Source organism: Rattus norvegicus, chromosome 17 (assembly GCF_021556685.1).
Source record: "Rattus norvegicus strain SHRSP/BbbUtx chromosome 17, alternate assembly SHRSP_T2T, whole genome shotgun sequence".
Taxonomy (NCBI): domain Eukaryota; kingdom Metazoa; phylum Chordata; class Mammalia; order Rodentia; family Muridae; genus Rattus; species Rattus norvegicus.
In genome coordinates this window covers 91,753,708-91,865,022 of record NC_141550.1, presented here as the reverse complement: position 1 = coordinate 91,865,022, position 111,315 = coordinate 91,753,708, and the positions used below count along the sequence as shown (strand labels likewise).

At 41.4% G+C, this 111,315-nt stretch overlaps 1 protein-coding gene and 1 long non-coding RNA gene across 6 annotated transcripts; one reads left to right on the top strand and one right to left on the bottom strand.

Annotated features, from left to right (window-relative positions):
* Positions 1 to 12,910: 12,910 nt before the first annotated feature.
* On the bottom strand, positions 12,911 to 106,126 carry Apbb1ip (amyloid beta precursor protein binding family B member 1 interacting protein). 5 transcript variants are annotated; one of them, XM_087590864.1, is made up of 14 exons: positions 105,963 to 106,126; positions 64,964 to 65,035; positions 62,261 to 62,348; positions 59,019 to 59,317; positions 56,454 to 56,531; positions 45,245 to 45,404; positions 43,679 to 43,800; positions 32,595 to 32,678; positions 28,957 to 29,100; positions 23,710 to 23,820; positions 19,091 to 19,189; positions 18,362 to 18,470; positions 17,172 to 17,275; positions 13,071 to 13,928 (listed from the first exon to the last, which is right to left on the bottom strand). In XM_087590864.1, the coding sequence occupies exons 2-14, from the start codon at positions 65,033 to 65,035 to the stop codon at positions 13,404 to 13,406; spliced, it is 1,995 nt and encodes a 664-aa protein (XP_087446990.1). In that variant the 5' UTR covers positions 105,963 to 106,126; the 3' UTR covers positions 13,071 to 13,403. The 5 variants fall into 5 exon arrangements, with proteins under 5 accessions (NP_001094047.1, XP_087446990.1, XP_087446991.1 ...); XM_087590865.1 differs by lacking the exon at positions 105,963 to 106,126 and adding an exon at positions 74,126 to 74,488; NM_001100577.1 differs by lacking the exon at positions 105,963 to 106,126 and having other exon boundaries at positions 12,911 to 13,928.
* On the top strand, positions 51,546 to 56,715 carry LOC148000316 (uncharacterized). The gene is made up of 2 exons (XR_015641938.1): positions 51,546 to 56,199; positions 56,283 to 56,715. It is a non-coding gene; the product is annotated as an uncharacterized LOC148000316 (long non-coding RNA).
* Positions 106,127 to 111,315: the final 5,189 nt, after the last annotated feature.

Here is a 111,315-nt window from a genome sequence, read left to right as displayed (position 1 = left end):
CCTTCAGTCAATGAGCTTCTCTTCCTGGGTATTTCTTACCCCAAAAGGTATGTAATCCCTGGCTCAACCCAAATAAAGTGTACACATTCACATACACTTCATTCATCAAATAAAGCAGTTCTCTGGGATGATTCTTGCTGGAAATGCAGCAAATCAGGATTCACTGGGCTGATGGGTAGTGAGCAATGTGGTAGCCGTAAGCTGTTAAGGCACATTGTTGGTTTTTGTTTTTTGTTTTTTGTTTTTTTTTGTTTTTGTTTTTGTTTTTGTTTTTTTTTTTAGGTTATTTCATTAGGTTCTATATCTACCCTTCCAACTCCTATTCCACCCCAATGCCTTCCAACCCCACAACACTAGGTCGGAAAGAAGGAAGGTTAGAGGGGAAAGGTGGTGCAGACCTCTTTAGACTACTTGCTGACTAGGGACATTGGGTTCCTTGGGGCAAGTCCAATCTCCCTTGACGGAATATCTCCAACCAGCAATCCAGCAAAAGAACAAAACAGCAGTCTAACAATAGCAAACACAGCAGAGGCCTGATGGGGGGCTCTCACACTTATACCCGTTCCAGAGTCCCCATAATTCCAAACACAAGCTATCAGCAGAAATCATCCCCTGTTAGACCACGAGGAATCATAGTTATCGGCTGTGGACAAACTGAAGCAGCTCCCTACCCCACACCTGGCATTAAAACAAAAACATATTCGCATAATGGAATTGGGTCTTTAAAGAAACCAAAATTCTCACTACAGTACATTGTAGAAAGGAAACAAGGTCTTGATAAGTTCAAGATGTAGCATCTGAACTAGAGAAAATAAGAACCTCTAAGTAGTCTGATTATTGGATTTTATTATTATTTTTTGTCACTCCTCTATAAGGCCATGTTTGTTTTGGGGGCTGTGTTTGTGTTGTGTCGCCAACATGTTTGTGTTGGCAGTGCTGGCTGGGATTGTGTTCTAGGACCAGCATCAAAGTTTAAAAGGGTTGGTGTAAGAATTAAACTAGGGAGTGTGTGCACAGAGCTTCTGCCAGGTATTGCAATAATTATTACACCAGGCTCTGGCTTGTCGGGTTAGCCTATTTCTTCCTTCTTCAAAGTCCAGTAGGCTAAGAAACAAAGTAATTCAAGTCATGGCTATTGGAAAGAAAAGGACCAGGCATGGTGTCACAAATGCCTGACCTTTTAAAACTGAATTTCACATATGTTTTATTTATTGAATTAATTTTCATCATTATCCATTGTTGCTACTGTTCTAAATAATAATAAATATCTAATCAATATTATAATAGTCTCAATTTTGACAAAATAACTCCAGGTATAAAAGTGCTATCAAAGTTTTAAAAACTAAGACCAAATCAACATAACTTTCCTTTTTCTGCTTTAGTTTGGGATATGTGCAGATCAGCTTAGGGATGGGAGAGTCCACCTTGGAATTTGTATAAACAGGTGCCACATGTTCTCTCATATAATAGCTTTTCTTTATACATCACCTTGAACCCTCTTACAGATAAATATTTTTCGAAGATAGGGTGAAAGCAAGAGCTTGATCTGGGTATAATATGGCAATGTCTTTATATTCTAAATGATAGTTGATGTAGCTTTAGTTACAAATGAAATCTTACACATTTCTGCATTCCACTTATGTTCTTTGTTATGTGCACATGTGTGGGCAGTGTGCCCGTGGCAGTCAGAGGACAACTAGGGAGAGCTGTTTCTCTCCTTCTTCCATGTGGGACGTGGCATCAAACTCCCACTGTTGGTTTGGCAGCAAGAGGCTTTATTTGCACCCGACCTATCTCTTTGGTTCACAAGTGGAAATCTTTAAACTTGAATTTCCTGTAGAAATGGTGATGGCATGGCAGAGCTGCACTCCCTTCCTCCGTGTGAGAATGTCTGTGCGGTCAGGCCCTCATGCACCACCTTGAGATTCTGGCAAGCAGGGCTTCAAGATAATCTCACTGATTTCAGGGAAAAATCACCCAGAAATGGGCCAGTATATTGAGAGGCAAATCTCTGATAACATGTTAGGGATATAAATATTTATAAACAAGTAGTTTAATGGTAAATACACACGATAGGGAAACAGAATTTTTCTCTAGTCTCATGGAAAGGTTTTGATGTTCATAATCCTTTCTCTTCCATTTAACCCTGAGAGAGAGAGAGAGAGAGAGAGAGAGAGAGAGAGAGAGAGAGAGAGAGAGAGAGAGAGAGAGAGATATTAAGAACTCACTTGGCTTTGACTCTCCCATGAATTCTATTTCTTTCACTTCTTTAATTGGACATGAGGAATGTCCATCATAAAAGTATACCTGAGTCTTTCATACTTTGTTTTAGGTTGAATAATTTTACTCTTTCCCATTTTTCTTACATGTACTTATTTATGTTTCTTTAATCATATTTTGATCTTCCATGCCCAGAGAAGTCAGGAGAGGGCATTAGGTCTCCTGGTGCTAGAGTTAGAAGTGGTTATGAGCCACCTGATGAGGATGCTGGGAACTGAACTTGGGTCCTCTGGAAGGGCAGGCAGCAAGGTGGCTTAACTGCTTCGCCATCTCTCCAAGCACGTCACTCACCCTTTTGAATTATTCCTATATTCTTAAAAGGTACACTATACAGTAAGAATCCTACCGTTTATACTGCTGAAAACCTGACAATTTTCTAATTTAGCTTTTTCTTTTTCTTTTTTTCAGCTGTAGCCTCTGGTAAGGCAGGGCCTACTACTTCAAAACCACATGGTTTTGCCTGTGGTAAGGTTTCTGTAATTCACTCTTCTGATGAGAAGGAAAAGTTAATTTGTCTTTGTGTATTCCAAGAAATGCTTCCCAGGTATGGTGGCGCATACCTAGATTATCAGTGCTCAGGAGGCCGAGGCACTAACGTCGTAAGGTAAAGGGTCACCTGGGTTCCACAGCTGAGATCCTGTCTCAAAAAACCCTCAACAACAACAGGAAGTCCTGTAGATGATCTTCTCAACATTCTTACAAATTCTTTAGGACTTTGTCTTAAGCTCGAAGAAGAGAAGGATTTCTCTTTTAGTGTTTAAAATGAATAGAATTGTAATCGAAAATACGATCTAGTCTTCTGTATTGTTACACAGAGCGGTACATATTATGCTCAGAACTTACTAGAGCTACTCAAAAGTCTTAAATTATGAAAACATGATGTGATAAATAGAGTAGAGAGGTTAATTCATTCTGCAAGTTTTTCCGTCATAATGGCCTTGTAACAGTTCCTTCAGACATTTTCCTATGACATACAGATTTGCCAGGCACTACCCCCAGGTTCCCCAAAACACAACTGAAAGAAGGGTAAGGCTTCCCACACTGCTATGACAAGCAGACATATCCAGCACCCTTCCAACACCTCAAAACAATGAGCGAGGGCGGGGTCCCCACAGTGCTGGCATCCCACAGCTAGTGACTGCTCTGGGGCTGCAGGTGTGTGCTTTACCTTTGGTCTTGTTCTAACAACATATGCTTTCTTTTTATCTTTTTATCCTTTGAAAATTGTATACATGCGCACATCATAGACAGATCCTCCCTTCAACAGCCCTGCCTTCCCAACATACACCTCCCTTGTTTTAAAATGACCCACTGCATCCAGTTAGTACTCTCTGTTTGTACACAGGTGTTGGGTCATCCACGTGGGCAGCCTGGCAGAGGTCATCAACCCTTAAGGAAAAGTGACTCTGTCTCCTTCACAACTGCCATTAACTCCTTTGCTAGGGTTGAAGCATCAGGAGCCCCTCTTCCTTCCTTGCTGGGAATTTTAAAATAGAATATCTTCCACTTATTCTTTGATAATTTCATATGTTCAAAAAGCACATCTTAATCGTATACTCCCCAAGTCTTTCTTTGTGCTTCTCCAAGGCACCCCAACATGCGCCCTTCCAGGCCCTTTCTGTCTTTTTTTTTTTTCCTTCTGGTAAATGCTCACTGAATCCAGTTAATGCTTCCCTTTGGAATGTTAATGATCTTGACTTGAACAAAGCTGCAGTGAGTTTGTGGGAACATTGATCACCATGAATGCCCAAGACAGTAGTTCACGGCATTCCCTCATATCCTCTAACTCTTAGTCTTTCCAAATTACTTGACAAAATTAGGCTGGGTGTAGTGGCGCATGCCTTTAATCCCAGCACTTGGGAGGCAGAGGTAGATGGATCTCTGTGAGTTTGAGGCCAGCCTGGTCTACAAAGCAAGTCCAGGAAAATCAACCTAAGGGAAGAAGAAGTAACTTTAGCTCATGGTTTCCAAGGCATCAGCTCTCATGGAAGGGATGATATGGCAGAACAGAGCAGGCAGAGCCTCCAGGAAGCAGGAGGAAGGATTCGTGGAAAAGTTACTTCCAAGGGCCTACCTCCAGTAACCTACTTCTTTTATTTTCTTTTATTGGATATTTTTAAATTTACATTTCAAACGTTATTCTCTTTCCCATTTTCCGGGACAGAAGCCCCCTATCCTATTCCTCCTCCCCTTCTTCTGTAAGAGTATTCTCTTCCTCACCCTCCCTTCCTGCCACCCCCCCCATTTCCCTACACTGGGGGGTCTAACCTTGGCAGAACCAAGGGCTCCTCCTTCCATTGTGCCCAAGAAGGCCATCTTCTGCTACATATGCAGCTGGAGCCATGGGTCAGTCCATGTATAGTCTTTGGGTAGTGGTTTAGTTCCTATGAGCTCTGGTTGGTTGGCATTGTTGTTCTTATGGGGTTGCAAGACCTTTCAGCTCTTTCAATACTTTCTCTAATTCCTCCAACAGGGATCCCATTCTCAGTTCAATGGTTTGCTGCTAACATTCACCTCTGTATTGGACATGCTATGGCTGTGTCTCTCAAGAGACATCTATATTCAGCTCCTGTCAGCATGCACTTCTTAGCTTCATCAGTCTTATCTAGTTTTGGAGGCTGTATATATATGGGCCACATGTGGGTCATTCCTTCAGTCTGTGCTCCAAACTTTGCCTCCATATCCCCTCCTATGAATATATTTGTTCCTCCTTTTAAGAAGGAGTGAAGCATCCACACTTTGGTCATCCTTCTTCTTGAGCTTCTTGTGGTCTGTGGATTGTATCTTGGGTAATTCAACTTTTTGGGCTAATATCCACTTATCAGTGAGTACATACCATGTGTGTTTTTCTGTGGTTGGGTTACCTCACTCAGGATGTTATTTTCTAGTTCCATCCATTTGCCTATGAATTTCATGAAGTCATTGTTTTGGATAGCTAAGTAGTACACCATTGTGTAGATGTACCATGTTTTCTATATCTATTCCAGGTTCTTTCCAGCTTCTGGCTATTATAAATAAGGCTGCTATGAACATAGTGAAGCATGTGTCTTTGTTGTATGTTGGAGCATCTTTTGGGTATATGCCCAGGAGAGATATAGCTGGGTTCTTAGGTAGTACAATATTCAACTTTCTGAGGAACCTCAAGACTGATTTCCAGAGTGGTTATACCAGTTTGCAATCCCATCAACAATGGAGGAGTGTTCCTCTTTCTCTACATCCTTGCCAGCATCTGCTGTCACCTGAGTTTTTTTTATCTTAGCCATTCTGACTGGTGTGAGGCGGAATCTTAGAGTTGTTTTGATTTGTATTTCCCTGATGACTAAGGATGTTGAGCATTTCTTTAGGTACTTCTCAGTCTTTTGATATTCCTCAGCTGAGAATTCCTTGTTTAGCTCCATACCCCATTTTTTAATAGAGTTATTTGGCTCTCTGGAGTCTAGCTTCTTGAGTTCTTTGTATATTTTGGATATTAGCCCTCTATCAGATTTAGGATTGGTAAAGATCTTTTCCCAATCTGTTGGTTGCTGCTTTGTTCTAATGACAGTGTCCTTTGTCTTACAGAAGCTTTGCAGTTTTATGAGGTCCCATTTGTTGATTCTTGATCTTAGAGCATAAGTCATAGGTATTTTGTTCAGAATATTTTCCCCAGTGCCTATGTGATTGAGACTCTTACCCACTTTTTCTTCTATTAGTTTGAGTGTATCTGGTTTGATGTGGAGGTCCTTGATCCACTTGGACTTGAACTTTGTACAGGGTGATAAGAATGGATCGATCTGCATTCTTCTACATGCTGACCTCCAGTTGAACCAGTAGCATTTGTTGAAAATGCTATCTCCCCCCCCCCGCCCCCATTGGATAGTTTTAGCTCCTTTGTCAAAGACCAGGTGACCATAGGTGTGTGAGTTCATTTCTGGGTCTTCAATTCTATTTCACTGATTTACTTACCTGTCTCTGTACCAGTACCATACAGTTTTTTTTTCTTTCTTTTTTTTCGGAGTTGGGGACCAAACCCAGGGCCTTGCACTTGCTAGGCAAGCGCTCTACCACTGAGCTAAATCCCCAACCCCCAGTTTCTTTTTTTTTTAAATCACTATTGTTCTGTAATACTGCTTGAGGTAAGGGATGGTGATTGCCCCAGAAGTTCTTTTATTGTTGAGGATAGTGTTCTCTATCCTGGTTTTTTTGTTATTCCAAATGAATTTGCAAATTGTTCTTTCTAACTCTATGAAGAATTGAGTTAGAATTTTGATGGGGACTGCATTGAATCTCTAGATTGCTTTTGGCGAAATGGCCATTTTTACTGTTTTAATCCTGCCAATCCATGAGCATGGGAGATCTTTCCATCTTCTGAGATCTTCAATTTCTTCAGAGACTTGAAGTTCTTGTCATACATATTTTTCACTTGCTTGGTTAGAGTCACACAGAGGTATTTTATGTTATTTGTGACTATTGTGAAAGGTGTCATTTCCCTGACTTCTTTCTCAGCCTGTTTATCCTTTGAGTAGAAGAAGGCTACTGATTTGTTTGATTTAATTTTATATCCAGTCACTTTGCTGAAGTTGTTTATCAGGCTTAGTAGTTATTTGGTGGAACTTTGGGGGTCATGTAAGTATCCTATCATATCATATGCAAATAGTGATATTTTGACTTCTTCCTTTCCAATTTGTATCCCTTTGACCTCCTATCATTGTCTGGTTGCTCTGGCTAGGACTTTGAATAAATAGGGAGAGAGGGGGCGGCCTTGTCTAGTCCCTGATTTTAGTGGGATTGCTTCAAGTTTCTCTCCATTTAGTTTAATGTCAGCTACTGGTTTGCTGTATATGGCTTTTACTATGTTTAGGTATGGGTCTGCTTTTAATATTCTTTCTTTGTTTTGTGCACTTGGTGTTTTGACTATTATATGATGGGTGGAATTCCTTTTCTGGTCCAATCTATTTGGAGTTCTGTGAGCTTCTTGTATGTTTATGGGCATCTCTTTCTTTAGGTTAAGGAAATTTTCTTCTATAATTTTGTTGAAGATATTTACTGGCCCTTTAAGTTGTGAGTCTCTACTCTCTTCTATACCTATTATCCTTTTGTATATGTTTTGGGCTAGGAGATTTTTGCATTTTACATTATCTTTGATGGTTGTGTTGATGTTTTCTATGGTATCTTCTGCCCCTGTGATTCTCTCTTCTATCTCTTGTGTTCCATTGATGATGCTTGCATATATGACCCTTGATCTCTTCCGTAGATTTTCTATGTCCAGGGTTGTCTCTTTTTCTGCTTTCTTTATTGTTTTGATTTCCATTTTTAAATCCTTGGTGGTTTTGTTCAATTCCTTCACCTGTTTGGTTGTGTTTTCCTGTAATTCTTTAAGGGATTTTTGTGTTTTCTCTTTAAGGGCTTCTACTTGTTTACTTGTGTTGTCCTGTATTTCTTTAAGGGAGTTATTTATGTCCTTCCTAAAGTACTCCATCATCATTATCATAAAATGTGATTTTAAATCTAAATCTTGCTTTTCTAGTGTGTTTGGGTATCCAGTATTTGCTTTGGTGGGAGAATTGGGCTCTGATGAGGCCAAGTAGTCTTGGTTTCTGTTGCTTAGGTTCCTTTGCTTGCCTCTCACCATCAGGTTATCTCTCGTGTTAGTTCGTCTTGCTGTCTCTGACAGTGTCTTGACCTTCTTGTAGACCTGAGTGTCAGCACACCTCTAGATCTGTTTTCTTTCAGCTGGATCTGGGAACAGAGAGCTGTTCCTGGGTTTTTGTGACCTGAAGCCTCCAGGCGGGTTGCTTGGCGTAGAAGAGTTGGTCTTACCTCTGTTCTCAGGTACGTAGGAGTTCCTGGCAACTGGCTTACAACTCTCGGTTCGGGCAGAAACCCAAAGGATCCTGCCTCTTACTACTCCTAGGTCCCTGTACCCAGAGGGCACAGATGGCACTAGGCGATTTCCTCTTGGGTCAGGAATGTGGGCAGAAAATAGTTGTTTCCTCTGATTTTCAGGAGTGTCTGCACTTCTGAAGGTCCAGCCCTCTCCCTTACGGGATTTGGGGGCAGGGAGCTATGGGACTGGTTCAGTTCAGTTCAGGGTGCAGGCAGAAACCAGCAGGTTCCTCCTGCTGACTGCTCCTATATTCCTGTATTGAGAGGCATTATGCAGTTTCCTTTTAGGGCCAGGAATGTGAGGAGAAGTGGGCAGATGTGGCAGTCTCCCCTGAGGTCTCAGGATTGCCCTCACTTCTGGGAGTTCAGCTCTCTCCAGTAACCTACTTCTTACAACTAGCTAGATCCCATCTCCTCAGGTTTCCAGAACCTACCAAAAATAACCCCACAAGCTGGGGACCATATATTTAAAACATGAATGTGCGAGAACATTTCTTATTTAGACCATGACAGAGATCATACTTTCTTCTTAGTAACTGATGCACTAAACATGGTATATATTAAGTTTTAGAAGATTTGTCCTGAAGAAGGAATATATAGCAATCACTATCCAAGGTACATGTGAACTGCATATAAAAAATGACCAAATATAAAGCCATAAAATTTCTCAATAAATTTCAGTGGCTCAATTATTGAATTTGATAATGATAATATCATAGCATCCATAATATCTACAATGAAATCAAATAATGGAACTTGTAGCAGAGGCTTAAATGTGTATTTCTATCTTTGAAGACTTACTGTAAAGTTCTTATTTTAGGGGCTGAACAGATAGATGTTTAGTAGTTAAGAGCAGTAGCTATTCTTGCAAAAAGATTTGGTTCCCAGCACTCACATTGCGTGGCTCATGATCGTCACAATTGCCTGTATGTCTGGATCATGGGGGTCCAATACCCTCTTCTGACTTCTATGAGTACCCACATGTGCACTCATATAAGGTGGGGGGTGGGAGGGGATAAAAGACGAAAACACTTGTTTCAGATTTTATCATGTGTCAGATTAAACCATGTGTCTTACAAACTTTCAAATGCTGTTTTTGTTTTTTTGCCTCTTTTTTTTTTTTTTTTTTGGACACAAGGTCTCTCTATGCAGCCTTGACTCTTGACTGTCCTAGAACTCACTGTGTAGAGCAGGCAGGCTTAGAACTGAAAGAGATCCACATGCTTCTGCCTCCCAAGGGCTGGGAATAAAGACATTCACCACTGTACCTGGCTCAAATGCTGTATTCTAATTTGCAGCTGGCCTAGTATACAGGTATTGGGCCTGATGCCATCATTTTACAAGATTACAGATTTTATAAGTCAAAATGTGTACCATTGTTGTAAACCTTTCCTTTAAAACTTTTACACATCCCAAACATTTCTCTCAATGTCATTGAACAAAGAACACATTTAGCTTTAACTGTCAGGGTGGGTCTAGATAACCCCATTCAGGTCTAGGGAATGCCTAGATCTGAAACAACTTCTGAGCCAGATAAAGATTCTGCATCACTGAGTAGAAATTGCAGCATTGACTGCCTGGTGGTGCTTATGCCTATAAAAGGCAAATGTCTGCTTGATGTTCACAGAAAGCATCCTAGGTTTTTAGAATTCTGATCTTGAGACTTCAACATTAAACTTGCACTCACACAAGAAGTCAAAATAGAGAAGGACAGAGAAGAGGTGAAGAGACCTAGTGTACCACTCTTTTTTTTTTTTTCCGGAGCTGGGGACCGAACCCAGGGCCTTGCGCTTCCTAGGCAAGCGCTCTACCACTGAGCTAAATCCCCAACCCCCTAGTGTACCACTCTTGTTTGTCTAATCTAATCATCTCAATATGGTTTTCAGTGGTTTTCCAACAATACCCATCAAGGGTTAAAATTTGAGAGCATCATAATCACTTTGAGTTTTTATAGTCCTTTCTCATGTAAGGAAAATGTCTGGCACAACTAGAATTTAGGAGTTAAGATGTGAACCAACCCTGTGGGACCTGCAAGCTTGACCTCTTAGCAATGTATTTGAAGTGATGCTTTTGGGGTCTCTTATGAAGCCCATTACAGCTGCACCCCTCCTTCTACTCCCCAAGGGACTCAGGTCCTGGTCCTTTCCCTCTCCTGGTCCACAGTGATGAATTTCTAGCACCTCTTTCACTAGCCTCATGTTCTGGTTACACATAGTTTAATAAGGGACTATTCTTCACTCCCTCTGGCTGCTCATGTCTTTCTTCAGAAAATCTTTCCAGTTAGGTAAAAGCTCTAGGCAGTTGATAGGAAGTTGTGGTTTGTAGATACAGTGAAGCAAATGTACAAACAATGGCCAAGGTGGGAAAAGAGGAAAGAGCTAAGAATTTTCCAGAACCTGTTTTGGGACCTGGGTGCTTAGATGCATGCTTAACCCAGGCTTCTTGAAGACTCTACTGTGAATCACAGAGATGAACTTTTAGTTTGCATTTAGTTGCAGTAGTGATTTTGTTAGTATAAAGTCAGAACCTTAATTCACAGAATGGGCTGGATCATTTCCTGATTGCCTTCATTCTCAAGACTGCATGGCTGTCAAGCAGGAACCTGTACTTCCTTCTGTAGCTTTGACTATGAATCTCTACCTCAGTTTGTATGTAGGCGACCAGAATTTTAGGTTATACAAATGCTCCTGATCTGCTATCATGGTAGTCGTTTTATTTATTACTCTGTTTTTATTTTGAGACAAGGTCTTGCTACACAGCCAAGACTGGCTTTCCAACTTGATTACAAGCATGCACTACCCCACCAGGTTCTGGGTGCTTATTCTGTTCTACATTTGCAAATCCAGATTACAGTCCTTATAAAAGATTATTCGATTTGAGCTCTTTGTAATAGCTTCATTAATCTATATCAGATTTAAGCAATGTGAACCTCTGTGTGGCCATGTTCATCACCGCCTACCAAGTTCTAAGTCTCTGAACCAATCTCTAATAAAACTATGCCACCAGGCCTGTTTGCATTGTTTCAGGGATCGGCATAACAGCCAGGATCAGAAAATTATGATTTTACTACACTGTTATAAAATCATAAAACTGAAACATGAATCATCTAATGTATATGGGGTGAGATTTGAAGTAAAGTGTTTACCTTTAATTTCAAGTTCTTGCTCAAGAACATTTGAGATCACCTTTGTTGAGGTACCCCCTCTTTCTTCATTCTTGCTTTTCTAATTTTAATTACTAAATGTTAGTTTTAGAACTGAATTTGTTTAAAATATTAATTTAGAGCTTACTTCTTTCCAAATATTGAAAACTAAGATTAATTTTCTTTAGTTTAAAAAACCAATACATGGTTTTTTATCTCTTATCTACTTTGAGGGAACTAAAGATTTTAAAGGAAAAAATATATAATTAAGAACAAAAGCAGAGTCATAAGCCAACTTTACAGTTCTACAAGGCCACCAAAGAGCCAATTAGAGAAGGCAGAGTTGGCTCACTGAGCACAGAATATGTTGGGCCTTAAACTTCTGCAGTTAATTTCTGAGGGACATGGTCAAGCTGTAGGATGCACATGAGTCTGTCTTTTCCAGTTGCTTCTTCTGAAGGATATTTGTACCACTGTGTCTAGAGATTCACAAAACAAAGTGACCAGTTATGTATAGTTTTGTCCATCCATTTTAAAAAGCAAGGACTGGTCCAGTGTGATGGCCAGTGGGTAAGCCAGTATGAGGACCCAAGCCTCAGATCCACATACAGGAGGAGCGAGTGGACTCTCTCTATAAAATATCCACACATACATTCACACAGATACATCACATACAAATACTAATGTGGTGTGTGTGAGTGTGTGTGTGTGTGTGTGTGTGTGTGTGTGTGTGTGTGGTGTGTACGCCTGGCCATGGTTCAAACTTAAAAAAACAAAACCCAAAAAAGGGAAAAGTAGGGTAGGTGTTTATAGCTCAGTGTTGTACACTTGCCTAGGTAGGCACTCATGGGTTCATCTCCAGCCCTTCAAAACTAACCAACCAACCAACCAATCAGCCAACCAACCAACCAGCCAACCAAACAACCAGCCAACCAACCAAACAACCAACCAGCCAGCCAACCAACCAACCAGCCAACCAACCAACCAGCCAACCAACCAAACAACCAGCCAACCAACCAACCAACCAGCCAACCAAACAACCAACCAGCCAACCAACCAAACAACCAACCAACCAGCCAATCAACAAAACAGCCAACCAGCCAACCAACCAACCAGCCAACCAGCCAACCAACCAACCAACCAGCCAACCAGCCAACCAGCCAACCAACCAACCAACCAACCAACCAACCAACCAACCAGTCAGTCAACCAACCAACCAACCAGCCAACCAGCCAACCAACCAACCAGCCAACCAACCAACCAACCAACCAACCAGTCAGTCAACCAACCAACCAACCAACCAACCAGCCAACCAACCAACCAACCAACCAACCAACCAACCAACCAACCAGCCAACCAACCAGCCAACCAACCAACCAACCAACCAACCAGCCAACCAGCCAACCAACCAGCCAACCAACCAACCAACCAACCAGCCAACCAGCCAACCAACCAGCCAACCAACCAACCAACCAACCAACCAGCCAGTCAACCAACCAACCAACCAACCAACCAACCAACCAACCAACCAGCCAACCCACCCACCCACCCACACATAAAAGCAGTATTAGGGCTAGAGATAGATCAACCAAGGAGTATAAAAAAAAATGGAACATCTGCTTTCTTTCTTTTTCCTTTTCCCTGTTTTGCTATATCTGTAGGTTACAGACACCAAGAAGGAAATAGAACAAGACTTAAGGAGGCATAGGAATTTGAAACTTTTTGAGAGTCAAATATAAAGTAGTGTTGACACCATACAAAATTTAAACACTATTTCTATAAATACTATTTTCAGACAAACTTTAATTTTAAAAATTTGTGCCTTCTGAGCACACAGAAACATATCCAGAATATCATTTCAGTTAGCTTGTACTGCAAGATAAAAGTCCATTCAGGTGAAAACATACAGAATGTGCATGTTTGTGTGCTTGGATGTATACAGTTAGAAACTCCAAATACAGCTAGTCTAATGGCTATGAACACAGTATGCACAACAGTGAAGAGTTTTTACATTATTTCTAGTGGCAAAACATTTTACTAAAATGAACAAGATGCATGACAGCAGAGTACCAAAATATGAATCTAGCTAGAGAGCGTCCCAGATGCTGACATGTCTCTAGGGTACATTGCCTCTTTTCTTTTGCAATGCTTTCATGAGGTCTGACATAAAATCTTGCTCCGTGTTCCTTGGGGCACCAGGGAGTCCTTGGTTCTCTTGCCTCTTGGGGGGCACTGGGAGCTTTTTGGCGGGCAATGGAGATGACTTGGTCATCTCCTGGGAGAGACAGGGTGGGGGTGGCGGCGGGGGTGGCAATGCAGAGTCTTCAACAGTTGCAGGTGGTGGGGGCGGTGGCACGAAATCCGGTGGCTCATCGAGGTAGGCCAGGGGTGGGGGTGGTGGGAGTAGCATGCTGTTGTCGTCCTCCTGGGGCGGTGGGGGCGGTGGTGGTGGCAGGAAGTTCTCGGGCTGGGCGGTGAAGGTGCAGCTGCCAGGGCCCTTGGCTTTGGGTGGCAAGGCAGGGCTGCCACAGGTGTCCGAAGATCGTCTTACTGGAGGGGGTGGTGGAAGCAGGCTGCTCTTAGGGCGGTGGTTCTCCCTGCTTGCTCCTGGGGAGTGGTTAGCCAAGCCTTGCTTTTCATCCTTCAACAAAGTGACAAAGAGTTCTTACAGTTCTTGACAATACATCCGTCATGTGGCGTTCATTGTTACTGATGGGATTGCCCCATTCCCTCCTATCTGGGTCTAAGGGTGCTCATGAGCTGACCTTTCTCCAGGCACAGGAATGATTCCAAATGACGGTCACATCGTTAGATGTGAGCACTAAGACAGCACTTTCTGTAACTGGGCATTTAAACCACATTTACTCTAGTAAGTGTTTACTGTCTTTAGGTCAAGCACTGACCTTCCCTAGCAAGTCTTACACAGAAGTTAAATATTTCTCTAAAGTATTAACAACTCCTCACTCAGCTCAAACTGGAAGCCTGTTGATTCTCCAAGACTCCCTACTCCTGACCTAAGGCAAGCTATCAGTGTCCTGGGCATATCCAGGAACACAATTTTAGGTGTGTGTGGTGTGTGTCTATGTGTGTGTGTGTGTGCGCGCGCGCGCGCGTGTGTGTCTGTGTACTATGCCTCTGTGCCACACCTTTGGAGGCATAGAGATAATTAAGGGGCATCTCCAAGAGTTCACCAAAATATTGTAGCTTAACATCTGGCCAAGAACTTGGGTACAGAGCTCACAGACTCTAGGGGTGAATGCACTATTATTTTTGCTAAATGAACACAGTATTAAATTGTCTTCTAAACATATCTCTATATCTTTAGGTTAGTGCAGCTCAGTTCTCACCAGAGAAAAGTCTTTGCGCAGTGGACAGCAGTTACTACAGAGACTCGCACTGGCCCAGGTGCAGAGAACAAGTGGCAGTGGAGTGCGCAGTCATACGTGGGCCATCTATGTCACACACCCTGCCCCCAAGGCTCAGTTCCCTGGAGCATGAAGGGGCAGAAAGACCGTAAGAACCAGAGGTTGGGGAAGAGGAGGGTGGAAGTCCTGGACCTGACAGGCTATGACCCACAGCTGGTCAACATTCCAGCACAGCTGGGAAAGGCAATGAGCTCTCACCCCTAGCTGAGGATCTACTGACAGCCCATGACTACCGGGGAGGGAGAGTAAGTTTTCCTTAGGGAGGTGGTCCCTGGCAGGTTGACTGTGACCCAGTGATTGGCCCTACACCCATAAGTAGATAGGCAACATTGGACACATTGGGTAATAAGAAAGCAGAGAACAGGAGTTGGGAGGGAAGAGTGTGTGGGAGTGAGGGGTATTTGAGAGGAGCTGGAATTGGGGGATGGGGGGATAAATGCACTTGAGATAAATTGTGAATGCTCAGAGAATATTATGCTAAAAAATCCCCTCTTTGCTTATATATCCCGCTTGGTTGGGATGAAGGATGTGCAAGTGAAGAAACTAAGAGAAACAGTCCTGTCTGGGTGACAGGTAACTGTTTTACAAATCCAGCAACAAAGGATCTCTTCCTGGGGCAGAGCATGTTTAATCTTTCCCTTGATTGTGGATGAAATTTCTATGCAGTATTGTTCTCCGAACGAAGGTTCAGGTTCCCAGACTGTGTATTTCAAAGGAGGAGTTAATCATAAGCTTTGCCCTTGTACCTTAGACGGTTTCAGAAGGGAGTGGCAGGAAGCAGGACACCTGGTGAAAAACCGCACGTGTGTGCGTGCCTCTGTGTGTGTGTGTGTGTGTGTGTGTGTGTGTGTGTGCGAGCTTCTGTGTTATGAAAGTCAGGTATACACTGAACATGATCTGCTTCGTGTTCTAGTGAGATAAGCCCTAGAGTCAGAACAGTTGACCTGGCTTAAGTCTCTGTAGACTCTAAAATCTACAGCATTCTATAGAGGACTTCACAGCAGCGATAGCAATGGTGTATTTTAGTAACAGTGTATTTATATAAATACAGTGTTCCTAGCAATTTCAGGCAGCTGAATTGAATGACTATGTTCGGGTAAAAACCATTATCATTTTAATTTATAATTTATCAGCTTGTTTTATTTTTTTCTTTGCTTAACAGCCTGAACTACTGAATATTAAATTTAGATTTTTTTCTAACAATGTACTTTTCAATGAGTTTCAATTTTGTTTCATTTATTTACTTAGCATGCAAAGCTAATAAAACTTGTGATATATTTCTTAAACTTTTTGGATCAGGCAGCTTGGGTATTGGCAGTCACAAAAAATTATTTCTATCCTGGGGTTCTTTTAATCTTTTGGCTTTAAAAAATATTTCCTTTGGACTAATGTTACAGAAATAATAAAAATATAACAGAAAGAACACGGCATGGTGAGACTCTCAGGCTTGGATAGATTAGAGAAACAGCTTTTAAAAGTCTGAAATGGCTTTTAAAAACAACAAAGATTTCAGTAAACACCAATATGCACTTTTACCGCTGAAGGGGTGGATGAAGAAAATTATTGAAGCTGTGCACATGGACGTTATACGTGGGTGATAGGATAGGACCACGATTAGTCCAAGATGTTCTGAACCACAAGAAACAGTGGAAATTAAAGAGAGGGCTGAATTGGATTAATAACTAAATTACAATCAACTACAGGTTTTATGTGAATTTAAATGAATCTTCATTAGTCTCTTTTATAGAAAAAGTTATGGAGGATATTATATTATATTACAGTCTTCCTCCCTCTCTCTCTCCCCTCCCTCCCTCCTTCCCTCCCTCCCTCCCTTCTTCCCTCCTTCCCTCCCTTCTTCCCCCCCTCCCTTCCTTCCTGTCTTTGCTGTCCATGGAGCCCAGGGCCTCATACCCTCATGAATACCAGGCACATGCTGTTTAACTAATCTTCACCCTTGGCTCTTGGTTATTTTCTTAAATGTGCTTTCTTTTCTATCACCCTGAGCATGCATTTAAGTCACTAACTGGAAAATATTGAATGCACATTTTATAAGTGGACCCCTTTTAGGAGTCTCTGATCTGTTTTGGGAATCACTTGGCACTTCATATAGGGCGTCTGACTAATTCATCAATTGCTCTAATTCATTAGAACAGAACAAAACTGAAAGTCTCAAGGGCTGACTAAGAGAACATGATGAAAAGCCTTCTGTCATAATAAACGCAGCTAACAAACACTTAGGATATCACAAAGCAGTCATCGACGGCTGATTTTAACTTTCACCTCTGGCCTAGGAAGCTTTTTGTTAAAATATGAAGCCATTTCCTAAATGAAGTTATAGTAGTGGTTTCCTAGTTGTTGGAATTGGGTTTTTAAAAGAGAAGGTACCAGGACCTGCTCACATCCAGAGGGTAGGCTTTTAGGTGCTAGCTTGACAAGCTTTGAGTGGATCTGTGATTTACCTTAGTTGTTTCAGTTTGTGTCAGGGTCTCTCGGAGAGGAGGACCAGGGGAAGGCGCGGCCTGGGGCATTGGACCATTGGGCTGGCTGGTGCCTGTTTTAAGTCCTGAGGGAGCCAAAGAGAGCGGAGAATGAGAAGACAATTTTAGGGTTCTCAAAGGAGAATCTGAGAATACGAAGCATTGCTAAAGGAAACACAAGTCACAAAGCCGCATGAAAAATCTGTGTCTCTGTGGTTAAGAAAGGGCTTTGCAGAGGGATCAAGGACACCACGAAGAATCCACAGGGTCAACTAACCTGGGCCCATGGGGCTCAGGAAGACTGAAACCACCAACCAGAGAGCATCCCTGAGACAGACCTAGGCCCACTGACCAAAAGCCTTGGAAAATAAGTGGCTTTCATCAAACACGTGCAATTTTTTCTTTGTTGTTTGTACTGAACAGTACAGTCTAACAGCCATGTACTTGTTGGAGCACTTAAGGGCTTCCTAGAATTGGTTACAGATACTAAAGGACAGCTCTCTGTGTAGAGCAGAAAGCATTAGGCAGGCACCCAATCTTAGTGGGTGCTCTTCTTAAAAATACAAACAAGTCAAGGTTGTATTACCTTAGGATGCCATGCCTGGTACTGGGCAAGAGACTCTACCCATCACCCCACTGTGGGAAAACAGCAGGGCATGACCCCATATATTCTCTGAGTGTCCTGCTAGATAGGCACTAAGGTGCCTTGCGTTATACAATATTTGTATTTTTGATGAGACACATCTCCTTGTAGCCCACCCTAAAGTCATGACTAGCACTTTATTTACGGGTTTATTGTAAACCTCAGCACACCACCATCACATGGGATGGTTTGGTGGAGAAGGAGCACCCTAATATCTACCAGGCAAGGCTTTATAGAAGGCTTCAAGTTTGGGGTGAGTGTGCAAGCGTCTAATTGGAAAGTCACTGTGGACTTTAACATAACTGGCTGGTGCTTCGAGTCAGATCATGAACTTAATTTCTGCTCCCCTCTGCATTGGTGGTTATCAGGCAGGGGGCGGGCTTGTAACCTGGGGGTGCAGGTTTGTTGTGGGAATAACCTGGAGATGCTGGTCTTGTTGGGGGTGTAACCTAGAGACTGGGTTTTGTGGGTTAAAACCTAGGCTCGGGTTTTGTGGGTGTGTGAATGTGAATGTCTTCTCTGCTTTTACCTGCAGCAGGCTGAGCTGGTGTAGTGGCAGTCCCCAGGTTCGTCCACCGAGAGGCGAGTCCAGCTCTAGCCACAGCCCGCTGATAGTTATCATAGAGAGTTTTCCCGTACTAAGGAGGGAACACAGGGGAAAGAAAGGAATCCATTTATTTTAAGTTTTGCACTCAAGTCAAGAGCCACATTGAAAGAGAAAAAGGTGCCATTATTCTCCATGTATTTGGGGGGTTTATTTCATCGGTTGCTCTTTCAAATGTTAAAAAGTTCTCTAGATTTTCAAAATTAGTGAATTCTCCCACCTACACACCAGAGGTCAGGGCTAGCCACCAAATTCCAATCACAAGATTCTGACCATGTAACCGTTTAATCGAATTAATTTGCTTCTTTCCCTTCCTATGGTAGGATCAAACTCAGGACCCCACACCTGCTAGGAAAGCGCTCCACCACTAAGGCACACACACCTTTGGCCCAGTCTTGAGTTTCTTAATTGCATACTGTGTTTGCAATTCTCCCCGTGAGTCTGAACAGTTTGTTTGAAAGTCAACTCTGACTCTCACATCACTGGACAGGTGTGTGCTTGTGTAGTAATAAGTTTATGACTCCACTTACTGAGGGGGAGAAAGGAACCAAGAACAAACAGATAACATCTGTACCCAGGAATGGTGAGATGCTGGCCCTAGTAAACAGGCTTGTTGGCTGACCTAAGGACACAGGAAGCTGAGTGCACACTCACCTTGGCGATCCTTATTCCCATAACCCACTGGCTGAGAGTTCTTGCGTCATCACAGCAAAGGTACTTGATGTACTGAGATTCCTTCTGAATTTGAGGATGCTACAAAGAAGCAGTTTTGAAGGCAATTAATAGATGCAATTTATTAAGTGGAAAAAAAACTTAAAGTGAAACGTTAACAATGTGTATGATTTCCTGAGATGGTGGTAAATATACCTGGTAGCAGGTTTAGGATCAGGAAGAGGCAGAGATGTCGTTCTGAAGCCCAGGCTGGCTTTGAACTCATGATCCTTCCACCTCAGTGTTCTTGGTAGCCAAGAATATAGATTAGCATACCCAGTTTTTTTTTTTAAGAACTGTTTTAAGAACTGTTAAACTGTCAGCACCACAGCACAAGCCTGCAACTTGGGCTACCAAAAAGACTGAGAAAAGAGGATCACCAGGTTGAGATCTACTTGAGAATCTTAAAGCGACCCTGTCTCAAAAGTAAAAGGTACTAAAAGGGCTGAGGGTGTAGTTCAGTGGCCACACTTGCCTTGCATCTGTGAGGCTCTGGGTTCATCCCCTAGCAGTATTAAGAAAAAGGCCAAACTTTGAACAGATTTATGAAGCCTGTTATATGCTCTAACCACAAGCACTTCTAATATGCCAGTAATAATTGTATCTCCCCCTTTTAAATGCTGAAGCCCTTTATATCTGTTAGGTTTCTGTCCCTCATTGGAAATCAGGTTGCTTCTCTATTATACAAAGGGGATTACCTAATATGCATTTTATGTTACAAAGCCAGTGCTAATAAAATTAGAGTTTTATTTATGCCAAAATTTAGTCCAGGTGTCATTTCTTTCACCAAGAATACAGAGTTTTGCAACGATCTCTCTTTCCTAATGATGGTTTCACATCCACACGGGCACATACTCTGCAGGGGAGGGTGTCATTCGAATCTTCTATCTGTCGGTAAGTGGTCATAAACAATGTTGTACAGGGGTTATGTAGGCCCCCAGGAGTTCTCAAGAGAACAGTGATGTGGCAGACAGAAAGGAGAGATTGCAACTCCGTTTCTCGTTTCTCGAGTCTCCTGTGCTTGTAGCTTTTGTTTCTGTTTGGCTCTGACATACTGAGCTCTCTATCGATGGGAACTTTGCCTGTCTTTTTTTTTTGGAAGACTGGGGGTGCATAACGTGCCTGTCGTATAATAGAACTGCAGTCTGGGTGTCAAAATAATTGTTTAAATAAAGAAATAAGCAAGGCATTTACTCTTGCATCAGAAATGTCGAAGCTATTGGGCCAGAGGCTGGTAACCAAACCTAAGATCTGAAATATGTGTGATGTCAATTTTCATGGGTCATTGTAACTTCCATTACATTTTATTGTATATAAAAAGTAGCAACTAAAATGTGTGTGTGTGCGTGCGTGTGTGTGTGTGTGTGTGTGTTTCTGTAGAGCAGCTTGCTAGTCTTGCTAGCATGAGCATAAATTAGTGCTACTACACAACCAGGAGATCTGGGACCATCTACTTCAGGGTTCCACAGGCAGAAAATGAGTGAAGCTGCGATCCCTCTCTATGGCGCTGCATAGGCCTTTCCGCTTGCATTCGGCAAACTCACTGACCTTCAGGAAAGTAGGTTATCATCAAAGGTGATCTGAGCATTTGAACTGTGCCTTTAATATGCTGGGATACGAAGAAAAGCATGTGGACTGGTTTCTCTGCAAGCTTTGTGCCTGACTTGCCCCCACTCCCACCCTCTACAAGATACACAGACTACAAGGACTTTAGTCCAAAAATTTTTGGACTAAAAATTTTTATTCCAAAATTTATTATTTCTGCTTTTAAAAATGATAAAAATTTATGTTTGGAGAGCTCCCTGTATGTTTCTTGACCCACTAGAATTTCTGAGTTTATACTGAGCCACTAAGACAAGCACCATATTTTTAAGATGTTACAGGAATAAAACATCAGAAAATGTAAAGAATTCCTGTGTGTGGTCTTTCCTAGCACCTGAGAAAAGCTGACTCTTTTAATTGGATTGCTTCCTTTACTGGCTCCAAATTTGCATCAACTTGGCCTGGAAGTCAGTTTGTATGATTATCCCTATCAGATTCCTCTTCCCTGACAATTCCAACCAGTACTCAGACTGTTGCTGTAGTTCTCCAGTTGGACCAGGAGATGGCGGCATACACTTTTGGATGGCTGCAGCACACTGTGTTCTAGTGTTGAAAGCTTCCTCAGAAATTCTCAGTGATCAGTAATGCAATCAGTAATTGCTCCAATAATCACGTTCTAAAGAGGACCTTGATGTCGGGAACATCAATCAAATCAAGTAGAGTGGTCCAATAGCAAAAAGGATTTGTTGCATTAATTAACCTAAAGGTCAGATTGTTAAAATGTGAATCAGGCACTTGGTGGCTAGCATGCGACATTCTGTGGATGCCTGTGCCATTCTCAACAAAGAAATCTGCAAAACCAAATCGAAGAGCTTGTCATTCAGTATCAGAACCACAGATGCCTGAGTTACAACAGAATTTGTGTTGTGACTAACATGCGATCAGGACATTGGTCAGCAATTAACACTTAAATTCTTCTTAAGAAAGCACAGGGCGAGTGAGAGGGATGGCTGAACAATGAATAGGCCTTGCTGCACAGTGAAGACCACCAGTGTTTGGATCCCAGCACCCCCATAACAAGCTGGGCATTCCTGCTCCAAGTAGGGTGGAGATGGGGGATAGCTGGGGTTTACTGGCTTCCAGGCTAACTGAGACTTGAGGTTCAGGTTTAGAAACAGACCCTGTCTCAGTGCAATAGGCATAGAGTCTTAGAAGAAGGTGTCAGATGCCCTCTTCTGACATCTGTCTGATGTTTTTGCCGTATCAGATCAGAACATGAGCAATGGGTATGGATGCACAAAATCCAGAAGAAGGCAGGGTGCTGTCTTTGGCTATCCTCCTCTGACCTCAGGAGGGAGGGACCTCAAGACCTTTACCCTTATGGGTCTTGTTCTGGAGTGTTTTCCCTTCGGTTACAATTCCCTTCTCACTTCATTTATGTCTTTTGCCAAATGTCACCCTCCCACCCCCACCCCTGTCCGAGGGGATCCTGGCCTGGCTCTGTTTTGATTCTCAGCTGTATTTGTCACCTGTCGTCCCATCACAAGCTTTTCTTCACTGCCAGTCCCTCACACTGACCATAAACTCCAAAACCAGGGATCAAAGTACATTTGGTTTACTCCTGTTTTCTCGGCACCTGGACTGTGCTCAGAACACAGCTGTCACTCAGTAAGTGCTGAACGGATGAGCACGTGAATGCATTTAGCCAGAACACAGCTGTCACTCAGTAAGTGCTGAACGAATGGATGAGCACGTGAATGCATTTAGCCCTCTCCCTTTGCGGCCACAGTACTGGGCTTCACCTTACGAGCACGGGATCTCTCAACAGCAGCAATGTCAGTCCTGGGGTCCTGGTCATCGGGGTGTGGGTCGTTCTGTGCATTAGTCATATCTAGCGGCTCTGGCTTCTGTTAGATGCCAGTAGGTAGTGCCTGGTTCCTGTGCCAAGTTATGAATATCAGAATGTCTCTAGGCATAACCAAATGTCTCCCAGGAACCGAAAGGCCCTGGGTGAGAACCTTTGGAGAAGTGTCATGCTAACTAGGCTGGTATGGTGTTCATTTACTGTTAAAACTATTGATAAATTACTAGAAGTGGGTACACACTAATGGAAAGACTAGCATGTCTAAATGAAAGCCACATAATATTGAGTCCTTAACAAAGCCAGGAACTCCAGGCGATTATTTGATTACAATAAGCAATGCTAATTGTGGATGAAGACAAATTGTTGAATATTTGACTTGGCTGAATTATTAAAACTAAGAACAAATGCAAACAAACTTACCTTAAGTCCAGTGCTCTGTAGGTCAAAAGACACACTATAGTTCAAGTGTAGTTATAAAAATAACTCACCTGCTGATCTGACTGGTCTGAGAGTCTAACTTTAAGATGTCTAAGCTGCCTCAAATCTCTGCTAACACACATTTCCTCCAGACAGTATGCACCTTTAAACGTCTCACAACCTAAACCTGCCTGTTGATCCAGCACTTGGAAGGTGAAAGGAAATGGATTAGGGGAACCAGGAGAGCTTCAGCTACACAACCAGCTTGAGGCCAGCCTGACATACATGAGACTTTAAAAAAAAAAAAAGGTTTACAACCTGGGTAATTTCTTAAAAGTCTTTTCTGTATTATTTTTCTAGAAAACGTTGGCAAGATCATGATTTCAAAAACACTCACAGTGGAATAAAAATATAAGTGAAGAGTTGAAAACTGGTCTATTTTATTAGTGGAATTTTAAATTAGTTTGATCAAGAGATGAAACCTTTATTTCCAGAATTCATGAATTTAAATAAATTTATGTAAGTTAAATAAATTTAGACAGATTTAAAATTTTAGGATCAGATGAAAGCTTTGGGGGACGTAAGTTGATAGAGATCACAGTACTTTGTTATTTTGGTTTAAAACTCCACATTTTATAATATCATATTAAAATTTATGAAATAACATTTAACATTGGTTCCTAAGTGCAACTAACAATTGAAACGGCTTAGAAGTCTAAGTCAGCAAGTCATGACGTACCTTTAAAACAAAGCAGTGGTCAGTGGGTGCTTTGTATTTCATTTTGCACTGAATCCCATAGTAAATGTTAACATTTTCGAACTGTATGAAACACGCCAGGTCTCGGGATGTCTAAAAGACAGGGAAAAACATAATCTCTCTGAGATGGTTGTTGCTAATTTCCCCAGGTAGTTCTTGATGCTGCAACGGAGGTACTTTTAGTAGGTAGAATACTGAATTTTTAGATAATTTATGCAAACACCTGAACACAGTTTTCTCTAAGTTAAGCCCACTCGAAGATAACAGTCAGTGCTGGTCCTGCAATGGAATGAAAGGTGACATGGTTGGTTGTCCTAGTTTCTGTTGTGGACTCATGGTTGGTTGTCCCAGCATCTGGTGTGAATTCTAGGGGTCAGAACCAGCCGATCATGCACTGTTGCTACTGATGCAATCACAACAGGCTGACCATTGTTGGGAACTTCCCTGTGATTTTTGCTATTTGAAGTCAGTAGCAGAGACTGTGATTGAGCATTAAAAAAATAAAAAGCGAGTCCCCTCAGGATGAAGAAAGAAAGGTAAATGCGATTCTCAGTCAATTAGCACCGGCTCCATGCTCTTTAACGCTTTCTCCTTTGCCTGTTAGAGTTGCCATGGAAACAGAGACCTCTCCTCTGTGAGTAAAATGTGCTGTGAAAATGGCAACCTCTAATCTACATATTTGGTTTCACTTTGACTATACATTTGTTCCACTCCCTGTGTTGTCTTTTCTTGCATGTTTTAGAGCCCCTTCTTAGTTACTGAATAAAGAATACAGGTTAGGAATATTACACATATTATATAGTATACTGTTTATGTATGGCAGGGCATATATGTAGTATGTACTATTTTTAATGTTTTAATTACAAAACATGGTTAAAATCATAACCTACACATTTTCTTTTATCAGCTCCTCCCTCCTCCTATTTTTTATTTTCCCTTAGAGGTACTACAGGTAAAATAGACTGATAGAGTCCTACATGTATTAGAGGATAGGTTTTCACTCATTCTATTTATCTATTAATATCTGTCTATCTATCTATCTATCTATCTATCATCTATCTATCATCTTCTATTTATCTATAGGTTTAGGTATAGATAGACCCTCTTACTCATATATTACACATGCGCACACACATACTTGTATACATATTATACATAAATACACATATATAACTACATGCATATTTATGTATATAATTGTTTTCTCAGTGGGGATGGAACCCAAGCCATTGTGCATGCCAGGGCTGTCCTCTACTCTAGGATCAATATAAAGATTGTAAGAGCCAGAGGTGGCAGATGACTAAACAGTGTTTTCTGGACTCAGCAGGGCAATTGCACATATGATTCACAGAAGTTGTGACCGCATGCACAAGATTGACACATATGCTCAGGTCAGACAAAATCCCAGCGTGGGATGGGAATGGGCATGAGGCTACTGAGGGAGGAGGAGTCAGTTTCCTCTAAGGGTATGACTACTGGTAGGTCAGTCATGCTCCAGAGGATTGCCAGGCACTCAAGAAGATCTGGACAACAGAAATTGGACTCAATGAGTTAAGACAAACAAACAAAAAGACAGAAAGTTGGGTAGGTAGGGAAGGGAGGTAGATATAAGTGGAGAGAAAAGAGAGGGATGTGATCAAATACATTGTATGAAATTCTTGAATAATTAATACATTTAAATCAAGAATGAGATTTCACTCCAAACACTGTTTCCTGACTCGTTCCCAGTCTTTTTGAGGACACAGTTACTGATTTCCCCAGGACACATAAGTGGAAATCTGATACTTGATGTCTGCCCAGAATCCCACTAAGTAGAACTGTTGAATAATTGTACTTGCTGTTGCCATTATAAAAACATTGTGTATGTGAGTAAATACTTCTGTGGATAGGTCACCAAAGGGGTAACTTTCGGAAAGGGTTTCATCTGCTTCCCTTTACATTGCTAATGACTTGTTAAATACTCTCAACGTGACTGTACCATTTTACAGTCCAGCTCTTCATTCCCAAGAATGGGTTTTTTTTACCCTCTCCCTCCAACATTGTCAATATTACTGATTATATCAATCTGTTAACATATTTACTGTTAAGGTGAAACAGTTTCTCTAAGTTAATTTTTATATTTTCCTGGCTATTCTCATTGAATAATCTTTGCCATTTGTCTGTGCACATATTATCTTTTTTTGGTGTTGATTTGTTGAAGTCTTTACATATGATGGATATTTATACTTGATAATATATGTTGCAAATGTCTGGCTATGTAGCTAGTCCTTAAAGTCTTGTTTGGTATTGTCATCCATAAGGAATTCAAAACAACCTTATGTAGTCAAAGCTTTCTCCTTTATGATTTTGAGTTTTATTCTTGATTAACAAATATCTTTTTACCCCAGAATTATGAGAATATCAACTCAAATTTTCTTTTTATAGTAGTTTTCTAAAGACATTTTAATTAATCTAGGATTTGATTTCATTCAGGTGCTGAAGTGAAAAACTCTAAAAATGGGTGTACAATTATTTCAATACTATTTATTGTTTTGAACTCTACATTGTTTTCCTACTTTTATAGAATCCTAGCTCTAAATTCCCAACATTAATTGGCTCTTTGTTGATCTGTTCATTTATAACTGCTTTCCTTTCATTGAAATCTAATGTTTAACCTCTGAGAGATGCAATTTTAGATCGCTATTTTTCACAGTTTTAGGGAGTCTATTTGGAGACAGCATTTCTTTCTGATTAATTTTGCAATCAATCTTTGAATTTAAAGTAAAAAGAACTCAACCAGAATTTTCATAGATTCATAGAACTACTTTTTTGTAAACATTGTGTGTTTTATGTAATACACGTCTTGAATGTTTGTGTTTACTCCATACATTTGTTTATTCCACATGTGTTACTCCCGCTCTGCAAAGAATCTTGAATTATGTTTTATTTGCATTTTGCTTGTATAAAGCAAGATAATTTCTTACTTGGCCAGTTTGTTTGATCACAATCATTTTCCAGGCAAGCATCCTCCATTGTGGAAACAAGCATGCCAGCTGTGAACCGTGTGGGTTTGTGTCTTTTCCCAATGACTGTACTTCTGACTTTCCCTCCTGACCTCCATCTGAATGTTTGTGGCAACAATTGTTCAACCTTAAGGTGAGCTCAGGCTGTTTCACATAGTGACCCGTTTGTTCCAAGCTTACTTATATGTCTTATATCCAACTGCTTAGGACATCTCTGTTGTCAAATAAAACAAACCATTTGCTTGACCATGTTGCGTGTCTAGTGTTGGACTGGAGTAAGTGTAGCAGAGGTAGGAAGTACAAGGTTTAAGATTCACACCAGAGTAAAAAGGCAAAGTTGGACAATATGTGCCTTGCATCAAGAATGACCTCCAATGACCTCCAGTGACACAGAGACTGGGGTGTGTGGGGAGTGTGCTGCCTCACTGGTGACTTCATTTGTTTGGGAATGTAGGATAAGACTTACTAGAGGAAATCTGCAATCCACAAGCATGTCACTTGGTGAAGCCCTATGTTCTGCATGCTATCGACAGAGGTAAACGTCTCATGAGAACGAGACACAAAAATCCCTCAGCTTTTTATAGGTGAACAAAAACAGACTGTCCCAACTCTGCAGGAGATGCCTCAGTAGGGTTAATGATCTGAACCAGGGTGAAAATTAGATTTAGAACAGCAATTTACTTTATACTTGTAGATTCTTGTCAATGATCACAGCTTGACAAGCAAAACGTAAATTGACATCTAAAATACTCATAAATTAAAGCATAATGAATTAAGTATGCCTCTGAAAACAATTTGACTGCTCAGAATATACAATTTAAATCTAATGAAGGCCTTAAGACTTCTAACACAAGAACAGTGTCAGGCTAGAGAGATGGCTCAGTGGTTAAGAGCAGTGATTGCTCTTTTGCGGGTCCTGAGTTCAATTCCCAGCAACCACATGGTGGCTCACAACCATCTGTAATGGGATCTGATGCCCTCTTCTGGTGTGTCTAAAGATAGGGGCAGTGTACTCACATACATAAAATAAATAAATCTTAAGAAAAAAAAGACTTCTAACATGACTGAGACTTTAGATAAAATAAGTTCAATCATAATGATTATAGGACAAGGGGATTAATATGAGGAAAAGTGTTTTCAGAATAGAGTAGGTCAGGCTTGGTAGGAAGGATCTTTATCTGCTGAGTCATCTTGATAGCCCATGAATTTATTTTCATATTCGAGAAAGCTATAGAAAATTCAGGTGTAATTCAATGGTTTTGTATTGTAGTACATATATTTGTATAGACTTTGTAGTAGCACAAGTCCCATGTTACCAAGATGGCTGACCATGGGAGCTAAAGCTAAGCTTATGGCCCTCTGATGCATTTCCATGTCTCACCCTCATGAGATGTTTCTGCACACAGATGCCATTTTGATTTTTCACTTTGTTATGTTTCTTTGTGATTGTGGTAGAATGACCCCTAAGGGCCATATGCTAAGGCATGTGGCACTGCTAGGAAGTGGCAGAAACATCAGAAGATGGGGCTGCTGGGGAGTTTCCAGGAGGAGTTGTGGACTCTGGCTTCTCTCTTTTGCTTCTGGCCCCAACGTAATGCCTTCCTCTGCTATGCTTCCTCCTATGAGGAGTTGTCTTGCCACAGACTCAAATCAATAGGCTGATCTCCAAAACTGAGTCAAAATAAATTTGTCTTAAAAACATTTAATTTGATTTTTGAGATTTATAATTACCTCATTTCCTCATTCCCTTTCCTTTTCCCAAGGCCTTCTATATACCCATCCTTCCTCTTTCTCAAATTCATAGCCTCTTTCTCACTAATTGTGACTACACATATATTTCTAAATACATTATTATAGGTTTTCAGGGTTGACCATTTGCTTTGGATAACCAGTTGGTATGCTCTTCCCTGGGGAAGACTATCTCCCTATCAGCATTGCTAGTTGCTTGTAGTTCTCTGTATAGGGGTGAAGCCTCAGGGGCTTTCCCACGTCCACATCAGCACGTCGCTTGTCCTGTTCAGCTCCTGTGCTGGTGAGACTTTACAGGTGTAGCTTTTGATATTGCTAGGAGGCAACCTCACAGCAAACTCCCCATTCCTCTGGCTCTCACAGTCTTTCTACCCCATCTTCTGCAATAACCTGAGACTTAGCTAAGGGGCAGACCTGTGACTTAAACAAATATTGATTGTCTCACATATGTTGTTATAGGGCAAACCGACAGACAGACCTTTGTCTTTCCTTTGGGTACATAATAGATTCCAGAAGCTCTCAGAAGAAAGTAGCGTCGTTTCCAGGACTTCTTCCCGTCTTCTTTCAAATAAAGAGCTCCTTCAAGTTCCGGTACTATGATGGATGTGCCACAGAAACTTTCCTGAAAGCAGAATCCAGAGGCGTGAAACACACATTCTGTTCACATTTTAAGACTGGTCCCAGGTTAAGTCAGTTCTGTTGGACAGATTGAACACGTGCTTTCCATGTTGTCTGTCAGTGGGGAGGACAGAAGGACAGAGTAGCAAAGGTTTAGGATCCTGGGTTCTATGCTGACGCTTCTTGCAACTGAGCTATGTACCCGTGGGTCTCTGAATCTCAGTTTCTGTTTTTGTAAAAATGGGGTAATAGTTTGATTATGGCTGTGAGTATAATCTCATATTATAAAAGTAAGTATCCACTAAAGCCTTTTAATAATGTTACAAATTGGAACATGAAAATTTCTTTCCATATTCATAAGGTGACCACTAGCCTGGCATGGGTGGCCCCTGCTCATCATTTAAGCACTTGAGGAGGCTGAAGCAGGACAATTGCCACAAGGATGAAGCCAGATCAGGTTAGTAAGTTCCAGGCAAGAGTGGTATATAGAATGAAACCCTATCCCCAAACCAAAACCAAAACCGAAATCAACCACAACCCCCCAAAAGCAAAACAAAACAGAGAATTAATATTTTATCACCATTAAATAGTAAGATTATTATATAATTCTACCCATAAAATAAATAACTATTGTATTATATCGAGTCTTCAAACACAAGAAAGGCCATTACTAATACTATAATACACAGGGGAAAGCACATTTTCTGGGTATAGATGTTCAAATCTTGCATAGAAATTGATAATTCTCAATAATTTTTTAAAAGCAGTGGGATAAATTTCATATTATTCTTATCCTTTTTTTGCTTGGATACTCAAAGTTATTATTTCCTTTTAATATTATAAGTATCAGTATAGTTTCATAAATGCAAAATAATTTAATTTTGCATCCTCCAAAGTAAACCTCTGTGCAGGAGAGCTGGAGAACAGGTCTGTTCACATTTGTAGCAGTTGGCTTGTCATCTATTAAGTATTTGATTTTTGGCCCAAAGCTGACAGCAGAACAATGCTTTTGTATTTTCGTTCACATTCAGCTGTACACATTTTTGAAATAGGATTCCAAGGGCTACTCATGCAACTGTATCAATCCACACACAAAGCTATTTATTTTCTATGACAGTCAGTCTCTGTCATCACCAGACATGTCAGAATTCTTCCTAGCCTTGCTTTTGGGAACAGTGATGTTTCATCAGTTTATACTAGGGCAATGGTTCTCAACCTTCCTAATGTGTGGCACTTTAATACAGGTCCTCATGTCGGGGTGACCACCAACCATAAAATTATTTTTGTTGCTACTTTATAACTATAATTTTGCTATTTTTGTGATTTTTAAAGTAATATACGGGATGTAGTTTCATTATTACAAATTGAACATAGTTAAAGCATAGTGTTTAATCACAAAACAACATGTAATTATACATTATGAAATATCTAGCATTAGCTTTAATATCACGAAAGATGATACATTGCATAGTTCAGTCAATACAGTTCATTAAAGTTTCCTATACTTTACCAGGTTCTTGTATGTGGGCAGATCCACCTAATGATGGAAAACCATCAGAAATGTTTTCTAATGGTCTTAGGTGGCCCCTGTGAAAGCGTTGTTCAACCCCCAGGTTGAGAACCACTGTTCTAGAGTCTATGGGTGGAGCAGAAGGGATGGCTCGTTTCCATTGTTGGGCCTCTGTTGACATGCATTAGAGTTCGGAACTAGACCAGGACCTTGGGGGTGGCAGCAAGGTTCTAGAACCTGCTCCAGTTTTGGCCTAGGGATTCTAGAACATGGCAAGGAATATAAACACAGTAGGAGGTAAGCCCACTGGGGAATAGAATATGGCACTGTTTAGAGTCAATAAACTGACTCCATAGATGCTGTGTTCCTCACCAGATCTGAACTTCTGAGAGAAAAGTCTATCAATTCAAGACAGATCAACACTACATTGGGAGTGAATAATGCCAACTTGCCTGGGACTCTAAGATCCCATGTGTGACCTGAGACCTGCTAGAGAGCTGTGGTTTTATCCCAGTTGCCTTAATAGCTTCCAACAATAGGAACTTGTGGAGTGTATCCCAGTGGTGACCATCAAAGGTGCTGGGTATTCATCTCTCTGAATCTGTGTGATGATCCTATATAATTTGCTACTGAGGCTCACAGAAGTGTGTTCTAGCCATTAGCACATGAACAACTCACAGAGTCACATCCTAAGTCATGTCTCTATCTCAAGACTCCACACTTCTATTTGGGCTGCTAGAAGAGCTACACCAAAGAAAAAGATTTGGAAATCCTTACATCTGATTCCATAGAGCCCTTCTGAGATGAAACATACATGACACAATGAATGTCATGAAGTAGAACATACATGTCACTGTGAGTGTCATGAAGTAGAACATACATATCACTGTGAGTATCATAAAGTAAAACATACATGTCACAGCCATGTGTCATGAAGTGGAACATACCTGTCACAGAAAGTGTCATGAAGTAGAACATACATGTCACAGCAAGTGTCATAAAGTGGAACATACATGTCACTGTGAGAGTCATGAAGCAGAACATACATATCACTGTGAGTGTCATAAAGTAAAACATACATGTCACATCCAAGTGTCATGAAGTGGAACATATCTGTCACAGAAAGTGTCATGAAGTGGAACATACATGCCACTGTGAGTGTCTTGAACTGGAATATACATATCTCAGTGAGTGTCATGAGGTAGAACATACATGTCACTGAGAGTGTCATGAAGTACAATAAATGTCACAGCAAGTGTCATAAAGTGGAACATATATGTCACTGTGAATGTCATGAAATAGAATATACATGTCACAATGAGTGTCATGAAGTAGAACATATATGTCATAGCAATCTTCCTGAAGTGAAACATACATGTCACAGTGATTGTTGTAAAGTAGAACATACATGTCATATCGAGCTTTATGAAGTAGAACATACATGTCACAGTGTCATGAAATAGAATATACATGTCACAGTGAGTGTCATGAAGTAGAACATACATGTCATGGCAACCTTTATGAAGTGAAACATACATGTCACAGTGAGTTTAATGAAGTAAAACATACATTTTATATTGAGCTTCATGAGTGGAACATACATGTCACAGTAAGTGTCATGAAATAGAACATACATGTCAGAATGAGTCATGAAGTGGAACATCCATGTCATATTGAGTTTCATGAAGTGGGACATACATGTCATATTGAGTTTCATGAGGATTCATGTCTTTTTAGTGAAAGAATACTACTAATTCAATTTCTTAAAAGGGAACTATTTTGTCTAAAGTCATACTTTATTATAACTGACTCAAAAAAACCCATTGAATTGTCTATATTGTTATCATTTGATAACAACTGGCATTTAAACTGCAACTTAAAATTTTATAGTTTATTTCAGAAGTTTCCATTATTGTTTGAGCAAATAATTTAATAGTTCCAGCAAATGTTCTTTTGGATTTTTTTGCATTGTGCAAAGTGAAGCTTACCTCAAGTAAGTATTCTTTGTTTTTAGCATTCATTTTCTCATTGCTTTCCTTTTCTTTTTTCCCCTTATTATCCAAGTAGAAATTCTAGATAAAACATTAAGAAATCAGATCAGCAAGTATTCATTACTACACTGGATACACAAGGAACTTGAGATTTTGTTGGAGGGTGTTCCCATGTAAGAATAAAAAAAGAACTATTGTTACTCTTAAACAAGCAATAGGAATGACTGCTGCACCACCCAGGCTCAAGCAGGATCTTAACAGAAAATATGTGTGACACCATTTAATTGTTAAATTCCATAGGCCAAGAACCTCAGTGTTGAGCACTGAAAGCTAGGGGCTTATGTGGGAGGAAAGTCAAGAGTGTACCTATAAGGTCCGGAACACCACCTTCTGTTGGTCTCAGTATTCCACTGCCTAGCCTAGCGGAATGAGAGCAGTCTGGCTGCTGGTATTCCAAATGATATATACACATATCCAAAGTTTAAAGGCTAACATTCACATATGACAGAAAACATCAAGTGTTTGCCTAGACAGACCATAACACACTACAGAAATACTTCTTGCTCATTCATGGTCATGGCAGCTCTATTCATAATAGCCAATAATTGGAAACAGTTTAGAAATGCATCATCTGATGAAGGGATAATAATACATGGTACATTTGCACAATGAACTACTATTCAGCTGTTAAAAAGTATAATTTCCAGGGAAATGAATGGAACTGAAAATAGTCATCCTAAGTGAGGTAACCCAGAACCAGAAAGGCAAACAATTTATGTTTTCTGTCATATATGAATGTTAGCCTTTGAATTTTGGATATGTGTATATATCAGTCAGAATACCAACGAGGCTAGAGAACTAGTAAGAGACCATGGAGTAGAGGGACTCTTTCAAGAAAGAGGAAATAGAAAGTGTTATAGAAAAATGGTGTGTGTGTGTGTGTGTGTGTGTGTGTGTGTGTGTGTGTGTGTGTGTGTGTGTTGGGGAGGGGGGTGGAGAAATGGCTCAGAGGTTAAGAGCACTAGACTGCTCTTCCAGAGGTCCTGAGTTCAATTCCCAGCAACCACATGGTGACTCGCAACCATCTGTAATGGGGATCCAAACCTCTTTTCTGGTGTGTCTGAAAATAGCAACAGGTGTAGACAGTGTATTCACATACATAAAATAAATAAATAAATAAATCTTTTTAAAAAAGAAAAAGAAAAATGGAGTGGAGGATGTGAGGATAGGCTGGAGGAGGGATATAAGGAGGATAACTAACATTAAGTCCTTTTGAAAAAAAACATGCACACATACTATTGTAGAAGCTTACTAAAATATATACGTATATAAAATGAGCTTAAATGGAGTTACTCTATACTGGGGGAGGCAACGATACCCCTAACCAGACCAAATAAAACACCCAGTACCCAGAATGAGTTATATCTTTTTGAGTCATTGGCCAAAGGCATCCCGTAGACTCCCTAAAATTATGGAAGGTTGCTAATGACATTTTTTTACCCTCTAGAATCTAATAGTAAAATCTATTTTAGATGAAGACATCCTATATTTGAGTCATAGAACATGGAGAAATCTATCTCAACTGAAAGCTTTGTCCCTACTAATTAGAATTCACAGTGCAGGAAGGTCTTAGACATACAATTGGAAGATGTTAGACACATCACTAGGAGAGAAAAGTGACCATCAATCCATCTCAACCATGAATGCTGTGAGCAATAGTAATTATCTGACTGGCAAGATATGTCCAACAGTGGCATGAACGTTATGGGAGCAACCAACCACTTTTGCTTGGACTTAAGGCCTGCTTCACAAGATGGAACCCATACCTGATACTGCCAATAAGGCCAAGAACTTGAGGTGAGACATGCATTAGGCCCTATGGGAAAAACTACTACTATTATTTTGTGAAATGGACATGAAAATAAAATGACTTATCACTATACCCAGAGATCAATGTAGCACTCAAACCTCATCAGAGAATCGTCTTCTTGCAGTAGATGATAACACAGTGATGCACAAACTGGTCAACGTGAGAATAAGAAACTTTGGAATGTTCATTTCTAGAAGGGATGTCTATATTCTGTCTTTACCTCTTTTAAAGACTCAAGGATCTATGTGGCAGAGAGGATAGAAAGATTGTAAGAGCCAGAGGCGGTGGATAACTTCAAGGAAACAGCGTTTTCCAGACACAGCAGGACAGATACACACATGAGCTCACAGACATTGTGCCATTAGCGTACACAAGCATGCACAAGCTCAAGGCAGACAAAATCTCAGCACGGAAGAGGGGAGAGTGGCATGAGATCCGACTCTTGCCAAAGGAGCTATTGGCATTTGATTGCTGTTGATTTGATTGCTGCAATGTCTTGATTTGGTTTCTACTGCTGTGATCGCAGGAAAAGTCAATTTTCTTCAGTAGAGTGACAGCTGGTTTGTCAACCACCCTCCAAGAGTAGTCAGTCAACACAGCTGGACTTTTTTTTTTGTGAGAGAAAGTAGTGGGTAGTGGGAAAAGAGAGGACATGAAGTTGGGTGGGTAGAGAGTTGAGGTAAGAGCTGGAAGGAGTTGGGAAAAGGGTGAATGGATATTGTTTATCAATACTATATGTATGATATACTTATGAAATATGCATGAAACTATCAAAAAACCAAAACATTTTTAAAAGGCTACCAAAGAGAAATAGACACTGCCTTACTGCAAGCAAAAACATCTCATGGCTCTCATGGGTACTGCTGGGAGTCAAGCCAATCTAAGGCTTCCTCAGAGGCCTGATGAAAGGATAAAGGGAAGCTAGCTCAGCATTCCTGTACAGGGACAGACATGGCAAGGTCCAGTCAAGAGGTAAAGGTTCCTGGCAAACAAGGTTTTCCCCAGTAGGGACTAAAGCTATCCGTTTCAAGGCTACCTGTGAGGTAGATCTGTGATGCACTTGATCCCAAGTGCACCTTCTGTTCCTTTTGTGCAACACTCATTGCTTCATTAGTCTTTGTATCATCTTATGACATCTTCCCACAAACTGTGTGCTGTTTTCCCCCTTACAAGCTATAGATAAGTTTTTGTACTTCTTAATAAGTTTACTTGGCATGAAACTGAAACATAACTTGTGCAAGACCTCCTGACCCAGAACTTTCCTATCTTTCTTTATCTTCCGATTCCCTGGATACTCCTATCAATAATCTCTCACTGAAGAAGTACTTGTTGACTGAGGTCAGTGTACAATAGTCCAATTCATATACCAGGACTCCCATTGTGAATGGCTATCAGAACATTTTTGTTCGACAACTCCTATTTAAGCAAAACTGGCTTGTAGTGAAGTCAATACACTCATTTTCAAAAATAGTAATTCCAGTTTACCGCTTTCCATTTTAAAAGACATTATTGGGTGTAACTAGTAAACTTCAATGTTTCACAAAGTTAAGACCTCAAGAACTATTGGAGATTATTAGGTCTTCTATTTGGTTTAAACACTGGTAAAATTATTGTCATTGTCAGAACAGAGCAAGATTTATCTCAGAAACCTGGAAGTGGCCAACTAGTTAAACCATGTTCAAAGAACGCATCAAGAGTTTATGCTCTTGTTTTTTTTTTTTTTTAATATAAACCATTTTCTTGGCTCCAACTTTGCTATAACCTGCTCTGTAGGGGACACTGCTAGTGGAACAGGACAAATAACTTTCGGTCTAGAGTGATCTGAATCTAAGATCATAAGCAAGATCCGCTGACACCAGATTTGTTACAATTTTGTCTTTAGCACTTCACTGGTTATTACTTGCTAAGCCCCTTCATTGCAGGACAGGGATTTTAATAGCACCCTCTTTCATGGAACTGCCTGTTGAAGGAGCTAGGAGATACTAGTATCTCATAACAGATGCAATACCTTTACAAAGCTAAGGATGATTAACAGTGGGGAAGCCTGAGCCACTCTTAGTTAGCCACGTCTAAGGTTTTGATATATGTGGGAAGCCTCTTCAAGGATATACCCACATCAATTTCTGCATTGTTCACCTCTGTTTCTAAATCTGATCCAGTAGATAATGGATAGCTTCTTTTACAATTGCTTTCCCACCCCTTAAAAGAGAAGGCACCCTGCACACTTACAAAAACCCTACTTCTCTGGGTTTGCAAAGTTCACAGGCCCCAACAAAGGATTCACTTGAAACACGGGCATGAGAAAGTGGAAGACTAGTAACAAGTCCCCTTGAAAGTCAAGTGCTTTCTAATGCTTTGCTTCCCTCACAATGGAACACACCTAATTATCTTGTCAGTGATAAAAAGAACCATCACTGAACCATTGGTGACTTTTAGCAGACAACCTGGAAGGAGTTCAAAGACTTGAATGGTGTTTTTCTATTCCCATCCACTTATTAACTGGAACCTGTTTTCTCAATGCTTTTCATTTATAAGAAGTAGTTAATAACTGTCCTGGTTAGTTTTTCGTTAGTTTGACACAAGCTAAGGTTATCTGGGAAGAGGATCTTCAATTGAGAACATGTCTCCGTCAGATAGATTGCCTGTCAGCAAGTCTGGAGGGCATTTTCTGGATAATGACTGATGTGGTAGGGCCCAGCCCACCGTGGGGAGTGCCACCCCTTGGCAGGTGGTTCCTGGTGGTATAAGAAAGCAAGCTGAGCAAACCATAAAGAGCAAGTCAGTAAGCACCAGTTCTCCATGATCTCTGCTTCAGTGCCTGCCTCCAGGTTCTCAACTTGAGTTCCTGCCCTGACTTCCTTCAGTGGTAGACTATGGTCAGATAAGACCTTTCCTACCATTTCCCCCATTTTCAAATGGCGTGATCGGTTATCATTTCCCAGTCAGGAGAAGACATCTTTTTAGAATTCTCCCCACTCCCCAATTAAGCACCTTTTGTCCTACAAATTTGCAGATCCTGGTTTCTCTCCACAAACCTAAATTTTACTGTGGCTAACTTTATTGGAAAGGCGTGCTATGCTTTGGTTGAGCTCAAACCACCCCCTTTCATATGTCACATTAACAGTGTACCTAATGGATTTCCTGCTGCAGTGGACAGGGACAGCAGCAATGGTATCATTACAAATTGAGGAGTGGAATGTAACCTCGATCAGAGAACACACTGAAATAACAAAGTCAGCACTAGATTCCAGATCCAGCCATGTGAAGTCACTATTCTGGCCCTTGGTGGGTGCCCAGGAGTTACACCTGTGTAAGCACACCATACGTTCGGTAGAAAGAATCCTTCCTGGCTGTTGTTCCTAGGAATCGAGCTCAAATCTTCCCTTTATTTTAAAGTCTACTCTCAGATAAGCAATTGATAATAGATTCCATCAAATATTGAAGATTTCAGCTTTGGGATTCTAATGATCCACTTTTATAGTTTTGTATAGTTTAATAATTTTTCAGAACTGATATGCACTGTTTTTATTAAGTTTTTATTTAATCCACTTATTCTCTCTCTCTCTCTCTCTCTCTCTCTCTCTCTCTCTCTGTGTGTGTGTGTGTGTGTGTGTGTGTGCACGAATGCACAGGTCACACCGTGCAGTTCTGTGATATTGGGGGGGGGTTAGAATCAGGAGTCAGTCCTCCCCTGCCACCTTGTGGAAAGCAGGGATCAAATCACATTGTCAGGCTATGCATGCCCACTGTGTTTCTTGCTAGTCTTCTCCTCTTCCAATCCCTCCCCTCCCCTCCCCTCCCCTTCCTTCCCCTCTTCTTCCCTCCTCTCCTCTTCCCTTCCCTTCCCTCCCCTCCCTTCCTCTCCTCTTTCCTCCCCTCCCCTCCCCTTCCCTTCCCTCCCCTCCATTCCTCTCCTCTTTCCCCCTTCTCTTCTCTCTCTTCTTTCCTTGCTTATCTTTTGTAATTAAAATGTTGAGTACATATATGAAGTAATGGGCTTCATCAGGACCCTTTCACTCATGTAAGTCACTGTACTTTGTTATTATTCATCCCATTGCACTGCCACAGCCCACTGTCCCTATCTTCCTCTTGTCCTTTCCTCCCACAAGTTGTTTTTCCTTCTGTTTCCATGTCACCTGTATTATATGATGGTTAGTCTTCCTTGTTAAAACTAGACTCAGAAAGAAAGTGAATGGAGTGCCAGTTTTCATCTTTCTCTGCTTCCTAGATATAGACATTAAAAAAAACCCAGGTTATAAAAATAGCTGCAATCTTAAGTTATTTCCTGTCTTCCAAGCCTGGACCCTGGAGTACTTCTGTGCGTTATCTGCTGAGAACAGCAAAACTAGAGGTTCAAAGTAACCATTTGTTGTGACTTTAACCAAGCAAGTGAAAGATCTGTATGACAAGAACTTCAAGTTTCTGAAGAAAGAAATTGAGGAAGATCTCAGAAGATGGAAATAACTTTCATGCTCATGGATTGGCAGGATTAATATAGTAAAGATGGCCATTTTGCCACAAGTAAAAATCTACAGATTCAATGCAATCCCCATCAAAATTCCTACTCAATTCTTTATAGAGATAGAAAAAGCAATTCTCAAATTCATTTGGAATATCAAAAACCCAGGATAGTGAGAACTACACTCAACAATAAAAGAAGTTCTGGGGGAATCACCATCCCTGACTTCAAGCAGTATTACAGAGCAATAGTCATAAAAACTGTATGGTATTGGTACAGAGACAGGCAGATAGATCAGTGGAACAGAGTTGAAGACCCAGAAGTGAACCTACACATCTATGGTCACTTGCTCTTTGACAAAGGAGCTAAAAACCATACAATGGAAGAAAAATAGCATTTTCAACAAATGGTGCTGGTTCAACTGGAGGTCAGCATATAGAAGAATGCAATTTGATTCATTCTTATCACCATGTACAAAGCTTAAGTCCAAGTGGATCAAGGACCTCCACATCAAACCAGATGCACTCAAACTAATAGAAGAAAAAGTGGGGAAGAGTGTCGAACACATGGGCACTGGAGAAAATTTCCTGAACAAAACACCAATGGCTTATGCTATAAGATCAGGAATTGACAAATGGGACCTCAGAAAACTGCAAAGCTTCTGTAAGGCAAAATACACCGTCATTAGCACAAAACAGAAACCAACAGATTGGGAAAAGATCTTTACCAATCCTACATCTGATTGATGGCTAATATCTAGAATATACAAAGAACTCAAGAAGTTAGCCTCCAGAGAGCCAAATAACCCTATTAAAAATGGGGTACAGAGCTAAACAAAACATTCTCAGCTGAGGATTATCAAATGCCCAAAAAGCACCTAAAGAAATGTTCAACATCCTTAGTCATCAGGGAAATGCAAATCAAAACAACCCTGAGATTTCACCTCACACCAGTGAGAATGGCTAAGATCAAAACTCAGGTGACAGCAAATCCTGGCAAGGATGTGGAGAAAGAGGAACACTCCTCCATTGTTGGTGGGATTGCAGACTGGTACAACCACTCTGGAAATCAGTCTGGAGGCTCCTGAAAGAATTGGACATAGTACTACCTGAGGACCCAGCTATACCTCTCCTGGGCATATACCCAAAAGATGCTCCAACATATAACAAAGATTCATACTCCACTATGTTCATAGCAGCCTTATTTATAATAGCCAGAAGCTGGAAAGAACCCAGATGCCCTTCAACAGAGGAATGGATTAAAAAAATGTGGTACATCTACACAATGGAGTACTACTCAGCTATCAAAAACAATGACTTCATGACATTCATAGGCAAATGGAATGAACTAGAAAATATCATCCTGAGTGAGATAACTCAATCACAGAAAAACACACTTGGTATGCACTCATTGATGAGTGGATATTAGCCTAAAAGCTCCAATTACCCAAGATGCAATCCACAGACCACAGGAAGCTCAAGAAGAAGGATGGCCAAAATGCGGATGCTCCCACTCCTTCTTAAAAGGAGAAAAAATATCCACAGGAGAGGATATGGAATCATAGTTTAGAACAGCGACTCAAGGAAAGGCCACTCAGAGCCTGCCTCACCTGTGGCCCATATATGTACAGTCACCAAAACTAGATAAGATTGATGAAGCTAAAAATTGCGTGCTGAAAGGGACCGGATATAGATTTCTCCTGAGAGACACATCCAGAGCATGTCCAATACAGAGGTCAATGCTAACAGCAAACCACTGAACTGAGAATAGGACCCACTTGGGGGGAATTAGAGGAAGTATTGAAAGAGTTGAAGGAGCTTGCAATCTCATAAAACAACAATGCCAACCAACAAGAGCTTCCAGGGACTAAACCACTACCGAAAGACTATACATGGACTGACCCAGGGCTCCAACTGCATATGTAGCAGAGAATAGCCTTGTTGGGGCACCAGTGGAAGGGGAAGCCCTCGGTCCTGCCAAGGCTGGACCCCCCAGTGCAGGGGAATGTGGGGGGCAGTAAGGGGAATGTATGGGGGGAATACCCTATTGGGGAGTGGGAGGGGTGGGGGTGGAGGAAACAGGGAAGGGGAATAACATTTGAAATGTAAGTAAAGAAATATATCGAATAGAAAATTAAAAAAAAGAAAAATGGAGCAGAAAATTAATAACAAGGAACATGGGTGTGGAAAAAAAATGATACAATGATACAATGATAAAGGGAGGGACAAGCTAAAGAATATTCAGAAAATTCTTCATCAGGATTTGCCACAGCTAGATAGAAACATAATCTATGTCCGTGTAATTTCATTAATAGATATATGTGCAAGAGAAATGTTTACATTTGTTCAGCTGAAAGCATACACGAGAAGTTCCTATCATCACTACCACTTAACTGCCAAGCTAGAAACAAGCCACATGGCTGCCAACCATGGATTCATATATTTTTGTTTAGTTTTCTGATGGAATACCAAATAGCAGGGAGAATGGGAAATGGATGCTATAGTCACCTATGTGAATGAAAGTTAAGTGGGAATGAAATCCAAACATAAATGTGAATTAGAACATGATGCTGTTTCACACAGAGAGTCCAAAGTAAGGGAAAATGAAGGCAGGAAATATCTGAATACAGACTGCCACTATACTGGGAAGTAAAGACTGGGAAAAGACATCCTGGAGACGTCAGTTGATGGGAAGTATTCACTTTGTAAAGTCCGTAGACTGGACTGCTTGCTAGGGTTTGACTGTATGCTTGGCATGCTAGTGCTTCATCAGACACCACAGCAGGCTGTACGCCGCCTTCCTCCTCCTAACAGTGGGCACGTGGCACAGTCCCTGCACAGGATTCTCATGGAGTCAGTATAAAAGGTGTTTTGTGAAGGTGTTTGGCAAAACGATGGCCCTGAATACAGTGTACATGGTTGTTATATAGACATCACATCTTCAGTCTCTTGTAGTTCAGTGTCACCACAGCTCATTTATGGCTAATGGTGTCGAACAGAAAGAAGCATTCCCTTGGCCCTTACCTCTTTCCCTCAGATTACATGAGCTTTTAGGAAACGGCTACCCAGGAAGAGCTGTTAGAAAAAAGCTGCCTCGGACATGGAGATAGAAGTCAAATGTTGAGGATGGCAGAGACATTCTACTAAATCTGTCGACCATGTCATGAAGGCTCCATCTTATCCTCCTTACCACAATGGATGGAAACCCATGTGACTGTGAGCCAAATAAGCCCTCTCTCCTGTAAGTGGTTATGGCCTGGTATTTGGCCACAGCGATAACAAAACACACAAAGGGAAAGAACATTTTCCCGTAAGCAGCCTGCTTCCAACTCTCCAAATTGTGCTCCCACTGATTCAAGAGTCAGTCTCCTCTTCTGTAAAACGGAAATGTGTCTGGATGACGTTGGAGATCTCTTCCATCAGTAACAGTCTTAGAATTGAAAAAAAAATGTAATGGGACAGGAAGGATAGATAGAGGTCCTTTATGTAAAGAGTCGTGGGTACCTGACATTGTAAACTAGAGCTTAGCATGCACACTGCTGAGTCAGCTTTTGGTCTAGATGTGGCCTGGGAGGAATAGGAGACTAAACAGCCTTGTGTGGTGACGAACTCTGCTACACAGGGCACTGTGGTAGCACAGGAAGGGTGCAGAGAAGCCCAGTAAGGTGAATGAGTCAGTGGCCCCTGACTAGAGGGACAGGGCTACGCTTTTGAATGCTTAACTGCCTTTTTAGCATTCCCTACAAAGTATATCCTTTTGGGATGTTGGCTGTCTACCTTACCAGACTGCTGTCTTTCTGAGTAACTCAGTGTAAACTAAAAATTCAATCCTTGTCTCTGTTCACTATGTCTGTAGTAACAGGCAGCACAGACTGGTACTCTGGTTATGTGGTGTCTCTCATGTGATTCCAGTTGCTTGAGGCTGTTCCTAGAAAGGCTTAGATTTTTCAGGGGCATCCTGAAATATAAGTTGAGGGATGTACTTTAAAATATAAGAACAATGTTTGTCTTGTTTGTTTGTTTGTGTCAATTGCCTAAGGAAATCTCAATACATTTTACATTCCCAGGTGCTCCTGAAACAGTGCGGTTGGGACCCTGTGAAAGACAGGATGCATGGGGTGGTTTATGTAAGCTCCCCAAGCAGAGAGAAGGAATGGGCTGAGGCTGCATCAGCAGAGTGGATGGGTATCTCAGTCAGAGTTCACACCATTCTAAATCTATCCATGTATATTTCCTGGCCTTTACTTTACCTTTTCCATAAAATATAGCTCTGCCATGGAAAAGGTAAAGAGAAACGAAGTACTTTTTCTTTCACAAACTCTGGCCCAAACTGTAAATAAATCTTCCTCTCTTCATCATAACTTTTAAAACTATGGTGGCGGGTTATGAATCTCATACCTCCTTGTACTGCTCACTTTCATTATTACAGTGTCAATAGGCAATAAATATGCACTCAATAGAAAAAAATTAACAGTCTATAGTACATCAAAGCACACTGGGTTAATAGAGTCTAATAAAAATTCAGACTCAAGAGGAGGGTTAGACAATAGCAAACAGATATGCTTTGAATTTTGAATGAAAAAAATAGAGAAAAAAGAGTTTTCTTTTTAAATCTTTTAAGTATTTCCAAGTTTGTATTTATTTGAAAGCAACACCCTTGTGAGATTTCCTGAGATTATGGTTTGGTCAGTACACAGGTGACAAAAAACTTCTTCCTTCGTAACATCATTTAATGAAATGTGGGCCATCTTACCTGAGGGTTTTTAAACACAGCATATTTTTCCTCTTTCTCCAAAAACAGTACTCTGTTCTCTGTGTCTCTTGTCCAGTCTGATAAGACTTCAACAACATTTTCATGGTCTTCGAAAATTCTCTCTGATGAAATAAAAGATATTTCAGATGAGAGTCTATTACTGAGGTAAGCACACAAGCTCACAAGGTTTCTAAGGACTGGCAGCCCTTACTTACTGGGGTTTGAATTTATTCAGCCAAAGGCATATGCTCTGAAAAAGGGGTAGGTATCTGAAGTTGAGGGAGCTGGGTGCTACGTTAACGACCCATAAAGGTTACTGGGGCTCTCCTCAGGTCCTATCTTCCTTCTCACACGGCACAGTTCCAGGCCCCTGTGCATGTTGTCCCCAATCTACTATTTCCTTGCCAGACCTGGCCCCATGTCTCTGCACTGCCTGCTGTACAGAGGCAGGAGAACTGGGGAACTTCAGTGCCTGCCCTGTGAACAACAGCGTGCCATTCCCACTATTTTTAATCTGTCAGGTTTTAAATTTATTTCACATAAAAGTATGATAAATGTTGAAGTTTCAGTATTTTGGGCCATAGTTAGTTATCCTACTTTTTAATTGTTAGCGTTTGTCTTTCCTTTGAAAACATTCTTAGCAGAGGTAAATATTGTGGGATGACAGACGAGGATGTAGTCTCTGACTGTGAAACTCCTAAGCTATGGCTCTAAGACTCTAAGGACAATCGGTGAGCACCTGAGCCAAGCTGGACAGGAAAGGAAGTCATTCCTTCTCTGCTTTCTCACTCAGAATTGCAGGGAACATCAAGGCTTCTGCTTGTTCTGTTGTCTCTTGGTTTTTGACTTAGTTTTGAGATAGAGTATCCCTATGTAGCCCAGATTAGCCTGGGACTCATCCTCCTCCTGTCTCAGCCTCTCCAGGGGTGGGGTTACCAGCATGTGCCACCATGCCTGGTTAAGGAACAGTTTTAATGTGGACCATTTCCTATAGAAAAGATTGCCCTAAAGCCTCAAAAGCAGGTAATCCTGAATTTCATACAGCCCTCTTGGGAGACAGCGTTGCCCTGAGGATGAGTGGAACAGAGCAGAGAATTTATTAAATGGCTGAAAGGATAAAAAGAAAGAAAAGCCATCAACTTATTTCACTGCCCTTTGCTCCCTTGGGCTGAGAAATTGTGGATCAGTCAAGTTTGGACAGTGGAGGGAGAAGTTAGCATAGCTTTAAGGTCTGGCAGTCACATTATGCTTCAAGGAAGCAATCTTTAAAGGAATATTAGCTACAGACCCAGGGTCTGATGAGCTTCCTAAGCATGTAGCAGGATGAACCACATTGCCCCTTTCTTTCCCTTTTGGAGCAAGATGACAGTAATGAACTCTATATCACCCAAAGCCTGGCTACCCTCTACCCACCGAGGGTCTGCCACAAACAAACAAGGATTTATTTCAGATGAGGGCAGAGACACATGTCATTCCTTGAGACATTGACACAAAAGATCGAAACAGTCTAAAACCCATATAAAACGGGCTTTTGAAGTGCAACCCGGATGTGGGGAGGAGACTTACCGATTTGCAATTCGGGATATATTTCATAAAGGCACCAGTCCACATTGCAGTCGCAGTGGGTTTTTTCAAAAAGATTGTCGAGAACATCCCGAGCCAACTGTCGCTCATCCACCATCAGTGACTTGGTACTGTTGTCACCCATGTGCACCTTAACTACAAGCTGAAGAGGAAGCCACAGAACAGTCAGTTAGTTTCGGCAACTGGGGCAGTCTGTGAAGCTGAAGGTGTCAGCGTTGCTATTGTTCCATCGCTGAACATTAGGAATCCATCCTGTGGTTATCTCGATAGGCTGTGGTTACTGTAGCTCACGGGGCTCACAGTCGGGTGACACTGCTGACTTTTCTTCACCAGTAGTAGTGGCATGATTGTTATGGGTGGTAACCAACCACTTTCCGATTGGATTTAAAAATCAGCTCCATAGGACAGAACCAATGCTTGGTACTGTAAACTGGACCAAGACCCCAAGCCTGAAGGGATGGTGGGCCCCAGGAAAACCTACTTCTATTATTTTAATAAATGGATGTAGCATTAAACTGCTTTCTAAAATTGTATCTTTTTATCCATAGATTAATGCAGCTCTTGACTCTCATCGGTGGATCATAACTCAGTTGGTCAAAGTACATTGAATAAGTGACTCTGAGTGCTTAGCATTATATATATTGTACATGTTCATTTACAATATTTATAGACATCTATATAACACCCAGCCTTGTGAAGCTTGAGGAAGGGGAGGTGAAAAGGTTGTGAGAGCCAAGTATTGAGGACAACTGCTGTAAAAGATCTTTTGGACATGACAGGGTTGCTGTACGTGTGAACTGACAGCTGCAGTTGCTTGCAGAAAACTTGTTCAGGATCAGGACAAAGTTCTAGCATGGGACAGGCGTTCATGAAGTCCTACCCTTACCTAAGAAGCTATTATCAGCTGATGATACTTGGGAGGGGAAGAGTCGGTTTCTTCAGGGATATGGTCCCTGGTAGGTTGTCCATTCTTCAATGGATGGGCCTGTGTATACATGCATACCGGCAGCACTGGCTGGATTCAGTGAGTTGTGAAAAAGGGGACATGAAGTTGGGATGGGATATGGTAGAGGACCTTGGAAGGGATGTAGATGGGATTATGGGGGTTAATATGACCAAATTACTTTGTATATTTGCCTGAAACTCTCAAAGACCAAATAGAAATATGGTTAAAAAGTAGAATGCATCCTCAAACCTCACTGTGAACTCTTTATATATCAGAAAAACACAGGAGGACAAACAGATTCGCAAAACACAAACCAGACAATAAACAAAGCCCTTGGCCCAGTTTCAAGGTGCTGATTTCTGGTGGGGAGACAGTAAACAAACAGAACCGAAGAAGCACTCACTTCTCATTTTCCCAACATCCTTCCGTTTTTTGTTCTCATTTTATTTTTAGGGCTAGCAGCATTTCTCAATGAAAAGATCTTCTTGTATCTTTACAACTGAAGTCCTATTGTTAAGGGAAATTTTAGGCTATGGCAGCCTCTATAAGCTAGGCTTTGCCATTGTCCCCAGTGTACCAATTAAAGCGAAGAGCAGAAAAAAAAAAAGATTTATTAAGTAAGGCCATACTGGGAAGAAAAAGAAATAAAGGGGTTCAGAGGCCCCCAAGTCATTGTTTAGGGTGTTGGTAAGAGGTTTGCATAATTAAACAGTCCTGGCTAAGACATAGCCTTGCCCATCATTGACTTGTTGTTGCTTTGACTCCTGTCCAACCTATAAGATATCTCATAAAGTGTATAAAGTCTCATAACTGTATAAAGTCTCTACCTGAGGAAGGTTCTTCCTCTGGTTGTAACCATTTACTGACAACTTGAGACAGGCTAGAATTACCTGAAAAAAGATTCTTAATTGAGTAATTGTCATTATCAGGTTGACTTATCTGTAAGGGACTTTCTTAATTGTTAATTGATACAGGTTAGCCCAGCCCACGGTGGGTGGCATCATTCTTTAGGGAGACAGTACTAGACTGTGTAAAATACTAACTGAACATGAATACACTGGTGAGTTAGCCAATGAGTGAGCTAGCAAGCAGCATTTTTTCCCCCATAGTTCCTGGCTCCAGGTTCCTGTGTTCAATTCTAACCTGACTTCTCTCAAAGATCTTTCCTGATCTTGATGTAAAGTCCAATAAACCCTTCCCTTCCCAAGTTGCTTTTGGTCAGAGTTTTAAACTCTTCTGCATGGGGTTATTGGTGAAATTTTAATTCTTTAAGGTTAATTATATTTCAATAGTCTGATGGTATAGGGAGGGGGGCAAATGTCACTTTAGACTGGTCTGCCATGATGACTTCATTCTCTCTAGCTTGACTAGAGTTGGGACTTTTTTGTTTTTTGTTTTTTTTTGTGGTGGGCATACATTCTGTTCTTTGCTGAGAATTATGGAAGTAGAATAGTTACATTCCTGGGAAACACTTTGAAAGCATTATTTATGATAAAGAAAAATCATGACATTTGACCACACTTCATTTATGCTTAGAGGAGCTTTAGAAAGGAAAGCATGCTATGTTTTCCTTTCATTTTTACACAGAGGGAGACGTTGTTAAACCACATAGTTTCATAATGATGGAAGAGGCTTCCTTTTGGCACAAACAGCAAACTAAGTTTAATCCGTATGTATTTATGAATGTCCATAATTGTAGAGTTTAGAAACATTAAGTGAATGAATAGGAAGAAATCACACTCATGGTTCTTCACAGTTTCTACCACATTTGCAAGCTGCAGAGGGGTTCTGTGCCAACGTGGAATAGCACCACCTCCCCATGATGCTATGTGATTCGTCACGTGATTTTCCATGGAATAGCACCACCTCCCCATGATGCTATGTGATTCGTCACGTGATTTTCCATGGAATAGCACCACCTCCCCATGATGCTATGTGATTCGTCACGTGATTTTCCATGGAATAGCACCACCTCCCCATGATGCTATGTGATTCGTCACGTGATTTTCCATGGAATAGCACCACCTCCCCATGATGCTATGTGATTCGTCACGTGATTTTCCATGGAATAGCACCACCTCCCCATGATGCTATGTGATTCGTCACGTGATTTTCCATGGAATAGCACCACCTCCCCATGATGCTATGTGATTCGTCACGTGATTTTCCATGGAATAGCACCACCTCCCCATGATGCTATGTGATTCGTCACGTGATTTTCCATGGAATAGCACCACCTCCCCATGATGCTATGTGATTCGTCACGTGATTTTCCATGGAATAGCACCACCTCCCCATGATGCTATGTGATTCGTCACGTGATTTTCCATGGAATAGCACCACCTCCCCATGATGCTATGTGATTCGTCACGTGATTTTCCATGGAATAGCACCACCTCCCCATGATGCTATGTGATTCGTCACGTGATTTTCCATGGAATAGCACCACCTCCCCATGATGCTATGTGATTCGTCACGTGATTTTCCATGGAATAGCACCACCTCCCCATGATGCTATGTGATTCGTCACGTGATTTTCCATGGAATAGCACCACCTCCCCATGATGCTATGTGATTCGTCACGTGATTTTCCATGGAATAGCACCACCTCCCCATGATGCTATGTGATTCGTCACGTGATTTTCCATGGAATAGCACCACCTCCCCATGATGCTATGTGATTCATCACGTGATTTTCCATGGAATAGCACCACCTCCCCATGATGCTATGTGATTCATCACGTGATTTTCCATGGAATAGCACCACCTCCCCATGATGCTATGTGATTCATCACGTGATTTTCCATGGAATAGCACCACCTCCCCATGATGCTATGTGATTCATCACGTGATTTTCCATGGAATAGCACCACCTCCCCATGATGCTATGTGATTCATCACGTGATTTTCCATGGAATAGCACCACCTCCCCATGATGCTATGTGATTCATCACGTGATTTTCCATGGAATAGCACCACCTCCCCATGATGCTATGTGATTCATCACGTGATTTTCCATGGAATAGCACCACCTCCCCATGATGCTATGTGATTCATCACGTGATTTTCCATGGAATAGCACCACCTCCCCATGATGCTATGTGATTCATCACGTGATTTTCCATGGAATAGCACCACCTCCCCATGATGCTATGTGATTCGTCACGTGATTTTCCATGGAATAGCACCACCTCCCCATGATGCTATGTGATTCGTCACGTGATTTTCCATGGAATAGCACCACCTCCCCATGATGCTATGTGATTCGTCACGTGATTTTCCATGGAATAGCACCACCTCCCCATGATGCTATGTGATTCGTCACGTGATTTTCCATGGAATAGCACCACCTCCCCATGATGCTATGTGATTCGTCACGTGATTTTCCATGGAATAGCACCACCTCCCCATGATGCTATGTGATTCGTCACGTGATTTTCCATGGAATAGCACCACCTCCCCATGATGCTATGTGATTCGTCACGTGATTTTCCATGGAATAGCACCACCTCCCCATGATGCTATGTGATTCGTCACGTGATTTTCCATGGAATAGCACCACCTCCCCATGATGCTATGTGATTCGTCACGTGATTTTCCATGGAATAGCACCACCTCCCCATGATGCTATGTGATTCGTCACGTGATTTTCCATGGAATAGCACCACCTCCCCATGATGCTATGTGATTCGTCACGTGATTTTCCATGGAATAGCACCACCTCCCCATGATGCTATGTGATTCGTCACGTGATTTTCCATGGAATAGCACCACCTCCCCATGATGCTATGTGATTCGTCACGTGATTTTCCATGGAATAGCACCACCTCCCCATGATGCTATGTGATTCGTCACGTGATTTTCCATGGAATAGCACCACCTCCCCATGATGCTATGTGATTCGTCACGTGATTTTCCATGGAATAGCACCACCTCCCCATGATGCTATGTGATTCGTCACGTGATTTTCCATGGAATAGCACCACCTCCCCATGATGCTATGTGATTCGTCACGTGATTTTCCATGGAATAGCACCACCTCCCCATGATGCTATGTGATTCGTCACGTGATTTTCCATGGAATAGCACCACCTCCCCATGATGCTATGTGATTCGTCACGTGATTTTCCATGGAATAGCACCACCTCCCCATGATGCTATGTGATTCGTCACGTGATTTTCCATGGAATAGCACCACCTCCCCATGATGCTATGTGATTCGTCACGTGATTTTCCATGGAATAGCACCACCTCCCCATGATGCTATGTGATTCGTCACGTGATTTTCCATGGAATAGCACCACCTCCCCATGATGCTATGTGATTCGTCACGTGATTTTCCATGGAATAGCACCACCTCCCCATGATGCTATGTGATTCGTCACGTGATTTTCCATGGAATAGCACCACCTCCCCATGATGCTATGTGATTCGTCACGTGATTTTCCATGGAATAGCACCACCTCCCCATGATGCTATGTGATTCGTCACGTGATTTTCCATGGAATAGCACCACCTCCCCATGATGCTATGTGATTCGTCACGTGATTTTCCATGGAATAGCACCACCTCCCCATGATGCTATGTGATTCGTCACGTGATTTTCCATGGAATAGCACCACCTCCCCATGATGCTATGTGATTCGTCACGTGATTTTCCATGGAATAGCACCACCTCCCCATGATGCTATGTGATTCGTCACGTGATTTTCCATGGAATAGCACCACCTCCCCATGATGCTATGTGATTCGTCACGTGATTTTCCATGGAATAGCACCACCTCCCCATGATGCTATGTGATTCGTCACGTGATTTTCCATGGAATAGCACCACCTCCCCATGATGCTATGTGATTCGTCACGTGATTTTCCATGGAATAGCACCACCTCCCCATGATGCTATGTGATTCGTCACGTGATTTTCCATGGAATAGCACCACCTCCCCATGATGCTATGTGATTCGTCACGTGATTTTCCATGGAATAGCACCACCTCCCCATGATGCTATGTGATTCATCACGTGATTTTCCATGGAATAGCACCACCTCCCCATGATGCTATGTGATTCATCACGTGATTTTCCATGGAATAGCACCACCTCCCCATGATGCTATGTGATTCATCACGTGATTTTCCATGGAATAGCACCACCTCCCCATGATGCTATGTGATTCATCACGTGATTTTCTATGGAATAGCACCACCTCCCTATGATGCTATGTGATTCATCACGTGATTTTCCATGGAATAGCACCACCTCACCATGATGCTATGTGATTCATCGCGTGATATTCTATGGGACCACATGCCTTGGTAATGAAACCTCATTTTTATTTGCAAGTTATTAAATGGGAAGTATTTTAGCCTTAAATCATGCAAATTACATTTTTGGACTTCTATAATAAGATTTACAAATGGAATTGTTCTTTGGTAACGGAGCTTTAGAATAAATTAAACTGACAAATTAGTCAGAGTGTGTTTCTGGCTTCCAAAGCTTGCCGCCAAAGCTTTGTACATCATTTGTAGTTCAAAATAATGTCAGCATTCTGCCAGATCCTTAAGAGCTCATACTTCTAATCGGGGGAAACCCTTGTGTTTTTATGAGGCTGGGTCTCCTAGTGTAACTCAAGCTGCCCTTGAACTTGGGTTTAAGTTTGGGTTTAGAGTGATCTTCCTACTTAGCCTTCTTCCTCTAACTCATTTTCATGGTTCAGAACACTCAAAGTCATTAGAAATGTAAGTAAAGAAATATATCTAATAAAAAAAACCACTCGAAGTTATTTTCCTCAACTTCAGAGCACTTCAATTATTTACTTAATGTGCTGTGTCACACACAGGGCCATGTCTTAGGAAATACAGTTGGAGAGTCAGGAACCCTCCTTCCTTTTCTACTGCTGAGTGCTCTGTTCTGGATCTCCCATGGATCCGAGCAGATCGTACCCCCGTATTTACTGCCATAAGTCACTGTAACTAAAAGGAGTAAAGCTTTCTTGTTTCTGGTAGATGGCTGGGAGATGCTGAAAGGCCCCAAAGTCTCCACAGGCCAGCCACATTAAGCCTACTTCGTCTGCTCCTTGTCCCACTGTCTCCTGAAAGAGACACGCCTCTTTTAATTTCTTTTCTAAAATCACACAATTGTGGTCCTCAGTTATAAATAGTCTGGTGATTTAAAAGTGTGTAATTATGACTTTTTAAAACTTACTCCTTCTCCCTCCATCCCTTCTTCCCTCTCTTGAGGGGATAAGGATCAAGCTCAGGCCCTTGCGCATGATTGAAAAACATCCTACCACTGAGGATATCCCAAGTCCTTGGGGTTTTATGGGCATAGGGTTTCCTAGTGTGATCAGGCTTCTCTTGATCCTCCTGTTGCAGCCTCTCAGTATATCCACACGTGTCACTCATTTGTACCTTAAGCCAACACATGCTCATCTGTGCTAGAACAATCTAGGACAAGTCCTCCCACTGTCATTCTCTACTATAATTTATGTTCCTTGGGAGCGTGTATGGTGGTTCTACCATGGAAGCATAGCCACTTGTATGCTCTTGATAGAGCAACTGTCCTTATTTATAAGGAACATAGTCTCTCTGACCCAAATGCAGCCACCTGGGAGAGTCACACATGGGACACTTAAGAAGGAACAGGACACCCACCTAGTCCAGGTCAGCCAACACTGTCACAGATCACTTGCGCATCCCTACAATTCATTTTCCATGAATCTGCCAGTACAGATTTTTAAAACCATTCATTAGTCTCCTATTTTCCAAATTAGAGCTCCCCAAAAGCTTAAGACATAGTCCAAACTCACTCTGCTACCTATGAGCTCATATGGCTCCCACAGGCCACTATAACATCAATTCCTTCCTTTCCTTTTACTCAGTAGCTCAATGAACTGTGGTCAACAGTCGTTTATTCTGTTCCATCTCGTCAAGCTAAGGGTTACTTGAGCATAAGATGTGCATTGCTTCATCAACGTTCACTTCTGTTTGGGGATCCCCTTTACTACTGCCTTGTGTATCTAGCTGCTTCCTGCTGCTGAGGACTTTGCTCAAGAACTACCTTCCCAGGGAGTCTTCATTATTGCCAATGAATGTGAGCAGTGGCTCCGGCACTACCTAGCAATACTTTTGGTTTCCTTTTTTTTTTTTCCTTTTCTGGCTCATGCATCTGGATTTTAAAAGATAATGATGGTGGTGGTGGTGGTAGTGGTGGTGTTGGTGTTGGTGTTGGTGATGGTGACAGTGATATTAATAATAATGATGATGATGATAATGATAATAATAATAATAATAGAAGGTCTTGCTGTGTAGTCCTAGCTGGGTCTGGACTTGGGGTTGTAGTCTAGGGTAGCTTTGAATCTGTAGTCCTCCTGCCTCTGGATTCTAAGTGCCAGGATAAGAGGCTTGAGACACCATACTGGACCTGGTTTAATTTTCTTCCCTGTATTTGGCTCGAATTTAGCTCAAAATGAGAAATGATCTCACTGGACTTGCTTGCCATTGTGCACACCGGTAACTCCTCTATAGCATTGAAAGGAAAAAGTTTAAAGTTGCCCCCTAGACAAAAGTTGAAGCCAAAAGCGGGCCCTGGAACTGCCTGTTCCAGAAACTAGCTGATCACAGAAAGAGTAATTGCACCAGCTGGTTCAGCCACTTTGTTCCAGAAACTAGCTAACCATAACAGCAGCTGACCATAATAGCAGCTGACCATAGTAGCAGGAACTGGTTAACCATAAAGTTAGATTAAAATCTTAAAGAACAATCATGAGAAACAGGAGGTTCTTCCTTATGATTCGGTAACAATCATGAGAAACAGGAGGTTCTTCCTTGGGATTCGGTATGGTTTTTCATTTAAATACCCCTTCTTCCAACCATTCAAGGTGGAACTCCTCTACCCCTGCTCGGGATACGAGTCTTGACCCCAGTGCACTGGTTTCTGTCATCCCTATCAATAAACTTGTTGATTGCATCAAGATTGGTCTCTCGTGAGTTCTTGGGGGGTCAGGTCATCCTGAGACTTGAGTGAGGGTCTCCCCACTTCGGGGGTCTTTCAGCATCAGGCTGCAATGTTAAAGAGATAAAGCCTCTAGAGGGTTTCCATGGAGACTCAGAGTGAATATAGGTAATGAATTAGTGGCTAGTGCATTAGGTGATGATAAATCACTGAGGAGAATTTTAGGGAGTAATGTGTACAGTTATGGGGACACTCTCACTTAAAAGGTGATTGAATACATAAAGGAAAGACAGGGAAAAGTCCAGTGAGAATCTGGGCAAGAGTGGAAGGGACAGGTAGGTACAAAGGTGCCATAACAAGGACTTATTTGAAGGACAGTTACAAGGACAGGTAGTTACAGTAAGGTAAATGTAGAAAGACAGCAGGGAGGGAGAAAGGAATGGAGAGAGGGAGGGATGGAGGGATGGAGAGAGGGAGGGATGGAGGGATGGATAGAACTGAGGCAAGGGAGATAATGGCAGCCACATCACACAGAGATAGGAGGGAGGGCACTGCAAGGGGTCTGGGTTCACTGTACAAGCTAGGCAGCCCCTGGGGGGCGCTCTTAGATAATGGAGACATGAGCGGAGAAGGCAAACTGGTATTCCAGTGGAAAGGGTGATCTCAGACAACAGCATGGCAATTCTTCCCTCCTGACCTGAGTGGTGCAGGATATATGTAGTTATGGCTGGAGCTGGTCATGACAGGCTCACGTGTTTCAGCATTCATCTCTCTCTGCTTCCAGACAGCAGGCGCCCCTTGACCACAGAACCTTATGCTCCTGCTCTTACAGCCTCTGACTATCTTGCTTCCATGTCTTTCCTGCTATCCTGGACTACAAGCTCAAATGGAGAGCCAAAGTCAACTCTTCCTCTCTAGGACTCCTACTGCTGGGCATTTGTCACAGCAACGAGGAAAGTAACTAGTCCAGTTCATTATCTGAGGTGCTTGTCACGGTGAGGAAGAGCTAACACATGCATGCAGAGAACAAGAAATTGATTGACATTTGCAATGAATGGAACCAGCTCTATCTGGAAAACATCTTCGCATATGAGCCTTGAAAGTCTGGATTTGGGGTTAGCCAAGGGATATTTACTGAATTGTTCACCATATATACAACTTCTTCATTCAAGAATTGATGTGACAAAGACAATTCACCTTAGTGAGAGAGGACGGATGCTTCAGTTGAAATAAGATGCAGACTGAATACTTGTCTCATTAACTAAACAAATTAACTAGCATCTTAATAGTAGATATAGTGTTCTGTCAGGTTAGATACAGGTAGAATACAACACATACGTTCCTCAAACACCCTATGCTCTACAAAAATGTTCAAGAAAATTATAGGCTAACTGATAAGAAGGGTTTGGAACAGATCACTCAAAGCTTACACAAATTAAAAACCAGATTAAACAACAGAGCCAATGTTTGATTCATGGGGAGACAACTAGATAAGCTTAAGGTCTAGAGGCTGCCCAAGGGGCATAAAATTCACACACACAAAAACCTGCGCACAAGTGAGGTCAAGGGATGCTGAGGTCTGACCCAATTAAAGCATGCCCAGAGAGTGTACCACCTGCTATAAGCAGACAGCTATGGAAGACCCCAGAGAGCATCCCTCAGGGAATGGAGTCCAGGATGAACTATTTTAAATTCTCAAAATGGAAATGAGAAGGCCCTTGCCTAGGTAGTAGCAAAACCAAAGACCTTTTTCTTTCTTGTTAAAGGGAATTTCTACTCCCACTCTCCTGGTTCATGGGAAAAAGTATGTGTAAATCAACAAAAAGTCACATGTGAGGTAATCAAATGCCTTCCCTTTTGGACACTCTTGCTCTCACTGTGGGGAGCTCTTTGCCATGGAGCAGCGAAAGCCCTTACAAGAAATGGATGGAGGCAGGTTCCTTACCTAGAAATCACAAACTAGCTAAATGATGTTAAAATGGTGTCATTTCACTGTGTGGAGAATTTTAAAAAAATATTATTTGGAAAGTGCTACTTGAGTTTTCTTTCTTTCTTTCTTTTTTTTTTTTTTTTATGATGTGGACCTCAGACTCCCAATGTTGTGGTCAACATGGATGTTGAGTTTTCTTTCAATGACAATGTTAGAGCTAAGGTCTTGTACATGCTAAGCAGATAACCTACAACTGACCTGTATTCCCAGAGGCACGTGAACATGTTATTTTACTGTTTACCAGTAACTATAATATGACATCATTAATTTAACTACTCTATGCAGATGTGTTTGATAGCTTACCTTCTTAACCTTGGCTTCCTTCAACTTTTCCAGTGCCAACTTAATCTTATCAGCCTTTGCTAGGGCTTCTTCTTCCTCCTGTAAAACAGCAAGACAGCATCCAATAAATTACACCAGTATGAAACGGTGTGCTGGTGCTAGGACCTAGTCCATTTAGAGTAACAAAATAACCAAATTTCACACCCTCCATTTTCAGAATGTAAGTAACACCTCTGGCTAAAATATTCCACTTGAATATGTAGAGAGCAACTGCTGTGGATAGCCTTGAGGATTCAAAAAGATGAGACTATGACTTCAACAACTGTCTCATATTCTTAGAACATGCTATTCTGCGCTCAGCTCATAGAACAGGGGGCTGTGTTAGTGTGAATGAAGCAATATCCCTCAAGAATTGAACTTTGTCCCTAGCTGGTGGTGCTGTTTGGGGAAGTAATAGATTTTCGGATGTGGAACCTTGCTGGAGGAAGTACATTGGTCGAAGTGGGCTTTGTATGACCTTGTCCCACTCCCAGTTGGCTTTCTGCTTCTATCCTGTGACTAGAATGTGATCAGTTAGCTTCCTGCTCTGGTAGCCTTCTGTTGGGTCTCCCCCAACATGATAGGATTTCTCTATAGGACTATAAGCTAAAATAAACCCATAAACTGCTTTGGTTGTAGTATTTTATCACAGCAGCAGAGAAGTAAGTAATGTGGACACTGACCTACAGACTCTGTTAAGGCATCCACCCTACGGGAGGTGAGCACTTCCTAAGACTGTACCAATCCTCAGACTATGGGATCTACTTAGAGGACAGGCTTTTATTAGAAGCTTCACAGGGTCCTTAACAGCCTATGTTTTAGTTTGGAAAGCCCAAGCTTAACCTTATAAATCACAAAACCTTTAAAGCAAAACAAAATAAACAAACAAAATAAAATAAATGAAATGCCCCACCAGTGAACACATAGGAGCATCAGCAAAGAGTGTGAGATATTCTTATGCATCTAAATACCACTGACTTTTAATGGCTCTTCTACCAATCTATTTGTCTGTCTGTCTATCCACCTACCTATGTATGTATGTATGTATGTATGTATGTATGTATGTATGTATGTTTGTATCTATCTATCTATCTATCTATCTATCTATCTATCTATCTATCTATCTATCTATCTATCTATGTATCTATCTATGTATCTATCTATCTATGTACATATGTATGTATGTATGTATGTATGTATGTATGTATGTATGTATGTATCTATCTATCTATCTATCTATCTATCTTCTGTTTATTTATACTGATAAGGATTTGAATTGTTTATTTATACTGATAAGGAAACAAAGTGTTCCAGGTACATCTCCACCGTTTAAAAGTAGAATTATCTCTTTACAAATCACTGGTTTCTGAAGTAATTTTGAGTGCCACAGCTTTAGGAACCTTGAAAGTGAGGAACTTAGTAAGTCTCTACCTGCACATTCAACTTTGTCTTTACTTTCAAGGAATTCATGACCCCTCCACCCCTGAGCGGCCTCTGCTTTGTCTTAATCAAGGTAGCAATGAGTGTGGTAATGTGTGGATTTAACATGTGATTTACATTTACAATTGTAGGCATTCCCAGGACCATTACGATGATTTGAATGATACCAACCACCATCTTTCAGCACAATGGGAACCCACAGGACACTGAGCTGGATTCTCACTTGGAAATATTTTTAAGGGGCCCATTTAAGAAAAAGTCTTCAAAGTGTTTTTACTCTTTTTTTGAAAGACATGTAATTAACATGCCAAATGATGACAATGTAGTTATTTTACAAAGCTTAACAATTTATAAATACCAAACATTTATTATCTGTTTTTGCCCTCCCCAATGAAGGAATTCCAAAGATACATGGTCTCTGCCCTATTGAAAAGAGTGGCCAGAGGCCATAATTCAATTTAGCTCAAATTAAAACTATTATTTTCTATATTCTGGACTAAGAACAGGGACAATGAAACACATAAATCAATTTCTTAATTCATGCAAAGTTAATGAAACATGTCCTCTGAAGTTTGAATATTATTAAGGAATATGCACATGAAAATGTTACTTTTACCCAAGCTATGATAAATACTATATTTAGTCTTAATGTGTTCTTCATACGCATTTGCTACACTTTAGATATCCTCATCAAAACACATGTTGAAGTTTAATTCCCTTGTGGAGGATTAAAAAGTAAGACCCAGTGGTACTTTTAAAAATCAAGAGGGCTATGAGCAGAAAGTCCTCTCTAAAAACTGGGAAGCTGCCAGAACCATTCTTTCATATTCCCCAACCTTCAGAATTCTGAGCTAAATAGACCTTTTTTCTTTTATACATTACATGCCTGTGGTATTCAGTTACAGCGACGGAAAACAGATTAAGACAACACTGCTCCTGAAGCCTCTCTGGATTTGAAATAAACACACAATCCTCTTTTTTTTTTTTCTTCCTCAGTACCTCAGAGGTCTAGGCATACAAATGTAATTGTCCCTTCAAGGAAAGTCCAAGGTGATGGGTAGTAAGTGAATAGCAATGGTGCTGCCATCTTGGCTCCTGTGGACTTACTTTAGAGAGAGGTTTAGGAGGAGGAGGAGGTGGAGGGGGTAGAAGGTCTAGCATGGGATCTGCTGGTGGAGGTGGTAAAGCTTCCTCGTAGTCGCTAACATCAAAAGCAGCAGCATTTGCTCCATAACCTCTTGGGGCTGTACCCTGGCCATCTGAGGCCTCCAGAAGTGCTGAGTGACCTTGATTCTGAGAGGACTCTTTCTGAGCCTGGATGGTTCTCTGTTCGGCTTCACTTATATCTGCTACCAGATCTGCCATGAGGGCATCTAAATCTTGGTCTTCCAGTGCATTTAAGGACTCTAAAAGGAAAAATAGCATCAATATTTGAAAACCAACCAACTATTTGTATCGGGTGTTTTAAAAAAGAGCGATATGTACATAGGTGGGATTCTTTATTTAAATTTTTATGATACAGTAATAAAGGTGAAAGTATTTTTATGCAGTGGCACACATGCACATATCGGGACTCCTGGAAGGATACACTCAGTGCTTAGTGCGAGTAAGTTCCTAACAAGAAGAAAAGGGGAAATGTGCTCTACCCTGGAGTGTTTCCAGCTACAGAGGCACATGAACGGATGCCTACGTAGGGACTCTTGAATATTTTGGTGAAAGAGCCTTGGTCTTTGGAAGAGTAGAGGAGGAGGAAAGTGGAAGTGGGTGGGAGGGGAGTTGTCCCACTGGTAGTAGCTGGGTTCCCACCTTTAGGAAGTGCAGAGCAAACCTCTGTAAGCCCTCCAGATAACCACAGGGAACCTTAATCCTTCAGTGCAGGATTAATGCAGCAAAAGTATAAGAGAAAACAACACAGCGAAGGTATAAGAGAAAATAAAAAGGAGACTAAGTAGTAAAGATTTTATGAAGGCAGGGAGCTGGGAGAGCTTTCATAAGAAAGAGTGAACACAGCTTTTTAGGACAATGGAAAAGGAGGAGAGCTCTTTCAGGTCTCGGCCAACTATGAGGTAAGGTCACATGCAGACTCAGCAAGCTGACTAGAGTGCAGGGGGTGGAGGGGGTGGTGTTGGTGGGTAGCATCAGCAGAGCCGTGCTGGAAATCAGGCATTTACCTCATGATGATGCAGTGAAGAAGAATAGACCCTGTGAATGATGACCCCGAATGAGGAAGTGGGATTGTCAGAAACGGAGTCTGGTAAACAGCAGAGAGCACTGTGAGTCGGCTCCTTGCTGGACAACATCGGTGCCATGTAGCACAGAGCTTCAGAATAACAGTTCTGGCATAGGATTCATTCCAAGGTTTGACCATCAAATGCGTGAAGCAGGTTTTTTTTTTAAATCATTTTTGCATAAAAATATTATTTTAAAATTATTTAGAGATATGACCAAAAACTGAAACTTGTTCATAATTTCCTAACATGGCCAGTCACAACTGTTAACAAAAAACCTTTTAATAAACATTAATATAAATTATTATAGCTATATTATATATAGTTATAAGCACTTTCGTGATAAAATTCCTATAGTGATATTCCTATTACTGTCTACAGAAAAGTTCATTTTATATTAAAATGTTCTTTAATATTTTATTAATCTGTCAAAGAGCCCAAAATTTATTGCTATAGGTTAAATGTGTCAATATTGATTAATTATTTTATTAGTCAATGTAAAATTACATACTGAAGAATTGGGAATGAGAAATGGATTCTATTCTTTTTTTTTTTTTCTTTTCTTTTTTTCGGAGCTGGGGACCAAACCCAGGGCCTTGCGCTTGCTAGGCAAGCGCTCTACCACTGAGCTAAATCCCCAACCCCAATGGATTCTATTCTTAAGTCTGTCACTCTATGAATTTTTAATTCATTTTAAATTAATTTGTTTAACTTACTTTTAACTCATTTTAGCAGTAATTTAACTGAGGACAATAAAAACGCATTCTAAGCTAATTTAACCTTCTATAACACATAAGGAATTTGGTAGCTTTGTCCTCTCCCAAAGCTGTCCATCCATGGGCATCTTGTCCCTGTGTTGCCATCTTGTAACATGACTGCTTGGAGATTTATGGGTTTCTTTGGTACTTTTTTGATACTAAGTATTAAGTGCTCAGAAAACCTAGAGTTGACTATAGCAGTACAAACACTGACTAAACCTAAATTTTAGTGGAACTGATGATAAAGTGTTCATTTGTGTCACTTCCAGAGGCAGAGTCAGGTGAAAGTCTGAGAGTTCAAGGCAGCCATAGTCTACATAGAAAGTTCGAGGTCAGCCAGGGCTCCATCATGAGACAAAGTCAACAAAACAAATTAAACTAGAAAACCCCCAAACAAAACACCCACTGGAGGCCATTTGTGCAAGTGTCTGTTAGACATGGCTGTCAAAATCCCCCAAAGGTGGACTACTCTTGGGAAACTTCATGGATGCTATTGTCTGGGTGAACATTTTTTAATGATGAAAGGAAGAGTGTAGAAAAAGAGTGTAGAGTAGAGACCACTAGAAAGAGGTGAATTATAACCGACCAATCGTCAGTCACTGGTGCCTGTGGGCTTATCATGAAAATGCTGCAAAAGACAGAAACAGCAAAGCCGGGTGAGAAATGGAAACAGAAGCTGGGGCTTAGGTTCTGCTTTGAGCTTCTCTGTACCTTCAGTTGTTTTGGTTTGGGGTCACTGAAAGTCTTGGCTACTCTTTTAAACAGTTCTAGCAAGGCTGCCCTTGTGGCTCAATGACGGACATCAAGAGTTCCAGTGAATTCTCACTAACACGGAAGTGATTATTATTATTTCAAGATTTATCATGATTTCAATGACATCAGAATGAACAGTTAGTTTCCCGCAATAAATAGAAAAAAGGATCTTGCTATAAAGCATTGATCTCCAGAGGATCGAAAGCTTCAAACAGTAAATTGTATACAAGCACATGTACGTAATTCAAAATACTATATTTAGAATAAAATGCATTTGGAATCAGTCCCCATTCATATACGATCAATTGTTATTAAACACTTAAATTTTGTTCTTGAAGAGTCACTCCTTACTGACCCATTAATAATAAGAAATGTTCCTTTCTTTTTCAAAAGGTGAGACTTTTCATAAATGGAAGTCTTTTTCATTATAGGTGAAGATATCTAATTGACTTCATTAATTTAATGTAGACACAGTAAATGACAATGTACTATCCAAGACTTATGCACTATTTCCCATGATGCCCACATTCCCTTAGTTTTGTGGTCATAGTATAGTGCCATGGAGACCTTGGTCACTGTTATGGCTTAAGAAACAAGTTTCTGTGCTTACCATTTAAATCCTTAAACCCCACACTGAAGTTAAACTCTTCTCGGGGTGGCTTGGGTTCTGCAGGAGGAAGAGTGTCCACTCCTAAACTCTGTGAAAACAGATCCCACAGTTTATGTGAGTGATTCACAAAACCAACATTTCTGAAGCCCAAACCACTCATTATTCATACATTCTCTCTCCAAATATGCCCTTTAAAAAACGTGTTTTTACTTGAAAAACGTTTTATCATATTTCTTTTCCAGTATAGAAAACTTCAGCTTAAAAAACCTATTCTATAAAACATGTTTTGAAACAGACCATGTTAATTGAGAATAATGAGAAGAGAATAGTTAATTTTTCTAAACAACAGAAAAACTTTGCTGATCTGGTGAAGGTGCTTACTATACACAATTTTATAAGGATCTACACAGTGACATCAAAGGAGAAAGATGTCCAGTTATCTGGAGAAGAAATTCTTCTACAAAAACCTTTCAATTATTTGTTTACTCCCAATTACTTGTGTAGTCCAAGGGAGTTAATGTTCTGGTGGTTCCAACAGTGGCGGAGAAACAAGTGCCCCCAGAAGGGCTGTTCATGCCAAGCTACTGTTTTAGCACCGAGCTGCATTCTGAGACTGCTTGTTTTGCTTTTGTTGGTTTTTGATATTATATTCTCATTGTTTATCTTTTTGCCATGCAGAAATGTTTCCATTTTAAAGTATTTCATTTTATGTTTTGTACTTTCTGTGTGCTATCTTATTTTAGATGTGGTTGTATTTTAAGATTATAAGCACTTTTCCCCCCTCTGTATTTTCTCTCCCTTATATATTTATGACTTTGATCCATGGAACTCTTTAAGTTATAAAGCATGAGCTGGAGCAATGCCTCAACAGCTGTGTTACTCCAACACCATTTATTACATTATAATTTTCGTATTTACTTAGAAGGTGACCTTTATCAGAATATGTGGGAGAGACCGGGGAACACAAACAGAACAATGTGTTAAGCATTCAGAAATCTGGAAGAAAATTAAACTGGGATTCTTCAGATAACTGTTTCAACTTTTCTGTAAGCTTGAAATTGTTTTTCAGCATTACAATCACATTGTTGCATTTCAACCCATTTTAATTTTTCCTTATTTTAGGAAACTGTAGATAGCAAGGTTTACCCATTACTCTTAATCATACCTCTGATTTCAAGGAAAAGATCAGGTACAAAATTCAGGCATAGAGATCAAAACAGCAGCTCTTTGACTGGGGAAATACCCAGTCATCTTAGAAGGAAGTTAGGAATGTTCAAATTACAGAACAGGTTGTAGACAAGCACAGGATAGGGCCTTCCTTCTCCAGACTCAAACCTTGGGACCCATCTGGGAGACTCCCATGAACCACTTGAACTCAGAACCCCATCAGCTTGGGCATAACAAAGACCAAAACTCAAATGATTGTAGCAGATCTAAGAGATGAGGTGAGTCTCCTTTCTTACTCTGACCAGTCAGGATGATCATTTCTTCCATTAGTCAAAGATGTGAGTAAATGTACGGAAAAGGACTTTGGCCTACTGAAATGTGATTATGTTATAAATCCCACCATCAAACAATGTGATTTCCTCAAAGCCTCATATTTTTCTGTTCTTTTAAAAATTAAAAAAAATCTATTGATCTATTGGTGTATGTGTGTGTGTGTGTGAGAGAGAGAGAGAGAGAGAGTGTGTGTGTGTGAGTGAGAGAGAGAGAGAGAGAGAGAGAGAGAGAGAGAGAGAGTGTGTGTGTGTGTGTGTGTGTGTGTGTACATGTGTCATGCATGGTACTCATGTGAAGGTCATAAACCAACTTGCAGAGATCAGTTCTTTCCTGGAGATTGCACTCAGGTCATCAGGTTTGATAGCAAGTGCCTCTCCTCTTTTAGAGAATCCAAACTTCATGAATTTTATTGGGAACAGAAAATAGATGCTAACTAAAAATGATTAATTTCCCTTAAGCAAACTGTCTTCAAAGCAGACTGTACATCTGTTTTGAGGAGACCTTAACACTCTCACCCTTTTTAGATTATGTGTTATCTGTATTACAGCATTGTGTGTGGAAGTGATGAGTTTAGTGACCTCAGAAACTAAGAAACATTTGTAAGGACATTAAAGTCAGAGAAAAGCTCACAGAACACTGTGACCTGAGTCAGTGGTCGTTCAGCCTCTGACTCAGGGTTCTAGATGAACTGCCACAGTGAGGTCACTCTAGTCTTGATTGGCTGCTTTTCTCAGATATGTAGCCTGCGGCTGAGTGCCTTTCATGCTTCCTAGAAGGGACTGAGTTCATACAGTCCATCGAGAACGTCATAAGAGTACTTTGAAATAGAATATTTCCTTCAAGGATGACACAAAAGCATGCTACTCAGTGCCATGTTGTCAGCTAGACTCTACGTAGATAAATGCTAGTGTTGTTGCTTAGACGTCGTTGTTGAAGGAAGTATGGGAGTTCCTCCACTGAACATGATAAACATGGACACTGACATAACCATGTATGTGTGATCGTTACATTAAACCATGTGCACTGAGGAGCAGAACCAATGAGAAGCTTTATTATTTTCTCCCTTCATTGTCATAGTTACATCAGAGCACATGATGTTGCTAATCTCTGACATTTTTTAAGGGAAGCACTCGTATCAAATCCTGCAATCCCCACCCACCTCTGTCCCACCTCCATAGTTTTCAAGTTAAAGAGAGGGTTTACCTGGGTCAAGAGATCCATCTCCCCCAGCAGAGTGCTGAACATCTGGTCTATGTCTTCATTTGATTCACCCATCTGAAACAGAAAGAAATGGAGACATTAGAGGTCTCTAAAAGCTTATCAGGGAATACATATGTTTTCATTCTTTCCTTCAGAATCAAGCAATCCACAAAGAGAACAGCTTGGAGAAGAAGGTCCTGAATGCCTTGAAATGCCATGTTTGTCTGGCATCTAATTTGATGTCTGAGGTTGAGCTAAGTTTTGGGACCTGCTGCAGAGCAAATCCCAAACTTGTTTTTCCAGTCTAAAGTACTGTCCTTGGGGCCAAGTGGACAAAGTGTTCTGGTATTCACTTCACCATAGGATTCTTCTATCAGAAAGAGAGAAAGCCTCATGCCACTCTTGATGGTTTGATTGTTGACTTGTTCCAGTGGAATATCAATGAGATTAGTGAAGCATACTTCTACAAAGTTTCCAGAGAAGAACGGATTAGTCCCTAGACTTATTTATGACAAGATAATACTTTTGGGAAGTGGTGAAAAGTAGGAAGTGGGCCTAGCTGAAAGAAGTAAGTCGTGGGTGTGTCCATGCTGGGTGCAGCTACATCTTGCTCTGACCTCTCCCTGTATCTCCTTTCTCTGCTTCCTGTCCATCAAAGAATGATCAGCCTAGTTCATGTTTCTGCCATTGTGACAATCTGCCTGGATGAAGAAACTGGATTAATGTTTCTGAAATCAAGAGTCAAAATAATATCTTCCCTCCTTTTGAATTTGTTTTTTTTTTTTTTTTTTTGGTTCTTTTTTTTTCGGAGCTGGGGACCGAACCCAGGGCCTTGCGCTTCCTAGGTAAGCGCTCTACCACTGAGCTAAATCCCCAGCCCTGAATTTGTTTGTCGTTGGTCACTGTGATGACAGAGCTACTAAGATATCATACTATGGGGGTTGGGGATTTAGCTCAGTGGTAGAGCACTTGCCTAGCAAGCACAAGGCCCTGGGTTCGGTCCCCAGCTCCGGAAAAAAAAGAAAAAAAAAAAAAAGATACCATACTATGAGGTCAGAGGAATGTAAAGATTTACATCCATTTAAAAACACACTAAAATGTTACTGCATTTCAAAATACCCGTGATTAAATGTATTTACCAAATGGTCCTCTAATTATAAATATATCTGTGAAATAACAACAGCTTTGGTACATTTGTCTGTAAGTACACGGAAGTCCCAGGGTAAAGCAAAAAGAGCAGAAATGAAGGATATTTTTCATCATAAACTTCTTTTATCCCCTAAACCAAATGAAACAATTGTCCAAGAAAGGGGAAGTGTTAGGTTATGACAAAATGTAGGAAGGTGCTTTGGAAGGGACAAGCAGCTGCTCTCCTTCCTAACAGTTTTTGGCAAGGCCGAATGGAGAAATGAGGAGACAAGAATATTCATTCTTCAAGGACTGCTTGGTAGCCTGTAGTACGTGACAAAGGGAATAAAGTGTGTTACATGTAAAATGAAGGATTCCCCCAAGACCATTCCTAAGGGTTCTAAACACTATGTGACATTACAAGACCAATGTCAATCGCACAGCAACAGTCTGGTGTGGGTAGAGGATCAGTGTGTATTCGATCAGGCCTGTGAATCCAGTCTTGTTCCCACTAAGCAAAAACACTTAGAAAATACCCTGCACTCAACACGTCAAGACTTTTTCTTGGTGAAATTCCTTTATAGCATCTATAATCATGCACTGTTCAACAACTTGCCATTATTTTGTCAAGGACAGACTGCGCTAACCACTATGGTCTTTGGGGCATATTTCTGGATGGTGGTGCAGCCATTTTAGTTTGTGTAGGTCTACTCTATGAGCTCCTAACAACCAAACATACCTAAACATGCATTGCTCAAAGCGTATCTCTGCTGCTGGCTGACTGGTAGCTGTGGTATTATCAGTGACCTACATAACTAAGAATACAGGAAGATGGGTATATGAAGTTTAAAGTACTTGAGTATCCTTGGATTTGGGAATCCATACGCATTTCTGGAATCATCCCGCAGGCGTTGAAGGATGACTGTGCTTGAGCCAACAATATTTGAGCACAGGTACATATGTGCTTCTGTTTTCATATGGACACATGAATATATGCAGAGAAATGATGTTATATAAGTACACAATGATTGCTATGCACTTATTATGCTTTCACAATGATCAATATGACCAATATTTACATTTAAATATATAATTATTTCAATTGATTATTTTAAACAATACTCTTTTTTTCACATATACGTTAATATGCAGGTCAGGTTTAAAAGAGTAGGATTTTTTAATTCTTTCAGTAGAATATATGAATTATACACAATAGTAGGTCTCATTATTTTTATACATGAACTTCTCACCGTATTTTGATAATATCCTGCCCCTGTTATCCACTCAAGTCCCCCTCTCAATCTTGCCAATCCCTTTCCTCTCTGTAAATAGTTCCCTTTTACTTTTTAAAATCATTTCTTGGGATATATATGTGTGACCCAGTGAGTTTCATTAATGCTGCTTATAGGAACATACCCATGTATATATGGGTATGTTCCTATAAAGTATTTTACCAGGAGCTATACCACTGAAAAAAATTTCCCTCCTTATTAACAACTAACTGTGTGCAAGTCATCATGGGAAAATGGGTCCCATGAAGCCTTCCCACTTCTACTGCAATATATTGACAGGTTCAATTTTGTGAAGTTCATCTGCAGTTAATCACAGCTACTAAGAGTTCGAGAGTATATGAGCCACTAAATGCTTGGTCAGTGTTCCCACCAATCCCCACACTTCCTTCCAGCTTTTATATTTTTTCTGCTCCTTACTGCACTAGTTCCCAGAGTCTTGGAGAAGGCAATATAGATGTCTCATTTATGGCTGGGCACTCAACAGTCATTTATTCTCAGTATCTTGACCTGTTGTTAATCTTCTGAGTAACTGTTGACCACCGAATAAAGAAACACATTTGACCAAAGCTGACACAAAATTAATTTGAAGGCAATTTGATGGGCATATCCTATCTATTTGGCAAAACAACCACAGTGGGTCTATGACCTTCTCAGCCATGAAATTTGCTCAGGTTGGTGTTAGAATTTCCTCCTATAAAGCAGGCATCAAGTCCAGTCAGAAAGCAGTTGTGTGGTGGTTGGAAGGAGAATGGCCCCCATAGGCTTATATGTTTGAATGTTTGAACACTTGGTTCCCAACCGGAACTGTTTGGGAAGGATTAGGAGCAAAGCTCCTGTTACTCTATCACTCTAGTGTTCTCTCTCTCTCTCTCTCTCTCTCTCTCTCTCTCTCTTTCTGTCCTTGTGCATACATGTGTGGTGGCACACATGTTGTTTTTCTGTCTCTTTCTGTCTTGTGGTTGTCACCTGACATGTAAGCTCTCAGCTACCACTGCATTGCTATGCCTGCCTACTGCCATGCTCCCTTTCCTGATGGCCACAGACTCCCCCTCTGAAACTGTAAGCAAGCTCCCAATTAAATACTTTCTTTTAAAAGTTGCCTTAGTTATGGGATTCCCAGCAATAGAAAGTAACAGTTGGTTATCCCATAGAAGACTTGTCATTATTGCATGAATGGGCTCATCTTGCCTGGCCAAGCAGGATTGCTACACAAAGGGTCCACAGCTGAGCAGGCCTGTCAATGACCATCCTTTCTCAGCAGTCTGTATGACACTTCTGGTGCTATGACAATTAGTCAGCAGCTAGGAAACATCTAGTCAAGTTCTAGCTGGATTTCTCTATACACAGCAACTATAATATGTGAAGTATTCAGTACTGTGATCTTTCCATCAAGATTTTCTGGGCAGCTAGGAGCAGTAGCAATTGCTTGTATTATTTGGCCTCAGGAGCTTCCCTGACCAACAACTCCTAAGAGTATAGTCCACCTGGACACTGACTTTTTTTTCTTTAGTAATCTATGGCTTCAGGGTGGAGTATGGCTCAGTAGATAAGAGTAGTACTCTTGCAAAGGACCTGGGTTCTCTTCTAAGCACTCCTGCCTATCTCTGGCTCTGGAAGGCCTAATAGCTCTAACCTCCCTGGGTACCTATACTCAGATGACATATCTCTCCCCTGTATACACACATGTGTGCACATGCACACGCGTGCGCGCACGTGCACGCGCGCACACACACACACACACACACACACACACACACAAAAGAAATCTTTAAGGCTTTTTGGAATAGCTTTATCTATTGGCACAGGATACCTGCATTCAAACTCTTCTAAAAGATTTTTTTCTTACTCTTTTGATTAGCTTATAGCATATCAAATTTTCTTTTGGCTTTCTCATACATAGTTTCTACCATGCAGGTCTAAAACGCCAAGACTTAAAAAAAACAAAACAAAACAAAACAACAAAAACATTTGAGACAAAGTCTCACTTATGTATCCCTGGCTGGCTTGGTACTCATTATATAGACCAGGGTAACTCCAAACTCAGATCTGTCTGCCTCTCCTGAAAGCTGGGCCTAGAGACATATACCACCGTGCCCAGCAACAGTGAGAGTCTTAAAACCATAATTACAATCCTATTATCTATGGTTTGTTTAATAATAAATCATTTGCTGAAATAGGCCAGGCCAAGGCAGAACAATTTATTTTGAAAACTTACAGTTTACCTTATAAATGATTTTAGTTTAGTATTTAAGTAGTAACAGCTTTGGTTTTCTTGGCTTTAATCAATTTCTGCCTCTTTATAATAATTACATATAAAGAGTACTTCTGCTCTACCCATGGATTGTTTTCTGAAAAACAACTCAAATGACTTTTAAAAGCACCCCAGTTTACGGAAGAAGACTGTAACAGTACTATGCATCTGGCACTACCCACATTGCAAAAACTCTCTGTAAGCCAACATTTGCCTCCCAGGACAGGATTAGAAGAGTAGAACACAAACCTTCTTTATTCTAGGGTGTGTGTGAATCTGTGAATACTCTCCAAATATCCGCCCTGCAATGTCTAAGCTCTTCAAATTATTCTCAGCAGTAATCTCGGTCTTTAGCATCCTTGCTACAGACGGTCAGCTAACGTATGTCTTTTCTTTCTGAAGTACTTAGACTCGGATATTTTGTTAAAGCAACAAAAATTATACTAATACACTCTGCTTTTCAAATTTCTTACAAAATGGAGGAAAATATGTAGGTGAGTAAAATATTTATGTTTTTGTACATTGTAAAATAAAATGCTATTCAAAAATCTTAGAATGAATTTTTCATTCATTACTTTTATGAGGAAAAATTAGCAGAATAAATAATAAAATTATGCAATTGCTCATGTAAAGTTATTTTATTAGAGTCTTTTTTTTAATGGTGGAAATAAAAAGTATATATTTAGAATTAACCATCTGGACTCACTTTAGATGACCCCAATCTTGTTGGCAGCATCTAGAGCGTCGTAGTCAGAAGCCAAGCTAACATACCCCTTCTCCCCGTCAGGCCTTATCAGGGTCTTGACTTTGGCCACATCAATGTCATAGAGTTTCTTCACGGCCTGTTTGATCCGGTGCTTGTTGGCCTTGACATCCGCAATGAACACAAGAGTGTAGTTGTCCTCTATTTTCTTCATGGCCGACTCGGTGGTCAGTGGAATTTGATGATAGCAGAGTGGTCAAGCTTCTTTCTCCTGGGTGCACTCTTTCGAGGACATTTGTCCGCCTCCGGAGCCGCAGGGTCTTGGGCCGCAGGAAAGTGGGTGACAATCGGATCTTCTTTTTTTTGTGGCTGTGGACGCCTTTCAGCACCGCCTTCTTAGCTTTCAAGACTTTGGCTTCGGCTTTGAGAGGGGCAGGGGGCTTCCTTCTTCGCTTTCGGCGCCATCTTGGCGAAAAGCTGTTTTATTAGAGTCTTATGCGGCATAGCAATGTGAGAAATAAAGGAATCCTTCCGACAAATTATTACCAACAGCAAAATATTGCTTTAAGGAGACAACGCAATCTATTCAGAGAGTATAAAGTATATTTATTGGCTGTCATTATAAGCCACCAATATACATTACAGTGAACTCATAGGAAACAAAAGTGGTATAGGTAGTAAGGATCCACCACCCGTGTGCTCTCTTAAATCAGTGGCTGGGAAAAGCAGTAAACTGAAGCAATGTGACTTCTGTGACTCAGCAGTTCCCCCTCCCCCTCCCCCTCCCCCGAGACTCTGAGGTCTCAGTCAGCGTACATTACTGATGCACACTGGGTAATGGATGAGACAGAGCGAGTTACTCAGCCAAGATGGAAATAACTCAGACCAACAGCACATCCCTGTGACCCCCCCCCCCCCATTCCTGACCTTCCCTTGCTCTCCCCCTGCCCCCACCACCGTCTCTATGTGGCTTCTCTGAAGATGTCCTCATGAAAATTCTTCTGGAAATATACAGTTGTAAATACAATGTCTGACAAGTTACATTTAAAACCTCTTACATTTTAAATGTAAAAATGCAATTTTCAGACACCGGATTCAAGAGTACAAGAGTATTACTGTGTTGTCTGCCTAGTCTTGAACTTGGGATCTTTCGGCCTCAGTCGGCTAAGTGCTAACATTTTAGTCTAGTAGAGCCTTCGTGGCTTTAAGAGTTTTTTTTTTTTTTTTTTTTTTTTTTTTTTTTTTTTTTTTTTTTTTTCTCTTTTAAGCATAAGGTTTTGTTAGTCTATAAATTCAGTCACCTTATACAATTTGTTTTTCCTTCAAGAAAGCCTTTTCTAGAATGGATGGATAAGAGCCACAGATAGTTCACATATTACACATGCACACAAGTATGAGGACACGAGGCTGTGTATGGTACTTTCCAAAGGTCAAAAGAGAGAACGCCCATCCATGAGGCTGAACGTGTTATTGGGGTTCGCAGCCAACAGCTGGGGTGGAGGAGCTGTTGAAATGAGGCACAGCGTTGCAAAACAAGCCATGTTCACACCATGACTGGGTGGAGTCAAAAAATCTTTTCATGAGTATGTCACTTCTGGGTTCTTTTTGTGCCTTGGGAAGAATATCACATTGTTGGTTAAAGGAAAATTGGAATAGTTATTATACTGTTCTTCTCTCCTGGAGAAAGAAGGGTTCCCAGTGGCAACGGAATTGCCCTAATCCTCAACTATCTCCTCAGGTTCAAATTCAGGCTTTAGGTATTGACACCAAAACTTCCTTTTTTCTACATAAATAAACTTGAGTCATGTATATTTGAAGATCCAAGTACTATGTTATATGTCTAACAGGACATATACTTAGATTAACCTCACACATTTAACTCCGTTTGAATGTCTTTTACTTCGTAAATAGAGCCATGGTTTTGAATCAACTCAGGGCAGCCATTATCCTACCTGCCCATCAAAGCCAGGTTAAAGGCCCTCAGGCATTCCCATGCAAATGGCTTCCACTCACCATTTCTTCTTCTGCAACCCTCAACACCCCAGGTTTGGTGAGTGACCATTTGTCACTCATTAGTCTGAGTCACTCAGACTCAGTCCGTATGGTCCTTTCCTCTTCTGTTTCCCACCCGGTGAGTCAGAAAATCCTGTTGGATTTTCCAGTGGATGGTTTCTCCTCTCATTCTTACTGCTTGGCCATAGCTGAAAGCTTCATCTATCTGCTCCTCCAGCTTCCAGTCACCCTGACTTTCTGTTCGCACTGACAGCATAGGCACTGAATTCAAACACAGTCGTGAACTTGTTACTTTCCTGCTTAAATACCTTCCATGGCTGAGCATAATGGAGTGGAGGAGTTCTGTGCCTGCCGTGTCTTCAGAATCTTTCAGGAACTTCTACCCACTTTTAAGGCTCAGGTCTTGCTATGCAGGACCCTTGATGCCCCATGAGTAGACTTTGTACCACTCTTTTTGTCTCTGTGTATACATTCCCTATAAATAATATCCTCTGTTTTATGCTTCATAAGATTCTAGTTATTCAAAATCTAGCTTTCATGTCAACTGTTCAATGGTGTCAATACAACCACTGGACATTATCCATTGTCCTCAGTATACAGTCAATTCTGGTCTCAGTGCCCCTTGAGAAGGTATTTAACCTCCCGGTGCCTCGGTTCCCTTGTCTGCAAACTGAGGAATAATAGTGTATGTCTCACAGACTTGCTGTGGCATTTCTATAAGATTTCATATAGTCCTGCCATAAGCCCGCAGTCACAGCCTTTGACATAACAGCACCAGGCTCGCTTGGTTACCATCTTAGAAGTGTTCAGATTACTGGGAACTAAAAATGCGAGGGAGTGGTTACTAAGGATCAGAGCTTACGACTGATGTCTCCCAAAATGCCCTGCTGATTAACTACCATCCCAGATCGGAAGATGTAGGCTAGCATCCAGTTCATAAGCTACACACAAAGCTCCCTGTCGCTTGACTACCTACATGGTTCCTATGGTGCCACATCATACACATAACATGGCAGGGCCGGATGATCCTTAGAGCTTAACAAATCTCATCTTTCCTCTGACTGTCAGGTCAATTGAGCAGAAAGTTGGCTTTAAGCAGTTAAAAAAAAAGCGTATTATTTTAAATGATGTATATGTGTAGATGTTTGTCACATGTGTGCATGTACCAGAAGAGGATGATAAGATCCTCTGTTGCAGTTATGAACGGGTTCTCATAAAGAGCAGGAAGCACTCTCAACCACCGAGCCAGGCCCAGAAATGCCTGCTTTTAGCTGCTGTCACAGCTGAAGGCTTGCTTTAAAGGCAAGGGCTTAGTTGCTTTGAGAGGAGCTCCATCAGTCACCAGGCAACTTGACTGGCACTGCCAAGGGTTTAACTATTTTTTAAGCCACCCCCAAGCCAATCAGCTTTACAAGTAATAGATTACTCAACTGTCATTTAATAAATAAAACAGGCTACTGTCACAGCATTCAGGCAGGCAATTGTAGACCAGCTTGAGCTCTGTGGTTATACCTTGCCTCCATTGCCATGAAAGAACAAGCAAACAGGCTTTGTACAGAGGTTTGTACTTCTAATTCCAGTATTCAGGAGGCAGAAAAAAAACGTCAAAGCTAGTCTGAGTCTACTTAGCGAGACCTTGTCTGAAAAGTACAAAGCAGCAACAAAAGCAAACAACACAAACAACAAAGAAGAGAAAAGGAGAGAGGAAAAAAAGCATACCTTAATTGTTCACATACTATGTCTAACTCATTGTTCCTCCATGGACATATATATCTTACTTTGAAAAGAATGAAGCAGCTTTGAGTTGAAAGGATTCTTCAGTGGTTTGGAGCACCTGTTGCTAGATTCGAGTCCCAGCACCCGCCATGGTTACTCACAACCATCTGCAACTCCAGTTCCAGGGGACCTGGTGCCTTCTTCTGATTTTCTTGGGCACCAAGCACACGTATGGTACAAAATTATACATATAGGCAAAACATTCATAACATAAAGTGCAAGAAATAAATCTTCACTTTACAAAAGAGCAAACTGAGGTACCCAGTGTTTAAGCAAAGTTGAACAGTCAACGAATACACATTACACGGTTAGAGGCTTAACCCCTGTAAGACTTCCTGTGTGGGTTTCTGTAACAGCAATTATCCTGGGCCTACAGCAAAGGTTAAGTATTTAGAACAAATTTACAGGCCACCTTTGCATTTCAAAGATGGTAAAAAGGATGAACATAGTTAGATTTTTTTTTTTTTACATTACAGGTGAGCAGTGTTTGGAGTCTATAATCAGCTTGTCAGAGATGAAATATAATTAAATTAATGAGAAACAAAATTTAAAATTCTGAGGCTCTCTTAGCAGCAATTTTCTTTCTGTTTTTTTTTTTTTATTTCTAAGTCTTAAAAATAGACCGCTGATAATAGCTTTTCAAGGAACGTCTAAACACGCCAAGGGTGGATGACAGGAAGAAAACATTTTTTGAAACTAACTCCATGAAATTCAGTATGGTGGCACTTGGGAAATGGGTGCAGAGGATTTACATGCTGAGGGCAGCCTGAGCTACTTAGCCAGTTCCAGTCAGTCTCAGCCACATAGTGAAACCTATTCTCAAAAAGAAAAAAAAAATCAGTCCCTGTCACACTTAGCTGGTGTCGCACTTGGCTGGTGTCACACTTGGTGGGAAGTACAAGGCGCAGAATCCAGCCAAGCACACAATCTGCAGAAGCCGTGAAATTGTTGCTTTATAATGCGCTTGGAAAACAACTTACACTGTTGAGCTTGACCTAATTCTTTTCAGCATATTTTTTTTTCCTAAACGTAATGAAAGCTCCTCCCGAAGAGGAAGTGGTTCACAGAATAGCACAGCACATGGCTTAAGGTTGCTGCAATGTTTAGGGGCAGGGGAGGAAGCCAAGGTAACAGGAAACAGGAAGCAGAGGTTCTCTAAGGTAACAGAGATGACAAACTAATACTGCTTGACAAAGAACTAAGACAAAGGAATTCAGGGGAGTTGTTTGGCCTGCTTTCGCACAGTGTGCTTGAGATTAGTGAAAACCAGCTCTGAGATTGCTAGACAGCCACTGTGGTCATCAGACGACATAGACTAAGCACATTTGTCACAGGGGAAACTCATATGGACACTGCATTTGTACTTCTGTGTGTGGTCATGTACCAATGTCCAACACAACAGCCCACTTTCACAATTATGTCATGAGACAGTGAGATGACAGAACAATTGTAAAAGAAAGTCACTCGAGAATGGCATGACTTCGTTCAGTAACTGTAACACTGACAGGCTGCTTTTAAACCCAAGAAGTTGGTATGTACGTGTATCTGCATGCGTGTGCGCGCGCGCGCACACACACACACACACACACACACACACAGACACACACACACAGACACACACACACACACACACACACACACACACACCCTGAACAATGAGATGGGCTACCACAGTTTTACGAGGATATGTACACATGATTGCACACATTCATTCATTCATTCATTCATTCATTCATTCATTCATTCATTCTTCAGCTGGTCTGGTTATGTAACTCAGGCTGACCTCAAACTCATAATCCTCCTGTCAATCAACCTCAGTGTTAGAAATACAGCTCTGAGCCATCAGGTCCAGGAGCTTGACCTTCAAATGCACATACTTCCAAGTGTCTTCTGTGTGAATGTGAGAGGAGGGGTGAACAGAGTTAGGCACTCAGCCGGAACAAGCTCCCCAGTGGCAAAAAGAAAGATGGCTCAATCAGACTCTAAGTACTTGAACACAACTCAGAAGGGAAGCATCATGGAGCACAGGGAGAACAGGCCAGGTCATAGGAGTACCACACTCTGCCATCCTCCCATCCAAAGGGCATTTCTAGATCTCTGGGAGACAAGTAGCGGAGTCATTTCAGTCGGACATACAAGGTGTGAAAAGAGCTTTCAAAATCTTGGGATTTAAAAAATTTATTTATTTATTTATTAGATATAAGTACACTATAGCTGTCTTCAGACACTACAAAAGAGGGCATCAGATCTCGTTACAGATGGTTGGTGGGATTTGAACTCAGGACCTCTGGAAGAATGGTCAGTTCTCTTAGCCATCTCTCCAGCCCACTTGGGATGTTTTGTAAGTTCCCCCTTTATTTCATTTTGAATGTCTATATAAGGAATGGGGAACTGTTCTAAATTAGAATCTCTTGTGACATAAAACAAAATTGTAACATAGTTCAGAATTTTTTGAAGAACAAACCCAGCAAATATTTATTGCTTGTCTTTGTAGATCAACTAGACATATTGGTGTTCAATAAGCAAAACCCCTGGGGCTAGTCAAGTTCATTCACTGGTTCACACTGTGTCTGTTTCCCTCTGAATGTACCCCAGCTTGACTTTTGTTCCTGTTATGTCACCTACTCTTTGGGTCAGGATTACCAATGATCCTCACAGGGCTACGTGTGACAATTCCATCATCTGACACAGCACTTAACGTTGTGGGTCATCCCTCTGTATCTGAGGGTTCAAGATCTATAAAGTCAACCCATCATGAAGAAAAAGTAGTCTTCAAAGAAACATGTGCCCTCTTCTGAAGGTGCAAAGAACAGTGTGGATCACTGTTCTCTCTCTGGGAGATCAGCCTGCTCTTCTTCCTTAAGCTTGGAGTGAGGCTTAGGGCTGCTTTCCTATCTCCATGTTACCCAGATTTCAGCAGTAGCTTCCCTGTGACGAATGTCATGGGCTTTTGACTCCATCTTCTGTGCTAGGGAGGAGAGCTGGGGACAATGCTTTGTGGAGTCATCTTGATTCAGGCTTCATCACTCCTTTTGTTCCCAGAGTTGGGAGGACTGGGAACTGAAGCCTTTGTGGTTCCAGCCCAACTGCCCTGGCCCTGTGAGTGGTGTGTACTCTGCCATGTATAGTGAGAACGAGGGCTGTGGTTCTCTCACGTCTTACTCCTCGGTAAGAAGGGTTGGCAGAATAAGAAACCACACAGGAAGTTAAAAGTGGGGCCTCTCTGTGGAGCTCTGCGGGGCCTCTCTGTGGAGCACAGTGGGGTTAAAACATCCTTTTACTGAACTATCCTTAAAATTAGTATGGCACCAGGCATGTGACATATACTATTAATCTTAAACCTTACAAGGGTGAGGCAAGTGGATGACTGAGTTTGAAATCAGCCTTCGGGAGCATAAGGAGTTTGAGACCAGTTTGTACTACAATAAATGGTCTCATATCAAAAACCAACCAACCAAACAAATTAAAGAACAAACCAAAAAAACCCAAAACCAAACCAAGCCACGCCAACAACAGCAACAAAGAACCCCAAACAAAAGAACTGAGCAACTAAATTAGAGGAACAGTAAAATCACCCATTACCTTTACTAAACCCGTAGTTCAAACCCATCCTCCTCCAAAGAGGCCGTGCAGCTAAGATAGCTGATTAGTAATAAAAATTAAAAATTATTTGATAGTGTGTTTTTCATGCAAAATGGTGTTATGAGTTCCTTCTTGATCAAAAATAAATATTTACATGTGTGGTTTGTGTGTGTGTGTGTGTATGTGTTTGTGTGTGTGGAGTGTATGCATCTTTGTGTGTGTGTGTGGTATGCATATGTGTCTCTGTGTGTGGTGTGTGTCTGTGTGGTGTGTGTGTGTCTCTGTGTGTATGTATGTGTGGTGTCTTCATGTGTGTATGTATGTGTGTCTGTGTATGTATGGTGTGTGTGTGTTTTTCTTTGTATGTGTGTGTATGTGTGTGTGTGTAGTGTGTGTGTGTATGTTTGTGTGGTGTCTTCATGTGTGTGTGTGTATGTGTGTCTGTGTATGTATGGTGTGTGTGTTTTTCTTTGTATGTGTGTGTATGTTTGTGTGTGTGTGTATATATGTTTGTGTGGTGTCATGTGTGTGTGTGTATGTATCTTTTTGGGTGTGTGCCTGTGTTGTGTGTATGTATGTATTTGTGTGTATTGCCGTGTCTATGTCTTTGTACATATGTATATGTCTGTGTATGTGTGGTATGTATGTGTCTCTGTGTAGTGTGTAGTGTGTGTGTGTGTGTGTGTGTGTGGTGTGTCTGTGTATGTGTGGTATGTGTGTGTCTGTATGAGTGTCAGTATGTGTGTGGTGTCTGTGTGTCTGTATGTGTGTGCGTGCTGGAGATGGGATGCAGGACCCTGCATATGTTAAGTATCACTGAAATACAACACAGATTCTATTTATTTTGGTTCTTTATTTCTCATCCATAATTTTTGCTTTATGTTTTTCAGAAGACAGCCTCTAACATTGTATAGGTTTCACATTGCAGGGATCCCAACTTCATTCTGGCTAAGCTGAGCAGCCTCTCTTTCCAGCCTCCTCCAATGCTCTCCCCTCAATCCTTCCTGGCCTCTTAGTGTCTCTGGCCTCAGGGTACACTCACCTCCCTCCCCAAACCCCAGGCTCTCCTGCTGACTCCTTGGGTGGTAACTGCTGTCAGCTTCAAAGTGGTGTTAGGTTATACTAGTCTCTTCCACAGCTCTAAGGATCTAGTCAGCACCACCCTGTCCCTTTACCTCACAGATTTTTATCTTGGCTGCCCAGCTGTTCTGGAACATTGTAAACATGCTTTGCTGTGTATCTAGAACATCTGTTCCACACTCATCTAAACAATCTTCTCATTGCCTTTAGGCCATTGTTAAACCATCAAGCCATCTTTCATTACACAGACCTTCCCAGACCTGGCTCAAACCAGCTCTTTTCTAATATCCCTCCACCCTTCCCACCCCTCACTCCTGTGTACACTCCCCCCTACCTCCAGAATGTAAGCCCAGTGTGGGTTTCACTGCTTTTGTTTACTGTTATCACCGTCGCAGTAAATACAACAATATGGATTACGGCATCAGCCGAGTAAATAGCTGTTAAATGACGAGCTATTCAAATGACTGTCACTTCGCCAGGTCACGCTCTAAGAGAGGTGAGAATTGAAATGTTTGAATGAGACCCTTCAAAGTTCAGCGGATTGAGAAAGCCATGTCACATGTATTACTCGACGCCTACAAAGCAGGTATTTTAAAATGAGGAAAACCCCAAAGAGGCTTCTCTTGGATTAACCAGATGTCCAATTTCTCATCACCAGTGATGGGACAATGCGATGTGTATTCGCTACCAGTCGACATGAGGATGTAGCATTTCCTCTACAGAACTATTTGAAGGGGCGATCATGCCCTACATCTAGTCAGAGCAATCACACAGATAAATCCAATTTGAGGGACATTCTGCCAAATAAACTTCTGGTCTGCACGTTTAATATTCCTTTTTAGACATTATGTAGCCTGGGCTGGTTTTGATCCTTTTGCTTCAGTTTCCTGAGTGTTGGGGGAAAATGTCTCAACTTTTCAAATAACAAAAAAGTTATTAAGATAATGGAAAGCGAGTATAGATTATGTATTAGAAAAGGAGTATGATTATTGTGCTGTGGTGTTTGTACGTGGCTGCTGCAGTGTGGTCATGTAAGAGAACGCTTCTGTTCTTCAGCGACAGACGGTGGAAATAGAGAAGTGTAAGCAATGAATGATGTTAGGTGAAGGACGTATGGGCCATCATTTCATTGTTCATATTTGTTGCGAGTTTAGATTTTCAAAATAAAATTTTTTAGAGAAAAAAGAACCAAGTCAAGTAAAAGCAACCAGAGAGGAAGAGGGATAGACGGATAACTAGAGGCAGGTAAATGTAAAGAAAAAAAAATCTCGCTTGGGCACTGTAAATTATTTTATCTAGTTCTTGTTAAAACCAGGTGAGATTCAGGAATTCTCATTTTCATATAGGAAGAACGTGTGGTCAGAAGTCTGAGTGATATGTCTAAGATCAACCAGCTTACATGTGGTTGGATGAGCTGTCATTCAATCACTCCTACAGTCTCCGGAAGATAAGTGTGTAGATGATGACTCATGGCAGGTGTGTGTGTGTGTGTGTGTGTGTGTGTGTGTGTGTGTGTGTGTGTGTATGGGGATATTCCATACCAGATTTGAGTTTTGGGGCCAAAGGACAACTTCATGGCATCATTTCTCTCCTTTCATTTTTATATGGGCTTCAGGGATAAAACTCAGATTGCCAGGCTGGTGTGGCAAGAGCCTTTTCCACTGAGCTATCTCTTCTACCCATTGTCATATTATAGTACTGCTGAAAATCAGGAAGACTCAAGTGAATGTGAACAGTTAGTCACCAGTAAGAGTTACCTACAATGAAATTTCCCTCAAGTGGATCAGAATAGATATGTACCATCTAACTTATTTATCAGATTTGCATTAGTAATGTGTGAATCAGCTTTTTGCTGCTGTGAAAAAGCATACCAGAGACAATCAACTTAATGAAGACACGGGGTCATTTGGCACAGTGTCAGGTATGTCAGTCCATGAATGCCTGGTCCTGTGGTTGCATAGCATACCATAACAGAAGCACATGACTGAGGAAGCTGTTTGTATCTGATATCCAGGAAGTAGACAAAGCTCAAAATGCAGGGTTCCAGAATCCACTTTCAGGACATACCCGAGTACCCTAACTTATTCCCACAAGACTGTGCCTCCTATAGAGTCTATGCTTTCACAGTAGTGCCACAGGCTGACAACCCAGCCGTTAGGAGAGCCATTGAGAGAAACTTACAAAACTCCAGCTACAGTATGATAATACACAGTTTAAATTTGGATTCAAAACCATCACTTCAAAAGCTCTTCATTAAGACTCACAAGGATGTACTGCTAAAATGCAAGGATATCATTCAGGAAAGACTGCTGTTTACAGACCAGCCCATCAAAGCAGCAGACATTCCCAAAACACTCAAAAAGTAATTTTCATTTTCAACAGAGGTTGGCAGGTTTATCCATGATGGAATGATGCCTGCATAGCCAATGCTTCTGATTGATATTAAGAAAAAGCAGACGTCTAGCAATATGTAATTCAACAGTGAAACAAACCTTTCTGTTTAGTCAAGTAAGATGCATAGGAAGTATAAGACATTCTTTAACAAGTCTACAAATCACATTGCAGACACTAAAGAACAAGACCCTGGCTCAGCTTGGGTAATGAACATCCAGCTGGTAACCTGGTGTGCTCTGGCCTCAGGCTTGTGGTCTGGCTTGTGGTGGCATAGTGTATTATGTGAGAAGACATGGCTGAGGGGGCAGAGGGGATGGGGGAGAACACAAGCAAGCTGAAGTAGAAGCTTCCTGATATTGAGAATCTTTAGATTTCCAACGACAAGAAGCTCATGAATGCTTCATCTTTACTATACCGTTAACTGTGTCAAGTTGTTCCTAATATTTCCTGCAGTCTCCCTGTCTCCGGAAAAAAATAATGTACATCAAGGAATCATATCTGATAACAATGCTAAGTGTTCTCCATATGACTCTTCTGTCATTCTAAGTGCTCAGACAACCTTCCTTGAAGGTGGTAACAGAACATCTGCCGGAGTGAATCATGTGGAAGATGTCATAGGTTTCTAGTGCTGTGATAAAACATTATGACTAAAAGCAACTTAGAGAAAAAAGGGTTAATGTGGCTGCTCTCTTACAGGTCATAGTCTATTGAGGAAAGCCAAGGCAGGAACTCAAGACAGAAACCCCAAGGCAGGAACTCAAGGAAGCAGAAGCTATGGAGGAATGCTGCTTACTGGCTTGCTCCCCGGGCTCTCATTAAGTGACCTTACTTATGCTTCCTAAAACCAAGTGCCCAGGGCTAGCACTACCCACAGTGGGCTGGGTCCTCCTACATCAATTATTCATTTTAAAAAGTCCCACAAACTAGCCCACAGGCAATCTGATGGAGGCATTTTCTCAGTTCTAACTCTTCATAAATAACTCTAGCTTGGGTCAAGTTGACCAAAACCAAACAACCAAAACAGCAAATCAAATCAACCAACCAACCAGACCTAAAATCCTAACTGGAATGGAGATACAGCTCAACTGCAGAGTAGAGTGTGTGCTCAGCATGTGTCAAACCCTGGCCAGTTTTAAAAAGTGAATGAGGAGATAGAACTAACCCAGGTGACTTTCTGAGGAAGCCGCAACTGTAAAATGTTATCTTCCCTGTCATTCAGATTTTTTTCCAGTTATTTTATGGCTCCAAGCATCTTTCACACGAGTACACTGTCCATTCATTCTATTGCTGGAAATGTGCAGCTTGTCTTTCCTTTCAAAATGCTGTGAAGACCGACAGATGTTTTCCTCTTCAGAAAGATGTGAAGCGTGGTTTAAGGATAAAACAGAAACCATCAGCCACTTCTTGTCTTTGTGTGAGAAGAGGGATTTTCTGCTTGTCTCACTTGGCATCCTGTAGCTGGCACTAGAGTCTCCCTGAGTGTGGCTGTTGGTAAAGATTACTGCCAGGTGCTATGACCATGCAGTCATCAGTTGTAGTGGTTACTTCTTTGTATTTCTTGTAAAGGCCTTTTCTATCTCAGTTGGTGGCTTAGTCTATTGCTGTCAAGAGACACCATGACTAAGGCAACTCATTAAAAATGAAAAAAAAAAAAAAAGCAGCACTTAATTGGGGAATCTTCCTTAAAGTTTGAGAGATTCGGTCCGTTGTTATCATGGTAGGGAGCATGGCACTGGAGCAGCAGCTGAGAGCTTCATCCAGATTCACAGGCAGAGGTGGGGGTGTGAAGCCGTGGCCTTTTGAAACCTTAAAGCCCGCCCCCAGTGACACACTACTTCCAACAAGGCCACACCCCCAACCCTTGTAATCCTTTCAAAGAGTTCCACTCCCTGGTGACTAAGCATTTAAACATATGGGCCCATGGAGGCCATTCTCACTCACACCACCGTAGCCAGTTTATCTAAAATATTTTTCTGAGGTATAAGCCATGGGAAAAGGCAACCCAGCTGGGGGGTTTTGTTTTGTTTGTCTGTTTTTTTCCTTGTTCCCGTTCTGTATATTGAGCCCAGGCTGGGGGCACACTAAACACATGGTGTTCTACCTCTGGATGCATCACTGCCTCTCAGTGAGAAAGGGCTTTAGTTCTTTTTCTTGAGTTTCTCAGTAAATACCATTTTTCTCTCTGTGAAGATACTGCTGACAACACTGTTATTTTGGAGCAGGAAAGGAATTGAATTGCTACCTGCCCACACACATTCTAAGTGACCCATTTTAATTACAATTTAAAAATTGAATAATATATTTTCCCAAAATGGTCTTGTCAGCTTTTTCAGGGTACATTGTGGTAGCCCCTATTTTATGTACATTTTTATTGTCATATGTGGATCCATCAGAGGACCACAACTTAGGGGATCATTGAGTGGCACGAGGCAGACCAGACCCTTCGACCAGAGATGAGGAGAGCATCCTTAGCACTGCAGCATGGTCACCACTATAAAGAACTGAAATGTCTTGAGACTGAGCCAAGATAAGCCTCTTCCCCCTTGAACTGTACTGTCTGGTATTAGGTCACAGCAACGTAAAAGCCACCGATGTACTAGCAGAGAGGAAGGATTGGCAGTGCTCTCGGAGTAAGGAGCTGAGACCAGCAGCCTGGGGGTATATGCAGATTATACAGCTGTTCAGTCATCGATATGCTTTACATCCTGAAACAACCATGTTTATCTGGGTTTTACTATGCATTGCTGAGAAACCACCTCAACACAACTCCAGGTTCTTCATCCATGGGAAGGAACCATTTCAGTGAGCTTCACAATAGCTAAATAAAAGACTGTGTCTACAGTCACATTTCTTACTAAATGCTGGTTGTATCGATTCTTATCTAGTGGTGATAGTGGGTTTCATTATTGGCATTGCTTTTATACTTATAGCACAGAAATCTCATGAGGGCTGCACCAGAAAGCATCTGTAGTCCATGTGGGTGAGCGAGATGAAGAGACCAGAGCTAATCTTTGGGCTGGGTTCTGTATTTTCTCTACAGTAGTGGTTTTCAAAATGCGGGTTCTCCAACTACCAGGAGCAAAATCATACAGACATGTTAGAAATGCAAATCTAAATATAACTAAACCAGAAACTCTGGGCTAGGAGGTTGAATAGCCTGCATTTTAATAATCCCAAGCGACTCTCTTGCACACAAAATTAGGAACTGCTGTTCTGTGTAGATGGCAAAATTTCAGACAGAAATTTGAATACAGAATGTAGAGACCGAGAACCAAAAACTATACCCCAAACCAAACTTGCTTCTGTTTTATGTTGATGGCAAGGAAAAGGCACCCTTAGACTCTTTGTTGTCTCAATGGCATAAGATTCGTTAGAAACCATCACACACGTATTGCTTAGAGGTACACAGGTTGTAACTTATGTTCTTGGGATTTGGGCTTGTTCTTACCACTTATGTTCCTGTGCCAGGGAACTGCATGAACTTTTTTCCTTTGAGACAGAGTCTCCCTGTGTTGTTCTAGTTAACCTGGAAGTCACTATGTGAATCAGGTGTCCTTGAACTCAGAGATTCCCCCTGTCTCTGCCTCCTGAGTGCTGGGACCAAAGGCATGATACATCATCACAAGCTGTATAGTTTTGAAGCTACAACTTGCTGGTCTTCTACAGGATGATGGAGTATCTCCTTCCTTTACTCTTACAGAGTCCTATTCACAGTATAACTGTGACAATAACAGTTCAGGGCTTTGAACTTGGTTTCCTTTTCTTTGACACTTCTCTCATTAAGAAATTGTGTGTGGGCAGGTCTATGTCCCATCCTTTGGAAACTGAGCAGGTCATAGACTCCTGGGGCAGAATGCAGTATGACACAGTGACAGGATATGACTCTGTGAAGGTCACCCAGCTGGGTTCTGACCAGGAACCTGACTAGGAAGTTCAAATCACCTGGAGGGACCATAGAAAGGGTTGATGCTGTTGTTCAAGTTTTTCTGAAGAGGACTTTACAGTCACCGGGGAGCTAAGACAAGCCAGCTCTGCTGTGTGTGCAGTGTTCAGCGGCCATCACAGTCAATAATTTATTAAAACTGTACATTAAATAGCTGGTTTATGTAAAAATTTAGTACATTAAAAATAGCAACTTTAGGTACCTGATCATAAACCACCTAACAAATGGTAAACATCAAAAATTAATAATAACATACTGTTTTATTCTCTGAATTGTTTTGTTTTGTTGTTGTTATGATCAACTTAATTCCATATAAATTGTTTTTATAATATCTCACAATATTATTTTTAGAAGCCTCATAAATTCATATCTATACTCGAGGTAGATTATGAATAGCATTTATATATGTAACCATATCAGAGAACAATAAACAAAATTTCTTATAACATAAATGTTAACTTTAAAATTGTCATATGGAGAATGCATCAGGAGGTTCAGGAAGTATTGTTATTAATCATATAGTTAATAATCATATCATCACAATGTAGAATACATATCAGAATTCACAATTATGAGATATTTGTCATGGAGCATATAGAAGTCTGTATCCTTGAGTAAGCCAACTACTTAAGAATGAGCTTGTGTTTGAGCACCACAGTAACGTTATTGCACAGTGGTTAAATTAACCTGTGTATGAAGTCTAACAGCCAATCAGTCAGAGCATGAGCCAATCTATGAAACAGAGAAACTTATTTATTTGTCTCCACAGTGAGGTTCTTCAGTTGTTTTGAGAAGGATACTTACACACAGCATCTTAAAGGGGAATTTTGATAAGTGGACAAGGAAACTATTTTCCCCTTGACTATGTTTTTTTCTCTCCACAGTCTATGATGCAGCATTTTCATTTTTCATTTTTCAGCTGCAAGGAAAGCCAGGTTTAAGTGGAAACCAGTTGTTCAACAACCAGAATTTCAGTGTTCTCTGCTTTAGATAGTCCACTAAAGCTAACCATATATTTAAGTATGTGTCAACAAAGCAAAAGCAATGAATTGAGAACTTGGAAGTATTCTTGATAACGATTCAAATGGTACCTAGGAGCTGCTCTATCATCAGAAACATATTGTCTGAATATGGTAACTGAATGAATCCGATTTGTGTTCATTGCCAACTATTCTATGATCTCAATTAACTTACTTATGTTACTGGGAAAAAAACACATTATTTTTCACTTGTAAAATGGTGGCAGGAAAACTCGATTCATGAGTTATGATAATTGCATAAGCACAGTAACTATTTATTGCATACTAGTGACTGCATAGAGGCACAGGCAATAGTGATGCCTGAATAGAGGGATGTGGTGTCTGAACTATACCCCAAACTTCTGCTCTCAGACAGTTGGATGAGCATGTGATTGCGCCACACTCTCCACTGGAATAACAAAATAACATAAATTCAACGGATACTAACAGTAGTTCATCCACAGAAGGTTCATCTTTCTTTCTTTCTTTTTTCCCCCATCTTTACTAAATTGGGCATTTCTTATTTACATTTCAAATGTTTTTCCCTTTCCCGGTTTCCAGGCCAACATCCCTCCAACCCCTCCCCCTCCCCTTCTATATGGCTGCTCCCCTCCCCATCCTCCCCCCATTACTGCTCTCCCCCCAACAATCACGTTCACTGGGGGTCCAGTCTTGGCAGGACCAAGGGCTTCCCCTCCCACTGGTGATCTTACTAGGCTATTCATTGCTACCTATGAGGTCAGAGTCCAGGGTCAGTCCATGGATAGTCTTTGGGTAGTGGCTTAGTCCCTGGAAGCTCAGGTTGGTTGGCATTGTTGTTCATATGGGGTCTCAAGCCCCTTCAGCTCTTCCAGTCCTTTCTCTGATTCCTTCAACGGGGGTCCTGTTCTCAGTTCAGTGGTGTGCTGCTGGCATTCTCCTCTGTATTTGCCATATTCTGCTTTTAGTACAGAGAAGTGACAGTGGTTTCAAGACCTCAAAACAAGTAACCAGTGCCCAGAAAGCTTGGGACCTCATAACAGATACTACTCTGCTGACCATCCATCCAATCAATCAACTTGTCAATCAATCACAATCAAAGAAAATCAGGAAGAGAAATGTCTACATCCCAGGGATATGTGCTTAGCACCTTAATGTTCATTTCTGCCAGATGGGTTGTTGACTTCAGCAGAGAGCACTCAATGAGAGTTGAGGCTTAGGGTCTGACACCATCTAACCTGAAGGGAAGAGCTGTCTGTCTACACATTTGCATGATCATCTGGAGAGCCCTGTGGCTGTACCCCTAGCCAAGAAGAAGACTAGCTAAATCCAAAGCAGACTAGAAAATCCAAGCAGCTTCCTATATTACCTTAATCCTTCCATTGAAATGAAGTAACAACCAAAGATCCTCAAATATTTGAGAAAAAAGTAAGAAGCTGGAAAGGAAACCTAGAAACCAAAATACTGATCCCCGAGTGAACAGAGGAGATGGAAAAGATTGTTAAAAACCCTCATTCCTAGTTGAGGGACTATTCTAATCGGTTGTGCTGAGAATCAGTTTTCTTCAGGGGTGTCGCCCCTGCTTGGTTACCCATGTCCAGTGGTTGGTTCTACATCTTTGCATATCAGGGCAACACATGCTGAGTTCTGAGAAAAGGAAGAGAAGGAGGAAGAGGAAAGGAAGGAGAAAGAAGAAGAGGAGGAGGAAGAGGAAAGGGAAGAGGAGAAAGAAGAGGAGGGAGGGAAAGAGGAGGAGAGGGAGGAAAAGTTGGGAGGGGATGGGAGCAGAGGAAAGAGGAAGGGCAAATATGGTCAAAATATATCATATGAAACGCTTAAAGAATAAATCCTTAAAATCTGTCTAAAAACAGTCCAACATTCCTTTAAGAGAGACTGAACATGGCGTGACAAGAGTTGTTATTTTGAAAAGCAGTCTGAAAATAACAGGCAGCATCTCGATATTGCTTTTGAGCACCATGAATAGCATAAGGAGCTTTGAAGATGGCTCATCTGCTAAAGTGCTCTCTAGATAAGCATAAATCCTAAGTTCAGATGTCCACAGCCCATGTTAAAGCTGGTGTGGTGACACTGCCTGCAACTCCAGTGCTGGAGAGGCAGACAAAAGAGGGTTCTGGATAGTAGCTGGCCTGCCAATCTAGCTAAATAAATTGGTTCCTGGTTCAGAAACTCTGTCTCAAAACATAAGGTGGAGAGCAGTTGAGTAAGACACCAGACATTGGTTTCTGGTTTCTATACACATGTGCACCTGCACACACACATATGACCATGAACACACACTCATATGTATATGATGCACACACATGTGCACACCATACATAGACATACAAGTTACAGAAGTCAAAAAAAATCAGTTAGTTGTATCATAACAAGCACGTGGTCATGGCTGTACATTTCTCGGTGATTGTCACTGAGTCAGGGTCACCTTCCAGGGACCAGATTCAGAGACAAATGGATAGTTGGTACCAACATGGATGTCTAGCATAAGATGGAGTTTCTTTAGCCGATACAATAGTATATGCTATTGATGAATATAAGAACAGCTGATTGGTATGAAATATATTACAATAATCCACTAAATTAGAATATTAAAACTCTGAGATCAGCAGTGCAACATTAATTTGAGTATGTAAGAAGCAAAAGTGGGAGGATCAGGAGTTCAAGGTCAATCTTGACTATGTATGGATCTTGAAGGCAGTTTGGGTACATGAGACTCTGTCTTAAAAACCCAAACCAAATCAAAACAGCATACAGTGACTCAATATATGATCACCTCGATGTTTAAGCGACTGGCTGATGGATTAATCAATATCTATGGCTGATTTAAAATATCCTCTTAGTGAGGTTGAAATGGTTAGTATTTTTTTTTAACTCAGTAAAGGGTATTTACCAGAAACCAATGGCAATCACCTCCCCACCCCCGTGTGTGTATGTGTCTATTTTCTAGATTGAAATTGTCATAATATTATATTTGAAAGAATGCACACACACACACACACACACACACACACACACACACACTGGAGTTGGGGAGGATATTAAAATTTAGTCATAGTGCAATTCAAAGGAAGTTTTGGAGGGGAATAAAAGATAACGAAATTTGAACAGTAACAGTTTAGGAACAAAATAGGGAGTGGGATACAAGAGAACGCAGAAGCGTAGTCAAGGACGTCAGAGAAGTCAGAGCTTTATACCTCCTCAGGATCTGAAACCTAAGAAGGAAAACCATTTTAATTTTTAGGGTATGGCATATTGCAGATTTTATTTCTAATTTTATTCCTAACACTTCGTTTTAGTATAACAACTTCCAACGACATCTTGATTTAATTGAGACAGTTAATGTAAGTTATACTAACCTATATTACAATAACATACAACCTATATAATAATAAAACCTATGGAAACTGAGGGAAAATGAACTGGGAGAAATGCATGATTAATTGTTTTTAATCAAGGCTTCATGGACCATTCCAGATAAAAATCTCAGATAAAAATGTCGGATGACAACCCACTAAATCCTTGAACCTTTGGTTCTGCTAGTCTTCCTTCTTGCCCCTGGGGGCTGTCTTGACAAGGGCTTAGTAAAAACATTTATGTTTCACAAATATTAATAACGATGCAGCCTTAACTGCATTCTGAAGTAAATGTGCCACCAAGTTTGCTCTTTCAAAATACAGTTTACTTAGCTGTGATCTGGAGGGTGTTTGAGGTAAGCCCTCCTTGACCTTTGCTTTCTTGTACAGTTATTTCTGTTCTCTGGTATTGTTGCAGTGTAAGGCTGCAGTATCTTATTTGTCTAAGGTTCCTTCTCCAGATGCACTTTTAAGCCTGCCATTACATTTCCTACATACTGGGCACTTCCAGGAGGGTATCCCAGCAGGGCTTCAGATGTAACAGGACTACCTATCAGCCTCTTCACCAGTCCACACAGAATTCCCCTTGCTGTAGTCTAATGAGATACAGACCTGCGGTTATCTTGGGAGCTGAAGAGAAAGTCAGAAAGAGGATCTGAGACAGAAGGTTATACTGGGATGCAGGAAGGGGATGAGACAAAGGGAAGAGATGGTTCTGAGAAGAAACACTAACAGGCTTCCTGTACTGGTCTGTCTGTCTACAACCATCAGGAGGATTGATTGGCAGCTCAAGTACCAGCATCAAGTAGCCCAGAATCAAGGCCAGAACCACTTACCCAGGAGCATCCCTTTCCCAGATAATCTCTTCAACCCACAAAATAAAACACATAAATCCTACCAGTTATCTTTATTTATCTTGACTCATAGACCTAAGCACTTCTTATAAGAATTTTTACCTATTCCTGAGAGAGCTCATTCGTCTTGTTAATCTAGCCTTTCCAATCTTGTCCCACTCCTTCCCTTCTTGGTCCAGGTCCTCTTCATGATTCATCATGACTCCTCCATCAGTATATTATCTGTCCCCCTAAATATAGACTCCCCTCTTAAATCAGCTAGATGGACAGTACAGAGTTCTTCCTAAACCCAGTTTATCTTAGCAAAGCTTTGTGGTAACATGTCTTTATTGACCTCTTCAATGTCATCTTTCAAACACCTATCCTGACCTCTCCATAAACTCTACCTTTAATAACCATCATTAAAAACAATCACCCCCCCCCCCAGCTCTTCTAATGTACTGAATCTGGGCACAGACTGCTTCTGAAGCCTTCCATCTTTTGAGTGCTTCCTTGAATACAGATGAAAAAAGAGAATTCATCTATGAAAAGCATACATTTCAATGGAATTTTGCACAGTTGCAGGATGTGCAACTACCCCCACCGTCTAATTTTGAGACGCTTTCTTCTCCTTTAAGAGACTCAGTGCCCATTCACATCCCTCTGCTGCAGTCCTCAGCAGCAATCAGCTTTCTCTATCAGTGTGTGTTCTCTGTACTTTCACACAAATGGAATCACACACGGTGTGCCCTCTTGTATCTGGCTTGCACTCAGCATCAGGCTTCATCCAAATTACAATACGCATCAAACCATGTTTCTTTTACATCAGTTAATGGCTACTTAGGTTGATCCTTATTTCTCCAGGGCCTCATCAGCATCTACCATTGTCTTCTGTCTTTTGAGTACAGCTGTCCTCATGGGTGTGATGTTTCTCATTGTTTTTGAGCTGCATTTCTCTTAGGATGTTGAACATATTTCCACACACTTATATTGCCATCCCTATATTTTCTTTGGAGAGATATCGATGAACGCCCTTTGACCAGTTTTAGAGTAGATTATCCTTTTATTTTTACATTACAAGAATTCTTTAAATATTCTGTGCAGCTGTCCCTTCTTAGAGCTCTGACCTGTGTTTTCTTTCTGCTTTTTTGAAGACATTGTAGCACCAACGACTTTAACTAAGTTGGAGACCAAATTATGTATTTCTCTTTTGTTGTTTATGGTCTTGGTATTTTATTTTAAGTAATTGTTGTTTCATTTGATGTCATGAAAATCTAAGCTCATGCTTTTAAGAGGATTTTTTGTAATTAAAATTACAAAATTAAAATGGAGCTAAAACTCCTTTGCTTAGTCAAATGACCCATTTGAGTTGTTTTTTTTATAGAAAATATGAATTTTTGTTTTTTTAATGAATGCTACTGAAAGCAGGGGTGTAGTTTTTAAAGATAAGGTCTTTGTGTGGCTCCAGTTTTTTTTTAAAAGACAAGGTTTTTTTGTGGCCCAGGCAGGCCTGGGAATCATTAAGCAATTCAGGCGGATCCTCCTCTATCTCTTACCCCAATGTGACAACTTAATGATCCCTATACACATTCAATAAAAATACTTATTGAATGGTTTGTGCAAATATTTGTATTGCCAAACTCGTATATCTGATCAATAGAACCAATAGCAATAGGTTATGACAGAACTACAATCTACATATGCACAAGCATGTACGTACATACAGGAACACACACACACACACACATACATACACACACACACACACACACACACACACACACACACACACACACACACACCTCTAAGATGCACAGGGCCCTAAGTTTCACTCCTAGCACTGAAAACAGCAGCAGCAGCAGCAACAACAACAACAATGACAAAACCCCTACGTTCCTAAAATGCTGAATCAGCAGATACAGAAAGGAAAACAATTAAATTCTAGAACTATATTCTACATGTTTCACAAAACTTAATATGCAACTTTCCTCCTTTAAGTAGAAAATACCAACAAAGGTATTTCTTTTGGATAACATGCTCATAGTAGTTAAGCATATGGCCTACGTTTTCATTTCAATTAGCCAAATAAGCAGTAACTGGTTTTCTCTGCACCTCCTTATTTGGCTATTAGTAAAACTTTTTAAACCATCACTCTATCACTTAGCTCACTGTGTCAGCAGATTCCTAAGTAACATCAATAAAACTCTGCAGCAGAGATGCCAGCCAAAAAGGAAGTAATTCTCCTGTGGTATCCAATTGTGGAGGGATCGCTTGGTTCTCCAAGGTCAGCATTCACCAGGGACAAACTGTCCCTTGAGGCCTTTCTCTGGGACAATCAGAATCTATACTGTATCCCGGTCCCAAAGGCTAGGTCAGTTAAGCAATCTGAACATTGAAGGTCAGAAGGAGGAGGCAAGCATTAGATCCTTCAAATATACATCAGCCTCAGAAAGGCAAACTGATGGTGAAGGATCAAGGAGGGGAGAAACTAGTGTTTCCAGTCCCAACATAGGGGTGTAGTAGGGCAGTCCTGTCTCAATCCAAATAGGCCAACTTCACATCTCCCCAGCTGGCTAAAAGAGATGCTCACAGAAACCCTAGGATGAACTCGTCCATTATCTATCCCAAGCGCATTGCTCAAAATTCACCTCCATCTCCCTCCTCCACTAAACACCTGCTTACAGGAAAGTGCCCAGAGGAGGTACATTCTAAGATTTGCACTGGGTATGAGGTTGTGGCTAGCAAGATCCCTCTTCATATTTCTGATACTCTACCTCATTGGCCCCATTGTGCTGTTTTGTTTTGACATCTCTGCAATGAAAATGCACCATTGATATATCTGACACCCCGTCGGACCTCGTGTGTGTCCCAAATCCTTCATTCTGTGGGCAATCCTGACTTCATATACTTACTGGCAAAGAGTAAGAGCTGGCAAAATGTGCACAGTTTAACTTGGTCTGAGCCATTCATTTCATAATTGGAAGTCAAGTCAGGAAGATTAATGACTTAGAATTTTCATTACTTATTTACTCCATAGGTCTTGGCAAAAAAGATTTCAACATACATAACAAGAGAATAGAAAATAGAATATGATTTACACAGTAGCTAAGCTTACCCACAGATGTTGTGGATGTCAAAGTTGCAAAAGTGGAAGAAAATGATTACAATGATCAAAGTAGCCTCTGAGCAATTATTTTAAGAAAATCGTTGAGTTCCCAATTGTTGGTAGAGAACAACTCTTCAATTCACTAAATTCTGAGGAAGAAGCAATAGGTTCCCAGCCTGATTTTTTTCCTCTGTGCCTTCCAAAGTAGTTTAACACTGCATGTGGGAAAGATCATTTAAAATAAACCCCGTTCTTATTTCTAAACAAAGCTCTTTAGAATCAGCTGTACCTTATGATGCTCTTGTTTAGCTTCTTAAGACTTTAATACATCCCGTCTCCTTACTTCAACCAGGCTTTGCACCAAGAGAGCAGGAAATTAACTTTGCACCTATAGGTGACTGTCCTTATTGGGTTGGTTTACCAGTTGAAGATTTCACCAAATTTGGAAAATACTTATTAAAAAATTGTGTTTGCAATGAAATCAACTGGAATTGAACTGGAGGTTTCCTACTCTTGGTGAGTATGTGTAGTGTTGGAGGGTGCTAGGCAAGGTGTTGGGAGAGGAAAGTCATCAACAGTCTCTCTCTCTCTCTCTCTCTCTCTCTCTCTCTCTCTCTCTCTCTCTCTCCCTCTCCCTCCTCTATCCTTCTTTCTCTCTTATCCAGTGATGAGAGAAGATAAATGGTGGGAAAAAGAACTCACAGAATAGCAAATTCCAGCTGTAAGTGGATAGATATAATAATATACAGTAGACAGGTCAGACACTGCACAAAATGAAAATCTAATAAAAAATTAACATGTACAGGCTCCCCTCCCCTCCCCCACTCTCCCATCTCTTGTTGAGATAGGGTCTTGCTAACATACATATATACACATATACATATATATATATATATATATATATATCTGTCACTATTATTTCTTCAACAGTTATGCTTTAGTAGAGATGTTAAATAACCATGAGATGATCCAAAATATATGAAAAAATGTGTATATATGTTCTGTGCAAAGGCTACATCACTTTGAATGTCTATGAATTTTGATGTTCAGTGGGATCCTGAAACTTGTCTCCGATGAAAGATGACTATTCTAGTTTCCACTGCCATTGCTACACAGGAGAGTGAAGTCAAAGAACTGACATGTTCTTATCTTCTGCCTTGTGCCCTTTGGCTGAAAGATGTCTTTCATGACTTACAGGAATCTGAATAATACAGGGTTATTTCAAACATGGACACATATGGGAAAAATACTTGATTTATCCTTAAGGATTTCTAGGGGGATGCATTTTCATTTTGTTTTATTCCAAAGGTTTCAAACAAGTCAGATGCTATTCCAAGTATTTCTGCCAAATATTCATAGGGCTTCCTTTAATGCTCTGGTCTGGTCTGCACTTAAACAGGTTTAAATAACCCCATATTAACTACTCTCTGTACCTCAGCCTGCACCATTTCCAACAGGATGCTGCCAGGTTTTAGGCACCTGAGTGAATCAGGATGAGGATATCTGACAACCGGCTTGGGATCAGGGTGGCAAGCCTTCTAAGGCCAATGCTGGACTTTCTTTCCTCCAGCGAGGCTTCACTTCCTAACTGCACCACAGGTCTCCAGAGAGCACCACAGGCTGGGACTAAGCATTCAAGACAGGAGCCTGGAGGGACACCTCAGATTCAAATGCCAAGACTTCTTTTAGGAGAGGCAACTAACGTGGCAACCGAAACTTAGTTGCGTGTGTATACACACCACACACACACACACACACACACACACACACACACACACACACACACACAGCTTCATACCATACAGTGTTTAGTACCAGATAATATATCCCTGTTTTACTTTTTGTTATTATGTTCTCCTTTCAACAAACAGGCAACACTCCCCAGCCCTAAGGCCATAATAATTTACCTACATTCCATATGTCCACACTTTCTGAGCATTTATAAATATGTTCCTAGGACAGAGACTCCATTATCTGAACAGGAGAGAATCATGCTGTCCACACTCCAAGGCTTTTAAAGCTATACCCTGGGTGTCTCCAGTTCTGTACCCCAAATCTTCTGTCTCTGCCCTTGACTGAGAGGGTAGTGCATTTGTTGGGTGGAGAGCCACTGTAAGTGACTAGCTGCTGCTGCTGCTGCTGTTGTGTTATGCTTGTACAGTAGCAGGTGGACCCAAATGAAAACAAAATAAAAGTTGACAACCAGTGTTGCCAAGGGCAACAGATCAAACTGGGCCTGATGTGGGTTTTAGCGCAGTATGCTTTGTTGTTAATTTCTAGTTATTTTTCTGTTCCTGTCACTTTTAGGCAGAATACATAGAATAAAGCAGGCAGAGGAAAGGAAGCACAAAAGGAAATAAATGTGGGGCCGTTTTTGTTGCTAGTGTACTAATGGACTCCTGGGATTTAAAGCCTGGCATGGTGATGTATGCATTCAATCCCAGCACTGGAGAGGCAGAGGTTTGAGTTTGAGTCCGGCTTGATCTACAGAGTGAGTTCCTGGACAATACACCTTACAAAGTAAAGCAAAGAGAACAACAAACAATACAGCCACTTGAGATTTAAATATGAATTCAAATCAGGTGCTAGGGATAGAACAAAAATGAACACTGCTTCCTTCCCTTTCCTCAGTCGACTTCAGAATTCACCTAACACCCCACGCCTCCACTCATCTGCTTTTATCTCAAGCTGCTCTGTCCAGTTTCGCAGATACCAGCACCACACAGATGCTTGGCACTTGAGCTGTGGCTGGACTGACATGCGCTGTACACACAAACACCCGAAGGCTCTTGGAAACTGAAAAAGAAATAATTTCCTCTCATCTTAAACTTGCTACATTTTAAAACAGTGAACATTCATCAGATGATAGTTTCAGATATTTCATCAAATATGTGATTGGAGTCAATGCAAAATTGTTTCTGTTAGCGTTTGTATGTGGTTTCCAGGAAATTCAAAGTTCCACATGTGGTCTGCATTGTGCTTTATGGCTAGGTCTGGTCTGGCATTCAAGGATTGCCTCTGCCTTTGGCTCAAACATGGCAGGGCATGGAGACCACATCATATGAGAACAGTCTGAATGTTCCTCATGGCTGCTCCCTTTCCTTTCCATGAACTTTAGGCTCCAGCCCTGCTACACTGTCCCATGTGTCTGAGGCAACTATCTTCCACTGACCCACCTGGACAGTCCTCTATCCTTCAAAGCACACTGCAGCTTCCCCCACACACTGCCCCTTCTATCGTTACTGTCTTTACTTCAGAAGTTTTGAATCTATCAGTGTACATTATAATTGTCATGTGTTTATCTGTAGGCCACATCTTCCCATTGGGCTGCAATCTTTTGGGCATGAGGGACCATATCTTAGTTATACCTCGTCTCACTGGTACCTAGTTGACCCTCGAAATATAAAAATACTTGAAATGGGGAGGAAAATGAAGTTACTACCATATTACATTGAGAAAATTTCATCTAACTGAAATGTATGTTAGGTATCAGCCCCAACTCCATAAAGGAACCATGAGGATATGACCTCTTGGGGTTTCCTTTCTGTCCAGTATTCACTGTGCTGCACTTCCTTTACTCACAGCCCACAGGACTGTTGTTTACAAAAAAGGAAATATATAAGCCACAAAATTCTAAATACACTAAGAACGAAATCTTGGCTGGCTGACGCCAAGCATTTATGGAGCTGAATCAGAGGAAGAACAGTAAGATGGGGCTGGGATGATGGCCCCACTCCCCTCCCCCAGGCCTCACCCCACCCCCCAAGGAAGCCACTATACCCAAATGAAAACAGTGCTGCATCCCAAGTTTACATGGCTCCTTGCTGTAACTGCCAGTCGTGAATGCTAACAGCAGAGATAAGGCACCTGGAACAGCAAAAACACAGCAGTCCTAGATAAACTCACTCAGAATAGCAATTATGAAACGCGATATGAAGTAGAAGAATATTTCTTGGGACCTCCTTCATCCTGTCACATCTGCAAAATGTGTTCTTTTGAGACGAAAGTCTAAGGGTTAAGGACTGTACCTTTGCTCTGGAGAACTGCCTACGTTGGCGGTCCTCAACCTTCCTAATGCCGTGACCCTCTAATTCAGTTCCTTGTGTTGGCCCTCAACCATCAAATTATTTTCATTGCTACTTCATAACTGTAATTTTGCTACTGTTGGGAATCGTAATGTAAATAGTTTTGGAGACAGAGGTTTGCCAAAGGGGTCACGACCCACAGTTTGAGAACCACTGCTCTACGTCATCGTGGCCAATGGCTTTTAGCAGCATTCTGCCAGCTCTATCACTTCAGAATGACACACCCTGATACCTGCTACCGAGCTAAGGGAAATGTTAGTTATCGCAAACTCCACTAGAACTGCTTCCCAACTTCCAGCTTTTCAAATGCCTCACCATCGTCCCTGATATTCTCAGTAGCTTCTAGGGGAGCCTCATTTGAAATCTAGCTGCACAGTGAGAAAGCCTCTTTTTATTTCAAATCTAGCCTTGGGTTTTGAAAACAGAAACTCTTTCACCTCTGGGCACAACAAGCTTTTGTGCTGGGGAAGGGCCTCATGCTGCCTCCCTGAGGATCTTGTTTCTATGCTGCATCTGTAGAAGTCCCTCACTGCAGTGTATCACTGACCAACACTATACGTGTGAAGACAGGGCTCCTCTATGTTCACTTCTTCCTTTCACACATATTAAAGATAATTGGAGTCGTCTTGACTATCCAGAAGTGGGAGAGCGCTGATTAGCTGACTGTGTTCTTAAAGTTAGCTAGATTAGGATGGTTTGTGTTAGCATTCTCTCTAAGTTCTATCCCCACAGTTACCTGGCAACAGCCAGGCATGCCTGACACTATAAAAGGGGCTACTTGCCCCCTCCTCACTCTCTTGCTCTCTCTTGCTTCCCCTCTTCCCATTTGTCCCTTGTCTTCCCATTCCCTTCCCCCTTTCTCTCCATGTGCTCATGGCTAGCCTCTACTCTTCTATTTCCCTAACCCCCCTCTCTCCCTCCCTCTTAACTCCCTTCCCCATGCCCTTAATAAACTCTATTCTATACTATACTGTCCTGTGGCTGTCCCTCAGGGGGAAGGGATGTCTCAGCATAGGTACGCAGAGGCGCCCCCTTTCCCATATCTCACCACACCTCCATAGAACATAATCCCTCCTCTCTTTATCTTTTTATAAATTCAACATTGGTGCAGAAACTCGGGACATATCCTCTCTTTATTTTTTTATAAACACACAAGTTTAAGTCTTTGGGATTCCCAAAGGTCTTGTCTTATGTCCTATTTCTAAGATGGTATGATCCTATATTACAATGGGAACAATGGGAACAATAGCTGTGTTTTCACACTTACTTAGCCTTTCACAGCACTGTTACTACTTGATTCTTGAGATTCATACCCGGATATGAACTTGGGTCACTTCTAACCTCACCACAGTTGATCTCGCACTCCAGTCATTTACACCAAAGCAACCTTGGCTCTTACTGCTCTTATACTTCATGTCCAGTCCAGAATGATGGACAGGAGCAGAGGTATTGACCACATGTTCTATCTCCATATTAGAAGGAGCGATGTGGAAGAAGTAAAGAATTGCTAGAACGCTTCCAAAGTTCTGTCCTGAGGAAAGGAAGGACACTGATAGGAAAGACAGGAGCAATGAGGTATTAGGGGAGAGCGTGGGGTGGGTGAGTCATCGCTTACATGAGTTCAAAGGGACTGGCTATTTGTGGAAGTTGTTTGTTTGTCTTGTTTAGGTAAGGCTCTCAATTTGAGCGATGCCAGGGACAGGAGTTTAGCCCAACCCTATTTTAATTGTAGGGTGAGTTTTATGAGGCTTTTTAAAAATATTATGGTTTGTCCTTTCAACCTCGACAGAAGACTGGAGTAATAGGAAATGTGAAACTTCTAGAAGACTTTTAAGCAATTTGAAACATTTTGGGAAATCGAAGATGTGAATTCTGGATGGTTATCTGACTGTACTGAGAATGACTAGTCTAACCAGGGAGTAGGTATGTGGGTGCTCTTTCATTGGTAGTCAGAAATGCTTGGGCCCATTCAGAGAAGGTATCAATGATAAACACACACACACACACACACACACACACACACACACACACACACACACGCACACACACACACACACACACAATACATGGCTGTCAGGAGGTCTTGAATTTGGTGAGATGAAAACTTTGATATTGAGGTTTGATATAGAGCTATGCTTTTTGGTAAGTATCATAGGTGTCTGTCAAGGCTCTATGGATCTGTTGGTCTTTGAAATGGATAATACTTTTTTATCCATAATTTTGTAGGATGGAAAATTAGAGTCTGATAAGATAGATGAAACAAAGGTTATATGTGTGAGAAAACTTGGGTGAGGGGGTGTTAGCATTCTGTTTAAGCTCCACCCCACACAGATACCTGGCAACAGCCAGGTATGCCTGACACTAAAAGGGGCTTCTTGCCCCCTCCTCACTCTCTAGCTCTCTTGCTCTCTTGTTTTCTCTTTCTCTCTTATCCTCTCCTCCTTTTGTCCAGCTTAGGGCTGGCTTCTACTCCTCTAATTCTCTACTCCCCCTCACCTCTGCCTTTTTCTGCCCCTACTACCTTCTTAACTCCCCTTCCCATGCCCTGAGTAAACTCTATTCTATACTACAGGGTTGCGTGGCTGGTCCCTCGGGGGAAGGGATGCCTCAGCCTGGGTGCGCAGAGGAGCCTGCTTCCCCCACACCTCCCAAGAACACATTCCCACTCTCTTTATGTTTTTATAAATACATCAGGGGGTAAAAGGGGGACTGTGATAGGCAAGAAAAGAGAGAGGGCAGATGAAGGTCTAAGTGTGGGGGAGTTATTTCTTATGCTAGTTCATCTGCGTGTTCTGTTTTGAGAGAGAAGATGTATTTTTTGGTCTTTTTCATGGATCATGGTTGCAATGGACAGAAAAAGGATCCAAAAGTCCTGGACAAGGGAGATGGTGATTGGGGTTTCCTTTGGGTGAGGAAGGCTCTTTTCCCCCACATTAGAATATTTAAATGAATTATTTTATATGCATATTTTGAGTATGAATATATATGAACAGAAAGATCCTTAGCCAGCATTAGGGCTTGTTTAAAGGCAGTGAGTTTGGCTTGTTGGGAAATGGTACCTAGGGCTAGAAGGTTGGCTTTGATGAGGGTGTAGTTGTGGGTATTAAGAGGGTCCTGGATGGTGACATAATCAGAGGCATAAGGGGGTGCTTTTAGGGAGCCCCTGTCTATAAACCAATCTGGGACTTGTGGGTCTGTAAGTGAGGTGACTGAATTGTGCATGAAGGGATTGAGAGAATGGCTTACTATCTGTGCATGAATGTCAAGGTACTTGGGGCATGGGAGTCATGCGGGCTGGAAGGACAATGGCAGGATGAAGCTATGGCATGGTTCCAAGGAGATATTAGAGTCAAGGAGAGAGGCATGGAAGGTTTGGACCTGGGAGGCTTGGTGACTGAGATCTTTGAGAGAATGGCAGGAGTCAATAGTTATTAGATTATGTGAGGAAATTTTGTTGGCTTCTGAGACGATCAAGGCAGCATCAGTGTAGGCTGGACGGCCATTCATTTGTAACAAGAGCTAACTGTCTACAACAGTGGTTCTCAACTTGTGGGTCTCCACCTCTTTAGGGCTGGATCCAACTCTTTCCTAGGGGTTATATATCAGACATCACAAATATCAGATATTTACATTATGATTCTGAACAGTAGCAAAATAACAGCTAGGAAGTCGCAACAAAAATGTTTTTATGGTTGGGGGTCACCACAACATGAAGAACTGCAATAAAAAGTCATAGCATCAGGAAGGGTTTAGACTGGTTGAGACTGATATGGGACAGGATTGTACGTATCTCCCACTCATGAGTAAATGAAGGCTAGGGTCTGGCTCTGGTTAGCATGGAGGGACAGAAAGAAGGATTTGGAAGGACTGGGTAGTGATAAGGTACATGCTTTAGCTAAGGCCTGTTTCAGTGCTTGAATGGGATTTGAGGAGGGAGCAAGGGGAGGCTCTTCTGAAGAGCCCTTAGTAGCCTCAAATAGGAGTTGGGCAATGAGAAAGAAATTGGAGATCCAATATGAAACAAGTTGAAAAGACCTAACAGGGATCACAGCAACCTCTCTGTGGCTGCAGTGAGAGAGTTCGGGGGTCAGTGTCCTTATTCAGTGTGCTGGACAGTTTTATGTCAATCTGACACAGTTATAGCCAGTCATTTGAGAGGTAGGAACTTTGAGTGAGAAAATGCCTCCATAAGATTGGTTTGTGGGCAAGCATGTAAGGCATTTTCTTAACTAGTGATTGATGGGGGAGGGCCCAGTACATTGTGGGTGGGGCAACCCTTGGGCTGGTGGTCCTGGGTTCTAATAAAGCAGGCTGAGCAAGCCATGAGGAGCAAGTCAGTAAGTTTTCTGTATGACAGTGGTTCTCAACACACACACACACACAAACACTCACGCACAAATATATGGATAAGATATGAATATATGGATATATGAATATATAGTTATTCACATACATGAAAATTTCATAGTAAAAACGAAGAGAAAATTGCCATTCACAGCTTGGCTGTTCTAGTATCACTTCTGATTTCTCTACAGTCTGACAGGATGTAGTTACCTGGACCTAAATCTTCCAGCCACGGTGTGGGAGCAGACTTTCTCTGTACTTAAGCATTTATCTCCCTCCTAGCACACAGGCTCATCTCTGATGAGTCTGTTATGTAAGTTCAAATCAGAAGGACTTCCAGTAGAGTTGGAGAAAGGATTAGACTTACTATGTTGTTGATTTAATCAAGCCGGAAGGCCACCTGGAGGAATTTGGATGTAATAATGAAAACAGGTTTGGGGCAAAGGAGACTGCTTTTCCAAAGACAAAGGCAGTAACTGTAGAGTTGAGGGTGACATCTGTCTTCCATCGGTCACAAGGCAAGTTTGCTTACTTTGCTTGATTCTCTCATCCGTTCATCCCCCTCCCCCCCTCTGGCCTGCTATGTGGTCACACAGAACACAGCTTGAGTCCCGTGTAGAGTTATCACTGTCTGCTTTTCTCTCCATCGCTAGGCTCTAAGGTCACTGAAGTTCGGTCCTATCTTTCGCCTCATCTGAACTCTTGTGCTTGATGTAGGGTGCTGCTATCAAACTTCTCCAGCCATATCAGCTCTCCTCCATGTTACTGTCGACGTGCATTTCTTAACCTGTCTGTGCTCTCATTTCAGTGACAGAGAGAAGCTACAGTAGTACAAGTCTAGATGTGAAGACTAGCTAGCTAGTCACACGGTAACTAAGCCATCACAGTGTCTGGTTAAGCATCTCTACCTCTGAAAACTCCAAATCTTAGATCTTCCAAAATCTGACGTATTTCAGAGCACCAGCATGATGTCACAAACAGAAAATTCCACAGGGACCACAGATGACAGTTCAAAGTCAAAAAAGTGTAGGCACAGAACACAGAATTTATTTAGCTTTCCCAAGGGGGTAAATGTTCTTTGTCCCCCTTAGCTGAAATACATAAGCTTTTTTTCATGTACAAAATTACTTACAGCGTTGCATAAAGTACCATCCAACTATGTGTATAAAGTGCATATGGAGCAAATGAATTTCATGTTCACAATGAGTCATCACGATATCTCTTGTATATGCAAACATTCTACCTCCAAAAATCCAAAATATGAAATTTCTGGTCTCAAGAACTTGGATAAGGGGTTTATGCTGTTAGCTGCTAAAAAACAAACAAACAAACACCCAGTATTATGTACTACTGCCGCACGGTGAGCCAAAGGGGACCCAGGTTGCGAGAGAAAGAAGGAAATAAATAGGTTTCATAACATGGTTCTTCGTGATCTATAGTCAGCTCACAGGAAATGTAGTCTGGAACTGAAGCTTCTGAGTCTGAACTGAGAAGGAGGATGGCTTGGTGTGATATTTTATCTTTCCTACTGCCTCAAAATTTGGACCAATGAGCAAACTGGGTCCTGGGGCTTGAGACATTTCGAACCTCAACTGTGGTGATAGAATTTGGCTGTGAAGTAGTGACACAAGGGTGGCAGTCCCTACTGCTAGTCCCTACCTGTCCCCAAGCCCTGCCTTTCCATCTCTTGAACTGGTAGAAGTGGCATCATGTCTTAGTGTCGCTCTCCTCTTCTCCCTGGAGTAGTACTATTTTTCAGATATATTAAGTTGCCACTGAAAGTTAATTCTCTAATATCACTATAAAGCACATATACATCACTATACAACCAGTGTCCTTGCCAAATACCCTTAAATCTTACAATGTATATTACAATGTATACACAATGCAATTCATTTGCAGTGAATTAATATAATATTTGAACTTTTAAAGATAGTTATTATTTGGGATGAGAGAATTGATACAAAACACAAACTTTCATACTGAAAGGATCAACCATGTTAATTAAAAAATGTTCAGTCTTGAGGCTTAATATAACTGCAGGAGCCATGTCAGAGTCTAGACACAGAGCTACCACAGAATTTATTCGGCATCTCTAAGGGGCGGAAAAGGCACCCAGACGCTTAGCTGCAATATACAATTTTTTCACATGCATAATTATCCAAAGCATTGCATAAAATTACCTTCCAATTATGTGTATAATGTCCATGTTTGTCTTATTTATTTTAGATAATTTTGTAAGTTCCTAAGATTACTTATGAGGTTCAATAATGTTGTAAATGTTATAGTTTGATAGATTACAGAGCAGGAATTGAATTTATTCTAAAAAATGACAGACTCCTTAAAAGGCTTACTTATCAAAATAGGTAAAAATGAAATAGAAAAGAACTAGAAATAAATAAAAATAAAAATCAACAATGCCTCTTGAGAAATCAAAGTAGCATAACTCAAACATTCATGGCAATGAACTTGATAAATTGCTCACTATATAATATGGAAATATCTACATTTTTTTTTATCTATCTGTGACATATGGTGGAACGGGTAATTATTCTCAGAATATAAAACTTCCAAGAAAATTCAGTGGGTGCTACAGAGCCTACTGAATATGTGTAATTAACTACACATTTCAAAGTTACATTTCTCATAATATAGTAACTCAGGACTGTTGAAATGCAATACAGTAGGATGTTGGCAACTTATATAGAGACCAGAAATTATGTTGCTTTTTAAGAGCAATTTCTCAGAAACAAAAATCAAAGTGTTTATATTTCAGCGGATAACAAAAGTCTGTTGGCATATCCTCCTGTCCTCTCTGGTATTGGATACAAGACTGAAGTAGCATGTGACCCCTTCCCAGAACTGTTACTGTCTCCATTCTTCTAAGGTATAATCTCATTTACTACTTGAGTTCCAGTGTGGTTAAAACAATGTAATGAAGTTCACCCCTGTCTAGCTAGTATTGGGTAGATGTAGCAACCACGGGAATCTACCAAGTACCAGAAAGGTCACAAATATTTGTAAGAATGTAAAAGTTAAGTGCTAATAGTTTGAGCATGACATTACATTTGTCAGATTCTGAGCTCATTGAACAGACAGGAAGGACAAGGGACTCTTTTCCTATCTTCTGCTATCTTGCTAGCCAACATTCCTTTCCAGGCCCACATGCTTGTGTTTTAGGGAGGCCCAGAAGGCAAAACTCCTGGTTTAGTCTGAAAGCCAAGGTTTCCTGAAGTTTCAGTTTCGGGACCCAGATTTTAAAAAGCCAGCAGTGGTGTGCTGGCTTGCTTTTGTTCACACCACATCACTTGTGTGGAGGATAAACCCATAGCCTCTTGTCTGTTCTATTTTTCCCTTTTACTCAGCGTTCCTATCACAAAAATACTCTTTGAACAGAGATGCTGAGAGTCTCTAGGAGAGCACATGTCCCTGGGCACCACGTTATGAGAGCCGAGAAAGGGGAATGAAGAGGTACACTAAGGTCTGAGTGAGGGCCTGCCCTGGGAGTTCTGGGGGTGGTGATGGTATATAAGACCGTCTTCATCTTTCATGATTTAAAGCATTTGCTGCATCTTTACTCCAAACTGAATTAGGAAACCCATGTCTGGTATTCAAACTCATCTTTAACACATTTTTACAAAGAAAAAGAGATGGAAGAGGGAAAGACGGTCTTCAAAAAGTAGAATTGCAGTTACTTAAAGTTTTCAATGAAGGGCAACACTTTGAGCTATGTGTCCTCTGACTCTCAGAAGTCTCCCCAGGCTACCACCTAACAGCATGGTACCCTAAAATGCTTCAGTGAATGTTTTGTTTCAAGATTAGATCAGTTTAAGGTGGGGTACCAGATCTGAGAGCTGGTAGCATCTCTTAAGCAGAAAATTGTTAAAACTGAACTTAGGAGGGAGAAGAGGGAGTCCCAGGTTTGGTACAGGTCAAGTGCCCAAGGGGTGCGCAGGGGATCCGAAGCTAGGTCGCGCGGGTTTACATGGTGCATGGACCTAGGTCGCGTGGTCCCGTCCCCCCACCCACAGTACACACACAGGACGCGCAGAGAGGCAGCTCGAGTGCACCGAGTCGGCGAGCAGGGCTAGGGTGCTGCTTACCGTGACAGCTGAGGGGTGGTTGTGCAGAGAAGCGGGGAGGCTGTGCTGAGATGCGCCGGGCTGAGCCGAGACGCCAGGAGGGGTTGGGGGGAGAGCCAAGAAGTGCGGGGCTGAGTGTAGATGAGCGGAGCTGAGCCGAATTGCACCGGAATGAGCAGAGATCTGCGGTTGGCGCCTCTGGGCTGGGCCAGCCTCGAGGCGAGGACGTGGGCTAAAGGAGGAAGTGCTGTGAGCCCTGCCCACCACGCGCCGACTCTCTGGGCTTTACACCGAAGTGCTAGCTAGCAGAGCCTTGGAGGAGAGGAGACAGACACCAAGCCCTGCCTAAGGCTCAGCAAGTTTGGCGAGCTTGGGCTGTTTTTTCCAACAACAGAGTTTACCAGTTGGTAACACCTGCAGGCAGTTAGGGGCTGGGACGTTGTTCCCAACAAGTTCAAAATATCAACCTCTGTTGGTTACAACTTTGAGACTTGAGCGGAACAGATGTGCAGATGGAATCGTCCACCCCAACAGTTCCCTTTTCTGCCCCACGAAACCCTCCACTTCCCCCAAGACTGCTGCTCTTCACTGTTCTAAGAAAAGGACCCTCTGCTACTGTTGAGATCTGTCTTCTGTTTATTTTCACACCGCGAGGATCAATCCTGATCTATTAAGTTCCACAAAAGGAAAATAGGCCAGCTTATTTTGCGACAGCCTTCTATGTCTTTACTTCAATCCTCGCTGCACTTCCTCTCTCTTGCCATTGTGCAAGACTTCCTGGGCCAGCCCAGTAGGGGACACTCCAGTGAGGGTGGACAGAGAAGTGGCCCAGCGTGATAGCCTTTGCCCCAGAGTCTACTCTCTTCAGTGGAGATTCATCTGATGATGGACTGTGGTCCCCTGTGTTTGTTGGTTTGTTTGTTTGTTTTGTTTTTTTATTTTTTTAAAGACAGGGTGTAACTGTGTCACACTGGCTGTCGTAGAATTTACAATGTAGATCAGGCTGGCTTCAAACACTCAGAGTTCCTCCTGCTTTTGCCTCTTGAATATCATGTGCCACCAAGACTGCTTTTTGTTTTTGTTTTCATGTTTTTGTTTGTTCATAGTTTGTATAACACAGGACTGGGACTCACTTCTAAGCGGATGTGTTTGGGGAGATCTGAAAATACAGACACTAAAATCAATAACGATTTAAAACGATGATTGGATTAATCTCTCTTCCCTTACACAGCTGTATCTTTAAAGGTTTGCTGTAGGGCAAAGCGGTGGAGACGTGAAGACATAAATTAGACACATAAATTAATTTCAGAGAGCGCCAGTACTCAGTGGGAGACTCTGTAGTTTGTCTAAGAAGCACGTAAACGGCGGCGATGGGAATGATTGCTGATCTGCTGTTTGGCAGACCCTACTCCACAGAAAATAGCCAATGTGCATGGTTAACGTGTGAGTGAGTGATGATGGGCTTTGAGAAAGAATAAAAGGTGAAGGTAGAGAGTGATGGTTGTGCTGATAGGGTTTCTATATTAACTGGGGTTGTGGAAAAAGATCTACCTTGAGTTGGACCTAAATGACAGGAGTGATCAAGTGATGTGAGGAGTTTCACACCAGAATATCCTAGAAAGAAAGGTTGATACCTCTAAAGTCTTGAGTTAGGATAGCCCTTAGGAGCCCAGAAAAGCTTCAAGGAAACTAGTAATGGTATAGCCAAAGAAATGAGATTATGGAGGACAAGATGGCCAGATGGTGTGTCGTCCTGCAAGCTGTTTGTTGTGGAGACTGAGGTAAGTGAGGTGGAATGCCGTTGAGAGGAGCAGAAAGCAAAAACAAGCAACAGTTTGGACAGCGATTCTCCAGAAGAGTAAAGTGGTCAGAAGGGGCAGGCAGTAGTCGAGGTTGAGGGTTAGTGTGTGAGCAGGAACAGGATCAAGCAGGACCTGTGGTCAGTTAGAGGACTTTGGGTTGTACTGTAATCATAATGGACGGATATAACAATCAGGTGCATGCTTTTTTTCTATTTATTTTAGAAAGCCATCATACAGGTTAAGGAATACTTAGAAAAACAGTTGAATTGGAGGAAGAGAGAGAGATAGAAGAGAGGGAGGGAGGGAAGAGGGAAGAAGAAGAAAATGAATGAATTTAAATTAATTTCCCCCTTACTGGTTTGTGGCAACAGCTCAGATGAGATGGTTGAAAATGGTGGTAGCTGAACCCGGTGTATGGCTCAAGCCCCTAATCCAGGCACTTGGTTGAGTTACAGAGGTGGTAGGGGGTTACAGGGGTGGTGGGGGTGGGGTTGAGAGGGGAGTTCTACATTTAAGTGTAGCCTGGAGTACTTAAGGAGATTTTTTTTGTCTTAAAGAGAAAAATAAATATTAACATTACAATAATGGTAGCTTCCAATAGTATCCTAACAGTGAGAATTGTGATTCACTGATGGGCTCTGAGTAGAGAAGGGAGACCTCCAGAAGGATTAGAAACAGTGTGACAGGAGTCACTAGCGGCTCTGGTAACTAACCCAGAGGTCAGGCTCCATAGAAAAGTCAGCAGGAACCACTCAAGTTAATTGAGCCAAAGATTTGTCCTCAAATCCCAAGGATAACAAAACTATGTTAAATAAGACTTGGAGCTGCAATTGGAGGGGTTGTGTTTTAGAAAGAAATCGCCCTGGCTGTCCCATGGGGATTGCTAAAATGAGGAAAAGAATGGCCACAGGAAGATTTCCAAGAAAGTTGGGAAAGAAATTACAATGGTTTTGTTTGTTTGGTAGCCATGGAAATGAAAGCAATGAATGTATGAGGAAGATACTTGCGGGATTTGCTGGCAGAAGTCTGTGATAACTGGACGTGAATAGAGGCAGGGGGATGGTATGGCTGCATCTTGAGGACATGCTCTGTTAGGGTGGCTGACAGTCACCAGGCAAGTTAAGTGTGCTCAGCCTTGGCACATCTGTGTCGAGTCATGGCTATACCAAAGAGAAAGAACTACTGATAACACAGAATATATACAAATCTCAACTATGCCGAAAGGCACCGTGCTATAAAATAGAACACACTGTGTGATATTATGTGATCATATGAAATATTTAAAACTCAACCTCATTGTGTGAAGAAGTAGGGAAACAGGAAGGACTGTGATAGGGGTAGGGAGAGATAGAAGTGGTGAACTCTGTTCAGTGATGGATCCTGTGGACAGGTGTGTCGGAACTGAGCAAAACACTCATTTGGAATGTGTGCGCCTTCCTGGATGTCACCTGTACCTCAGAAACGGTTGTGAAAAAGTATTTTCTTTATTTTTTGTTTCCTCTGCTCACCTTTTCTTTATCATCTTTCTCTTTCTCACTTTCTCCTTTTCTTTTTTTCTCTCTCTTTTTCTCTTTCTTCCTTCCTTTTTTCTTTTTTGCTTTCTCTCTTTCTTCTCTCTCTCCCTTTCTCTCTTTCTTTCTTTCTTTCTTTCTTCTCTCTCACTTTTTCTTTCTCTCTTCTCTCTCTCACTTTCTCCTCTCTCTCTCTCTCTCTCTCTCTCTCTCTCTCTCTCTCTCTCTCTCTCTCTCTCTCTCTCTCTGTCTTGTGCATGGACTAAATGCAGGGCCTCCCACAGTGTATACCTCCCACTAAGCTACACTCCTGCCATAAGAGTTAGGGTGTACCCAGGAACTCCCTGTAGCTTGTTTTAGTCCAAGTTTCCATTGACCTCTATTCCTTTTTTCCCTCTGTTGTCCTCTCTTTCTCACTCTATCACCTTCCCTATCTTTTCCTCCCAATTTTTGCTTACATTGAAAAAGCAATCTGTTCAAAATGGAAAATTCTGAATGAACAATTTCAGGAAAACTTGTGATGGCATTTTAGATTTTTTTATCAGTGATATAATTGGGTCCTAGTGTAGTCATTGGACCAAGCAGAGTTGCTAAGACAACAAATGAAAGTTTACTTGGCTCACTTTTACAAGCCAGGGCTTCCGGTAAAAGGATAAAATAATTCATTCCTGAATTTAAATTTTTAATTAAAGCCATATTGAAATATTTTTCTTCTTTCAAATTGTAATTTGGTTTTCCCTTAAGATAAATGACACATTATTATTCTTTCCTGGCACCATGCTTATGTTGGTCAATGAAATATGTATTTGATAAAACCATTTCCACTAACACTTTTCCACTATTCCAGTTTTCTTCTTATCTCAATTCTAAGATATGTTTCATCATTATTTTAAAGGGAATCTTATTTGATTCTTTCCAAGGCCCTGTTCATTCTGATATGATAGTCTCCTATTTGGCTCTCAGTGGGCAGGGCTACAAAGTCCCCTGCTCCTTTTCCTAGTCTCTGTTGGGGATCTGACATTTGAGGAAACATCTGTGTCCCTCCTGTAATAATGCTGTGCCTTGGAGACTATGGGCATCATTTTGTGGTCCATTTGTTCAGCTTGCCAAGGAGGTGACTGTAGCATCCAGCTATGGGAGCCTGTAGGACATTGCTTCCTCTAAGGAAGCCAGATGGGAATCAAGGTACTTGTCTCATCCTTGTAGTCTCAGCCAACAAGAGAGGAGAACTCAACTCCTCTGTTTTCTGGGTTTCCCTCATTACAAATGCTTACAAGTAATTTCTACCGGACAGTCCTAACTTCTGCAGCTTACAAGAAAAAGACAAGGGAATGACACTGGGGCCCTAGCTGTGCAACCCCTAATGCTCACACCAAGCTGTCTGCACTGAGCAGTGGAATAAATCAGGAAAAGGTCTCTAGACATGAGGAAGTACATGTGGAGGAAGAGAGGTTTAGGTTATTTCCGGCAACTACTAATTTGATGTCCTCCTCAAGTGTCAGGTCCCCAACAGAAGTGTCTGTCAGGACCCCATCACTGCTGTCCACAGCCTAGTCTCCCTACTTACATGTTGCTTTAGGTATATTCTAACTGGTATGTGTTAATCAGTGTTTCCTTGCTGGGGCAAAAGACCTGGGAAAACCCATTTAAAGGAGGAAAAGTTCATTGTCACTCATGGTTTCAGAGATCTGAGGTTGTGCTGTGACTCATGGTTTCAGAGGTTGTATTTTCTTGGATTTGCTGTCTCTGGCTTGCAGTGAAGTAGTTCATTCCAGCAGAGTGCTTGGGAAAAGTGCTTGTCCTTTAGTGTCTAGGGAGGAGGAGGGGGGAAGGGAAAGGAGGAGGAAGAGAGGACAGAGGGGCTTGGGGAGAGGGAAGGGAGGAAGAGAGAGGCTCCAAACTGGAGACAGGTGGGGAAAAGGGTTGGGAGAGGGGATGACAAAAAGGGTGGAGGACAGTTACCTCAATTCCTCTAGGCCCAGCCTGCTAAAGGTTCGTAGTGCCGCAGATGGAGAGTCAAGCCCTTAATGCATGGGTGGAGAAGAGACAGTTATCCAAATT

Excerpts from the sequence above, each read along its gene's own strand:
- Apbb1ip (XM_087590864.1), bottom strand. The coding sequence starts at position 65,035 with ATGGGTGAATCAAATGAAGACATAGACCAGATGTTCAGCACTCTGCTG. Across the intron at positions 29,101-32,594 it reads ACAAAGAATACTTACTTGAG|GAAAGTTTCTGTGGCACATC; the intron begins GTAAGCTTCACT and ends TTCTGCTTTCAG. Across the intron at positions 13,929-17,171 it reads CACAAACTGAAACAACTAAG|GATGAAAAGCAAGGCTTGGC; the intron begins GTAAATCACAGA and ends ACTTTGTTGAAG.